The sequence below is a fragment of the Micrasema longulum genome, unplaced genomic scaffold (genome assembly GCF_059751315.1).
Source record: "Micrasema longulum isolate JH-2025_06_02 unplaced genomic scaffold, ASM5975131v1 h1tg000571l, whole genome shotgun sequence".
NCBI lineage: Eukaryota > Metazoa > Arthropoda > Insecta > Trichoptera > Brachycentridae > Micrasema > Micrasema longulum.
In genome coordinates this window covers 587-144,765 of record NW_028277767.1, presented here as the reverse complement: position 1 = coordinate 144,765, position 144,179 = coordinate 587, and the positions used below count along the sequence as shown (strand labels likewise).

Here is a 144,179-nt window from a genome sequence, read left to right as displayed (position 1 = left end):
TGGCAACACTACCGACTAGTCCTACTCGTTGGCGTCCACGTCACGAACCCTGGGCTCACACTCATAACGGTGTGATCACCGCAGATAACAAGAAGATGAAAGGTTAGTTTCTGGCGTCTCCAAACCAGAACTAACCAGCTAAGGGAAGGTAACCCCGACAGAAAAATCTACCAGAAAAGACAAAAGGAAACTACTCTGGTCATCTTTTCCTAGGAATCACTATGGCAAGTACATCTAACAAGCAGTTGTACTGGCCTCGGAGGAGCGTAGGACCGATATGCTTTCCCTGTAAATATCGTCAAGGTCTGGAGAACATGATAAGGCACCGTAAGAAGAAGAAATTTTTCATAAAAAATCTAGTGGCAGGCGCATTTGCCTACAATGCTTGAGATTCCGGGTTCGATTCCTAAGGAGGACACGACGGGGCAATGTTTCATGTTCCCGGGCTGGCACCTGAAGTGTACAGTTGGTCACCTTCCATTCCTGTAAAATATGATTGAGATACGCTGCATTTTGCCTTGCATTTGCATTTTGGTAACATTGTGTGCGTAACTGTTACTGTGTTAAGTTTATGTTTTTTGCAATAATTTTTAAATGTTATATCAATAATTAAAATGAAGTCTCACTCGGTAATTTTTGAAAAGTTTTTTTTTTTTAAAACCATCATTTAATTTTGCTTTGTTACTTTGGATACGTATTCATTATTTTATTTTTTATAATTAAATAGTTGTATAGTTGTATAGTTGAATACTTACCACTTTATTTTTTATGTTAAATCATTATATTCTTTGTTTTGTTATATTTACATTTAGAATGTTAATTTTTCTCATCTTTGTTGACTGTTTTTTATAATTTACAGATGTAATGCTTCTTTTTTACTTTTTTGTTGTTTTTTCAATAAGTTTTGATTATCCAATAAAATTTGAAATGATTTGGTATTTTATTATAAATTGTTCATGGCTCTGATTATTATTTTAATTATTTTTTTTGTAAAAGGCTCTTTGAATCGTGGATGAATAAATAAATAATGAATATGTAAGTACAGTATTAACAATAGATAAATATATAAAATACGTGAACCATTAGTTTACTTTCACTGTCTCTTACAGTATGCACTTGATAAAGTACATTCCTCCATAAAACACATAAAACGCTCTCTATTTTACACCGCAGATAGAAAAGTTAATTGAAGAAAGTTAGAAATACGGTTTCTAAAATGAAATATGGGAAAACAAGTCACATTAATCAGCAATTTTTTTAATAGGTATATTTTAATTTTATCTGTATCCAAGCGGATGAAGAATACAGTTATGTGTGTGAAATAGAACCAGAACCCTGGACGAGTGTTTTAGACCCCACGGCTGCTCTCACGTAAAACTCCTAAATAGGGAAATCGAGTGGAGATAAGTCCACCACGTTGTGCAGTGGGTGCCGCGTTCGCCTAACATTCTTGAGGTCCTGGACCCTAATTACAATGGGAAGTTAACAGAGTTATCTTCGACTGTCTATAAAGAAAAATCGATATTTGTGTATGGAAATGAGTATATTTGCATGAACATTTAAAGTATCTTCATTGGTAACCTATAATTGAACATGTTTAAATAAAAAAATGTACACATGTTCTGCTTTTCGTACGGAAAATTTAATTTTACTTTGTGAATAAAATTGAAGATAAATGTTAACTTCTCATTGTAATCGGAGACCTGAACCGCGATTCTGTAACTTTCCTTACCGTTTTTAAGAAATCCTGAAGTAGGGGTTATATCCCTTGCAAAAGATGTCTTTAAAAAATGTATGATTCTCGATCTACTATTGATAAGGAAAGATCCTTACAATTTGTGATAAGGATAAATCCTCAATATTATATTTGACTACTGGAAATACCGCGTTTATTGTCTATGGTTTTATTTTTTAGCCATAGAAGTAAGAAATAAACTCTCAAAAGTCAAAATTGTAGTAATTGTGGCCCTAGGTATTCTAAATAAATTTTGCAACTGTTGTTTCTCCAACTCTAAAGGGTTTTGACTATCTCTTAACAGCCTATAATGGGGCCTCAAAGAATTTGCTTCCTTCTAAATATCCTGCAGCCATTATATAAATATTTTTTATCTATAATCCTAGAATGAAAGAACAATGCACAGTTAATAATAACATGACACTGCCGTATGTCAAAAACCTTTAATTGTATACAAACTTCGATGTGGTTGACATTATTAGATTATAGTTCATTTCTTCGATAAAAAATGTTTGTAAGAAAAGAATCATTTAAATACATAAGCGATCATTAAGTTAACTCGATGTAAAGTAAACATCTACAATAAATCAATTTTATGAGGTATTAATTACATGGGTTCTTTTATCAACATTTTTTATTTTTAAATTTGTTTTAAAAGTTATTTTTTAAAAACAGAGTAATAAAAAAGTAAAAAATAATTACACAGCAACGAAAAGAAACTAAAAAAAATCTCACAAAGGCATGACCTGTTCGTGGGTATACAAGAAATATTTATGAATTTTGCTCATATAATAAATAGACAGTTATAATATTTTTGTGTAAAATAAGAAAGATAAAAGAAAATATTTTGTTAAAGATAACAAGGTCCTTTTTTACAGTTATTAAAATATGAAATAGAAATATTAAAAAAAAATAATAATAATAATATTTGAAATACAAAGTTTGACAAAAGCATAAAACATAGTAATTATTTTACGTAGATAGTAATTAATAATGACAAAAATACAGAATAAAGTAACAAACAATGTTAATCTACGCATATATGCGAAATGAACTATGTATTTATAATACTTTTCTGTTCAAAACAAAATGGCACAAAATCCTTGGCTTTAGCGTCGGGTAAAATGACCGCCTTAAGTTAAGAAAAGTTTTAAAGACTTTGGCCTTCGCGGAAGGAATTCATCTGTCAAATTTTTGATCGAGAATCGCAAACATCTTTAACTAAGGATTTGATCCTTAATAGTCGCCTTAAGTTAAGGAAGATAGTTACAAAATCGCGGGTCTGGGCCGCGATTGCAATCGGAAGTTAAGGACATCATACCTTTACCATGACGGCATAGTTGAAGATAAATTCGCCCGAGTGAAAACGAAAATACACTACCGGCCCACACCTTTATGTTTTGCGGTAAGTATATCGGTATGTACCGACGGGTGTAGTACCTTACAGTACACATATCTACTATTAAAAGTGACGAAGTCTTGGTCCGGCGAACAGTTTTTGCTTTAATTATAATTGATTTAATCATTTAATATTTCTGATGTGACCAGTTTTTTAAGGCCTATTTGAAATTTCAGAGAGAACTTGGTAAATTTGGAGTTCAAATTAAATTTGAACAAACGACTAGATGCACAGATAATATATAAGAGCATCTAGCCGTAAAAATATAGCCACTATAAACAATACGTTTATTTATTGTATTTTTTCCACCTGTTTTACTATCTTCCTGAGTGTAGGTATCGAGATATAAAAAAAAACCAGCTTTGAAATCGCTTGGTAGATAAATAGAGACAAAAATTAAGCATACCGTCTTGATCATTGTCAAAAGTCATAAAAAAATCACGTTCAAGCGAGAATTTTTCTTGAATTAGGATTTATTAGAGTTTATTTTCACTTTGAAGAAGCCACTTTATATCACGGAAGCCTATGTATTTAACATATAAATGTGAACTATTTAAATTTTTAATTAAGTAGGGAACGCGAACTAAATTTTTGGGGTCATCCATTGGATGGATTCAATCATATGACGTCGAAATGACAAGTCGGTAAAACATACCAAAGATGATAGAGATAAGACAGAAGTTATGTATTCCGTCTCGGTATGTAGATACCGATGAAGATGGTCTTTATAATAGCGGCCCTGAGCTCAATTCCTAGCAGGATAGACGTGAAATATTATGTGTATTATATTATGCGTGAAATAAGTATACATATTTAATACCAGGGAATCTTTATAAAACTAGTAAATTATAAAATAAATACGGAGCGTCCTATGGTTAGATCTCTATTTAACAGGCTAAACCTGTTCAAACGTGGAGATGTTTTTGAGATAATAATTTTAAAGTTTGCATAATTTCATTGTTCTTGGACTAGGACCTGAAGTGTAGGACTGACCACCTTAACTTTAGGGAAACAGATCATTAAAACACGCTGCATTTTGTTTACTAAGTGCTCTATGCACCACTGGGTGCGGAAAAGGGAATGATGAAGATGATGGAAAAAAAACATTAATAAGCTTCCAGAACTTTAAAAATCGATGCCAAATGTCAAAACATTTCAATTTAAATTGAATTAAACACATGAGACTCATCTATCCTGAACTTATACGGTCGAAAATAATGTTTTTTTTCTTTATCGAATATGATATCCAATTTTAAAAACTTGTTTAGAAAATAAAAACGAATGTAAAACTAACTCCCTTTGTAAACGCGAGATTTTACGTTTTTATAATTTATGTATCTACATACCCCACGTAATTTTATATATTTTTTTAGAACCCATAAAAAAAATATTTTAAAAAGGTACCAAAAGACTAGGCCGGACTTCCATATTCTCTTCTCAAATGTGTTCTCCCTCGCTGTTGTATTAAGTCAATTGCTTTTTATTTATTCATAATCGTGTTTAAACTGTAAAAATTACTCTGAGAACAATGTTTGGTTAAACTTTAACATAAATGTACAATAAATTTATAAGCATTCGAGCGTTTTATCCTAATTTTACCAGATGCCACTCCCCAAGGAGGTATCAAGATACATTACATTCATATATTATAACATACATCGAAAAAGTCTTGTGTGGCTGAGATGTCACACTAGTCTACATACGGTACAAGACTTGATACGAGTACATCTCTCTGAATTTGTTTTTTTAAATATTTATATGGGCGTTTTCACATCGGATTTGTTAAGTAAAATTAGTATAATTTGTATATAATGTTCATGCTATTGGATTGATAAACAGGGAAAATAGTCAAAGCACAGAGTCTAAGCAGTAACAGGACAGAACCTGTCATTGATTGGGTTCTATGGCTACTTCACACACTGTGTAAAATTAACCAATTTGCCTTTATTAGATTATTCCTTATTTGTTCGATGCTATCATATTTTGAATTTTAACAATCCGTTTATTGTGAGTAGATTAAATTTAAGTGGGTTATATTTTTTAAATTAAAATGAACCGCGGTGTGACTTTTTTATACAAACGTAATCCGTATTTTCTCCTTGGATTTTGGCACTAGTGCAGTTATTTTATTAAACACGATAGATATTTACATTGGCATGTCTTCATTGCTTTAGTTTTTTGATAAATTATTTTTTATGGGAGCTAGGACCATCTGCAATAGGAATATATAAAAGTTGAAAGCCGTACAAGTATAAAAGTAATAACTTTTTGAACACGTAGTCACTAAAACTTAAAAGTAGTTAATTTTTAATAAAGTTGTTTTAATTTTTTTTATACATTTTCGTGAAAATTCGCCATACAATTAAATTCTTAATTTTTTCGAAGTGTAAGAAAAAATGAGTACGATATATCCAATTTTTTGAAGCACTGAACTTCCATTTTATGGCATAATTTGATACCAGATTTATAAGTCAAGCTCTAAATTAATTACTTTGACATCAGTACTTATGAAAAATAGACCAAAATCTGTAAAAATAAACAGTTCGTGCGCATACTAATACGTTGATATTTTAAATTCAAATTCAATCTGGAATCAATGAATGAATTAAAGATTTGGGGTGATAATAAACAGCTTAATACATTTTGCGAGACAAGTATAACAGTTAGCATGTTTTATGCAATAACTGCACTTTTGGCAGTCACAGAACGTGTATTTATATATTTCAGAAACATACTGGGGATCGTTAGGTTCGAAAATAAATTATGGTTCATAATAACAATTATTTATGATAATTTATTCCTATATTTAGACAGACAATGGAGAAATAACGCGAATTCGTAATTAGAATTTTGATGAATCGGTGTCGAAAATTTGGCAAATTCTGTTGGATTCACGATAATTGCGACGATAATAAGATCAAACGATTAAACACGCGATTAAAACTAATTTTTTTTAATGAACAATTTTATAATTTATGCACATACGAGTAATTTTATTAAGACCGGCTTTTCTAATTATTCAAATATATTTATAAGGTATTGGAATAAAAATGTACTTTAGCGAGGTTTTTATCTAGAAAATCTTAAAAGGAAAAAGGCAGAAAAAAGATTCTTACTTACCTTGAATAAGTTAATCAGGATATGTGATGAAATGGTTTGATAGCGAGAAAGAACTGATTTTTTCTTGATTAACCACTGCACTAATTAAACTAGCGTTTCAACCATGCACTTAACACTTTGTTTTGTAGATTAGAAATTCTACGACAGATAATAATAATGATAATCGGAAGACGAGTAGAAGGACTCGCCCGATGTAAATAACAATACATAATGCGTAGATTAGTAATCGACACGGCGAAGGATTTCAAACTGAACAAAATTGACAGGAATGAGTGGTAACAATACGGAAACACGAATTAGATTGCTTGGAAGGTGGAATAAAATAATATTGTCACCTGTAAACTGCAATATCAATATGGCGGTGATTACATTAGGTGTAATGATATATGTCAAATTTCCACACGTTATGTACAACGTCTTTTTGAAAGGAATATATGAAAGGTTATGTATATTTTTATAAACTTGTGTAATATTTAAAAAAACAACAAGGCCCAAATTTAAGATGATGTACCATGGAGCAATACGTAAGTTATTAAATATATATTATTTTTATGTAGTACTTTTTGTTTACTGAATGTATAATCGTACTAAGCGGAAGCATACATTAACAATAAAAATATTTTTGTTCTGAATTCGATTATGAATAAAATATTAATGTAACATGATTAATTCAAAATATATTTTTTAAATACCAAAATTCACTTTAATTCCATATTATAGTCATTAAAATAATGGGGCGTTTAACAATTTTTGTATTCGTTTATTCAAAGGAAACAACAGCTATTACAACAAAAAATACTTCAATTTATTTCAACAGATAGAGAAAACATTTTTGAGAAGGGAATATGGAAGTATAGGCATTTACAGGGCTTATGACTTGTCATTGGCTGGTTTAAGTGGCCACTTTACACTCTGTAACATTCACCATTCTGCCCATGTTTGAACATGCACATTTTCTCAACTCTTCCACCTTTGAGGGTAGACCCTTAAGCCCACCATCCACCCGTAGCTGTTATAGAGTCCTGGGGGACTCTCTGTCAGCTGCGCATAGAGGAAAGTTATTATAAATATTCCTAAGGAATACAAACTCTATGCAGATTAAAGAGGGGGGAGAAGAACGTATGAACAGAGGCCAACACGTCGTCCCCACCCCTCAGGATCCCTTCAATGCCTCTGTTAAAACAATTTACATAAATAAACGTATCCAAGTATACAAAAACAATTTCTTAAACATAACAAACATAACTTACACAAAACATAAGTAAAAACACGGATATTTACAATAAGAGAACGACTTTAGATAAAGAAGGACTCCCTGGGTGGTCAGAGGCAGAGGATCTGAATACCACCTCCGTAAGGGGAGTACAAAACAAAAGAACGTGTGCGTTCCGCTCGGAAGGAAACTCTTCTATCTGTAGACTTTTGTAAAGTAAAAGAACTGAAACCTTTATCACGTGGGTGAAATTCATCCGGCTGAACCAAATCATTTACTAGGCGACGCCAACAGTCTGCAAGCATTTGAACATACTCAAACATTGTTGGACAAAAAAGTTCATTAAAAAAAACCAAAATTATAGGCCAATTATAGTTTTATATATATATAACTAAATACTCGGCCCCGTGGTTAAATGGCCAGCGCGTTAGCCTGCCATGCAAGAGACTCGGGTTTGATTCCCGACATGGTTGAAATATTTATTCAAAAGGGTGTTTTCACACTAGAATATTTCATAGTCCCTGGACTGGTACCTGAAGCGTAAAACTGATCATCTTACCTTCATGAAAAAAAAATGATTAAGATACGCTGCGGTTGGTGTACGAATGCAGTTCCCTATACACCATTTGGTGTGGAAAAAAAATGATGATGAACTTAATACCTACAATGCCAAAAAATAAGAAAGAAAACTTAATAAAAAAAAAAAATTACAATTCTAGACAAGTTGTTCCCATTTTTTTTTGTCTATAGATGCTTAATTGAACGTAGTTATGCAGATAGCAGCTAGTCCACAATTTTGAAAAAAATAGATATTGGTATTATCGGGCGCAGTGAGGTCAATTCTATGTTCTACTAAAAACAGCCAGACCACTTACATACAAAAAACTGTAATATTTACCTTCTTAAATGTGTTGATCACAAAAACGGCCTTTCTCAATTTGTAGAAAACACCCACAGCACTATAAAAATCTTACAGCACTGTAAAAATCATTAAAACTGGTCAAATACATAGAAATATTATTGTTTGTAAAATATAAAAAACTAATGTATTCATTGTTTATCATTTGTCAAAGTCAAAAGCATTCTAACTGTTGTGTAGATTTGATTATTGACTCTTTTCATAAAAGTGCTATCATCTCAGTTTTACTTTACTATGGCTGGCTGCTTTCTGCATAACTATGTTCAATTGATCTAACTTTTTTTGGCGGAACCCCGTCTCGAAATAAACAAGTAAATTGTCAAAACGATTTTTTTTCACAGTTTTACTTAATACCTCCTAACTCTTTCTATTTTCCTTTCTCATAAAATGTTTTTCCTCTCTGTTGCAATAAATGCCAATCTTAATAATACCCTGGGGCACCCCCTAATCTAAAGACATTTAGACATACTCAAAATATTGCAGTTAAATTAACTGGTATAAGAAGTACAAACTTTTAAAAGTATAATTAGGCTTTGCTTAGTATGTGAAATATACCAGACAGGTGAACTTCATTTGTCTTCAACTGTAAAGGTTTCAACTTTTTATTGTTTCGTTTATTTCTCAAAAGTCAGCTAATGGAATAATTGAGGTGGTAGTGTTGTCGTTGTCTGGTATTATATAGAGGCGTTTTGGGTTGCGTTTTTGGTTGGCGTTCTTGGTTAATGTTAAGTCATCGTCTCGTATGTATCTCAGTATAATTTTATGTAACTTATAACTTAAACCAGTCAATGGCAGGTCATTATCTATTCTTTCAATTTTTTCCAAAGTCATTGAACGAGTTGTATATAATCAGCTAAATAATTATACATTGTCAAATAATCTTCTTGATCCCAATCAATCAGGTTTTCGTGCGGGCCATAGTACAACTACTGATTTAATCAAGGTTACAGATGACATTAGATACGCAATGAATAACAAAATGATAACCTTGATAACATTACTCGACTTCAGTAGCGCTTTCAACTCTGTGGATTTCGATCTTTTGTTGGCTAGACTTAAAACACTAAATATGACACAACCGGTTATAAAATGGTTCGGATCGTATTTACGAGCTAGACAACAGTGCATCAAAACACCAGATCATCAATCGGAATGGGTCGATATTGCCGCTGGAGTACCTCAAGGTGGAGTTTTATCACCGTTACTATTTTCCATGTTTATTAATCCGATTGCAGATTGTCTCAATTGTTCATATCATCTCTATGCAGATGATTTACAATTATATCTTCATTGCAGACCTGAAAACACCAGCGAAGCAATAGAATCGATGTCTAGCGTGTCAACATGGACAAAAGAGTATGGTTTACTAATAAACCCGTCTAAAACACAAATTATGTTTGCAGGTAGTCAAAGATTGCTTAGTAAGCTAGACATACTTTCACTTAATCCTCTTATTGTCAATGGTACCAATATTCAATACAAGAAATCCGTAAAAAATCTAGGAGTACTAACAGATGAACATCTCTGCTGGCGAGCTCATACTAATAAATTAAGCCGCAAAATATTTTTCAGTCTACACTCACTTAGAAGGTTGCAAAAATTCTTACCCATTAGTACTAAATGCACCCTTGTACAAGCATTACTACTACCTATTCTAGATTACGCTGATGTTTCCATGACTGATTTAAGCTGTGAGCAACTCGATAAACTTAAACGACTTCAGAATACATGCATAAGGTACATTTTTGGCCTTAGGAAATATGACCACATTTCTGATTATCGTAGGCAACTGAAATGGCTCAAAATTAGAGAGTGGAGAGACTATCAATCCCTCTCACTTCTGCTCAATGTAATTTATAGTTCTAACGCTCCTATATACCTGCATGAAAAAATTCAACGCTAATCAGTTCATGGTTTACCTCTTCGTTCTCATTCTCAAGGCACTCTCTTAATACCCATACACAATTCCTCTTTCTTCTCTAACCCATATAGTGTCCATGCGGCTCGACTGTGGAATCATTTCCCATCCACCATCAAAGATGTTACTACATTATCTCTGTTTAAATCACGTCTGAAGAAACATCTCCTTTCTCTTCCTTAATCTCTCCTCCTTTCCTTTTTCCTCTTTTTTCCCTTTTCCCATTGAGTAATTGTTTTGATTTAAGGTAATTTATAAACAAATACGTTTATTTCTATTTTTATATATTTTTAACTTTTTAATCTTTTTTTTTCTATTGAATATGTTCTGTAACTTGAATTATAAAAATAAAACTTTTATTTTATTAGTTGGTTGGAAGAAATTGCCATTTGGCAATAAGCCCGCCAATGTACAAATAGCATTATGTTCAAAAAGTTAAATAAATAAAAAAATTAGCCTTGTAAATGCCTTGAGTTAAATATTCCTACCTCAAAAACGTTCCCCCCTCTGCTGCAATAAATGCCGAACACTAAGGTACTTGGTTATTAGACAAAACTGTATTTAGAGGTACCGACACAAAGAATAAAACAGAAATGTTTTTTTAAATTAATTTTTCTATTTTATTTAAATATTAATATACATTACATTTTTAACATTTCTTTTTTTTTTAGAAGTAGAAATATTGGCGTTCTTATAATATATCCAAATATTTCAATTTCTGTGACCATTTAAACGAGTTGTAAATTACTTGCTATTAGAAAATGGAAATTAAGTTGGGGTAAAGTGGGCTCGAACCTCGGACCTCTAATCTGTGAGTCCGCAATACTAGCCACGGGGCCACAACCCTTTTTTTTTTTTTACTCAAACTAAAATCTCACCGAGCCGCTTTCTGTAGCTTGTTGGTTAGTCATTTCAAAAATCAGTTTATTTCTTTTCATTTAAATTTAACTAGAGTAGGTATTTAAAAAAATATATATTTTTTTTAATAAAACATATATTACAAAAAGTATGTATTATACTCCCAGGAGTTATTAAAGAAACTCATTTGAGACCGTACATAAAAAAAATCATTTTTGTGAAAATACGTAATATTATACATAGTTAATACGAGTACATCCAAAATAGTAAGAAAACATTTTTATATAAGAAACATAAAACACAGTACTTTTATTTAATTTACATTAATAACTATCACTATAAAAAATATTTAAGTGATGTTTTAATTTAGTAATATTTTAGTTGGTTAATTTATGATACAGAAGTCCCTTGTATAAAAAAAAAACAAATAATTTTTCTCTTACATTATGAGGTAAAAAGTAAACGTTATATTTATTATTAGTTATTAGAATATATTTGAGTTTTTATTTTTATATCTGTACTCCAAGTCAGAAAATTATTTGAAGCCAGCACAGAGCTATTCGAGCGGATTACATCTTTGGTGAGATTTCTCATCCGAGGAACGCAATTTTACGAGGGTAGCTCTTCAGATCTGCATATAATTTATAAATTATTGCACCTGCATTCGCGTTTAATTAAAACCCCACAGCGTATTGTCTATCTCTTTATAGAGCGCACTACGAAACATGCGCCAATCAGAAGACGGTGCGGTAGAGGATTGCTTGGGGTTAAGGATTAGAAGTAATGCGATCTAAAGTTATGAGCGCGGATAAATTATAATCGCGTCATTTCAATACTGCAGTCGGCATTCCTGGTGGAATAATTATTAATTCAAACGTTTCGTTGAACTTTGAAAGCTGCCTTGGATTACTCGCAGATCGAACGCTTCGATAAAGTTCACCCGTAAATATGTTAGAAAGATTATTGGTACGTATAAAACAATATGAAAGGTACAGGATATAAAGAATAAATGTCAAAATATAAAATTTTGAGATATAACGTCTTTAAGTTTTTAAACTTCTTGGAGATTTAAATAAACTTATAAATATAAAAGAAAAGCATTTTAATGTAAAAAACAAGTACTGTTTTAGATAATCTAAAATGATTTTAATTAATTTAAACATATTGCAACAGAGATGATGAACGTTTTAGAGAGGACGAGGGATACTTCGGAGGGGTCATTGGCAGGTCTAAGTGGCGACTTTACATGCTGTGTAACATTTACCATTCTGCCTATATTTGAACATCTATATTCCTTAAATTCTTTCTTCTATTGATGTTAGATAAATCTCACTCGCATTAAAAGCTTCAGCTCTTTGACTTCACAAACAGACTTGGACATATATTCCCTTCTCTTAAACATTATTAATCTCTGTTGCAATATGTTAATATGATTAGCTCCCTAGGGGATTGAATCCAGTTCTCGTCTACTAACATTTGGACAAACTCAAATTATTGTTGGTTTTGATTAATATAAAATTACCTCCTTATTTCCAGTTTTTAACTTAAATCTACCTGATCGCGACACTCGCCAGATAGCGGATGGACGCTCGAATATTGCGTTTTTGCTGGTTCGAGGGATTTTAGCGCTGCTTCGCGTTATCTTCAGTTTACTTTGCCACCGAGCCCTAATACAAATGGAAGTAATTACTTACCTTGTACTGGGGTTTTTGGAAACTTATTGAACGAGCTTCTCTCGCAGCAGGCTCTTTCTGATCCTCGGATAAACAAAATGCAATCTGCACTTGTCGGTTTCTTGATTATTCATTCATACGATAACACGACACAGTGGATTGAAGTGGCTTATTGATCGCTAACATAAATTGTTAGTGTATTACATGAATATTTGTTGACAGATCAGTTCTTATCGAGCCGGAGAGAAAAAATATTGTACCCGCAGTAGAATAATTACAACATTTTTATCAAGGCTCAGTAGATAGCAATGAATTGAACATAGCAACCTAGTAAATATGTAACATTTACGATAAATATAGTACACGTGGCGCAACTGCTTCCGTTAATTTACTGTACTCATTTTTTTCTTGTTCAGTTGTCTTGTAAAGAACATGTCTATTTTTTTGTGTCTATTTTTTAATCTGAAATACAGAACATGTGAATTTCCGTCAGTTGCCATTATTAGTTTGAAACACACAAAAATTGACATCCATCCTTTATGTCCTGTACCATTCATATTGTAATGTCAAAAGACGCACAATATTTTAGTGTAACAAAAAAAAAACAAAACATAATAATAAATATAAATATTCAAAACGGCCATTCAATATTACAAAAATAATATAGTCTTCAATAATTTTACTATGAGCAAAAATATTTGTGTAGGGTAAAAATATTTTCCTAAATGTTATTAAATATTTGTATATAACCACTAACCGACTTTTCTGTCCACCGGTTTCGAGACGTACCCATCTCTTCGTCAGTACACCAACTAAGCCAACATGCAAAACTCACTATACACCTTCACCATAGTTGTTCAGTGCATGTGCTTATTAAAATGCACGGGGTGTTGGTTTAATATTTTTGTGCAACAACTATGGTGAAGGTGTATAGTGGGTTTTCCGTGTTGGCTTTAATTGGTGTCCTGACGAAGAAACGGGTACGTCTCGAAACCGGTAGACAAAGAAAAGTCGGTAAGTGGTTACATACAAATATTTAATAACATTGAGTAAAAAGTTTGACCATAAAGTTAATGCTTTAAATATTAATAATAAAAATATTTTCATTTTAATTTGTGAACACATTTCAACAGTTATCTTTAGCTACAGATAACGAAATTAATAACATCACGTTATTGATCAATTAAAATATATTACGTATTTTAGGAAATCAGGAATTTATTTTAATTGTGGCGGTGAAATAAAATTTTCCCCCGTAAATAACAATACTTAAAATATAAACCTTGTAAAAATCTTGACATCAGTTGAGTAGCAAGTAAATCTTTTAAAAAACAATTTAATAATAATTAAAAACAAATTTGTTTATCGATCGATATTTATTTCCTCTGTTTATCGATCTTTTGGATTAAAAATAAAGTTCTATGTGAAAAACAGAATCCAGTCCAGGGTTGAATTTCTGGGAAAATTTACCTAAAATATTGATTAGAATAGTGGTTCCAAACTGCAAAATTTCATGTTCCTGGACTGACACCTGAAGCGTAAGGCTGACCTCACCTTACCTTCATGTAACAGATGATCGATGTGTACTAATGCAGTTTCTTATGCACTATTGCGTGCGGACAGAGATGTGATGTTAAAAATATGTAACGGTAAATATGGAAAAAGAGTACTCGAATATAGAGAGTAACAAAAAATCACATGAAAAGTTTTGAGGATTCAGAATATAGTGATGTACCCTTAGCATAAGGGATTGTTCCTGTATTTCCAGACTGACCCTCGCTTCGCACTAGTCTACCTATAAATCTCCTCCAGCCCTAAGGGGTGGATTAAACATTTGCCTATTAAAATTCATTGGATGATGTAAAGCCACGAAAAGGTTTTTTTATACTCTCCGGATATAGGGCTCATCTCTTCAGCCAGCCCGTAATAATTAAATTCATTTGGAAAAACGTACTGCTGTTATTTCACCCCGAAGGTAAAGTCTGCGGCCGGCTTTATGGACGTGTTTGGAAAATTTCTCATTATTTACGTCATCGCTATCGTTGTTTTGATCGGTACACAAATATATACATATATATATATATTTGTTGCAATAGAGGGGAACCATTTTTGAGAAGGGAATATGGAAGTCTAGGTATTAACAGGGATTATGACCTGTCGTTTGCTAGTTTAAGTGGCCACTTTACACACTATGTAACATTTACCATTCTGCCTATATAACTCCCTAGAAAGGAAATCCAGCCTGTTTACAAACATTTGGAGATACTCAAAACATTGTGGTTAACAAATAATTCAACTAACTGAATTTTTAAAATACAAAATGCAAAACACAAGACTGTTAAATATTGATTTCATTGCTTATTAAATCATGGCTCACCCTTCTTTCATATTTTCAAAGCACTTTCTTCATTTTTATCTATAACAGTGTATTTACGTTAAAAATACACTAAATATTTAGAGCAGATTTGAAGGATTCTAACGATAAAAATCCGGTTTGCATTTATAATTTTTGGGTTTGAAAACTAACTCACATAAAACGGCTCGCAGTTGACGTCACGTCATTTTGACGTCAAGCATTATGCTCGTTGAGCACGCTTTTAACAAACGCGGGTACATGTATGGATCGGTAAAGTAATGCGTGCCGTTTGTCCTATAGGACGTAAAATCTTTTTGATATTCCTGATTTGGTTGAATGTATCTATTTCAATTTGTTTAATGGAGGCATCATATTTAATTTAGATATATTAATCTATATCTAAGTAAAATTTGTACATTAATACTCTGTTCCCGAGAATTTATTCTCTCGGGAACAAATACACTGATGACCAAAAAATAAATATGTTTGCTGAAATTTTATCAAATTTTAAGAGCCAATTATTTAAAAAAAAAATCTAGTTTTAAAAAAAAGTAGTCTAGTTTCTAGTATTTTAATTTGCGTTTAATGTATGTATGTATTATTTTCCATTTTCAATTGTATGTTTGTTTTTGTAAATTTTTTATAACCCCTGTATACGTAAAAGCCCATTGGGGCTCTAATTTGGGGAAATAAAACGTCTCGTGTTCAGGTAATTCAAAATATTCGTATTTTATACCTTTGTAGAAAATTTGTTTGACGTCGCACGGAAAAAAAATGGCGTAACCATCATAATTTTTTGCTCTTTCAAACATAACAATAACAAAAAAATGTGAAAATACATTATTCCTCCTTTTCAAGCTCATATACTGAAATGCCGCCTGACTGTGGAATCATCTTCCATTTTACTATCAAAGTTGTTTCTACGATAACCGTGTTTGAATTACGTTTCATGAAATATTTCCTACTTCTTTTCTTAAACTGTCCTCTTTTCATATTCCTTTATCCAGTTTTTTCCCATTGAAATGTAGTATTAATATTGATAGTTTATTTATATACACATATAGATAGTTCTATTGGAGTACAGTTCATTTAAACAATCAACGAACGTTTGCTAATGTGTATGTGACGGAATGTTTTCAAATATAATATTCTAGTGTGTGTACTAACACAAACGAAATTTGTATATTTACTTGGTTTACTAACAGGCACTTATTAAACATTCGAACGTACTGTACCTACTTGTACTTGGTTTACTAACAGGCACTTATTAAACATTCGAACGTATTGTACCTACTTGTATAAAAAAACTAAACCCTTAATTTGATTAAAACAATAAAATGAAAATAAATCACGTTTTTTTATTTTGACATTCATGTAAAAAAATAGTTTTAATTCGCTTGATAATGTTTTTGAAAATACATGTTTTCCAATTTACAACAAATTAAAATATACCTAAGTTCAGAAGTAATTTGAATCGTTACCGAATTAAATAGACTTTTCAATTAAGCGGTAGAAGTTTTTGATAAATAACTCTGCTACAATGTTATGCTTTGGTTTTAATTTTTTTATTAAATGACAATACAAACTCTGTAAATGCATTAAAATGTAATCTCACTCGTTATTTTTTAGAAAACGTATGAATTTATCAAAAAATATATTTTTAAATTTAACTTTTTGGGTACGTATTTTTGTTTATTTCTTCATATATAAATTATACATTTGTGGATTTTTTGCCAAATTCCAACATCTTCCAACCAACTGATAATATAAAGGTGTTATTAAGATTATTCAAGCTTTCACATTGATCCAAAAAACGTATTATTTATAAAATCTTATTGTAGCATTATTTTTCTTTCTAGCTCACTAGTCACTTTATGTTTATGTTAAATAATTCTCAATTTTAATTTGCTGTATTTATATTTAGAACATAAGGTTTTTTCACTTTAATTTGTTATCTTTTTTTTGTCATGCTATATTTGTATATTTCTTTTTTACTTTTTTGCAGTTTAAAAAAAAAAAAAAACTAATTTGTTTAGTTTTAATTATTTAGTGGAATTATAAAGTTATATTTCATATTATATATTACACAACGAATTGTTTACTGCTGTGATTATTTCTGTCAAACTTTTTATTGTAAAAGGTTCTTTGAACCGTTGATATATTAATAAATAAATACTTAAAAAGCAAGTTTGTGCTAACTCGTTGGTTCTTAAAAATATTCCGTGAATTATACTCGTATTGACAGTATTTTCTATTAAACGCTTTATTTAGTTTTTGGTCAAATCTGGACGTCATTTTGATGACAAATTATAGAGGTATTTGACATATGTCATACTTATACAAACATTTGAACATTTTGTGTATGTTTGCATATATGTATAAGACTGTATATTTATTGCCTAGTGGAAATTTCTGACATGATGGCCATACGACCCCTACCGAAAATAACAAACTATTTAATCAGTCTGAACATTAACGTAATCTTTATTTGTATCAGTCGAGTATTATAAGGCTTTAACATTCCTATTTAACCTTTCGTAAAGAAAATTGAGCTTTGAATTAGATAATTAGAAATAAAAAATATTTTTTCTGTCCACTAAAAAAATATAATATACATATATTGAAAAAAATAAATTGGTATTTAATAATAATTTGCCATGAAAAAACATTTCAAATACAATGAACTTGCGGTTTTTATTATTTTTTAATCATTTATACAAAAGATTCTTACGTCATCTGGCTTAGTGAAACCTTTTTATCTCTGTCATGTTTGGACTTACATAATAATTTTTAACCTTTATGTAATAAATAATTGAGATACATCGCAATAATGGTATAAATCTTATATTAATATTATGATTTATAAAATCATTCAATTAGAAGCAAATTTAGTTCATATTAGTTATTTTTTATTGTTTATCGGAAATTAATGATCACAAACATTAAAAAATCAGTTTTGTATAAATTTTACCAAAAAATGTTGAAAATATTAATTTGAGACATTCATAAACATAATTCAAGTTTAGATTTTTTTAAATGTTTAATTAAAAAAAAAAAAACTGGTTTTAAAAAGTGGCGATCACGTGGTATGTAGGTGTTATAGGTGAATCCGAATTTAATTTTAATTTGTTCCTTCAAAATGGAAGCAATCGCATTGTACAGTTTGTTCACCCCACGGGCATAATGCCCGTAGGGTCCGGCGAATTGACCATTATAGAGCCAATGAAGTTTTCCCCTACAAAAGCTCACTACAAAGGCTATTTACGGACAAATTTTTCACCAAATGAGGGAGAGGGCGTCAAAAGGTTCCCCGTGATGGTCCAATAAATCACTGTCTTACTCCGGCGTCTATCGGCTGCGGACGCACAAAGGAAGTGACGGTCCAGGAATGCATTGTTGAAAAAGTTCATCATATTTTTATGATATAAATCCAGGATGATGGCAAAACATGACCTTTCAGACTGAAGAGGAGTTTCCAAACATGAAGAGAACCCTTAATGGCCACCGTATATTTACTTCCACGTATACTGTAAATTACTCCACGGTGCTTTTATCAACAGGTTTGTTTGATCGATTCTATTCACAAGGGTTTATAAAAGGTAAAATTTATTCACGAATTTAATAGCTCTTAAGAAATATCAAGTAGATTATATGTGATCAAAGTCTCAACCTATTGCAAAGTAAGTGATTAAGGAATATAACTCATAGACAAACTGTATTTAAAGACGTCAATATCAAAAACAAATTTGCATGTGATCAATCACATGGAGAATTGTACCAACGTTTTCTCGAAATTCAATATCTAAGATTATTAACAATATTTTGAGTTTGTCCAAATTTTCGTAGACAAGGACTGGATTCAACTCCCCGGAGAGCTGTTAATATTAACATATTGCAACAGAGTTGAAGAACATTCAAGAGAAAGTAATATAGAAGTCTAGGCATCTACAGGGTTTATGACCTGTAATTGGCTGGTTTTAGTGGCCACTTTACACACTATGTAACATTCACCATTTTGCCCATATTTGAACTTCCGTATTCCTTAAATTCTTCCATCTGTTGATGTTTGTAAAGTTAAAGAGCTAAAACCTTTATTTAGGCGGGTGAGATTCATAAACCAGCCAATGACAGGTCATAAGCCCTGTAGATGCTTAGACTTCCATATTTCTTTCTCTAAAATGTTCTTCATCTCTGTTGTAATATTTTGTAAGATTATGCTGAAAGTGCATTTTTTAATATTTTACGAACGTGTTAGATAAGAAAATTAGTAGATATGGTAATAAAAATATACGACGATATTTCGATCTTTGACACAATTCATGTTCTTCTAAATTTAGAGCGTTTATCTGAAAAAATCTCGTATGTATGTGGATGAGACGTTAGTGGGAAAAGGCTGCGTATTTGAGTAAAGCCATTATTTTCTACCATAATATGACGCTTAAATGTTTTTCCAGCTTGTGATTAAAAATGGCGCATTTATTTACCATTTCCAAAGTTTTAGGTTAAATTTCTTAGTTATTTATTTTAACAAATGTATTTTTTTCTGGCGTATTACAAATACTTTTTTTAGATTGAGAACTAAGTTCTTACTTATAACATAACAATGAAATGATATGTAATGTTTGGTATTTTTATGGCTTGTTTTCAAAGTGTTAAATATCATTTAATCTTGATACATAAGATTAATAAAATTCATTTATGATAACGCTACTACGGATGTGAGGATTAATAAGGACACAAAAAGGTTAAAATCAAAATAGGGAAAGGTGTCAGAAAAGCGGACACAATATCGCCAAATCTTTTTAAACTTTTTCATTTTACTTTGGAGGATGTATTTAAAACTCTAAATCGGGAGAATAAAAGTGTAAAGATTGATGGCATGTACTTGAGTCATCTCAGATTCACAAATGACATAATGGTCATAAGTAAAAACCGGAATGAAATAGGTGAAATGATTATGGAACTATTTGAGGGTTCTAAAAAGATTTGTTTGGAAATAAATTGAGTTCAACAAGAAAATACATTTTCACTCTAAATAATGAAATCAAAATGGTTGATAAATACATATATCTAGAACAAAAAATGCAAACTTGTTAAAGATAACCAGACAGCGGAATTGCCAAGAAGAATAGGGCTTAGTTGCTACTTTCGGCAAGCTAAAGTATATTTATGAAAATAAATATGTCCCAGTACGCTTAAAAAGACATGTCTATAAATCGTATAAATTTCTGATGACGACATACGGATCAGAAACTATGTCTGTGACATAGATAAGTAGATAGAAACAGAAATGCACCCCCACAGAAAGACAGATGTACGGTGTATGTCTAAGAGACAAAATAGGAGATGATGAAATAAGGCGCCGAACCTGAGTCGTAGATATTATGGATCGTGCAACAAAATTAAAATGGCAGTGGAAAAGACACTCAGCGAGGCAAAATGATGGCAGGTGGACGCCTAGAATAATAAAGTGGAGACAATAGATAAAAACAAAGTGTTGGAAAGCCACAAAAAAGATTGGTCGATGACATTGCCTTGATAACCAACAAAACATGGAGGATAAAATCGGGGGATAGGAAGGAACGGACACTTTTGGAAGAGGCATTTATCCAGCAGTGGAGAGAACAAAGCTAAAGAAAAAAAAGAAAAATAATGTAGGCAATAACAACATTATTTTATGATTCCGGACGCTATAATTTTAATAACAATGCTTGAGTAGAAACAAAACGTAGTTTTTTTAATAGGAAGTAAGTGAATGTTTATACTTAATAAAACAAGTATTTAGCAATAAGTCCAACAAATTATAAGCACCATTAAAAAATATTTCAAAGATTAAATCAAGCAAACTTAATCAAAAAATATATTAATTCTTTAGCCGAAAATTTGACAACGAAGTTTTCCTTAAAGTTTATAAGCGTAACTTCATTCAAAAGTCATAAAAATATTGTTCCTGCCCAAGAGTTGTAACTAAAATTCTTTAGTTTAATACGGCAACTCGTAATTTCAGTATTATTTATGATTTTTCTTCGTCTCATTAGCGTCAATCGAGAGTGTTTGTTGTGAATTATTTTGTTTTTCTACATGTAACGCCTAGGCTAATTGTAAAAATGCTTTTAAAGTTCTTCAAACTTATAAGTTAAATAATATCGCCTGACTAACTTGCAAACTCCAATCTCCAAAAATTAAAATTTTACAGGAGAGCGAAAAAATAGTATATTTTTTGACATTATACTGTTTTTTCACCCTCCCGTAAAAAAAATATTTTTGGATATTGGAGTTTTGCAAGTTAGTCAAATGATAAAACAAAATCATTGGGTAATATTTTATTTTTATTTATTTATTTTATTTTACAATACGCCCAAGGGGCATTTACAAAAAATATACAGGTAGGTACAAACATAGTAAGGAATAATTTTAAAAATAAACAACGTTTTTTTGTACACATGTAGAAACAATAAAAAGCAAACTGCCATGCAAAATAAAAAGTGAAACTTGACTTAGTAAAAAAGAAAAAAAAATGGAAATAAGAAAAGTAATTGAATTAAAAATAAATAAATATGATAACCTCGAGATGACAGAGTTTAAAGATTTGATCGGTAAAATTAATACAACTTTTGCATCAAATGATATTCGTTTCCATATCGCACCAAAGTGTTTATAAATATGCCAATTGAGATAAACAACTACATGATTCATAAAATTATTGATGCTTTAAACATTTGTAAAAGCAACACGTGATTTTTAAAATGTAATCGGTAGTATTTATATAATTGTTTGGCTAAGGAAAGAAACTACTAAAGAAAATATAAAGAAACTATAAGAGACTGCTGCGGGATATTGCATATATTAATATACTATAAAGCGTGTTGTCCAGATGCTCTTTGAAAAACATACGTGTTTTTGTAATAATATTTATGTAATTATTATTGAATTATGTAGGTGTTTTCACTTTCCATTATGTTGTATCCCAACTCAACACAGGGTCGTTGGCCTCTTAGAGTTTGGGATACGTTTTTATTATATTTTTTTGTAATATGTGTGTATCCGTATAAAAAAAATAAAAAAAATCATCCCGGCAAGTTGATACATACCTTTTAGAGTCAGATGTTTTGTACAATTGTATTTACTTACCGTTTTATCAAAGTGCAAAAAATATCTAAATGAACAACAAGTGTGTAAGAATAACAAATTACAGATAAGGTACATACAAACAAAAAAATAAAGGAAATAGTTATTCGGCTTTTTGCAACAATGCTTTAAGTACATTTCATTAAGAAATATACAAATAGTTTGAAAAAATTGTCGCAACTTGCCCCGCTTTCCCTTAACAAAGCTCCCCCAGTACGGAGATTCGCAAGGTGAATTTTTCAGCATAGCGCAATGTCTTGCGTTCTCCACGTTCCTGTCGCCTCTCAGTTCCGGTCTAAATTCCTTCCTGCGTTTATTCAATATTTCGTATACATCTTCAAATGTCTCTGACATAAAACATCGTACCGTATGAATGATTTAACTTTGAACAAGATATATCTTTATCAATATTTTCATGTTAAGTTAAAAATTAATAAACCGAAAATAAGTTTCACCTCGTATATGAAACCCCCATTTTAATTACTCCGATTTTAACGTTTTAAAACTATTTGTATCAATTTTTTTCGAAACGGATTTTGGGTTTTAACCTTCAGATATATTTGCCTACGATTTTACCCGTATATCCCAAGTTGTGAAACGTATAAATTTTTGATAACTGCATTTCTACAGCAAAGCTCAGTTTTGATAAAATTGCATGTATGAATGTTTTGGATATGAATAAAATCGGATTAAAATACGATTATTTAGAATTTTTATTATTGATGTGATAAAATTCCCACAAATTATCAAAATCTTATGATTCCATATTCTGCACATTTTTCTCAAAATGAGTAATTGATTTGTCAATAAGTTTCATGGGTTTGTTACATGTGTTTTTTTTTTCATAAAGCTACCTTGGTAGTGTTTTATTCATCCAAAGTCTTTTTTAGCATTGGTATATAATATTTTCAAATTGCCTGATTGTTGAACCTTTATTACGTCTTTCGAAAAAAGGTTTAAAAAAGAGGTAAATAAATAGTCATTGTGTCAGTAGAAAAATAAAAAAAAAACTTTCTTCTCGGGAGTGATTTTTCAGTTTACTTCTAGTCAAATTTACATTTAAAGATAACTTAAGCTCAATCAATTGATTAAAATTTCCAATGAAATGATATATAGATTATTAATTAAATACAAATTAGGAAAGATACAATATAATATTTAATTATGTTTGATTTTATCTTTGTGTTCTCAACAAACGTAATGAATGTGCACTAAAGCTAAAAACTTCTGATTCAGAAACTTACCACTTAAGCTGTCAACCAAACGAAATTTTATTCGTAAAATATATTAAACATTTCATTTAAACTTCATGAGGGGAAATAATTTTATTTAAATTAAACTCTCTGTATGAAAAACGTATTTATTTAATCAGTACATGTTTCAGTTACAGTAATATATAATATTCCTACATTTTACACACTAAACTTATGTATATATACAATGTACATAACTCTCTGTATTTCAATATAACAAAGTCTTCTAAGTGATGTAAAGGACAATTAATTAGTATCTTTATTTAATATAATATGTACATATCAGATATGGTAAAAGTATAGAGATATTTTTTTTTATCTAAACTAAAAAAACATGGTATAATGTACCTATTAATTCACAAATATTTATATTTATTAGTACCATCTGATTTCATATAGATATGTTTAATAGTAACACATTAAAAAAAGATTACAAAACATTACAAAAGATAATTCAATATCTGATGTATCTAAAAACACGGATTATTCGTTATATTTCTGATTGAAACTAAGGAAAAAACATTTTTCATACTATTTATTTTTGAAAAAAAAAATTGAGATCAGTTTGAAGAGCAGAAAATCTGTTTGAATTAATAAATATCTTTAATTGTTAATTAAATACATAATTGCACGATATACACATGTAAAAATGTAAAAAAAAACTTAATAAATGTTATGTTTCCAGAAGAGAAGAATTACAGATTCTGCCTTGGAAAATTTTCTGAAACCAGATATTTTAGTCAATGTTTAATTTTATAGCAAATCGCTAAATATCTTCCGTTACAATGAAAGGATAAAGAATAAAATAAATTAAAACATTGAATAAGATTTTCTGATTGACTGTAAAACAATTGTGTAGAAAATTTTTCTGATGAACGGTAATCAACTCGTAGATTCTGACTTTCTATTGAATGGAAAAAGATTTCGTGTAATCAGATTTTCGAATGATCCACACAAAACTACGTAAAATCAGATTTTTTATAATCCGCAAAATATCTCGTATAAATTTAGGTTGTTTACCTAACTTTTTATCGCAGTAAACGTCAGATTGAGAAATCACCGGCAAGGAAATAATCCGCCTTAGACACAAGACTCTGGGAGTCTCGTGTCGAGGATTTTCTCCTTGAAGGCTTGCACGTTGAGGGCGGAGTCAGGGGTGTAGTAGGCGGCCAGGGCGGCTGGTGGGCGGGGGCCCTCCCCAGAGCTGGACCGGCTCATGGCGCCCCCCCGGGCTCCCTTGTCTCGGGTGATTATGTCCTTCGAGGTGTTGCCCCATGTCCGGGAGTAAATTGGTGGCGGTTCTGAGAACAATAGACAAATATTGTGATAAGAGACAAAAAAAACAATCAATGATAACTATCACTAAATGAAGAACATTATTTCACCGTTGTATAAAATTATTAGGAACAAAAACGTAATAAGGCTATAAAAGTTTGAAAAATTATATAATCTGCTATTGTTGTGACGTTTAGGTGAAGTAAAATCTGTTTTGTACTCAACATAAATTTCGTAATATATTCTAGATTTATTATATCCAGTCACAGATCATGTCTTTGTGAGATTTTTGGTTTTTTAAAGTGATATTATAAATATTATGTAATTAAAAAATTACCAAATGTAAAAGAAAAATTAAAATTGAATAAATAAATGTGTTAAACATATTTTAAAAGTTTTCGGGTATTTAAACTATTCAAGATTTTTAATGAAAACTCAAGATACTGAAAACATAAGCAAATCTTGTTTTTCTGGAGTGTCGTATGTCGTTTGCACTTTGCCGTCGTTTCGAATCAAGTTGCAAAGTCCACCAATAGGGTCAGATACGTTTGGGTAGTTGTATAAACTTATATATTAGAGATTTGAATCGTGTGGCAGTCGTTGCTAATTTTAAAACTTATTTATTACTGCGGAATAAATTAATACGGAAAAGGCGTAAATATAATTAATAACACCCGTTCATGTATGTTTATGTTGATACGTAAGAATCAAGAAAAAAACTTCCATATTTCCTTATTTAAGGTATTCTTCATCCCTGTTCTAATTTGTTAATCTTAATGACTCCCGAGGGGGTGAAATCCAGTTCTTTGTCTACGAATATTTGGACAAAATCAAATATTGTAATGAAACCAACTGGTCCAAGAAGAAGTTTAACAATTGAAAAATTGTTTTCAGGCGTTGCCTAGTATGTGAAATAATTCAGTCAGGTGAATCTCTTCACAACAATAAAGGTTTCAGCTCTTTTACTTCACTAAAATCAACAGATGGAAGAATTGAAGAAATATGGATGTTCAAACATAGGAAAAATGGTGAATGTTACACAGTGTGTAAAGTGGCCACTTAAACCAGCCAATCACAGGTCATAAGCCCTGTAAATGCCTAGACTTACATATTCCCTTATTTAAGGTATTCTACATCCCTGTTGTAATTTGCAAATATATTAATTTAACATTTTTATGAACATTGATGGATTCTGTCTGTTTTACTATACATTTGATTTTCTTAGATTTATTGACCAGATTTTTATAGTACAATGCTTAAAGAGGATGAGCATTAAAAACTTTAAAAAATGGAATTATATTAGGATACCAATAAAACAATAAGTAGTTTTTAATTATTGAAAATAAGTATGATAAAAAAAAATGGCAAAGAAACAAAGTTTTATTTAAAAATAAATGAAATCACAGAAAAACAACCATATCTCTAAAAGTTACGCTTATAAGCTTATATTTACAAACGCAGAAATTTATATCATGCTCGATTATGTTATTGGCATAAAGTGTTACCTTTTCTAGGCACATAATACAAAACTGGATTATGTAAATTTGTCTGCGAAAAGGAGATTGTTTTGGAATCCTGTCAGTGAGTGACAGCCCTGGGCGGAATGTTGACCTGGTCCATCTATTTTAATAAAAATGTCACTCACACAAGCGGGGAGGAATAGGGGTGGCAACTTGCGACTCGTAGCCAGCACTGACCACCTCCCAGGTGACGTATTAAATACGCATCTATTCGATCGACCCTCGTAAGCCCAAGGTTTGTCAAAATTATTTCAGTGATTGAATGTTATTTTATGTTTCTGAGTGATAAATGTGTTGCGGGTTCCAGAATTTGCTACGAGGCGAGGGAGTGATAGCAGAAGAAAGTTGGACATGGTCCTTTTTATACATAATTTATGCATTATTTATTGGTTTTGAAAGTTACTGAGTCCCTTAGATACTTTGAATAAAACAAGGGGATGTTACTTGTATGTTTACATTAATAATGAATAAAAAATCATGGAAACATTTTCTTACTACCAGTAAAATCGTGAAATAATTTTCAGCAAATAGTGTACATTTGGTGCTAGTAAATAATACACAAAACGATAATTGAATTTGGTTTTGTGAATATCAGTGAAGTTATCAATAAGAATCAGTGAACGGCCACAGAAAACTAAAAAGTATATTTATTTTGCACACATGCAAAATTACTCCTTTGTTTATATTAAAAAATATGTTTTATCCTTTAACGAAAAATAAGACTATTAAGATTTCCATTAACTTAATTTTATTTAAACGTATGTACTTACGGAGTTACAAACGTAGCTAGCGTAAGTTATTTTAGCGATGTAAACGAAACCAAAATATACAGTACTGCGAATGCTACAAATATTGATTATATTAAGTAAATATTTTTCTAAATAAATTATAGTATAAATCGTGGTAGGGTTAATTTGAAGCAGACAAAAACAGCATATTAACTACGTAGAATAAAGTTTTATGAAACATCATATTATCTATGTATAATAAAGTTTTATGTTTAAAACAATATTTTGAGTTTGTCCAATTTTTTGTAGACAAGGACTGGATTCAACTCTCTGGGAGCTGTTAACATTAACATATTACAACAGAGATGAAGAACATTTAAGAGAAGGTGATATATAAGTCTAGGCATCTACAGGGCTTATGACCTGTCATGGGCTGGTTTAAGTTAATTACTTTTTTGTCAAATACTAGCATGATTATAAATAATAGAGGCAATATTTTTCAGAACAAACTTATTTTATGTATTAAAATAAAATCACTTTGTTTTTATGCACCACCTATATTTTTATAATTTGACAACCAACCACTTTCAGCAATACTTTGCCTTCTTCAGGGCTAATTACAAACTAACATAACATATTTAAAATTTTCACAATGAGGGTAGAGTGGGCGTGGCTACGGAAATAGAGAGGAGAGGGGGTTTGTGTGTGAATTTAGGGAGAGGGAAAAAATTAAAAATATGACTTTTACTAAGATTTATTTGATTCTTAATATTATAATTTTTATTTGGAGACTTTCTAATCTCCAATATTTGAAAATAATCAAGGGAATATTCTTTTTTGTTTGTATGTAATCGATGACTTGCAGTCATGGCACATCAACTTGTAAATGCCTGATCGATATAATTTATTAGTTCTTTGTTTAGTGTTTTTTAGTAAACTTCCTATATTATTAGTTGTGTAAAATGCTGGTTTCATGTAATTTTTTAAAGGAAAAACATCACGTACTTTTAAAACTAGAGTTTAAGAACATATGAGATGTCTTAAAAACAATAATTTTTCTGAGTTTGCTGAACATATCTTAACCAATAGTCGCTCATTCAAGATGACATCGAAATTTTACATACAAACAAAAAATGATATTCACTTGATTATTTGGAAATATTAGAGATTAAAAAGACTGTAAATAAAAATTTAAATATTATTGATAATCAAATAAATCTTAGTAATAGTACTATTTTAAATATGTTCCGTCTCCTTAAATCCACACACAAACCCTCTACTACTACTTCCGTAGCCACACCTGTATTGTGAAAATTAAAAAGATTTTGTGATCGTTTGTAATTAACCTTGAAGAAGACGTAGTTTTGCCGAAACTAGTTGTCAAATTATAAAAATATAAGTGGTACATAAAAACAAAGTGATTTTATTAAAATATATTAAATAATAATGTTCCACAAAGTAAGTGCTTCAAACATCGAAAATACAAACATATTGTATTTTGAAGATTTATGTAGTATTTGATTAAAGATATTATTTATAAAAATATTCTTCCCTGATTTCTGAAATAAAGAAAGATCACAAAAAACTTGACTTGACGGTACAAAGAAAATCTGTGGAGCATAAAGAACTAAAAAAATAAAGGATGAAGGGTCTTAAGAATTCAGCGTATTGCTTGTGTATATTATGTACACACATTCTGCAGATTTTGGGTATAATAATGTATACTTTGCGCCTATTCTTGCAGCGAAGTAGCCTGGTGGTTTAGTATGATGTATGCTTACGTTTTCTTACATGATGTTGCTAGAAGAAAGTTACCCAATATGGAACACGGCACTCAATATGGAATACTGTATTTAATATGAATAAATGTACCTAAAATGGAATACTGCGATAGAAACAATAACATGGTTATGAGTTAAAGAATCAATAATCGGTTTTTCTTCTACAAGGCTTAAAATCACAGATATCGACAATTTTTGTGAATCATATGTCATCGCCATTTTGTTTTGGTATGATTTTTTTTAAATATTATTTTTATTGAGGAAACATACAGTACAATTACAAAATTTTATAGAATGTACAGTTAGACTGAATTTTGATAGACCAGTGAAGTTTCCATACTAGGTTTATAATATTTATATCTAATCTTAATTCTATGATCTCAGGTTATGAATTAACTATTTTTTGTGCAAAAAAGAAGAAAAATAAACACAAATGAAAGTAGTTAAAAAATTTAAAAAAATATTTTTAAGATTGTTTATCTACTACTAACGTATTTACATAAATGAAAATACTATAAAAGTAATTAAAATGTAAGAATTAAAATCTATGAGAAAAAAAAACATGCTCAAATGCAAAAAAAAAACATTTTCAAAAAGGAATTTATGTAAAGAATATTAAACAAGCATAAAGATACACATACCTTTTTTTAGAGATTCAAAGAAAAAACAGTAAAAATAAACTTAAAAACAAATAAAAACAATAAATTCAAGCTAATTTAAAAAACATCTAAAAAAATAATGACACATTATAGTAGAAAAAGCAATATATAATTTTTAAAAGCAATTCTAAAAGTAATAAAGAGTAGTTTAAATTATAAAAAAATGTCAAGCGTAGCTGAGAAAAAAGAAAGAATAACAAGTATATCAGGTAATTTTTAAAATTATTGATATTGGATACAAAACAAATCTTATTTGTTGTTGAGCGAGTTAAAGCATAATATTGTGTGTTATTTGGATGGTGATTTTAATCTTGCTTTCTTTGAAAACAAGTAAACAAATACTTGGAATTTATTTTTATATGAAATGTTAAACACTTTGCAAGTATTTCATATTAGCGCACAAACATATTCCATAACCGGTTTCGCTTTTTCATAATTTCTTGATGCATACGTAATAATGAACGATTTAATCGCTTTGTTTTATTAAGTGAGACCGATCACAAAACAAAGCAGCATTCCATATTTGGTAACTCTCCTCTACTGCGTCACCCTTTGTGGAAGATTTCACCCGAGATTTTTATGGAGGTAAACTTGAATTTATTTTACAAAAACGCCGCAATTCTTATACATGAACACATGGAGAAGTGACTTCGAGTGGGGAACGAGGGAAGGGGCAAGTTTCGTGGAGAATAAATCCCAACTGTGACATAAAATACGTATCATACAGAAACTTTGGGGATTTGTACCAAGTTACGTATACGCCTTTTGTTGTGACTCGCTCATTTGCGCAAGATTATGAAGCAATGGCGCTGTTCATCAGCTGGATGTCGGTTAATTAAAACTTTAGTATTGTGTGGACGTCAGAGTATGTAGTTTCGTATTCTTCAGAAAGCGCAGGAAGGTGAGTAGTTATGCAAGCAATTATTGAAGAGAATACTTGTCAGGAGAAACCGCTGAGACACATTATGAATTAAAAGACTTAATTCATAATATGTCGCACACGAAACAACGTAATCTAAACTTGTAATTCTTGAATGAATATAACGACGTTTGATACAAATAAGATACTTCAATAAAATACATAAACAAACATATTATATATATATAAAAATACATAAATAAACAATATGAGTGATCAATAAACATGACAGAAGTGGTCCACAATACAGTTGCGGAGTAGTAAGTTTTACCTCTCCGCAACACGACTCAATAATGTAATCTTACTTTAACTTGCCATCACTATAAACCAGATCTCAACACAACACACGAGAACAGTGTAATACTACCTTAATTCTAACTGTATTTAAATTAAAACAAAATATCGATTTGCAGAATATTCAAAACGTTGTTTGTGTCATAAAGGCATTCAAATATCTAATCATAAAACATACAATTATTTTTTTAAATTGTATTTACTCATTCAAAATTACACTAGTTTAAATATTTATGAACTTATTAGGGCTTTTTAGGCTAATAACAATAAAAATATATAGGAAAATTAATTAGATTAAATTATAATGACATGTGATGCAATAGAATAATAATCTAGAAAAAAAGGTATAAGCAATAAATAATAAAATTTCAAAGAATACAATGCAAAAAAGATAATCAGAAATAATCTTTAAAATATAAATTATCCAAACTAAGATTCACACATTATCAAATATACAAGTTAATGGTATCATTAAAATCAGCAAAACAATAGTAAAATATAGTAGTTTTAAAAAAAACATAATAATTGTATCATTGAAATCAACAGAAAAAGAATGTATATTTAAAAACAGAATTGATATAATAATTGAGATATTTTTTCTAGAAACTCACTTAATACTGTAGTAAGAAATAGGAGTAATAAATAATATCCCAAATAATAGTACGTACTAAATTAAATAATACAAAAATACATAGTGAAAAAACATCAAAATATCAAGATATATATAAAGCATATAAAAGTAAAAGTATGGAAGGAAAGCAGATTTGTACATTTTTGCTAATTGCTAATCTCGAACTTTAAAAAATTGACAACCTCGTCCCTATCGATGTGCAGCAACCAATTGCAAACATTTTTCTTTAATACATTGGCACTTGTGGAGTTCTTAATGGCTGCCGGAAGTTGATTAAAAAATTTCGGAGCCAGGAAGGGCGAAATTATTATCGAAAGGTTTTGGCTAAGCATTATTTATTATATTCTTTAAAATTATTTATGTAAAGTAAACAGTTTGGTATTCTAATAAAATTAATTAATAAAATCATTCAACATTTTACGAAGAAAACGATTTTGACGAAATTTACGAATGACGTTTTACTTTAAAATTAATAAGTCGGGTTACTAAGAAAATCTGTCGTACTTCATAATTAGGCTGATTTGTCAAAGTGAATGAAAATTTAAAAGCATTTACGATACATCAAACTTTTCCTTTAGTTGAATAATGTGTTTTTATATGAATAATAAATGAAAAAATAAATATTTTATTGACAAAACGTAAGTAAAAAATTTTATTCGAAGAAGAAAAAAAAAGGTGTTAAACACGTTGAATATTTATTTTTTGAGAAAAATGGTTATTTGAATAGAGAGAACTTAAAAAAATATTATCGTTAGCTACAGGATGTCTTAACAAATACGAAAAAATGGCCCACGTTATGAAGCAATAAATTTATATAACTTGCCATCGTAAAACCATAAACATGATGTCTCGAGCATTACAGTAATGACTTAGTCCAAAAAAACATTTTTTCACTTTTTCGTTTTTTCACAAATGCGAGCACATGTTACGAAAAACGTGTTCACAGATACTAACGAACAAACCGTCCATACAATATTTTCTTACCTTAACTAAACGATTAAAATAATTATGAATCCCCGTACTGCGGGCCAATTGTTTGAGACACCTGATTTTTATCATTCGAATTATTTAACTCATCAAACTTCAAACTTTTATGTTATTCTCATTAGTATATTATAAAGGTGCATATAGTATGTATTTGTATGTTCATTTTGAACCAACGTACGTGTTATGTCATATTTACTTTGTGAATTGTTGACATTACATTGTATTCATTGCATTTTGTGGTTACCTACAGTATCATATGAGACTCGTTACACATTATTTATTCGATATTCATCCGTTTTGTAGCAACAATTCACGTACAGTGTATACTTGTAATGCCGTATTAAACAGACTTCATGAACTTGGCAATATTTATTCCCACGTATCTGATATATTTAGTGGGTATCGTTCCTATAGAACAAACCTTTTGAACTTTTTCAAAGATGGTGAATGGTAATTATATTTATTTATTCATGATTTCATAATATATACAGTTTTTTATTCACTTTGCCCAGCTGTATAAAACAGCACTTATGATTTTCTTATTGTATTACTGTAGAATGATTTATTATTTAATTTTGTTTTTTAGATTTATATTCTTGAATTATTTAATCTTTCTACTGAATATGCTGTATGATTTTTAGGTTGATTTTTTAAATATAAATCTTGTATAATTTTAAAGTTTAATAAATCTTGAGATTAAGGAAATTTATGCTTTAAAAAAAAAAAATATTCAGCGAAATATTTTAGTATTTTAAACATTTGTAAAAGGCAGTTTTGCCGTTTATGTTAATAAAATAAATAAATATGTATTCAATTTTTTTTTTTTTTTCAGAATTAGGTTTTGAAATTCATCATACTTTCTAAAAATACAATTATAACATAGGTTAACTAAAATATTTTTAAAAAGGTTTCGAATGTAGGAAAAACCCATTTTGTAAATAATTAAACCTCTTATCAAGCTCTCTCCTATACCCCTTTCAATATAAACACACGTTTAAAAATATATCTTCTTTACACCTACGCATCTACACACATACACCCACCCTCATTCATTCAAACACGCTTATACACCCTCATTAACATACACCCACATGAATACAAACGTCGCACACATATAATTGTGTCAACTCTTTTCTTATGTATGATGTATTATTAGATTAAAAGTGGATTTTTTAATTGGCTCTAGTATTATTAATATATTTTTACTTATTTTTTATGTAATAGCAGTGAGAATTCCAAATAAAATAAAATAAATAAAAACGCATGATAGAATATCAGCCTTTTCATACAGAAAACCAAATGACTACAATAATTACGGTTTATAGTTTTTTCACCCAGAAATCCTATGATGCCTATCTTTTATTGATTATTTTGGTAACGAATCGTTTTACTTCGTGTTATCGTTGCAATAAAATGAAATATAACCACCTTCCTCGACTTAAAAAAAATAAATAAATGATTTAACTCTTCATGCTTGATTTGTTTTGTCTGTTTCAAATCTCATCTTCAGAATAATATACCTTGCTCACCGCATACCGTACACGGCATAATATAATAATGTAACCCTTCCGGGGCTAAAGGGCGTATCTAAAGTTCCCTAGGTAGCATATTTTTTAATAACTTATTTGTTAATCATCATATTGATTTTATTTTTTACATAAGACTATCCGATAATGCTAAGAATATATCAAAAGTATTAAAATATTTTTCTGCCGAATTCTCCGAATTAAAAATCACATTTGTCTTTGTTTTCCCCCGTACAAACAGCAAACATTACAATACATCGCTTAACATATTAATAATTTTTAATATATTGGTCAGTTAACACGTGTATTTTTTGCTATTTGGGAGCAAATTTCCAGCCATAACCACAAAAAGCCGGGTTTCGTGCTTTTCAAATGTAAAATTACATGTATTCCCGCTCCCATCTCCCCATTGTACCACCACGAGATAACACATTGCGAGATTTGAAATCAGTGTTGTTCAACGTGTAGCAGAGAGAGCAGTGCGATGCGGCAACAGTATCTTATGAAAAAATGTAATAATTTCGCAAAAATTTTGAAATATCATTAAATATTTTTATAAACATCACTATTGGAATCATAACCAGTTTTTTTAAAGTGGTGTTTGTCTCATTTGAGCTGGGGAATTTCTGGTTCCGTAAGGAACTCAAAGTTTTTTTTTTGTGTTTTTCACCTACAGCATTTATTTATTCAATTTTTCTTTTAAAATACCTGTATTTCAAAATATCTTGGCTTTTGCTTAATGTAACACGACGTTACAGCACCTTTTGCAAAGGAATTTTTTAGCAGTCTTTTAAGAGCTAAGCGTAAACCTTAAAAGAAAGAAAACAAGAAAAAAAGTCACTCAGATACCAAAATAATATTAAAATCCCTAAATTCCACACAAGTCATGATTGAAATATCTTTGTCTTCAAAGGTGTCAAAAATGAAAATAATCTTCCCAATGAACTAAAAACTATCAAAACTAATATATCAATAAATAAATTCAAGTGTAAAAACTGCTTTCAATTATCAATTTGTATGAATGTATTATAATTTTTCGTTTTTCTTTATATTTCCTGTAAGTTTTTTGTTTCACATTTACTCGTATATTCAAAATTATATAAATTCTAATAAATAAATAACTAGAACAGTGTAAGTCCCTCTCCAAGCACAAGAGTTAGTCTCTTTTTTTGGAAAGTTAGAGTTATAACATTATCTAGATGTATAAAATTAGATTTGTATAGAATAAAAAAAAAAAACATATTCCATTAGTAAAATATATTATTGATTAATAAAAAAAAAACGTTCATATTTGGTATTGTTGAAAAACATTGGCTTTAAACAACATATTCGCCGTTTTTGTATATTATATTGTCCATGGATGAAAAACAAATATTTAATAAGAAAATTTGGAAACAGATGTTAAAAAAAGGAAAAATGAGTGGTATTTAAAATATTATGTAGTTTTGAAGAACCTCACCATAATTAGCTGGTATGACATCGGGGTCTCTATCATCGGGTAGTGTTTCCTTAGGCGGTTGCAAGGGCGGTTGTCTCAGTCGGGCGACCGCTGGGGGGGCGGCACTCGTGGGGGGTGGGAAGGCCTTCAGCTCAGAGGCGGGCGGCGCGCGCGCGTGTCCAGCACGTGCGCGGCGTGCCCGCAGCACGCCCAGCGCGAGCAGCGCACCCAAGGACAGGAGACCGCCCGCTAGCGCGCCCATCCACGGCGAGACTTGCCATCCGCCCACTGGAGCTGGAAAAATACAGAAGGTTTAAAAAAACAAGGTATGACCAATTACATTTTTTAGATTTTCACGGCCGTTCAGATGCACGACAAGTTTTAGGTTATTATTTATTTTATTTTATTGGTATACTTGGCACAAATGCCTTTTCTAAACAAACACTAATATATTAAACATTACAGTGTTTTATAACAAAATTATGAAATACTGCAATAAATATATAGTTTTACATATTACACAGTAGTTTTATATACATTGAACTATATTAAAGTACTATGCGATACATTATACTTAACATACTTAGGTAAATAAATATATAAAAAACAGAAAAAATAAGGACAACGCAGTTAATTAAAAATTGTGAAAATCATAAATTATTCATTTATTGGTATTGTTACAACCATATAATTAATAATAGTCCAGAAACCGCATACGCGCATCAATCAGAAAGCGACTTAACTATTCTCAAAATAGTAGTTTTACGTTTTGACCCATTAGTTTCTTTGTAGACGTCGCGCAGTACGCAACTCCCGAATTAAATTCAACTATGCCGTGTTGTGTCATTTTAAAGTGTAAAAATGCTGCTGAGATAAAAAAAAAACAGGATGTGATCACATTTTATGTGTAAGTAGCAAATGCATGTGCACGTAGTAAATGCATAACTCAAAAAATTTATTATTTTTCAACCTGTCAGATTGTCAAAGAAAACAACATGGACATTTTGTAAGTATTGCCAGGGTAGTATATTTTTTTAGGCTCCTTTTTTATAATTAAGAAATTTGGTATTAATTGATTGAGTGGAGTTTTACCTTATTTTTTGCTCATCTAATGAGAGATCTAACGAAAATTGGACCTCTCGGATTAAGCTACGCCATAGTGGACATTTTACCAACATTATTTTGGAGACATCATATATTATTCAACATGAAATAAAAATACCAGTTTTACGTAAAATAAAATTTTATTTAGTTTTTAAGTTTAAAGTTCATAAATGAAATAACTCTTATTAAATGACCCTTTACTTATCTGCTCCGTTGTCAATCAATGTTTCCTCGTGTATAATAAAGTTTTAGAGAAATTAAAATTTACAAATTAATTTAAAAAAAAATATAATTATCTTATATTTGTGTTACGGTTATATTTTTTGCGATCTGGCAACATTACGCGGTGACTTCAAGCATGCGCGTGGCGAAAGTGAGGCAAAATGAAGGGATTTTTGAACACAGTCCGGATGTATTCAAATATAATTCTACGCTCCTTCTGGACTATTCATAATTTTATGGTTGCAATGCATATTGAGTATTCTAGGTATAGTACCAACTGCCTCGTGTTAAGAGCTCAGGGGTTCAAAATAATTTTAAAATTAAAATAAAATGACAACTTTAAATTAATAAATGAAACTTTAAAAAAAATTAACTAAAAAAAATATTTTATTTTTTATTTTTTAAAGAAATATTTGCGTTTTAATGATTTATCCAATTTTGAGGGCCATTCTCAACGAGTTGTAAACAACTTACTATTAGAAAATGGAATCAAGTTGGGGTAGAGTGGGATTCGAACGACGGACCTTTGGTCCGTGAGTCCGAGACACTAGCCACGGGACCACAACCCGATTGTATATAATAATTAGAAATACAAAAATCAAAAATCCAGTCATACATACATCGCACAGACACATTTAAGACGTACGAGTATTTATTTATACATTCATTTCTATGTCGTGTATCGTTTGTTATTTTTTCTAAGGTTTAAAAAAAGTAATAGGATTGCAAAAAGGCTAAATAAATAAAGCCACTTAAATGTAATTTTATTATATTTAATGTTAAAATATTAAAGTTATATGTCTGTATTATGGGAAAAGTAAAATCTTTTTACTTAAAATATATTTTTTCACAAACTTAAAAGGAAATTATTTAAATATAAATTTATTTAGTTGTGTGTAGTACCATAACATATTTAAGCAAATCATATCTCGTTCCCTTCATATTCCATTAGGCATGTTTTAATACGGTACCAAAATTCTTTTGAAAATGAAAACCAGCGAAATGAAATGATGTTTTAGATGTATCTACAAAACATTTATTTAAATTCCTAAGAAGGTTTTTCTTTGTTCAAGAATAGTTATTTTTTTCGTATTTAAAGATTGTTATGAATTTTTAAATATAAAAATGTTGCCTTGCTTGATATGTTTTTATTTATGTTCATAATTGTACATATTTATACATTCAAGAGAAACAAATCTTTTTCTGTTTTTTTCTCTTTAACTCATTTCCCATTTCCTAATAGCGAGTTATTTATATTTTGTTCAAAATGGCCCTCAAAATGAAATATTTGGGTAAATCATAAGAACGCAAATATTTCTTTAAAAAAAAAAATGTCGAGTGCTTTTGGGCACCCGAGATAAATTCGACTTCTCTGGCATGGGTGGTTCAAGAGTACTATCGCTCGTCAATTTACATAAATAGTGTACGATTCTTAAGACGAATGAATCCAGCATAAAGGCCTCAGGAGAGAAATTTTATTTCAAATATAATTATATTTACATTTTATCTTCAATACTTTTGAAGTCATTCCATGGAGGTTTTGATATTTCAAAGAATATAAGCGCAGTGTAATTAATAAAAGTTTTCCCATTTCCCGAGTTTACATAGAATAAGAGGTGCTAATCCTTCCAATCTGCATTCGGCATAAATCTCCACAAATTGCACCGCGAGTCGATAATCCTTACCCCCAGTTTTAGAGAGATTTATTTGTCTGTATATTAATTAAATCTCGAAAACTTAATCTTGCGGGGATTTCGTTATTGAAATGAACGATATTTATACCACCGGATAAACGGTAAATAAGATAAATTACAGTGCTTCCAAGAGGAAGATAAATTTTGAAGCTTATTTTGTATAATGCATCTACCCAGCTGTTTAATTCGAAAATTTAAGGATTAGACTTGTAATAAATTGAATCATGATTTTTAGATAAACAATGACAGCAGTTCACAATTTGCGCAATACGAAAAACAAATCAGTTTTATGTAATTCAAATATATGTTTGTGTAATAATTTTTATTTTTGCTATTATTTCATAATAAGCATGCTTCTACTTTTCATTATGTTGTATTCCAACTCAACACAGGTTTCTTGGCCTCATAGAGTTTGAGATACGTTATTATAACTTTTTTGTAATATTTAAAATAAGTAAAAAAATAAAAAATACTAACAAAATCTGATTCAACAATAAAATACATCCACAACATTTTGAGTCTGTACACATTTTTGTAGACAATAACTGGATCTAACCCCCATGGGATTTATTGATATTAATATATTACAACAGTGATGACGAGCATTTTATAGAAGGGAATAAAGAAGTTTAGACTTGACTTAAGACTTCTGTAAAATGTTTTTCATCTATGTTGTAATAAATAATCTATCTGGAATTCCTCAAGGATACAACCTAGACCCTCTTCTTTTCCTTCTTTTAATAAATGATATTGGCGATACGATCAAAAACTTTGACTTCCTTTTCTTTGCTGACGATGTCAAGATTTTCAAATCTGTTAAAAGTGCTAAAGACTCATTTTGCCTCCGAAATGATTTGAGTAATTTATAGAATTAGTCTGTTTCTAACAGACAACCTTTTAGCATACCAAAATGCTGCGGGGTAATCTCATACACTCGCTCCAAATAAACATCTTTATTTACTTACGATATAAATAATGTACTTTTACTATGCAATTATTAAATTGAAAATCTTTGAATTTGTTGCAACAGAGAGGAAAACATTTTTGAGATAGGAATGTGGGAGTCAAGGCATTAACAGGGCTTATGACCTGTCGTTGGCTGATTTAAGTGGCCATTTTACACACTGTGTAAAATTCACCATTGTGCCTATGTTTGAACATCCACATTTCCACAACTCTTCCATCTGTTGACTATTGTGAAGTAAAAGAGCTAAATCCTTTATCACGTGAGCGAGATTCATCCGGCTGAACCAATTCACCTACTAGGCAACGCCGGAAAACGATTTTCAATTTTTTTATACTTCTTTTTTTACCAGGTAGTTTATTCAACAATCTTTCGAGTATGTCCAAATGCTTGCAGATTAGCTGGATTTCCTCTGTAGGGAGTTATTCACATTTAAATTTATTGCAATTTACACACTGTGTAACATTCACCATTCAGCCTATGTTTGAACATCAACATTTCCTCAACTCTTCTTTATGTTAACATTTGTGAAATTATTTTTCGGCGTTGCCTTGTAGGTGAATTAGTTCAGCCGGATGAATCTCACCCACATAATAAAGGTTTCAGCTCTTTTACTTTACAACGGAGAAGACTAACGAAAAGTGAAGAGAACTGGTGGTAATTTAAATATTATAAAATATAAAAATCGTTTCGATGATAATACGATACATAAAAATAAAACAAAAACACATTTTGATTGTTTCGGCCGTCTCTTGATAAATAATTTAAAAAAACACTTAGCTTTCTCATTAAGAATAAAAAGTAGTCAAGTGCGTACTAAAACAAATTTAAAAAAAACCCACCCAAAAACATTTAAGTACTAACATATTTTTCTTTTAAAATGAAAACAAACACACCAATTTTTTTTAAGATTAAAAAAATATGTTGCAATTAAAAATTAAAAATAAAACTTCGCGTGATAAATAAAACAAAATGTTGAGATAATGTAACATTAATAGTTGGGGATAAAAAGATGCTGAAAAAAAATGTTTATTAGATTTATAAAGTTTTTAAAAAAATGTTAATAAATAAACAGAAAATTTTTAATATTTTGTAAAAGTATCTCAAAAAATGGTATTAAAAAATTTATATAAAAATAAATTATAAATTAAATTACAGTTAGTGCATAAGATAATAAAACATATGGTTCACATTTAAAAATATTTGAAAATAACATTTCAGAAAGTGTATAATAGTACTACACATCAAAAACATAAAGCAAAAAAATTGCACCAAAAATAATATTTAATATCCACTTAAATAATTTATTCAAGAACGATGTTTGATTATGTCCAAATGCCCTTCTCAAAAATGTTTTCCCTCTCTGTTGAAATAAATTTAAATATTCAAGAACGATTTTAAATGAATGTTTGTTATATTAAAACTGTCTATATGACAAGTAAATTTATTGGCTAAGAAATTAAAACTCTAAATCGGAGTGTAGTGCATATATTTATGTACAAACAAATGTAAACAATATCTGTGTACCGAATGATCTAAGTACGCTGCATTTGTTGTTTCAATGTAGTGCCCTATGCATCACTTAATGTGCGGATACGAGTAGAATGATGACGATAATTTAAAGAAAAAAATTCATGAACCTTCATATTCATTAACAAAGCTAGGATAATATATCCCATCATGCAATTAGATAGTAGTTCTCCTGCACGCCAATTAGCATTTAAATATCTGAATGTCGGATGAAAGCAGAGTATAATGTATAGTACATATATATCGCAGAGTTATTCATATTTCTGTAGAGATTTCCCTTAGTTGAAATTTTCTGTTATCTGAGGTCACGACTATATGGGACTGGAGGGTGAGGATAAAGATGTTTCAAATTTACATACATATTTTAAAAAGTTTATTTATCAACCCTTGAGAGAAAAAATGAAATTTATAATAGATGAGCTTTTTTTAATCTATGTAAATTATTCACAGGTTCATCTGTCTCAAGCACAAATGATTTGTATATATCTTAACTATATTCAAAAGGTAAAAGTAGTTCCACACTGAGGTATAATTAAATAGAGATGACGCTTCTTTTTTTACTTTAAAACATTGTTCTAAAAATTATAGAACAATATTGCTGTGCAAAACGCGGAGTAGAGTAAAAAGGACTAACTGTTTATGCCACTTACTTTGAATTCAAAGCTGAACGTCACGCCCTTTCGCACTGCTTCACATTGATAAGTGTATACAAGAAAAAATACTATTTCTCACCAAATATACAAGTAAAATGAGCTCCGGAGCCTTTGTTCAATTGAACACATGTCGGGTGCTTAGTGCCGCATCGAGTGTATATATATATATTTATATTGATGTACAAGGGTCATCCACAAAATAAGATTTCGAAATCTTCTAAGGCCGCGGGAAATTTTTTGCTATAATGTTGGCGCTTGTGACGTGTAAGAAGGATCCTAAGGATCAGTTTATTTGGTCACGCGTGCTTGTTGGCCATTTTGTTTAGTCGAAATATTTTTTCCGATAGAGAGAAAGTCGCGCCACCACCTCCCTTGCGTCAAAATCACGTGACCACCGCGCGTGAATTTTTTAATGGTTTGCATAAAAAAGAAGAAGCTTTTCTGGACTTTATCGAGACGGAAAATGAAACGTTCCAAAATCTAAAAGACAATAACTTCAGCGTCATTCGTCCCCATCCACCAAGAAGTTCAAAACGACCTATTCAGCCAGAAAAGTTATGGCATCAGTTTTTTGTGCTGTAAGGGGGTCTTTTTGATTGATTTTATGCCTTAAAAGACTATCATTATGCGGAGGTTTACTGCAATACCCTAAAAAAACTCAAAAAAGCCATACAGAACCACAGAAGGAGAATACTGACCAAAGGAGTAAGCCTTCTGCACGACGACGTCAGGCCTTACACCACGCGAGTTACACATTAGCTGTTGACATCGTTTGAATGGGGTATTGTCATCCACCTCCCTTATTCACACGAATTAGCGCCTTTGGACTATCAATTTTTCACTAAACTTAAAAAGTTTTTAGGTGAGAAAGGTTTTTTCAATAATCTGGAGATCAAGAAGCAGTGAAGAATCTCCTGAAACAGCTTACGGTAGATTTCTATGACACTGGCATAAAAAACTAATTTTCCGACTACAGAAATGTCTAAATCAATAATTACTTTAAAGAATAGTTGAATACATTTGTGAATTTTAATTAAATACAAGCCCTTTTTGATCCAACATAAATGTTGTAAACTTATTGTGTGGATAACCCTCGCAGTAACATCGGTTTTTTTTACAAAATGTCGGTAAGATTACGATTGCGTCACCTGGTCCAAGAATTAGTATGAAAATTGAAAAATAATTTCAGGATTGCTTAGTATTTAGGTAAAATAATTCACTCAGATTAATCTCTCCAGCATCAACAGTCTTCAGCTTCATTTAATCATTAATAAAATATACACGTTTAAACATGCAACAAAAAAAACAAAATTATACTATGTATTTACAATATATATATTTATACGAGTATATATATATATACATGGCACATAATATAATATACAATGCTTACATTATATATACATATATTTAATGTAAGTATTGTATATTATATCTTGTGCCATGTGAATGTGATTTAATTTTAAATGACAAATAATTAAAGAAAAAAATAATAAACGACTATAATTTTTTTGACGATGTATTTATTGATCACAAAATAAAAACACATAAAACGTTACCTAATGTTCTTTTTTAACTGAAAAAAATTCAGGCACTTTAATAAAAAAAAAAACAAGTCTTGTTGATTTACGGTATCCCTGTAGGGTTGAAAAAGGGTATAAGGTGGTAAAAAAGGCAGCGACCTGAAATTGGAGATGGTTGGGGGAGGATTCCAGGATAACAGGCTACCTCCTGATTATATTTTCAGCCTTTGGAGATGAAATTTATTTCAGCAGAATTCTTCGAAGACTTTCGCCTCCGCTGTTATTTTGGTTACATTTTTTTATATTAAAACTTCTGACAATACACGTACATTTGAGCAACGTGCCATCAATGTTTAAACACAGCTTTAAGGGAAGAGAAAGTGGTGTAACGAGATAATTTCATTTTTGACAACGTGTTTTATGAATTCCTCCCCAGAGACGAACAACGTGGAATAAATGAATTTCTCATCGATGAATCCACAATGCGGTTAAAACTACAAATTGCTTTTGCAGTATAAAACCTGACACAGATTTATAATGTGATTTTTAAAATATTTATTTTTTAATGGAGAATAGAGTTTCGCGTGTGAAATAAATCGAGAATTCATTGATAAATCACCACCATTTCCCTATCCGCCGCTAGCGGTGCATAAGGCAATGTTTTTTATTTTTTTATTAACCATCTACAATATTTTTTTTACAAATAATTTTAGAGTCCTCCTCACTAGGGAAACCTGTCCTAAGGAGGACTGTACAGTACAATGTAAATTTTTTTTTTTCTTCAGCCAGATTTAAATTTATCTTTTTTTTTTTTTAAAGAAATAACCTGCTAAGCCTCTGTTTTCAGGCTTGTCAGCAGGTGGGATAGAGGGAATATGGAAGAAGTAATGATAAATACACCACTGCACCCAGACCAATTGAGAAAAATATTTTTCTAGGATTTTTTCTTGCAACTGGCGGGAATCGAACCCGCAACGCCAGTGTCACAGATGGCCGTCTTACCAACTGCGCCATGGCGCCTGTCCAAAATTTTGAAATATTTTTTGTTATTAGTTGATTTCATTTTATGTGGAAGCATAATAAACACTTTGGTAGAAAAATAATCCTTGTACCTTTGTTCAAATGTTGTGTTAAATGGAGGAATATTGACAATGATATAATTTCTTGACCTTGTTCTATATTCATGTCCCTGAGCAGGAGGATGACGATGTATATCTCCAAATCTGTCGAGCATAATAATTTTAACGTGTATTAGGCATATTTCAGACATATCAAAGGGTTTAAAGATTTCAGTAGATGGGATTCTTATTGGTACCTTGAAAATAATTTTAGTGATGTCTTTTTGTACTTTAATGATTCGTTTAAGATGTGTAGCTGCAGCATATCCTGAAACTATAAGTCTATATTCTAAATGAAATTGGCAAAGTGAATAGTATATATTTTTCAAAACATGATGTGTATGATGTTTCTAATGATGTTAAAAAGATACATTAGCTTAATGAGTTTATTAGCCGTGTTATAAATATGAGTGTCCTATCTTAAGTTCTCATCTATTTCAAGCCTGATATTTAATATTTTTATGTGCTATAATAGGACAGCTGTAGCTTGATTTACTTTGACAGTTGATTATTTAAAGTGTTAGCAACTCATCTAGTTTGCTTCTTGATATAATGAAGAAGGTTAAATAACTTTTTTTCTTGGTATTCAATTAAAAAAAGTTTATTACTAGCTAATTTTGAAAAAGCGCAAGTCCTTTTTCAGCTATCTTGAATGTGTTTGCCCAGTTTTTATCGTTAAAAAATGAAAGCCGTCTAATCTGCTAAGCTTGCAAAATTAATTTTGGACGTAAGTTGCATAGATCGTAAATATATATTAGAAACAATATTTGTCTTAACACTATACCTTGAGGCAGTATCTAGAACACATACAGACTGATGATTGTAAAGATGACCAGGACATAGAGAGACTGAGAAGAGTCATCCAAATCAGGGCCTCTATGCTAGCAAGACGCTTCATTCAGTGCAGTGACGAAGTTAAGGAAATACCTCTTTGCATCGTATTTGACGTCCATGTACACACGAAAACTATGGATCAATTTCACGCAAGCAGCGTGGAATAAATTAAGTGTCAGCCATAACAATACAGTTATGGCTGACACTTAATTTATTTGCAATTATTTGGACTGCCTAAATACTGCAGGGCCTACAAAATGTTAACAACTGGATGTGAACACCTTCATTGCCCTACTTCGCCAGAAAGCCTGGAGCCTATGGGAATGCCTGAAAAGCTCCAACAACACACTTCTCCAGCCACTGCAGGGTGGATCCATTCACCTCTGTTCGAGGGATGGATACAAAGGTTGAGACCGCCATAATGACACAATGTAAGAGATTTTTTTTTTCTCATTTATGCAAAAAAAAATTTAAGTATAATTATATTATTTTAGTTTTATTATTTTTTTCCTTCTTGTTGATTACTTTTATTCATTTTTGTTTTGTATTTTAGTTGAAATATTTTAATATTTTTTTATTTATTGTTAAATTTATTCATATTATTAAGTTGGGAAAATTGGCTTTGCCTTGTTTAGCCATTTTATTTGTACTAAAATTATTATTTTTAATCAGGTAATTGCAGGGCTTTGCGAATATTTTTGTTACATAGGAGGCAAAATGATCAGTCCTACGGTTCAGGTGCCCGTCAGCGAACTATGTAATATTGCAGAGTAGAATCACCTTTGAAATTAACCTTTCACGTCCTTTCACTTTCACGTCACTTTCACGTCCCTGCTAGGAATCGAACCTAGGTCCTCAAGCGTGGTAGGCAGACGTGCCAATCACTATCATATCTCCCCTCGATGTACATTTTTAATAATTTTTACCTGAGAGTAGCCATCGAGTCGAAAACACTGTCGTCAAGGGTTCTGTGTCCAGGCGGATGAAAAATAATGTTCTCAATGTGAAATATCATCGATAAAATTCCATAGTTAATGTAAATATTTCTAAAAAACATGTATTCGTAATAAATTAGTCGTTTTATGTTTCGTATTTTGAGTGTAGTCATTATGTGCGTTGTAATGCTGTTTTAAAAGTACACTCCAATATAACTGTTCAAGTATTTAGATATGTTATTGAAGTGTCCATTTAATATTTTTGAATGTCATGTACTGTTGAGTTTTTAATGTGGTTTTTATTTTTTGGTATTATATTTGAAAATGTCAGCATTTATAGTTACTGTTATTTCTTCGTCTTGAATGTTTCCCAATACAGTTTGCAGTAAAATTTTTATCGTCTCAATATTCGTCGAGTATTTTATTTTACGTCAAAACGTTTAACGTTTTTTGTACAAAATAACAATCAAACTTCCTAGTTTAGTTTTACAAACAAAAGAAACAAACCATGGCGCCTGTTCACCAAAGGGTAGGCAGATAGGATAGAATGCCACATCACTCTATATTTGCACACACACCTCAGTTCCTCAACAAACATACGTCTTGTCATGCACACCCTCGTGGGTATACTGGCAAAAAACGTCATCTCAAAAATATGTGGATTTGACTTAATGATGCAGTTTTGTAATGTTTTTAACTTTCATGTATTTGTAGTTTTAAAAATAAGTTTAAGGTTAAGTCGTAAACCGGGAAATTTATTCAGGCTTAAAGCTTTAAAGAACTTAATATTTGCTTAGTATAAAATTAATTAAGAAACGGAAAAATTAAACATATGTTCTTAAATGAGCACTTTACATCTAACTATATTTAAATAAGATTTAAAAGAGTAAAATTGAAACAAAACTTAAATGCTTGAATTCTCAAAACAGGTATTCGAGAGTTAAAGTTTTTGCCAGTATACCCACTTGCTCCAACATTTTTTACACGTCCATTAAGTTTTTGTTAGATTTGGTCATGTCATGTTTTTTTCAGTCTTCCTCATTTCTAAATCAATCAACATTTGCAACGCAAATACTTTTTTATAGTTCTATCTCAGTCCATAAACTCCACATGTCCAAATCAACGCAGCACCTAATTTTTAGTAAATTAAAGGTTTAAGTTATAAGAAACCACAAGCTCTTCAACTGCTATCCTTCTGTCAGGACTACTATTTTCGTCCATATTAAACCACATTGAAGAGCTTGCAAAGTCACCTTCTACTATCATATGCCTCCTTCTAAGAATGCTCAAGGCATAAGAGAATCCAGCTACCTGTGGGTCAGGTCGGTCACCAAAGAGATATAAATATGATTTCGAAGGAATTCAATATTATCTAAAAGACTTTAAAGTAATTGAAATAATATTTAAAAGTCTATGAAATTTTGACATCGAAGCATAAAATAAAATTCGTATAGGGTGATTTACTGTAATAATCGATAACTCTCTGTACATCAAAAATGCAATTAAAATCTTCCAAAGCAAATAATGATTTTTAATTTATTATTCAGGTCACGTGACTCGTACATGTCCGAATAGAGTCATGGAAAATATTCATGTATTATAGATAACAGAAGGCCACAACACTACTGGTTGGCATAAAATGTGAATTGGCTTACTTGTTTGTCATATTAACTTCACTGATGGAAACAGATATTTATTGAATTTTGATTGAATTCTTGAATAAATGTTTTTGATTTTATCACATTTACATAAGATTGACTATTTTATACAAACGAAAGAATTAGATTTATACAGCATCATTTTTGTAAAAATCACCTTAAGGGTGCTGTATAGTAAAAAAATATTCCAGCACGTTTTGCAGCTACAGAGCGTATGGACGACTGGGATTCTAGTTCGTCGTTTCAAATGATTATATATTTCAATTACAACATAAAGGAGCTTGATTACAGCACGTTTTGTAGCTTCAGACCGCATGTACGTTAAGAAATCGTTTAGTTTGATAATGAAGTTAAGTGTTTGAATTTTAACTAAAAAAAAAACACATTTTTAAAAATAAGTGTTAGATTATTACAACTCTTGCAGCTACTGAGCGCATGGACGGTTGACATTCTAGACCCTATTTAGAAAATTCAGGTATTTGATAGTTGATAACATTTACAAATAGAAGCAAGTTTACCAATCGTCTAACAGCTTTGTAGCTATAAAGCGCACGGATAAGTGGAATTCTAGCAACTTAAAATTATATCAATGAATTTTCAAAAAATGAACATTGAGCATAGTAGATAAATTGTCAAGTGTTCATGTTAAAAAGTAAACAATAAAAAAATAAACAATGTTTGAGTATGTCCAAATGCTTGCAGACTGGCTGCATTTAAATTCATATTTAAATTTATTTCAACAAAGAGGGAAAACATTTTTGAGAAGGGAATATGGAATGGAATATGAATTACTTCACAAAAGTCAACAGATGAAAGAGTTGAGGAAATGTGGATAGTCAAACATGGGCAGAATGGTGAATGTTACACAGTGTGTAAAGTGGCCACTTAAACCAACCAATTTTTTTATTTTTTAAAAGGAATAACCCACTGAGACTCTATTTTGAGGCTTGTCAGCAGATGGGATAGAGGGGATATGGAAGGAGGTAAAAAAAAATACACCACTACACCCCGACCAATAGAGAAAAAATCTTTCTTGGATTTTTTTCTTGCAACTGGCGGGAATCGAACCCGTGACGCCAGTTTCACAGATAGCCATCTAACCCACTGCGCCACAGCGCCTGACAGGTCATAAGCCCGGTAAATGTCTAGACTTCTATATTGCCTTCTCAAAAATGATTTCCCTCTCTGTTGAAATAAATAAAAAAAATAAATGGAGCTCTGTTCAAACATTATGGTCAATTTAATCAAGAAAGATATCCGAAGGGTAGCTTTTGTTGATTCTAAGTAGTTACTGCCGTACATGTTGCTAACTGGATGCTTGCTGATTCCTGAAAGATGGTACATGCATATATATGTAGTTGCCGAGGGACGGTGCGTATTAATACAATAACTTGGTGTTAATTTTGGTTTGAATTATTTCGTTTTATGATAGGTGCGCAACATTACGGCTGAATTATTTTTTAACGTTAATATTAGACGAACGCGTGAAAGAGGTGGTATTGATTAATTATTAATTATTTTGTATATTTTTTTTTATCAATATTCCTACAGAGATGAGGTAGAATTTTTTCAAATTCAGGATTATCGATATTCGAGCGTTTACAGGGCTTATGACCTGTCATTGGCTGGGTTGAGTGGCCACTTTACGTTTTTTACAACATTCCCCATTCCGTTATTTATTTTGTATGTTAGCAGAAGGTGGGTTTTTAATATATTATGAATTTATCATTCATGTTTAAAGCATCAACTTTGTGATCAAACATTTTAATTAATGTTAGTAAATATAAGTATATAACCACTTACCATTTTTTGCCTACCGGTTTCGAGACGAACCCGTCCTTCGTCAAGACACTCATTACACCAACTTGCAAATACCAAAAACACCTCCACCTTCACTATCACCATAGTATATATATATAGTACATCCACATTTTAACTTCCTACAAATTCTTCATTATAAGATTAAATATTTTTTAATTAAGCTTAGCGCATGTTAAGACACGGTGGAGTTCGCATCTCTATGAACCTGCCTGTGATTGCTGTATTTTGAGAAACACTATATATATATACACTACGGTAATAGTGAAGGTGGAGGTGTATTTTAGTATTTGCATGTTAGTGTAGTGAGTGTCCTGACGAAGAGACGGGTACGTCTCGAAGCCGATAGACTAAAAAAGTCAGTAAGTAGTTTTATACTTTTATTGACTAACATCAATGTAATTAATATTAATTAATTATTTATCCAATAAACGTTCATTTTTAGAGTTCTGTTGTAATTTATTATTGGGAGTAGTGTTTCAAAATTACATTAGTAACAAAACGTGAATATATTTTACAAGTCATTTAATTAGATAATTTTAAAGCCATTTTAGTGATGCATTTATTAAAAGTTTGAAATTAAATATTCTAAATGAATACTTAATGTGCCAGGGCTTTCTATTTCTTTTTTTGGTCATAAATAATGGTAATTTTTTGTATAGTTTTACACCCTAGTAGTTAAAACATTGAGTTTTGGGACTATTTTTTTTTCTTTTTTGGTTATGTTTTTTTGTATATTTCATATATGTAGGATTTAGTAAGTAATTCTATGGAGAGCTCTTAAACAAGTTAGAAATGTCAGAAGAAACGAATTTATGGACAATGTGTATTTATTGAATGGTAAATATATATAAATACCCATAGCATAATTAGTCTATTTTTAATATGTTATTATCAATAAGATATAAGATATAAGATATAATGTAACATATTTATTGAGAGGTCTCGGGTTCGGTTCCCGACATGGTTTGACATAAAATATTTATTTAAAATGCTGTTTTCAAACCAGAAAATTTCATAGTCCCTGGACTGGTACCTGAAGCATAACACTCATAATCTTAGCTTCATGTAACAAAAAAATATCAAGATACGCTGCGATTGGTGTACCAATGCAGTGCCCTATGCACAATTAGGTGCGGAAAAGGAATGATGATGATGATGATAATGTAGCATACATTTACACGCGCCGTGGCGCAGTTGGTTAGACAGCTAACTGTGAAACTGGCGTCGCGGGTTCGATTCCCGCCAGTTGCAAAAAAAAAATCCAAGAAATATTTTTTTCTCAATTGGTCTGGGTGTTGTGGTGTATTTTTCATTACCTCCTTCCACATCTCCTCTATTCCACCTGCTGACAAGCCTCAAAATAGAGGCTTAGCGGGTTATTCTTTTAAAAAAAAAAAAAATGCATCTAATTTATCGTAATACGGCTGTTTGTGTCTTACCCGCAATCATTCGGCTAAACTCGGTTTCTTCGAGTTTACCCGAATGATCATTTCAGATTTAAGCGTGACAGTTCGTACGTAAGAGGTGTACCTAAAGAAGTTTTCTTTAATAAGAAGAAGTGGCTTAATTATTGTTATGACTTAAAAAAAAAAATTTTTTTCATTCAAAGTTTATTTTGAATACGACATAAAAGCTTGCGGTAAACATAGAAACATCTGAAAATAAATGTTTCGAGATGGTAATTGAAGGTTCTTCGATGCATAAATCAATCTTCCCCTCACGATGCACAAGATGTATGTAGTTGACAAGTCAAGGGAAGAAGTTTAAAATTGATAAAGCCGCTATGAAATTACTCTCTCATACCATACAATATATCTTCCTGGCATTTATGACATCAATCAAGCGAAAGATGCAATTTCATTGAAAAGTATTAGGTTTTCCCATATTGTACTCCCACTCCAGTTTTGCGAACATAAGTAACGTCAGCATGAAATAAAATAATAAAAAATAAGTTAGAATAAAGAGTCGTTTACCAGAATGTACGATGAGAAAGTTCAGTGGTTTTTTTATATTTTTTATTTGTTAATAGATTATTAAACAAAGCCAAAAAATAAGACGCAAAATATTTCTTAATTATTTACTTTTAACCCTTTATTATTCGTTTGTAAGAATTTAATTCCTGTATTTTGAATGAAGGTCAAGATTAAAATTGATCGGGTGACTTGCGAATTTGGAGATTTTTTATTTTTTTAAAAGAATTATCTCGTTCTTATGCTTTACCCAAATTTGAAGGCCATTTTAAACGAGTTGTAAATAACTCACTATTAGAAAATGAAATCAAGTTGGGGTAAAGTGGGATTCAAACCACGGAACTTTGGTCCGTGAGTCCAAAACACTAGCCGCAGGACCACAACCCGATCATATTGTGAAGACACCTAATACTTGTACGTTCTTGAACACGAATATCAAAATTTCTTGATGTTAGTTTAATTAGTGTCTTGACGAAGAGACGGGTACGTCTCGATACCGGAAAAAATAGAAAAGTGGTTATGTACAGATATTTAAAACCATTTAGTAACATGTTTGACCACAAAGTTAATGCTTTAAATATAGTAAATAAAATCATTAAAATCATCATCATTCCATGTCTGCTCCCAATTTAGAGCACCGTGTTTACGAAGATTCTTCAGGCATCTCTGTCGGCTGCCAGCCCTTGTGCATCCTTCCGAGTCAGGTTCGTGTCCTGTAGTTCTGACATGAACTGCTGACGAACACTCAGCAGCGGACGTTCAGGATGTCAAGAACCTGATGCCTTGTAAAGCAGGCAAGCGTGGTTAAGGCTCTCAAAAGGCATCTGCGGTATATGGCAAAGCCAACCGTATCGCCTTCGCTTGATGACAGTTGTCACCGGAGTTTGTTGCGTCCGATTTCTTATTACTTCATTCCTTACAATGATTTTGGTTTGACTGTAAGATATTGCTTGTGATAATAAGTTCTATTTTAAACCATACAGGCATACAGGTTTAAAAATACATTGTAATGAATAAACATTTTTTATTTTTGTTTTCAAAAACATTTTCGATTTTGTGGTATGACGTTTTACACTTTTATGTTAATAAATTTATATAGACCACTTTAATTTAGAGTTATACTTCGACCGGTTTTAAGGTTACTACCTCATCGTCAGGAATTATACTAACTTACAATTACTCGCGTTGTTATTTATATTTTGATGCTGAAATTTTACATCTCAATAAAAACGGTTTTCGTTTAGACAATTTAGAACGATTAAAAATTAGTTAAACTTTAAATAAATAAACTTTAAATAAAACTTTAAAAAATAAATAATCAATTAAATTAAACTTCGAGTCCACTTTTAAAAATATTCCCGTTGTGATTCATTTTATCTTCTTTCTCTCTCTTTCTTTCATTTTTCTGTCTCTTTGGCTGGTTTAAGTAGCCACTTTACACACTGTGTAACATTCAACAGGTCATAAGCCCTCTAAATGCCTAGACTTCCATATTCCCTTATTTAAGGTATTCTTCATTGCTGTTGTAACTTGTTAATCTTAATGACTCCCGAGGGGGTAAAATCCAGTTTTTTGTCTACGAACATTTGGACAAACTCAAATATTGTAATTATAAGTTAGTTTAATTCCTGAAGATGAGGTAGTAACCTCGAAACCCGTCGAAGTATAACTCTAAATTAAAGTGGATTATACAAATTTATAAACATGTAAGAATAAACATTATTATTATTATTATGGTTAATACCGGTGCAAAACTTTTCTTAAAGCTCAATGAAAATTTAATTGTTTGATTTCATTTTAATTTTCCGTTTATTATTTGGAATATTATATACAATACGATTATCTACAACCTAGTATTCACTCTGGGTGGGAGAGTGTCTCAGCTGAGTTTACCCAAATTTTACCAGATTTAACGAGATATTTATGGTCCGATCGGCGCTCAATACCGGCAAGGAGTATTAGAGGGTCGCGATGTCGGGTCAGGGTGGCGGTGGGAGGGGATTAGGGCGTCGGGACGCCGCAAACCGCTCGTTTAGACGCCGCAAGTGATTGTAAGTTCTAATCCGCACTTGGGCCGCGGGGAAGTCCAAAGTTTTAACTCACCAGCTTAAAGCGCTGGATCCTTCTATACACGGGCGTATCCGTATTCCCTATCTGCTGATCATATGTCCGACCACAGTTAGCGCTCTCCGACGGGTGTAATGTGTCGTAGCGGAGACTGCGGGGGCGCTTAATTACTGCTTAATGTCTGTTAATAAAACAAGTGCCAATCAACTATGCCAAAGGATGTTTGAGGTTTGTAAATACATTATTAAGGATATAGCGCTGAACAAACTGCAAAAAGTATATTTACTGTTTAGAAAAACTCGTAGGAAATAATAATGAAAAAACTGTACCCGTTTAATGACATCGTAAATTGTATAGTTATTTAGATAATAAAGTTTTGTTTAATTAAAAATCTTTGTGAAAAATATGTAATTTAATTCAATTTTTTTTAAATAAAAAAATTACTTTTAACCCCCTTGCTTTTTTAACGAACCAATTGTTATAAACATTTTTTTTTTGTAAACGACATGAAATAAAAATTCTTAAGAAAGGAAATTTGAGTATTTGAATACGAAAATATAACGTGTCTCAAAGAATTGAAATACAAAATAACTGCTATTAAATACGTATTGATCAAATAAAATTATAAACATCACACATAAACAGAACGTTAAAATAAATTTACAATTAATTGAAATACTTGTCAAGTATGAAAAATATTTTTTATTCTTGACAAAACTAAAGGAATTCAAACAGTAAATATAAAACAATGTCTTTATTGTTGTATTCGGATGGCATTAATTGATTTGTAAGCACGGAAGCACCTACAACTAAAGGCATTAATTTGATTTTCGAGAAACCTTTTGCTACCTCCAACAAAGACAAAGTGAAAGATAAAAAGAGTTTTAGTTTCTAGCATTGACGGAATTTCTCTCACAATTTAACGCGGCTTAACAAGATTTAAGCTAATTAATCCAAAGGACCCGGCCCGTGAGATCAGAGGCGATCAAGTGTAACTCTCTTTCCTAACTCAATTTGCATAGGGCGATACAATTCTAGCTGGAATGTACCGGCAGGAGTGGAAGGTATTGGGAGAGAAGTACCAGGATAGCAGGAGTAATCAGAAGATCAACCTCCCACGGCGACAGTCGTTAGGCGAGATCTCTTTCCGTATTGGAGAACGGTTCTCAAAATTAGGTCGGGATCGTTCCAGTCGTTTCGAAAACATAAGGAAGCAGACGATTATTTCAATACTGAGAGGGAGTAATTTATATGTAATTTGTTTAAGCACGACATGCTCTGAATATTTTTAATCTAAATAGGCTTTGCCTTGTAGCTTGGTGTGCTTTTTCAATCTCCCCCAGAGTGATGATATAAATCTGCCAAGGTTTCGTAATTACAACTGTCTGATTAGCAATTTTTGCATGTTGACATTAAATATAGTCACGATGTGATGGTTTCGGGCTTGATGGATTGTTCGTTTGAGTAATAAGAGTGTTAATTTTTTTTCATATGTTGAAAATATTTATAAAATTAGTTGGCCATAAAAGTTTTTGTAGTTTTACAAACATATAAACCTTAATATTTTATAAAATAATTAATTAAAAAAATTACTTGGAAAATTCATCAACAGGTATAACGTTTTCTACAAAACTGTATCAATTGATCCAAACAAAGTTAATGCGTAATTGATAAACAATATGATGTAATAACTTGTATTTACATATAAGTTACTAATCAAAAATATTTGGTACACTTCCACTTATTTGTTTGACCAATTGGTGCTTTCACCCTCTAATGGGCATCTTTAGACTGGTCTGACCGGTCTGAAGAGGAAGAAAATATAAGTTATTACATCATTACAATGAAGTTTCATCAAGAATTACCAATAAGTAATTTTAATCACATATAATTTGTATGTTATGTTTATTTTCGATCTGTTTTTTCTAAACTACCAATACTGCAAGGGCAAAAAATGTACAAATTAAATACTCATAAAAGTATAAAGTTTAACTGGATTGTCAAAATGGGAGTTAATTTTTAATGATTTTCAATACAATGTAGAAGAATATAAAATGACCAAATAAAGGTTAAAAAGTTTGATTTTTTGCACTTAATTATAATATTGTTTTTGTACTAAGTGTGGTAAAAACCACGTATTTTTAAAAGCAAATTTAGAACAAAAGTTTATTTTGGAATTTCGCTGTGCCTCTATGCTCTATAGTCTATATTGACAAATGCCGCGTTCATAGTCGCGCGTCACGGCGTAGCGTGGCTCCACGCGGCACGTCGCGCATTGGCGTGTTGCGGAATCCGATTCCTCGATAGGAATCTCCCGGTCGGGGTGTAATCGGGGAATTTACATTGTACGACACTGTACGACGTTACCCGATAAGATTACCTAATCAGCCAAACACGGATGGGTATCGCAACTCGTGTGCAGAGAGAAAGGAAGCGCGGCGCCCCGAGACGCCCCGAGACGCCCCGAGACGCCCAGAGACGATCCGCTCCGCCCCGCGCCTCGCCGCGGCGCGCAGCTCGCAGCGGGGTATTTCACTGCCTCGTATAAGGAAATGGCAAATTACGATGAAAGTCTTAAATGCTTATTTGTATAAATACAGAGAGACGTAATTAACCCCTTTAGGCATAACAATTAAAGCTACGAATTTCGAATAACTCATGTTGACATGCAGAAGATTATAATGAGAAACTATTTTAATTATAATTCATTACCATTTGATTGAATCAAAGTTAAACGATGACGCGAACTTGAATTTGAGCACTCTGCTATGTAAAAATTAAAAATATTTATTGTGGATTCTTATTTTCTTCCTTTTAAAAAAGAAAAAATACAATACCAATATCGATTTATGCTCAAGAATGAATAAATGGTACATTCATTAACTTACTGATTTAACTGTATGTAACTGAGTACGTGGTAGTTTATATTGTAGTTTTATATCGTAATAACTATTATATTTTAGGCTGCATGTTTCACAATTATGTAAATTTTCTAAATAATATCAATTTCTGTTCAATCAGTATCATCAAATTGAAAAAAAAAATCACTTCGTTTTCATAATTTTAAATTCCAAGAGGCGTAATCTGCTAGTCGCAAAGTATTTATATTTTAGTAACATAAAATTTCTGGGTATATTTTGGACGGAAAACCTTATACAATAATTGTTTTTAAATAATGTTAACTGTATATGAGGACGTGGTAGTTTATATAGTAGTTTTATATCGTAATAACAATTATATTTTAGGCTTCATGTTTCATAATTATGTCAATTTTCTAAATTATATCAATTTTTGGTCAATAAGTATCAACAAATAAAATAAAAAAAAACTTTGTTTCCATAATTTTAAATTCTAAAAGGCGTAATCGGCCAGTCACAAAGTAATTCTATTTTAGTAACATAAAATTTCTAGATATATTATGGACGGAAAACCTTAAACTATTAAATAGCTATTTCCAAAAAATAGCCCCTTTAAATGGTAAAATCGTATGATTTCCTAACTTTTAGTGTTTTATCAGACTAGAAGCTTAAAACTATTTTTAAATTTAATAATTGAGAATTTTTAAAAATTATTATTACTATTACTAGTACTGTAATTTTAAATATGTTTTGGATGCTTTCCGTTCAACACGGATTTTAACCTAAAGAGATGAAATTCACTCAACCAAATACCAAAAAATATATAAATCGTGATAAATATTTGCTGTGTTAGCCATAAAAATAATATAAATATGCGGGATTTTATTAATAATTTTAATTGAGATTTATAATTAAAAATTTCACTTTTAGACAATCGCAAATTCAAAACATTCTTAAAACATTTTACCGTATTAAAAAATAAAGAATCATTTAAGTTGTTGACTTTTGTACAAAACATCTTCAGCAGACGAAGAAATTATTAATTTTAGTAGCAGTTTTAACAAACATAAAAAAATATCTCACTTTTCATCATATTTAAACAATTTATTATCGAACTTAAAATACAAAACTTTCCAATGTTGAAAAAAACAATAAAGTTAGTTTTCTTAAGTTTTTAAACATTTTATTATGTGTTCGCTTTTAAAAAAAATAGTATTTACATAGTAATTTTCATTTCTATGACTTCCGTCAGTGCCTCTATTTTCTGTTTATTCTTTCACCAAAAAGGATTTATAAAACCAACATTATTTCGAAAATTGACAGAGAGAGACTGAAGGATTTTATTTAATTTCTTGTTTACACGGAGATATTTACACACGCTAGAAAACGGCAGAAATTCAAATTATTTTATACCCTTGTTTAAATATTTCAACTCTCCTGTAGAAATGGAGGGTACTGATGAAAATTCAAAGTACACCAGAACTTGGGGCTTGCGAAGAGATTATAAATGAGAATATTTTCTATGGTAGTGCTTAATTACCTCGCAGCAGCTTTAAACATGTACCTCTAAATACATTTTCCGGATTAAGGATGCCGGCCTTTTTCAAGAAATCGTTTGGCAAAGTTTCGTCACGTTTACGGCTGGAATCCCCGTCACGATATTTTTTATTAAATTTAGTGTGATGGAAGAATGGTGAACATCTTATCAACCTAAATAAGATAAAATTATTTCGCTTCTATAAAAAAAGGGTTAATTGAAAATTATAATTTTTATTTATTGCCTTTACGACTGTTTTTATTATACTTTACAAAGCACTATTGCCATTTTGTTTAATTTAAAAGAATGATTTACAAATTACACAAAATATTTTTTACAAAATGTTCTCGATGTAAATTAAGTTTTTACATTGATTTCATTTGAAACATTTGGAATGTTTACTAAATAAATTACCCAACTTCTTAACACCTCTGAATCAAAGTTGCGATTTCAATATTTTTACAATTAAACTATTATTTTAAGGTTGATTTGCATATTGAAAAAAAAAAAACTAATTTTTATAATCACTCGCTTTATTAAAAGTAATTAAATGAACTAATTATAAGAGATTTCTACTTCTTCGCTTGTAATTTAAAATTGAAGAAGTTTATAATACGAAATTAATTTTGGGTTTGCGATTGCCATCGGGTTTAAAGAATAAAAGAAAAGAAAATAAGTTATGAACTTAATAAATATTATTTTATTTCCGTGAAATGTGTCCAAGAAGACGTACAAAATATCTTGCTCCATTTGAAGGCGAAAAAAACAAATAATGGACAAATTAAAAAAAAAGGTATTTACTAAATTCAGTTATTTATTATTTTTGAATTCTTCATGACAAAATTTAACGGGAAAACGTAAAAAACGGGACCCTTGAGACAGACGGTCTTAAATTCTTTTATTCGGCAGTCTGTTTTTTTTAAATATCAATATCAATACCGTGTTTCAGTCTCCGGTTTGTTCTCTATGTCCCTTGTCGATGGCATTCGGGGAATTCCTGGAACTGAGCCACAAAGTTATTAAGTTGAACAGAAATTCCCAATACTGATGCTCCAGTTAGGGTTTTTACTTTACTACCCCTATCAAACATGACTTTGCTGCGGCTTCAGCACGGATTTAGTTGGAACTAATTATTTATTGGGAGAGGAGGGGTAAATTTAAACAGGGCTTTCAAACTATTAATTCAGTCATTTCTTGGATTTTTACGGCCATTCAGATGAAAATTTAGTGTTTTTAGTTTAATATGTCGTGTAGCGTTGGCGTTCTTTTCCGAAGTTTTAGACCGCATTGCAGCGTCCATCATTGCGGGTTGATGTTTCTTGTGATTAGATTTATGCAACGTTATGGCAATCCTTGCTATACGCTTCTTGTTAATCTGAAATCAGTGTCGTTTCGTAGTCGACAAATTGATGTTATTTCGTTATAACTGGGAAATGTTCAAACCGTTAGAAAAAAGAGTGCAAACGACACCCGTCATAGTAACCCAGAAAAAACTTACTGTGCATGTTTATTCATTATTTCATGAAATTTCTTTGATCAAAAGCATTGTTTCACGGGTTTTATTTCCAGCAAGTCTGACATAAAATATTTGTATAAAATAATATAACTAAGAATTTTCTTTGTTAAAAATCAATAATTAGTGACATTATTGTAATGGAGAGGAAAAACATTTCTGAGAAGGGAATATGGAAGTCAAGGCATTTATCGGGCTCACAAACTGTCATTGTCTGACTCTAACATCTGCATTTCTTCAACTCTTACATATTTATTGACAAATTAAAACAGGGATAGAGAATACCTTAAATAAGGGAATATGGAAGTCAAGGCATTTACAGGGCTTATGACCTGTCTTTGGCTGGTTTAAGTGGCCACTTTACACACTGTGTAACATTCACCATTTTGCCTATGTTTGAACATCCATATTTCTTCAATTCTTCCGTTTGTTAGTTTTAGTGAAGTTAAAGTCTTACATATTTATTTATTTAATTGACGGACTTATGCAGTCATTCTATATGTTGACGCTGGTTTAGTAAAAGAGCTGAAACCTTTTATTTATGTGGGTGAGATTCATCTGGCTGAATTATTTCACCTACTAAGTAACGCCTAGAAACACTTTTCTATTCTTATACATCTTATATACCGGTATGGACAGTAGCAATACTTGACACCTTCAATACTAGGTGCCAGACCTACCAACTAAGCAATTTAACACGACACCGGAAACTGAAAACTAAATTCAGACTTTCTCCTCCCAGCATTGATTTCGGTTGTCTTTATAACGAAATTGTTGATTACTTTGAACATTTAACAAAAATTAATTTACATTATCATGATTGGGCTCAATCAGTATTGTTCGTTATTCATTTCATTGTATTTCATTAAGTTGAAATCAATTGAGTTAATAAATTTAACTCCTCATTAATACGTAAGTGAAATCTTTTATTTAATACACGTAACCCTTTAAACAACTTTGGGAAGTCAAAATCCTAAATAATTTTTACTAAACACGAAAGCAGATTCACTTATCATTAAAACTAATGGAATTAAACAATCAACAATGTTTTGAGTATGTCCAAATGTTTGCAGACAGGCAAAAACTCAAAATATTGCAAATTAAATTAAATGTGCCCACCGGTTTCAGAACATGATTGTCCCTTTGTCAAGTCATGTTGAACACATGTTAGCAAATTATGTATTTTAGGTGCACTACTTGTTATTTGGTAGAATTAACCATATTAAGTGTTCGTTTGTTTTTAAACCTAGACAAAAGGACTTAGGTTAACATTTATTTTCGTTATATCATACAAAGTAAATACGTAGTTTTATTTTTAACACGAATAATTCCAAAGTAAGCGCTTCAATAATGAATTTTATTTATTCGACATATAAATTTTATAAACCTATATTCTCAGAAAATTAAAACCAATAAATCATTTTACCTTTGTGTTCTCATCAATTATCGAGCACTTCAGTTACGTGGAACTAATATTAGAACACCTTAATGATGAAATTTATATTCTGTGGTACTGATTCACAATACCGATGAAAAAAAAAAATTGTCTGTTTAAAAATCTTAAAACACTTTTAGTATTGATAAACTTTACAATATTATTGTAATAAACAATACACTAATTACAGGAGTATTTTGTAAAACTTAAATTGAAAATATGGTGTCACTACAATGCGATCTAATTGAGTACACATCATTACAAATGAATTAATTTTTTAATTAAACTTGATTGCAATTTCAATTTGTTTTTTCATAGCTCTGATTTTAATTGAAACAGAATGTTTATTGATGTCATTTTGTGTTATAAAAAAATTCAGACCAAGAAATATGTATCTAATGTGTATTTGAAGAAATGCGTTTTTTTCTATATGAAGATAATAAGAAATTATAGTTTGACTTTTTGGGTGAATATTTTTTTGTTATATTTTAAGACAATTGGCCATACTTACCAAATTTAATGATTAGTTTTCATGCTAAGGTAGGTATTCTAAACTAAATTTAATCTAACATCCAATATCATTTTCTTGTTTGATAATCTACATCGATAGTAAAGGTAGTCCATTACATCCAAGTTCACAAAATACCGTTAGAGCACGTTTTCATGACTATTTGACCATTTTAGAATCTATAGACAACTGAATTGCATAGTTATTCGAATTTGGAATGGACGATGGATAGAAATGTCGTATTACTGAAATAACACAGGTAAAATAATAATCACATTTGACGATAAATATTCAGTTTTTAGGTTAATATGATTTTTCGTGTCATATTAATTATCAAATATAACCACGTAAAAATGGCAATGAAAACACAATTTAAAAATTTCTTTGTGTCAAGACTGCTTGATTTACGAAGTTAAAATTTTCACACACCAATATTGCGCTAAATTTTGAGCAAAATCATTTTTATATTGCGTTTCAATTCGAGCAATGTATCATGAATACTGTTTTATGTGTAAAACATATTATGGCGATTTGAATTCTGAGAAAGGCAAGATTCATGTTTAGTTTCCAACTATTTACAATCATAAATTTTTATTTTTCTTTCTATGAATCAGTAGTCAGATAGCAGAAGGGACCATCCGTAATTTTTTTATTTTCGATAATTTTAATAAATATTTCATTACACAGAAATACACACAGAAAAAAAACGCCTCTAACATTTAAAAAGGTTGTTCATCATAAAAAAAACTATACAATAAACGAAAAAGGTTAATTAGACTTAATCAAGGTCTTATTTCTGCTCTCCTCAACATTTCTAAAAAAAAGATGGTTCCTTCTGCCACCTGACTACTGAAATATTGCAATGTAAGAGCCATGATATCGGAGAACGCTACAGAGATCTTTCCTTAAAAAAAACTAAGAAATTTTATCATCAAACGGTATTTCGCTAGAAACATTTTTCATTTGTACTGAAGATTGAGTAGGTTTACGATATAAAAACAGTAGAGGGCTCATTGGCTGAAGTTATCAAGATTTTTCATGATTATGTCCTGGCATAATGGTTATTACTTCAAAATATAATACACATGTATGGAGTTTTTTATTTCCTCCACTTATGCCTACAATAAAAATAAAATACTTTTGCCATAAAACGTTTTACTACTTGTAGCAATCGGCAAAACATGGGCAAAAAGCGCTCAGCGGGGCGGGACCTTAATGGATAATATTCATCTAAGTATTTTTTTTAAAAAACAAATTCTTTTAATAAAAAACATCTGCAAATATAAATTGTGGAAATACTTTTTGCTGTTTTTCTTCTATTTAAAGATTTTATTTCAACCAAAATAATATACAACTGACCCCCGTTGTGTTATGGCAAAAACGCTGGGCCTCACGCATAGAGATTACGGCTTTTATTCCTCGGAACATCATGTGATTGCGGTTTTTCTCAAACTTGGAATGAATTCTACGCTGTAATCTAATTTGTTGACTTGTCTGCACGGTAGCGAGTTAGTTCGAAAAACATTCCTTACGAAACATGCATGTCTGAAAAATTATTCGAATTTTCTACAAATTTAAAAAAATTGGAATGGGCAAAATGGTGAATGTTACACAGTGTGTAAAATGACCACTTAAACCAGCCAATGACAGGTCACAAGCCCTATAAATGCCTGGACTTATATATTTTCTTCTAAGAAATGTTCTTTATCTCCGTTTTAATATTTTAAGAACCAAAATGTTTTTAAAAAAAGGTTTTTGTGGAATCGATTTATTTATCGTGTTTTTAATGTTAAGTGCGTACTTACGAAAAATAAGTTTTAAAATATCGTATATATGTACCTATATAAAACACAACTTAAATTTGATCGAAAGAATAAAAAAACTCACCTGAGTATATAAACACATTAATATTATTATTTCTTAGTTTATTTATTTAAAATAAAGCAAAAATACATTTTTCAAATTATTATAACTTTAAAGCTATCGATTGACAAAAAGTTGATTGAAAACGATTGTTTTTGATAATAAAAAAAAACATAGAAAATATGAAACAGCGGCAGAAATGGAAGCCAACGAATAACAGATCGTACATTCTGTGAATGCTCCACTTTCTTTTCTTTTCAAGAATTGTTTTATTATATATATATATATATATTATGCAGGAATTCTTTTGCACTATGATTTTTTCTGCGTTATTGTAAATCGTTCTTAATATTTTCGGACATCTAAAATTGCATTACCACGTCTTTCATCAAAGTTGGTGAAATTTTCTTGTCTAAATAGAAATTGGAGAAGTTATCCACATAAATATCATAACCTCTGATTACATTCTGCGAATGACACATGGCGTTACGACTCACACATACAATTAAAACCTCATTGAGCGTTCTCAGTTAATGTTTAATTATTCAGATACTCACCGGTTCGTTTTTCAGCGTCACCGGCTCTTATACCAGCTAGGGTCAGTGGAATGCTTCTTCCCTTGGAGTTGAAGGCATATACTTCCAGCCTGAAGGTGATATCTGGTTCTAGGGTCACGGAGAAGACGGCTTCTGAACTGGTCAAGTTGTATCTGCAGAATAATTAATTACAATAAAATAAATAACATTATTGGATATTTTTTTCAGCTGAGCTACGAATGAATTAAACAGAATGGATTGATTTACACTGTAAGATGTTTTATTTTTTTATTTATTGGCGGGTAAATGTAATCATAACTGGATTTCTTTTTGCAGGATTATGACCCAAGAGTAGCCACTAAATAATAAAAATATATGTATACGATACAGATCAATCTACCCTAATTTTATCATGTCGTATGGATTTGATTGACCCGGGATGGTATTCCGAATCTTCTTTATCCTCTAGACAGGGATTAATGTGGAAATTTTTATTTTTCGCTTGCGTTCACACTTTGTTTCATATAATGGCAACATTGATGATAAAATGTCTAGTAAATATGAACACGTAAAATCAAATATGATGATTCTCGTTAAGAACATTAGTGCGACCTTAAGCATTACCCAAAATACTTCTTTTGGTTCAATTGACCAAAGCGTATCAGTTTTTTTTCTGTTTTTTAATCAGTTTTATACATCACTTCACGTTTAATCATCAGTGTGGGCATTATATGAAGCAAAGTGTATTTGCCAGTGGTATTCGCATAAAAAAAAAACTGCAAGTTGAAAGATCGTCATTGACTGTCGTCTAGGACGGCGGGAGCCCGTCTATTCTATATCGCGTTTTATTAGATTGTTTAAAGACCGTTTACACGCGGACAATACAATACTGTTCCGAACCGGAATTTGACCTCATGTAAACAGCAATTTTTAAGACAATACATTGTTCCGAAACGTTTTCACGAAGATAGACAGGCAGGCTATCTCCGCGGAATAGCGGTTATCCCCATTACAGCGCGCGGCCGTATTGTCTTCGTGTAAACGCACACAGACAAGACCCGATGACAATATCGATTTTTTCGACGTGTACGTGTCGCTCAAGCGCATTTTTTCTACGAAAATGGAGGAAAAAGAAATGCATTTTCATGATTTAGCTCATCCCTTAATAATTTCAAAACGTTAAAGTATAGTGTTCTTTGTGGACTCGCTAGTAATAAACGATGCCATGTTTTTATTTTCCCAGCGCTCACGTGTGAACTGCGGCCAAATTTCCGTATCGTTCCAGCGTTCTGTCCTGCGCGGTCGAGGTTGTTTATGGATCTAAGACGACAAAACGACATTGTCCTTTATATTATATTGACTACGTGTAAACGATACCTTGAAATATTTTACTCTTCGTGTATGTTTATGTAGATGTCAAAAGCAATCAATGATGTTTATGAAAAATAAATGAATGTTGTGTTTATAAAACGTTATAAAAATTTCATGAAGTTTTAATTGGTTTAATAGTTATTAAATCCAAAACCTTGTACAAAATTCCTCTTTAGTTCAAAATATGATTCCAAACGAACATATAATAATATGCAAGAAAACATTACTTTGGGTACGTATGTACGTGGTGTGTTCACAAAATAACGGAAAATTTTCAATTTCGCGAGTTTAGAGAGTCCGATTGTCATTTTTTATTTATTATTATGTTGGTATACACGCTTCTCAAGTATGCTAAAATTTTCAGCCGTAGTCATTATTTACTTTGTCCGTGGTAGGGTAAGACGCGTTTTTATGAGCTCGGCGATAATCGTTTGTTAAAAAAAATGGATAAAATAGTTTTTTACAAATTTTATGTAAAAAATAAAATAAAGTGTAACAAAGTATGTGAAATGGTAACAAAGACCTACGGTAAAAAGAGTTTACGAGTGGTATAAGCGTTCCCAAGATGGCCGTCAAGACGCTGAAGATGACGAACGGCCCGGACGCTGCAGCACATCAAAAACCGATGAAAACTCACAGTGTTCTTCGATTTTAATGGCATAGTGCATCATGAATTATTGCCACAAAATCGAACGGTCAATGAAGAGTACTGCCTACAAGGTTAACGCCGCGCCGTTTGCGTTTGCATGAAACAATCCGAAAAAAAACGCCCGGATTTGTGACAAAAAAAATCATGTCATTTGCACCACGATAACGCATCAGTTCATACTTCATCGCTAGTTCACGGTTTTTTGGCCAAAAACAATACTCCAACGATGCCTCAGACAACATATTTGCCAGACATGGCTCCGTGTGACTTTTTCCTTTTTCCGAAAATAATGAGAACCTTAAAAGGCCATCGTTTTACAAGCATAGATCACATTAAAAGCGCATCGCTTAAAGAGCTACTGGCCATCTTAAAGATCGAGTTAAAGAAGTGTTTCAAGGATTGGAAGAAGCGCTAGCACAAGGGCATAATATTTGATGGGGACTATTTTGAGGGCGACAACATTAATGTAGATGAATGAATTTTTTTTTCTTCAAAAAACGAAAATTCCCGTTATTTTCTGAACTCACCGCGTATACCTTTATGTCGGTCGAATTGAACCCAGCAAGTATTAATATTAATATGGAAAATTTTAAATACTCTATTTTTGTGAAGGGCGCTGTTAAGTAAATATCACGTTAACATCCAAATAACACTAACATAAAATATGGGCTAATTAAATTAATCATAGATCCCAGCTTTACAAACAGCAGTCTATAAAATGAAATTGAATGTATCTACTGCCGTCTACGACACGGTACAAAAGTGGATAATCACATAATTTTCTACACAACATGTTTTAGTTTACCCTGAAGATAGCTTCGGTAGCCAAAACTTCAGAACGAGTCCAACCTTGACGGGACCATTTAAAATAGACCATACATGGACATACTACAAAAACGTATAGAAATGTGCCCACTGCCGACTGCGACACGGTACAAATTACAAGTAGATAAACAGATACTTTTTTCTACAAAACATACAGTTTACCCCGAAGATGGCTCGTGCAATGGTATCGGAAACGTTAGAACCAAAAACAAAAAAAAAACATATTGCTAGACCATACACATTAGAAAGAAATCTTACCCCTCTTGACATTTTGAAAATTTGTTTTCCAATAGACACTTGGAAACAAATATAATAATTTTATGTGAGCAAAATAATATACTTGGTGAAACGATATGGAACAAAACTCTTTAAAAGTTTTTCAAGTCAAATGAGTTTCTTGGTGTAATGGTCAGTGCGCTTCCCTACCATGCAAGAGGTCTCGGTTTCAATTTATTTATACATTATTGTGTACATAAAATTATACATATTACATACATAAAATTATACATTTGTATAAAGTTGCGTTGACTATCCAACTAGGGTTATTTACCTCGTTCTAAGCAGGTCAAAAAAATATAAAAAAACAGTTTTCAATACATAGAAAAAATTAAAGGTAATAGACATGAAAATACAGTGAAAAACATAGATAAATACAAAGTTTAAAAAAACATAGTAAAAAATAAAGTAAAAAACGCATTTAAAAACCCCGAAAAATATATAGTAAAAAGAAAATACAAAGTAAAAACATAGTAAAACACATAGAAAAAAAGGTAAATGTACTGCAAAAAACATGTTTAAAAAAAAAGATTAAATATTTAAAAAGACATAGTAAAAGATGTGATAAATAAAAAAATGTGTACAAAAAGTAAAGAAACAGAGAATTTCCCGGCATAGTTGATATGAAATATTTGTTCAAGAGTGTGTTTTCACAATAGAATATTTCACAGTCCCTGGACTGGTACCTGAAGCGTAAGACTGATCATCTTACCTTCATGTTACAAAAATGATCAAGATACGCTGCGATTGGTAAACCATTGCAGTACCCTATGCATCATTAGGAGTGAAAAGGGAATAATGATGATGATGATGAGTTTCCTCATCTTCCGCAAAAAATCGTTATCTGCTAGGCTAAGTAACCGGCCCGCAAAACCCGGAGCGTTTTGTCTGACTGAGGGTATTAGGACCGCAATATCGGGTACCCGGTCTCGCCGTAACGTGTACCCTACCGGTAACCACGGCGATACTTCACGACGCAAGCTACAAATTAACTCCAGGTAACCGCAGGAGACCCGAAAAGGTACTCTGTGAATGTAACCTCAAGGACGCCGCAAACAAGGTCGCCAATTTGCTTACCTTGTACTTTACTCCAATTATATAGTCAAATGTTTGTCTGAGCGGGTGTGCGATTTGCTAACTATGATTATTCTGAAAGATTAAAGTTACCGTAGTATCTATCTTATCTATATTTATAAAAGACAATGTCCGTGTGTATGTCCTCGATGGGTTGAATAACTACTTGACTGAATTATGTGCGGTTTCCAGCAAAATGTAGATTTTTGCCACGAGCATATTTATAATGCAACTAAATATCGTCAATTTATTAACTAAAGAAAAGTTTGGAAGGAACATGTTTTTTTCATCGTTCACCAGGGCTGCATTCACCGAGAATGCATTTACAAAAAAATCTAATGACGTAATTTTTTATGTTTAAAAAAAATTGTTTTTGTATGTTTAAAAACAAAACTTCGTTTTTAAGGATCCAAATCAAATTATTTCCTTAAATTCCTTATAATTTCCACCCATGTATTTCTTTCTACTGGATTTTTATATACTTAAATAATATTAACTGGCATTCAATACAAATTTAAAAATCACTTTCCTGAATAAAGTGCACCCTTGTTGGTGTGAAGAGCAGAGTTTGACATTTGCAAAAAGTATTCATATTAAATGTTTGATTCTTATTAAATGAAAATGATTTATTCATTTTTTTGGATTTCAAGTACCTACTAAAATTCAACATTTGAAAAATATTTATTTCAAGTTCTGAAATTCAATTATTAACAAATACATCGGAACTTACTTGCTAATGAAAAATTACAATTTTTTTTTTGTTTATCCGAACGGTTTTTACCAAAGAGTTTTTAGTAATGTTTTGTAAGTATACTTAATAATGTTTAATCTTAAAAGGAAACGCCGTCCGATTTTTCTTCATACAAACGTATTCCCGTATTTTCTCTATGGATTATAGCATCAGAGCAGTTTTTTTTTTACACGCCATAGATATTTACCGTTGGCGTGTCATTTTTGTTTAGTTTTTAGAAAAATGATTTATTTTGGAAACGAGAACCATCAAAAAACCCGTAAAAAAGCACAGTTTTATCTGCTGTCTTCTAAATATTTTTAATAACACAAAACAAACTGATACAGAAAATTTTATTCTGACACACTTTTTATGAAAATAATAACAAAATCGGTTTAGTTTTGAGGTGCGGAAAACGGGAAAACGAAACGTCGATTTTTACTATTCTAACAAAGGGTTTGACATGCAGTTGTCTTTTTCGCACAGTATCGGGGAGGCATCTGCAAGACACTGACAGGAAAACGATGTTCGAATACCTATTTGTCAAAATTCTCTATGCCCACAATTTATGTAAACTGAAACGCAAAAGTAGTAATGAATATATATCTGATTTAGAATAAATACAATAATTAAAATCAAACTTTTGATTGTGCTCATTTAATCTACATACGAGTATGTACTCAAATCTAGCAATATCAAAGCATTGCCGGGTTTAGCTCGTATGATATAAAGTAAAGGTCTTCTTGTGGTTTTATTCTGTCAATTCACATATAAATTCATTGCGTTTAGAATTTGACTTTTGTTTGAAATTTTATGTTTTACATACGAACTCAGACTTACAAATTTTACACAAATACCTTGCAGATTACTTTTTACTTTAAGTTAAAATAAGTTTTTAATACAAGGATTGATACACCAACCGCAGAGTATATTGACCATTTTTGTTGCATTATTTTTTAGTTATTGTTATTTATTATATTTTTTATGTTGCATTTTACAAAAGGTATACATACGTTACAAATAAACTTTTACGTAAACACAAAAAAACCCTCAAAAGCATGGCCTGTGTGTGGGTATACATTTTATTTTAAATTTTAATAAAGGCTACTAGAAGACGACGATAGATATCAAAAAATAAAAAATAATTGCTAATATGAGAACACATTTTAAATTAAAAGTATATTTTATTCATGGAAAAAAGAAGCTTCCTAATTTGGTTTTTTTTATCGATACTTTAAACAAAAATTTAAATTGAAACAAATTTTAAAAAAATATCTCAATCTTATTATTCTTATGAAATACATTGAACAATTTTGGAGCCATAAAAAATACGTGACGAATCAAAACGACCTCTTGCATGAAAGGCAAACGCGCTGACCACTTGACCACAAGGTGGGCACAGCTGGATAAAATAATTTCGGTAAGATTTATTAATAAAATATAAATAAAATTACTAGATGCTATAATACTCCAAGGTAAGCACAATCGCTTTTTCTAGTTTTCTTATCAATAAGTTTATAAGAGAGATTTTTTTTAAAAAGCTGTCTTAAGTTTTAACAATTATATAATTTTTTTATAAATACATATACAAAAGGCTAAAAAATATTTTTTTTTACAAAATAATGGTAAAATACATTTAAAATACATAAAAATGAAACTAAATTTTTAATCTTATACGTATATTCATAAATGTAAAAATTAAAAAAAACTTCATTATTGGGAAGTTTTTTGAAATTTTAAAATAATTAAGAAAACAATCGTTATAAAACACAAACGACAGAACAAGCGTGGGCTACCGATATAAAAATCATAATGGATATATTTTTGGCTAGATGCATGCAAAAAATGAGGCAGATTGTTAAAGAAAATAACGAGATATGATTATTTTTCTTCCTGAGAAATGACGCTGGTACTGAGAGGGTCAAAAGACTCAATGTCCATATTTCCTAGTCTTAAATAGTATCTACCACTTATTTATATGTATAAATGTTGGCATATTGTACACACATTGAAAATCATCAGATTTTAATTTTCTTAGAGGAAAATTTATTTACTTTTTAAATCAGCCAATGACAGGTCATAAGTCTTGTAAAGCCGAGACTTTCACATTCCCTTCATAAAAATTAGTCTTTAGTAATAATAAAAGTTTTTTCTTTAATTTTTTTGTAGTAAAAAAGATTTTGTTTCATTATTTCTGTAGTGCTTACGCACATTATTTACATAAACATGATGTAAGTTATTTTCGTTACAAAAAAAATAAATCATTTAAACAAATACATACGTTTGTACAATGCAAAAAAAAACTTTATTTGAAATTTTTGAGAAGTTTTAATCAATTATTTAGCGTAGTGTTTTTATTTATTTATTTTCAATTTACTTAATTTTTGACAATAATGTAAATGGTACATTGGCGAAATTATTTCCAAATGACAATTTCTTTCAACCAACCAATAAAATAAATAAAAAATATAATTTTTATTGCAAAACATATTCAATATAAAATGAAAATAAAGGTAAACATATACAAAAATATAAATATTTGTGTTTATAAATTACCTAAAATCAATACTCTTACTCAGTGGCAAAAAGGAATAAAGAGGAAAGATGAAAGGAGGAGAGTTTAAGGAAGAGAAAAGAGATGTCTCTTCAGACGTGATTTAAACAGAGATACTGTAGTAACATATTTGAAAGTGGATGGGAGATGATTTCACAGTCAAGCCGCATGGACACTATATAAGTTATAAGAGTAATGTATTAAAGTATTGAATATTTAAAAATAAGTTCGATAGTTTAAAACAACCGTCACAATGAGTTTTCCTGAAAAATTGTGCGGTATGTCAGGGTTGATGGCCGTTGCGACGTGATTTAAAACGCCGGCAGAGTTCAAATAAAACACAATACAAACTCAGAAAACCGAAATGTACATCTGAAAACCGTTAAATTAATAAACTTACACACTTATTGATGATAGTATGTATCAAAGCAGGATAAATAAAATAAAATATAATAAACGCTTTAAACTTTAATATGATTACAATATTCATATACTGAGAAGAGTGGAGGTTATTAAGGAAATTTTGACTTTATTAATCCCTCATGTAAAATTAAGCTGCGTAATAATATTTGGTGTACACAAATAAGGCAAAATTAACTCGTGATAGGCTGCAGGGTTGGTAATAAACAGTCAAGAACAATTATTAATAAGCTGAATACATTACATATATTAGATCGCCTGCTCAAACTTTTGAAAAGCTCTCGCTGAAATGGAAGCTCTTTGAATTGTGAGCAGATTTAAGGAAAGGCAGTACATAGAGGGAAGTGTCAACAAGGTGTGGAAGAGATTCGTGTAATTTATTACATTCCAATGTAGGTACAGATGAGATGAGGATATGGTTGGGTGGGAATGAGCCCCGAATAACTCTTTCGGATCGTTTTAATAATAATATAGCCCGGAGAGCTTACTTGAAAGTTGTTTTTGAGTTCACACTCGCACATTACAATAAATATTTGGTTTCACGAGATGTAAAACGAGAAAAGTTTTTTGTTACATATGTAGATGCTTATTTCAAAATTTGCCATGTTCTTTGCAAATTATTATCTCAAACCAGTTTATAGTTTTATTAAATTCCTTGTAGATAATAAGTTTATTTGATTTAACACAAAATATTTTTTCTAGATTACATATATTTTACAGAGATTACGAACCTCTTTAGGTCATGGAAATCAAAGCAAAAATAATGACTATTAATTGGCTGGTTTATCTTAAAGCGATCACTTTACAAATTGTCTAACATTATCTTTTCTGCCTGTGTCTGAATATTTTGTATTTTACATGACTTATCGCTTTTTACTGTATACAGAAATACAAATTAAAATAGAACTTCTACGTTGGTACACGTAATGTTAAAAAAAATCACATTAAATGAATCAAACACAATTGGAGAACAAAATTAAAATGAAATAAAACAATAAATATAAGATGCAAACTTTATTATGAGGAGAAAACAAAGTATACTTTACGACAATTTAAGGTTAAAATTGTAAATCAGTCGTTTTAAAAATATTAACAATGTTAGTAAATTAAAATAATATAAAATATATCATTCTCCCTCAAATATTTACTAAAATCACATTTGTAAATTAATTCGTCATGTCAGATTGGCAGGAAAATATAAAACTTAATATATGTAATTAAATATTTGTATATAACCACTTACTGACTTCTCTTTGTCTACCGGTTTCGAGACCGGATTCGGACGTTTTGGTTTCGGAGCGTAAACGTGCGGTCAGCGTAAACTATGTATGTTGTTCCGGACGCGTAAAATCGAATAAATTAAAATAATACAATAATTAGAAAGGATCCCCGGTAAATGTATAGAACTGATGGCTGGGCTCTCAATAAAGATAAAATGGTCACTTTCGAGCCTGGCCTCAGTATTACCGGGGAAAAATAGCTAGGTTAAAATGAATAAAATGTATAAAAATATATTATGTAAATGTCATGTTGCGCGCGTCGCGGCTGCCGACGAAATGGCCCGTACGGGCATTGAGCGCCCGTATTTACGCCACCTGCGGCCGGCGGCATGTAGCGAGTGGCGGGGAAAGATTACCCCCACCACTCCGAGGCAGCCGGCGCGGGTGGGATGGCCGACTCACGGAGCTCGACGCGCACCGCTTTATAAGGCGGTCAAATGGAAATATTAAATCAGTTGAGTTCCTAACTCTGAACAGTTCACACGTGTTTTATTCCGTTCTCCGTCCTGTTCGCCTTCCTGCACTTCGCTCTTCGCTCCGCTCTGCCTGCTGACTGCCTTCGCCTCTCTGCACCACTTGGACCGGGTGGAAAGTCCTTTTCAGGGCTATTGAGGTTGACTTGCGGTCGGCGCAGCTGTGCTCCTACCTTCCGACTTTGTCTTTGGCTCTGTCTGGGAGGGCGGCTTCCCACTTACGCCGGGAAGCTTGACTGCGGCAGACGCGGGTGACGAACCGGCGAAACTTTCATCGTGGTAACGCGTACGTTACATATGTAATTTATAACTTTGCACTTTTTGTGTGATGTTCCAGCACAGTGCCACACATATAATTGGTTATAGAAGAGTGTCAGTATATACTATGCATAATTAATTTATTTTGAGTTTATACAAATGTTTGTAGACAAGGCTAGGTTCTACTTCATAGGGAGTTATGAACATTGAAATCTATTGAAAGAGGAAATGCAGATGTTTAAACATAGGGAAAATGATGACTATTACACAGTATGTAATGTAGCCATTTGAACCAGCCAAGACAGATTATAAGTCCTGTATATGCCTTCACTTTAACATTCTTTTCTCAAAAATGTTTTACCTTGATGTCGCGATAATTGAAAAAAAACACCCATACAATAAATGGTAACAAGAAATTTTAATACCCAATTATTTATTATCCAATTGATATTTTTATTACGATGTATTAATATTTATTTTCAATGTCCTGCAATTTTGGAAATCAATACACATTTTTTCAAATATAAAATCAAGATGATAGTTACCATGTAACGAGATTGAAAAAAAATAGCAAGTACTTGAAAGAAGTGAAAGTGCTGTATGCCAAATAAAAATCCAAGCACTTCTATTATCCATCAATGTTTCTGTCTTGTCAATGTTTCGAAAAAAAAAATTAGTTTGCCTCTTGCACCCGATATTTTATATTGATTCACAATGAAAACGAGTTTCTACCACCTTATTACGTTATCGTTTATTTGCTTAAAGTATACAAGAATTATAAAACATACCATTAAAATTTCATTATAAAAAATATCTTTTAGACATTTTTATTGCTCTCTTGGTGTGTAATTCGTTTTGGGTTATGAGACTCTCCCCATTTCCTCCAGTAATAAAGTCAAATGAAATATTTCATTAAAGTTTTAAATAAATAGATATAACGTTATTACAACATTTTCAATGTTTTATATTTTTCTCATGCTAGGACTAAAGTGGTTTATATTTGGGCCGGGAGTTTACCTGAAGAAGCAGTTATTTTTTTATTGTTGGTTTGCGGTTGTGCAATCAGGACTGTAAACATGTTTACTGCATTTTAGAAGCAATATGAAAGTTAAGTACCGCGTGTATAATTTTCTCAGGAGACGAATGTAAGCAGCCATGAAAAATGAACGGAAGGGCTGTTTTCTTATATACGATACATAGCACAACGTTTTATAAGGTTACAAGACTTACAGACAACAAGAATTTATTATATAAAGATAATTCTGTTTATTTTTAAACAACGTTTAGGTTTAAATGATTGATCCCCAGATTTTATACTATATGTAGTATTTTAATATGTATTGATATTCTTAATCGATTATTTGATAACTGTAAATACATATTAACTAAAAAAAATTATGCCTATTCACAAAATAAAGCGTATATTTAGATTAATATGTCCGGTTTCTTTAGTGCAGTTCTGAAAATGTGAGTTATTGACACACAACACAATGTACTATATTGCTCTAATCAGAATCAAAGCGGATTAGTATAAACCGATACTTTAAAAATAATGTTCTATGTTTAAAAAAGGCGTACTAATAAACCTTTAATGCGTGTTTAAATAGTATTTTATTTGTTTAAATAATATTTTATTTATGAAATAGCTCGAAATTTGAGGAAAAATTTTTGATTTTAATCATGTTCAATTGAAAAATTTTTTTGTGTTTAATTTTGTCAATGATAGATCGTAACTTAAGTAAACTGATGTTAATTATCGATTTCTAATAACTGAAAATCAAAAGAAATAAGGGTTTTTTAAAGAGAAAACGAATAAAGAAAAACGAGTTTATATAGATTCGCGAGTTTGAAATTGGATTTTCAAATTATATAATCGCAAACTTTATTCGTAACGACGCCGACGTACCACATTTACGGGCGAAGAGTTTCAAACAAAGAACAAGGCGTATAGGTACGATTCTGCTTAAAGCATATCCCGAAAATGAAGGATTTCCTTTATAAAAGTGTGATTTCATCAATAGCAGATTCTAAATTAAACCTACCCCTTGTGAATGGTCAACCCAGGATAAGTTGAGGGTCTGAAGTAAGTAATAAAACCAGAACTTTGGGGTCACTATTCATAAACAAAGGACACTCTTTGCCAACTTATTGGGTTATCTGCTACCTAATATTTGTCCTCAAGTATCATCCTTGCTTTTGTAATGTATGAAACATTGTGCGAATTCAGATATACGCAAGAATATAATAAAATAATTGGCATTGTGAAAACGTACAGTATTATATAATTTGAGAATGCTGAACATAAAATTTCCGTGTTTTTGAATTTTCTAACAAATGTGTCAAACAATCGAAACCAAATATATGTTTTCGAAAACTTACGTTATCACTTTATAAAGTTAACTTGAATTTTATAATTATTTTTTTATTGGCATTGAAGTTTTAATGAATAATTCTACGCGTTTTAATAAACACATTATTTGAAAATTAATTGATCTTGTAAAAAACACGCATAGTTTGAAATGTTTTAGAAAATTCCATGTAATTTGTCAAAAATTAAAGTATTGATGATGGAAAATTTGTGGATTAAATATCACTATGTAAAATGATATTTCTGAAGCGGCGGTTCTTCAAACAATAAATGCAGTGAATTACAATGATTTTTTTTCTAATATTATGTGAATATGAAATTTTTTATTAAAAAAATATATTTTCTAACCTCGGTGTTCCATCAGAATCGCTGTATACTTCTAGTAGAAACTGTTGTGGAAGACCTCCATCAAAGCCAGCTTCGCAGGCTACTTCTGCTATTCCATGAGTAAGGTTACTGAGAGTACAATTCCCAACTGGCTGCGGCTTACCTAAGTAAAAAAAAATAAAAATAACTGACCAGGAGGCTCAATTGCAGTGGTGAATTACACCACAGAACACCCAAGCTTGAGAAAAATTATTCGTGTTTTTTTTTGTGTTCACATCGGGAATCAAACCCGCAACGTTACGTGTGATGCCTTAACCACTACACCACAAAGGCTGCCATAAGTTAATATACTTGAGGACCTGATTTTGTCATTTTATACGTTAAAACGTGATTTTAAACACAGTTGAACAAAATACTTGCTGTAACCAATCATCCGATCGTCGTATAAATTAAATGGAAAAGTACACTTACGATATACTATATCGAAAATATTTATGGAAAACTCATATTTCAACAGACACTAATAGATCCGGTTGGAAATTATGAGTAAATTTGCGAAAGTAAGCTCTCCTTTTTTGTCTTATTTTAATTATAGTATAATAATAAAAAATACTATTATAGTTTTAATTTACTTAAAATTATATTTTTTACCAGTGACCAGGCTTTGTCATGACCAAAATCTTCAAACAAGTACTTTATACGTATTATTTTATTATATTTTAAATGCATTTCCAATAAAAAATGTCAGTAGAAAAAGTGAACCAATTGAATTAAAAATAAAAGTAACATCATTTACCCGCAGCCACCATTTGAAACATACAAGGAACGGCTTGATGTCCGATATCATTCATTGCAGTACATGAAAGAGTCCCGTAGTCTAAATCAGCAGTTGGAGTATATCTATAAAGAAAAGAAAATATAATAAAATCTCTGAACACCGATCACATTGGAAAAACGAATTAAAAGGTTAACTTTTTACCCCAATATGCTTGAACTGCCATTGGAAGAGAATTTTTCTGGTCCCACATTTAAAGTTTCTCCAGAATTGTTGAATTTCCATTTAAATGCTCTAGCTGGAGGATCAGCATCAACGTCACAGAAGACTAACACTTTTTCTCCCCTCGCTGCGCCGACAGCCAAAGAACCAGATTTCTTGCACACTGGTGCAACTAGAAGAAAATAATTGGGTATTAAAAAAAATAATCACATCATTGAGTGCATTTATATTAGTATACTGTGGCATAAGAAGCAGGTTTGATAAATTTGTAATGGGTTTTGAAACTTTTTTATCAAGCATGAAAATTGAGTGTACATATCTTTTTATTGATTTGTAGCAATCATTTCACGCTATAAAAGTATTTATTTATTTATTTTTGCACCACAACAGGCCAGGAGGCCCAATTACAGTGATGAATTACATCACAGAATACCCAGGCTTGAGAAAAATCACATTTTATTTTTTTGTGTTCTCACCGGGAATCGAACCCGGAACCTTTCGTGTGTGAGTCAAGCGTCTTGACCACTACACCACGGAGGCCACAAGTAGGTATCTTACGTTGTTTTTCAGTGTTGGTATGGTATGGCAGAAGGATAAAATTAAGAATAGTCCATAAACCGCATACGCGCATCAAACAAAAGGCGACTTAACTACTCTTGAAGGAGTAGTTTACTATTTTGACCCATTGGTTTATTTGTAGACATCGCTCAGTACGCAACTCCCAATTTGGATGCAACTTTGCCGTGTTGTGTCGTTTTAAAGTATAAAAATACTGCTGGGATAGTAAATGCATGTGTATGTAGCAAATGCATTACTTAAACATTTAAGTATTTTTCCATATGTCAGATAGTCGAAGAAAACAAAATAATCATTTTGTTAGTGTTGCCAGGGTAGTAAAATTTTTTACGCTACTTTGCTCACCGAATGAGAGAACTAATGAAAATCGGACCTCTCGGATTAAACAACGCCGTGGTGGACATTTAACGGACAATATCTTTAAAACATCAAATCATTATCATTTAACATGACATAAAAATATCCGTTTTATGTAAAATAAAATTTGTTTTATTTTTTAAGTTCAAAGTTCATGTAAAAATTGCTGTTGTTAAATGACACTTTACTCATCTACTCCGTTGTGTCTATCAATGTTTCCGCGTGTACAATAAATTTTTTGTGAAATTTACATTTTTTTCTTCAATTATCTTTTGTTATGATTATATAATATTTTTCGCGATCTGGCAACGTTACGCGGTGACTTTACGCATGCCTGCGGCAAAAGTGGAGGATTTTTTGGACACAGTCCGATGTATTTAAATATGATTCTACGCTCCTTCTGAACTATTCTTAATTCTATGGGCGGAAGATTATAAATTTTTTAATTTAAAACTAAAATATGCCTCCCACACTTTTGAATCGAGATCCGTTTTTAGAAACGATGAGAAAAAAAACGTATATATTTATTTATAAATAAGTTCTGAATTTTCAGTTCATTTATTTACAGGGTAGTAATGACCAGTCAAAACAACAAAAAAAACAGACCTATATTAATTACGAAATTCAGGAGTTTATGATTAAACTTTGTATGAAATTTGGCTGCCAGGGGAAGTATTTTTGTAAACCGTATTACGCCTAGGAGGAAAACAAACCTTTTAAATGTCCAATTTGAGCACATTTATTAAACTAATGACCGCGCGTTGTGCACCGTGGGAAGAAATGGTTAATGGGAAGGCCGTCACTAATGACTGAGCTTGAATGCCCTCTCGCTAGGAGGTGAATTTTCCATACAACCTTCACACTGTGCGGATATTTCAAAAAATAACTTTTCCAAATTAATCGTTCATGTTTTTCGTTTTAATGAAATATATTGAAAATATTTTATACGAATTCCAAAATCAGGTGGTAAAAAAACTAGTCTAAAACTAGGATGAAAATTGATTTAAGCGTTTTCGGGTAGGTGAAGTAGTTTGGATGATTTTAATTTCATTTATTTATTTTATTTTATTTATTCACATAAATATTCATATTACAAAAAAATGTATATGAACCATAGAATTGAGAATAGTCCAGAAACCGCATACGCACATCAAACAGAAGGCGACTCAGCTACTCATAAATGAGTAGGTATACGTTTTGACCCATTAGTTTCTTTGTAAACGTCGCTCAGTACGCAACTCTTGATTCGAATTTAACCATGCCATGTTGTGTCGTTTTAAAGAGTAGAAATACTGCTAGGATCTTAAAAAAACAGGATGCAATCACATTTCAAGCGTAATTTATTTATTTATTTTCAGTTCACTGACAGAAAAAGATGTCACAATGTAAATAGAATTTATAAAATAAAAAATAATAACACTAAACATCTTTCACCAATTATATGTGAACACCAATAGTCACAAAAAAAAAAAAAAACTTGTGTATAGACCAAAATTTAGTTTTCATTATGTGTTATAAAAACAGCTTATTAGAATTTATATAAGATCAATTTTAATAAAATTTAATTTAAGATAGATGCAATTTATACAATCGAATATAATTTTACTAGGTTATCAATAAAGTCTCGTAGTATTAAGTTTTTTAAATGTGTATATCAATAAATTATCGTAATAATAGTCACAATAAAATAACATAAATAAAAAACGATGCGAACTCTTATTTAGTGTATCCGTTTTATTTATGGCGGCCTCCGTGGTGTAGTGGTCAAGACGCTTGACTCACGCACGGAAGGTTCCAGGTTCGATTCCCGGTGAGAACACAAAAATGTGATTTTTCTCAAGCCTGGGTGCTCTGTGATGTAATTCACCACTGTAATTAGCCCTCCTGGCCTGTTGTGGTGCAAAAAAAGAAAGTAAATGTATTATTGTTGTACATGTTAGTTAGGGTGAGTATGAGTATATATATTTAGTGTGTGTGAGGGTGTGTGTATATGTGAATGTATGGGTGTGTGAGTATTGTGTGCATGCGAGAGTGTGTAGTGAATATTGACTTATTGATCAATGATCATAAAAAATATCTTTTTTTTTTTAAAAACCTTAATGATGAAACGAAGAAAAAAAATTAATGAGAGCTCTCCAGCCTACAATACAAAATTAAAAAAAATATTAAAATTAAAAAGTAATAAAAAAACATACATATATATGTAAGTACTCATTATTCACAGGGATCTGTTACACTAGATATTCAAATTCAATTATCAAATGAATGTGTTTGTCACAAATGCATTACTTAAAATTTGAATTATTTTTCCATCTGTCAGATTGTCGAATAAACAAAATGGAAATTTCGTTAGTGTTGCCAAGGTAGAAAAATTGTTTACATATAATATGAGAAATAATTAAAATTGAACATCGGATTACACAACGCCGTGGTGGACATTTGGCCGACATTATCTTTAAAACATAAAATATTATTTAACAATTTGTTTTATATTTTGAGTTCAAAGTTAATTAATTCAATTACTCTTATTAAATGACCCTTTACTTATCTACTCTGTTGTGTCAATCAATGTTTCCGAGTGCACAATAAAATTTTACCTTACATTTGTGTTATGGTTATATTCTTCGCGATCTGGCAATATTACCCGGTAACTTCAGTATGCGCGCGACGAAAGTGTGTCTAAGTAGGGGAATTGTTGGACACAGTCTGATGTATTCAAATATGATTCACGCTCCTTCTGGACTATTCTTAATTCTATGATACGAACATTTATAGCCAATCAAAAATATTATTATATACGTTCAATGAAATTTTATTTACGACTTATTTTACTCAAAATTTATGAACATTTTCAAAAAAAAAATTGTAGACTTTTTACAAAATAGTGGATCTGCATAATTGTTTCAATAGTTTTTTTTATAATCTTTGTAATGTGTAGGTAAAAACATTTGTAATACGTTCATAATCTGTTTTTATGTATAATCTGTCAATATTTTTCATTCTCACTGTCTCGCTAAAATAACTTGAGAAAATTAAATTCCGAATTTGTCCACAAAATGCACTGGCTGAAAAAGTTTTAGGAAGGCTATTTATAAAAATGTTTCAACTTACATTTGACTCTAAGATGAAACTCGTTGCTGACAGTTTCCCCTTCTGGGTTGGTGGCGGAGCAGGAATATCTTCCAGCGCTGTGCCTCGCTACCCGCTGCAGTACTAAGCTTTGGTTACTCCGTACCACTCGGGCTGATACGTTGTGGTTTAAAAGAACCCCCTATAACAAAAGAAAACATTTAAGAATTAATTACTCTGTAGTGACTTGCTTCTGTAATTTTGGTCCTTTGTATTAAAATGATGATTGCAAATAATATTGCAGTTGCAAAACAAGACGTATAAAGTTGCATTCTATTTTAGCTGAGAATGTATTTGTATATAATGTTATATTATTTTTAAATTTTATGGTGGAAATATTAAATAAACGTTATATTTGTGTATGTTATGTTTCTAGAAAACGTATCTCAATTATCTTTTCAATTATGTTTATATATATATTCTTTTTCTGTTGATTTCAATGATACTCTTATTTTGTTTTTTTAACACTACTATATTTTACTATTATTTTGTTGATTTTAATTGTTTTGTATATTTGATTATGTGTGATTCTTAATTTGAATAATTTATATTCTAAACATTATTTCTGATTATCTTTTTTGCATGGTATTCTTTGGAATTTTTTTATTTATTACTTATTCCTTTTTTCTAGATTGTTATTCTATTGCATCACATGTCATTATAATTCAATCTTATTAATTTTACTATGTATTTTTATTGTTATTTATTGTGCTTTGACACGGACATAGCCTAAAAAGCCTTAATAAGTTCAATAATATTTAAACTAGTGTAATTTTTAAAGAGTAAATTAATAAATGATTAAATAAATCTTGTATTGTTTTCAGAAGAAAAATATGTTGTTTTACATAAAAATATTAACATTCTCGTATTACATTTATGCACATTGACTTATTTAACAAAAAATATTAAAAGTAAATTATACTTATATAGTAATGTTTTCAAAAATATATTGGAGATAATTTATTTATTCATTGCCTATAATATATTGTGCTGAGTTGTACTCGGGCAATACATAATTGAAGTAACTTACAGAAAAATGGCGTTTAAAAAATCATACACATGAACACACTTTGACTGAAATAAAATGACCCGTATCAATAAAACTGTTTTATTTTTACCTCTAATTCAGTCACCCTTTTAAAATGAAACGTATTTTAAAATAATTTTATTGATGTCTGAAATTCGCTAGTAAATTAAAAAGTTTTGCTAATTTTAATGAAGATTGTGACTGAATAACAATAATTAATGAATAAGTGGAAGTATTAAAATAACAACGCGGTTAGAAAAAACAAACCTGCTTTTCATGTATTTTAAAAACGTGCTTATTTTAAGGGGATATTGAAGCAGTAAATTCGATTTCACGGTAAGCATGTAAATGAAAATTGTGAAATGAGATAACTGTGCTAAACACGTGCTTAGATTTTTGTGCTTAAAACGTTGAAATAAATTAAACACTAACCGCAAAAAGAAGCTACAAAAGACACATTGAATACTGAAATCACGCACAAAATTAGCATGTCGGGTCACGCCCGCTTGAAACTAAGTCCTGTGAAACGGTAATGAGAATCTGAGCTAAACGGTAGAGCGAATGATAAATTATTAAACGGGAAAACAGCTCTTATTGCCTTTCTCCTCGTACATTTAGTGTGCATTTTGCGCTAACATGTCCCATGCATTACTTTGCCAGAACACCGCATGGATTTAAATATGGCTCCAATTGGCTCTCAACCTTCCTTTGTTGGGATGTTAAACACATGAAAACTATTTATTTATCCTTAAACAGAAACGAATTATTTGGTTTAGTCGTTTTAAATGCACCTGCATTGCAACGAGATCCGAGTATCTTAGCATATTAGAAAATATTGATAAGGTTTATTATTTTAAACTAATTAAAATATTTATTTATTTACTTCATTACGCATTATTTGAGACATAAGTCCCAACTCCATAGGACTAAAAGCCCTGTGTTGGGATGAAAAGAGCAATTGGTTGACACAGACACATGAGTATATCATCACAAATATTATGAAGGATCAGAAACACAACAACAATAATTATAAAAAAAACAGATATATAGCACATCAATATGGGAAACAGTAAACTCAAACATTCGGAAAATCATCATAATAAATATTTTAATGTTTTTATCTTTAGTTTAAAGCCGATAATATTAGCGTTTATTTTGATTTTGAGACCTTCATTTTTATAATAATATAAGTAATATCGTATATAAGGTAAATTTAAATTTTTAATATCTTTTACCCGCGGTTTCGCTGGCATGGTACTTCGGAGAAAGAAAAATAAGGTTTATCAAGTTTCAATGATTTATTATTTCGGGATAAAAAGTAGCCTGTATCAATTGCTGGTTCTTCAACTATCACTTTGCAAAAAAAGAAGACCCGTAAGTCTATGGCGACGTAGCATAGTTATTCTGTTTGAATATGAATTATTTTTTCCATTAGGAATTTATTTTCCATTTAGAATTTTCTCAAAAGAATTGTATTTTTTCAGAATAAAAAGTAGATTCACTTTTTCAGCTATTCTTATGCAAAAAAACACGTTGATTTGTGAAAGAAACACAAACAAACAGACAAACACATTTTCGCATTAATTTCATGACTCGAGATCTTATTTCCAGCTTTGAAATATTGGAGATAGCTTTTACCCGCGGCTTTGCTCGCGTGGTGTTAGAAATAAATTAAAAGTGGTATTTTTCAGCAATGAGACACAATCACTACAATATTCAATGCGGAAAGTCTTTTCATGCGGCGGTAGGACATGGACATTTTCAGCATGAAACACATGCTACATAAAGCTGGTCATGGGAGAAGCATGGTTTCTTCATGTGGACCCCCGCAACCTGTAATGTTTGCCCATTCACAATTTTTAGTCATATCAAAAACGAGCTTAAGAAGAAACTGTAACCTTGGAATTGGAATGGGAGGTCTGGTCTGTTGGATTATTGAAATTTCAGGTATAATTACATTCTCACTTTTCCTGTTCTTGGTGGAATAGCTGCTCCAATTATGTTCCGTCAAGATGTGTCACACGAAGCCTTGTGCCATTACATAACCTCAGTGTATGTTAATTTTGCAAAAGCTTTACCAAAACTTCTACTTTTAATTTATGCTTATGTGAGGGTACACCTTACAACTCTAGTGAGTTCAGAAACTACAGGATGTAAAGTGCTCTGTTTTGTGTCCATGACTATGTCTACTGACAAATACTCTGTAATTTCTCTATGAAGATCTTTAAAAATATCTGCTTTAACATTGTTGGATGCAAGAATTGCGCTTTGAAATAACCACCGATAGTCATTTATATTTCTCTTTAGATCCGGGTAAACTCTTACAACTAATTCTGGGTCACTTTTCACCAAATTACAAAAATCTTCCGTTAATTACACACAGCCTTAAACATCTGTTTTCAACCGTCTATCTCCAATTTTTACCAGAATATTTGCATAATGAACTGTTTCTACGTCATTGTAAAGGTACACTCTCATATTTGTCATCAAGCTGAATTTTCTCACGTTTGCCCATAGGCTTGATGACTTAAGACAGGCTTTAATTTCATCTGTAGGTGTGTCTCTCTGAATCACTAGTAAAGGTTGTCAAAAATCACCTGCCAGTAACACAACCATCCCTCCCATCATATCCATGTTATTATCTATATTTATTAATTTTATAAATAAAATTCATACTACAATGTTTGATTATGTCCAAATGCTTGCAGACTGGCTGGATTTCCTCCCTAGGGAGTTGGTCATATTTAAATTTATTTCAACAGAGAAGGAAAATTTTTCTGAGAACGGAATATGGAAGTCTAGGCATTTACAGGGCTTATGACCTGTCATTGGCTGGTTTAAGTGGCCACTTTACACACTGTGTAACATTCACCATTCTGCCCATGTTTGAACATCCACATTTCCTCAACTCTTCCATCTGTTGACTTTTGTTATATTCCCTTCTCAGAAAATTTTTCCCTCTCTGTTGAAATAAATTAAAAAAAAAAAAACATATTAAATTGCGGTACAAAAAAAGGGTGTGTTGATGTTTATTTGTATGAGAGCAAGTGTGGAGGTGTGTTTGTGTGTATTTGTGTGGGAGTAAGTGTTTAGGTGTGTGTAAATGTAAGCATCATCAAATAGCAAGTGAGATCGTATCGCAGCCAGAAGAGAGAAGAGTAGTATATCCTGTAGAGTTCAGTATAGGACCTCTATTGCTTTTTTGTGTGCCATTGTGCTTCCGTCTCGTACTAACAGCTTACCAATTGACACATTATCTTAACCTTAGATTTTATTTTCGTTTACAAGTCATTATTCAGAAAATAAAATGCAAACCATTACTACTAATCCAAAATCCTACGATAGAACCAAAACGAAAAGAAGATCAAACTTAACAATGTTTAATTGTTAATAAGGAGCTTGATTTTATAATAATTAGACATGTTTCATAGACTAATCTTAAAAGCAAAAGACAATATTAACAAAGAAATGACCAAGGACTAATTCTATATTTGATAATTTATACTCAGTAAGTACTGAATCAGTATACATTACAACAGATAAATCAAGTCAACTTTTCAGATTTCAAATTGATTCATTCTGACGTCTCATTTAACTCGTACTGATCTTCAAATAATCTAGCTCATTGTTGATTTATTGCATAATTTATTGCATATTTTTTTCATTGTAATTTTTTAAAATTCCGAATGAAAAATAAGTCTCCAATTTTACCTTTTACCTCTCCGGCTATTCATATGCAAAAAAATATGTCAATAGGTCGCTCGGTTGAGACGTGAAGGAAACACAAACGAACAAAAGAATTGCATAGAATCATATAATTCAGAATAATCCAGAAACCGCATACACGCATCAAACAGAAGGCGACTAAACTACTCTTAAAGGAGTAGTTTTACGTTTTGACCCATTAGTTTCTTCGCAGATGTCGCTTGGCACGCAACTACCGATTTGAATTTAACTTTTTTTTTTGTATATATTTTTATTAAAGAAGGTAAAAGATGAACAGAAAATATGAAAGGAAAAATAATGAAACCCACTAAACCGCGAAACCGGCTTGTCAGCAGGTGTTTTCCTTTACAAAGAGAAACATTAAAGAAATTATATGTAGATAAAAAGTAATATAAATATAAATATAACCTATTTTTCACACAAAATTTATTTACTAAAATTAAAATAGATGATACAAAATGATAATCAATATAAAGCTTTGTTACAAATTAGCCATTTCATTTTTTTTTCTTAAAAGCTTTGTCAACATTTTCTTTTAAAATCACCTAAGGAATCTTATTAAAAATTTTAGTAATTGTATAATGAAGAGTTTTTTGGCCATATTTGTTTACAAAATTATGCCGTGTTGTGTCGTTTTAAAGTGTAAAAATACTGCTGGGATCTTAAAGGAACAAGATGGCATCACATTTCATGTGTAAGTAACAGATGCATATGTAAGTAGCAAATGCATTACTTAAAAATTGAATTATTTTTCCATATGTCAGATGGTCAAAGAAAACAATGTGGTTATTTTTTTAGTGTTGCCATGGTAGTCAAATTTTTTACACTATTTTGCTCATGTAATGAGAGAACTTACTTAAGGCGCCTTACATATGATTTAATTTTTCTTTTCAAAATTCTCAATAATATAGTTGATTCGCCGTATCTTTTACAAAATATTGGTTTCCGTTGTCCTCTTCGCTATACTAGATTTAATTCCCTTTTTTATGTACCAACTTGTAAAAACAATTATACATCGAATTCATTCATTAGACGTACCTGTAGAAATTATAACGGACTCAGTATTGATGTAGACATTTTTAACTGCACGTTGCATTTGTACAGAAAATTTCTTCATGGGGTCGATTATTTGGGATAGTTGCTGAATGTGCATCTTGAGTGGTTTATGCTATGTATATGTGCCGCATGTAATGTATATGTTTGTGTATGTTTTATATGTGCGTTCATGTGTGTGCGTGGATGGCTCGGAGTGTACATTCGGTATTTTTATTTATTTTAATTTATTACCTCCATGGAAAACGCAAATGTCAACAATTATTCTTTTCTCGCTTAAAATTCTTATCAATTTTTTTATTGTTTTGTCTAATTTAATGTTTTTATCTTTTTAATTTATGAAAACTTAATTGGTCTTTTTATGTTAAAAAAATGTTGTTTTTAATACTTATTTTGTATGACTGTATGTTTTCTGAATAAAATAAAAAATAAATAAAATTAAAAAAAAACTAATGAAAATTGGACCTCAGATTAAACAACGCCGTGGTGGACATTTGACCGACATTATCTTTAAAACACCAAATATTAATTATCATGACATAAAAATATCCGTTTTATGTAAAATATATATTTTTTATTTTTAAGTTCAAAGTTTATCAATTAAATTACTCTCATTAAATGACCCTTTACTTATCTACTCTGTTGTGTCCATCAATGTAAAATAAAGTTTTAGGTAAATTAAAAATTCCCTTTTTCAAAAATATAATTATCTTACATTTGTGTTATGATTATATTTTTCGCGATCTGGCAACATAACGCGGCAACTTAAAGCATGCGCGCGTCGAAAGTGGGGGGTTTTTCGGACACAGTCCGATGTATTCAAATATGATTCTACGCTTCTTCTGGATTAAACAATGCATAGAATATATATTACCTCTATGCATAGAATATATAATATTTACATATTTTATTTTATTTTATTTTATTAGGGAAATCAACAGTTCTACATACATATTTTTAGTAAACAAACAGATATAGTGTATAAACTCAGAACTAATAACAGATTTCCACATAGTATACAAAGTTAGTAAAGAAAATATATATTACATATCAAATAAATACATACAATTTATACATATAAAAATGTTATTTTCATGTACTCAATAATCAATGATTTTTTAAATATTAATTTTAAGAACATTAAGTTACTGTAAATTGGGCGGGATAAGGACAAAAATGCTTGAAGAGAGGATAAGGAGGGGGGGGAGATGTACATATTTATTATTATAATGTCTACTAAGTTACATAATACATTACATATTATTGTTATATTTTTTCCGAAATTCAAATTTAAATACCTAAGTTCCCATTACCTATTAAACACTTAGCCTTGCCCTTAACTATTAGTTTTTCCCTCAATTCTGATTAAGGTACATGCTATAGTTCATAAGATTATTTTTATTTTCTACTTAAGTACCTTGAATTATATAACTATATAAGGACATTCAATCCATCTAATCTTCACATTCGTTTGAAAATGCCCTAACGAGGCGAAACAATTGGCACGAAGTTTTTGTTTACATATTTTTTATGTTTGTAAAAATAAAATAAAATGTTCAGTAGACTCAAATCAGTGTTTAATTTCTAATATAATAAGTTTAAATATGGAATTCTACAAAATAAACACCAAATCAATCAATCTTTTCATCTTATTAAAATTATGTGTGTCTTATTTAGTGATCTAATTAGATTACATCTATCTCTTGAAAATGTTTTTTTTATGTTTGGCTTAAGGCACTTGATATTTTGTCATTTTTGGAGATACTGATCGAAAAAATATTTTATTTAAAATTATCTAATATACCCAAATACGGGGGGTCATCCACAAAATAAGGTTAAAACATTTATTTAGGATCAAAACATGCTTGTATCTAATTGAAATTCACACGACAATTCACAAATATGTTAAGCTATTTTTCAACGTAATTGTCGTCGAGATTGAGATAGTAATAGTCCAAAGGCGCCACGTCGGGTGAATAGGGAGGGTGGGTGACAATATCCCAGCCAAACAATGTCAACAAACCCTGAGTAACTCGCGCGGTGTGGGACCTGGCGCTGTCGTGCAGGAGGCGTACTCCTCAGGTCAGCACTCCTTCTGCGGTTTTGTATGGTTTTTTGACACACCCATATCTCATCCACTGTCACGATAGAGTCCAGAAAAGTTTCTCCTTTCTGCGCAAAACGATAGAAAAAAAATCACGCGCGGTGTTCACGCGATGTTGATGGTGTTCCGGTGTGAGAATTCTGGGCACCCACAAGTTTATCCGACACAATTTCAACAAAGAGAGAGATGTCAGGAAAGTTTTTAAGTCATTCGGGTTCTTTCGCATTTGTTCTTTTTATACAAGCTAATCAGAAATCACTGATGGTCTCCCACTCCTTGCCTCGTCGTGAATATCAGTACGGCCATCTCTGAACATCCTAACCCAATTCGTGATATTTTGTTGACTCATCACATCACAACCATCAACTTCCACGAGCGTCCGATAGACATTCGCGGCGGAATATATTTTTTTCTGATGTGTTTAAGTTTACTTGAAAATTACAAAATCGTGGTAATATTTTTAGCAGTTGCCGAGATATTAATTAATTTAGTTCAATTTGCAACGCCACGCCGGTTACGTTACAGGAATGGACGAGTAAAAGATAATATCCTGCGAGCTATTTTTTTAGGTTTGAGAAAGAGAAGAAATCACAAGGGGCTACATCTGATGAATATGGTGGGTGGCCGATGAATTCGTAGCCGGATTGGTTCAGTTTTGCCTGCACGGTGGCTGATCTATGAGCGAGTGCATTGTCATGATGGAGAAGAACTTTTTTGCAAGCTACAACAGAGCCTTTTTTCTTCAATTTGGTAACAGAATGATCCAATAATGCTGCGTAATAATCTCAAAATTTTGTTTTAGGGAGAATGCTTTACACTACCCAAAAAACCAGTCGCCATCACCTTACCGGCTCATCAGGTTATTTTTGCCATCGCTCAGTTGATATGTTTGCAGCCTCCACTAACTTACGAATTTTGATTTGACAGTTTGCCATAATCATATCATTGATTTTTTTGATGATTTTTGGTTTAGTAAAATATTTGAGGGCTCTGGGTGGTCATTATCAAAAAAACTCGTACGGTCTCAGTCGAATTCTGTTTTCCAAAATTCTTAGCGAAAGTGCATACTTGCCATAAACAGCATCCCGTTCGTCTTCGATTTCTGGTTTGTTTTTCATTTCTTATGAAGGAATTTAATAACTGAACAATTTTCGACTATTTCCATTTTTCACAAAACACAAAAGTTGCTTGTTTGCAACGCCCGTAAAAACAAAACTAATTGTTTTTTTTGCTTAAAATTTTGACAAACGTCATGTGTCGGATGGCAGATGTCAAAACTAGTATGATGTTTGTTGTAATGTAACGCCATCTATCGAAGGCTAGCTTTCCGTCAAACGACTTTTATAGATAAGACCATTTTAATGGGTTATTTGTTAAAAAAAGAGAACAAAACAAATGGTTTGTAACTGCAATTATCGAACAATAAACGTTCTTTTCCAATTATTCTGACTATTTTTAAAAATCCGTAAATCTGTAAAATTTTTTAGAAATATTTTCACAAATCAAAACATTATTCTGTTACAAAAATAAATACTATAATTGGTTTTTCTGGGAAGCCTTAAAAATTATTTGGTTTTAATGATCCAATTTTTAGAGTACCAAAATATTGAAATGTTTTCAAATTAAATAAAAATTGAAAAGATTTTTATCCTTTTGCGTGGTCGTTCCGTTTTTTGAGTTATTGTTGAATAATCTTACCAGCTTGTTTATTCTGAAGTCTTTAATTTATAAAATGAACGATAAATAAATAAATTAACAAATTTATATTTTTTTTTTTAAACGGATTAATCCGCTAAGTCTCTATGTAGAAACTTGTCAGCTAGTAGGAAAGAGGGGATATTAAAGGAGGTTATAAAAATACACCACAACTCCCAGAATAATTAAGAAAAAAAATTTTTTTTCTTGGAACTGGCGGCAATCGAACCCGCGACGCCAGTTTCACAGCTACCGTCTAACCGACTGCGCCACGGATCCTGTCGATTTGATAAAATGGTTGCAAAATCATTTTGATAGGTTTGCAATAAACAAACTATTTTTTAAAAATAAAACGGGATTTTAATAAACTTTTAAGCAATGTAACAAAATAAAATACGTTACACAGATATTGTAAAAAACAGTCCGAAGTAATAGTTTTATATACTTGGTACAAACAAAAAGTGTTTTATTATAGTTTTTGAATTATGAGTGATAATATTTTTAATTCTTTAAATGATGTAAAGGTTTCCCTAAAAAGATTTTTTACATAAATGTTGTTTGTACATAAATGTGTAAAAAGTTTTTGTACATAAATATTATCATAAAACTCAAGGGTATAAAAATTAAAATTTTGCCATTTCAAGTCCCGCCAAGTCACTTTCTGTAGCTTGTCTTGTCCGTTTTATTTAAAGGGTCTAAAAAACATTTATAACAAAATTTGGGTGTAATATAAATTAACTTAATGATCTAATTCATCCTTCATATTTCACCTTTAAACTTTTGCTTTTTCTAATATAAAAATTAATTTAGTTCACAGTTCTAAAATAATGCATATATTTTTTTTTAAAAAGCAAAATGTGCCAAGATATTTTTGTGATATGTTCTATGTCATAATTATATAATTTTGTTATTTAAGAGTTGACATGTATGAGACATGGATAATTTTTTATATGGAGATATGAAAATGGCATCGTACATAAAACATACTCATCTTTTTTGTTATTATTTGGGTTGAAAGGTGACGTAAACATGTCCCCACAGGGCTACAGTAATACATATCTGTCGTAGTGGAATGTCATGCCATCAAGTAACATGCAATTCGTGTTAGATTTATGTCATAAGCGATAGTCAGGATATCAGCCAGTTTACATTTTTATCGGCGATTCATGTCACAGTACCATTACGTTAACATTAGCAGAACATTCAATTTGCAGACACGAAACTCCATGGGGGAAATATTCCAAATATGACACTTGAAAAACAACGTATTTGCCAATTATTATTATTTAACACAATTATTCTGCTATAAGAAACAAGCTGTCACTTTACAAAGTAGCAAATACTACGTTTAAAATAAAATAGTGGTGAATGCTTGTCACAGGAGGCAAAATTAGCTATTACGTATGGAATTGGAAAAACAAAGATGAAACTGGACGAATGCAGTCAAAATGCGATCACTCATATTTTTTATTTTATTTTATTATTTTATTGACAATATATTTATGAAACATTTATTGAGACACAAATCCCAACTCCATGGAACCAAAGTCCTGTGTTGAGTTGAGGTGAAAGTACAAACGCATAACACTTTAAAAACAAATATGTCACTACATATTTTGCTTTGCAGTATGCTTTTTTGTTTCTACATGTATACAAAAAAAGCGTTGTTTATTTTTAAAATTATGACTTACTTTGTTTGTACTTACCTGTATAATTTTTGTTAATGCCCCTTGGGCGTATTGTAAAAATTAAATAAATTAAATACATATTATACAGAACCAAAAATTTAATTAAAAAGTACAGAGTATATCAACATACAAAAGAACATACAATAAAAAAAATAGAAGTATATTTAGAAATAAAATTGAAATTAATTTAACTCAGATATTTGAAAAACCATTGGGGAGTTTCTCACTCAAATTCCTCCCGCTAAAAAACCAAAAATCATTCGAAACTTTGACTCAATCCTTGTAGGTTAAATTCATTATTCAGTCGTAAAAAACTTTTTTGAAACATTGATTTTGTCCTTAAGAGCTTTATACGCTCTTTTTATTTTATTTGGGATTTTTACAGCTATTAAATAAACAAAATAAGTAGAAAAATATTAACAACACTTGAGCCAAATAAAAAAATCCACTGTAAATCTAATGACACATAATATATAAGAAAAGAATTTACGTAATTGTATGTGTGTGACGTTTGTATTCATGTGTATGTGAATGTGTGTATGCGTAATAAGGGAGAGAGTGCGTGTGTGTGGGTGCGTAAGTAAAAAAAAAAATGTTTGAAAGTTGTAAATATATTAAAAATGGTAAAAGAAAGAGCTTGGTAAAAAGTTTGAAACCTTTTTAAACATTAAACATTAAACACGCTCGGTGCGATAAAGAAGAGGTGTCTCAAAGCAAAAGCTGTCCGGGTTTTTGGTTTAACATAATTAATTCCCTGGGAAAACCTCATTCAAACGTTTTGCTGAGACTTCTCCTTGTTATTCGACCAGAAGCGTGTCAGTGCCTATTTTAAGTAAAGTTGCCTCACATCCGAAACCTTAATATACTAGAACAACTGTTCTGATGGGTACGTTGGAGGACGGCGAAATATCATTCTAAGTAATAGTTTCTGTGAAATTATTAGAGGCTTTAAGATGAATGCCGTACTTTCCAAGCCAGCTATTCCATAGGTAGCTGAGGATTGAAACAGAGCAAAGTACACACTTCTGAGAGTGCCAATTTCCAAAATATATCTAGAAGAGCAGAAAATATGTCACAGTCTTCTCAATTTAGAAGTCAGTGACTGGATCTTAGCCTCCCATCGTAGATTCAGATCAATGAAAACACCAAGATGATCTATATAAACTACATAATTCAAAAGTTGGCATGCGTTATCAGAGAAAATTCCCAGGTGAAACGCACTGCTTGATATTGCACTATTAATGATACAAAACGTGAGGTATTAAGTTTTTTCAATATTGCGAGTTAGCAGATCCTCATCAAACCATTTTTCAGTAATGTTCATACCATAGTTTGATTTTTGAGAAACAGATTAACAGTCACCAGCTTCAGATAACAAAACCGTGTCTTCGGAAATATGATTGATATGATACGTGCACAAATGTAAAAATCCTTACTGTTAGTCTGAGATAAGCACGATCGACAAAATCAAGAAAGGAGTTCCACATTAGTTCCGCACATGTAGATCGAATGGACTGCAAAAAAACGCTTAAAATATTTGCAATGTGAATGTTGATGGATGCGGAAAACAGAGAAGACCGAGAAAGACATGCCTTGACTAAAAATCTAAGAAATACTTTAAAGTGTTAATGTCAAAAGTCGGAATATTGGTCAACGTTAATTGTGTTAGTGTTTTAACTTTTTTGAAAACGTATTTGAAGGCATAAGTTCTCCCACTTAGATGCTTAAAATATCTTTACACTTGTTTGCGTTTTTTGCGAGTTCGCGCTCAAGTCGGCGTGGGTTAGAATGCTCCGATCTCAACAAAATTTTGTATAGGCATGTTCTAGAACCATTCAAACCAAAATGAAGGGTTGGCATTAAAAAATTTTAAAGTCGAAAAATAAGGGACAATCTACTGTACACTAAATAAATAATGCTTTTATTTGATTGACGATGCAAAGAAATACATTGTTTGAAATTTTAATTAAAAACGTTTTCTCGATTTCGTCATCTGTTAATTTTGTTGAAAGTACAAATTTGTGTAAGTATGGAAGTTTACTGGTATTGTAAATAAATTATCAATAAAATTAGCCGAAATTCTCTAACAGAACGGATTGTGATGGATGCGAAATGACAATACTCACGCTTGGATTCTGATAATTAATATGTCAGTCGAGTTACACTTTCGGGTTCCCGTGAGATTATGTTACATGACGTGACGATGTAAGAGTGACGCCATAATATTTTGGAATTAAAGGAGGGTAAGAGAGGGGATGGTGTAGAAAGGGTGAAGTTTAATAGACGAGTTACTCTTTGAAAATTAGAATCAATAACGTAACATTACGATTTTGTCGCGTGTTTGTGACTCTTACTTTTACACTTGTCAAATTATTTTTTGATTACTTTTTGGATATTTTAGTGAAGGATAAGAAATGATTTTAATAGGAACACGATAAAAAAATTTAAAAAAACGTGTTTCAAAATATTATGCAAGGGCTGTTTTTTTTTCGTGATCGAACTTTCGATTAATAATATTCTCTTGTTAAATTAATGTTATTTTTTTTTACATTTGTGCTCTAAAACAATACTTAAATAATAATAGAGCAGCATTTGCTTGAACAATGCTTTAAAATTGTAGAAATTTACTTTGAAATTGAGTCTTCTGTTCGCCAAACGAACTACACAAAGTAAATATTTTATGGTAAAAATATAAACTGTTTTACAGCAATTTTGCTAAAGTGATTAACTGTGTAAAAGAAAATATGTATAGAATTTAAAAAAAAACATGAACCTTTTATATAATTTAAATTAAATATAAATAAAAAATTAAATTTAAAAAATGTATTCTGCTACGTCACACTACTTCAATTGTTTGACTATTGTTTTTGTGGATAATTTGTATTACGCTATTTTTGTGAAAATCACCTCAAAAGCACTGTAGAATAAATGTCTTGCAGCTACACAGTGCATGGAGAGTTGGGATTTTAGTCCCTCGTTTCCAATGACAATATAATTTAACAACAACAGATAACAGACAGGAGCTAGATTACAGCATGTCTTGCAACTACAGCGCGCATAGACGATATGAAACCTAGTTTGATAATGTCCTAACAAGACGGAACGCGTCACAAATATTTAAAAAAATAAAAGTAGAATTAAATCCATTAAAAGTTTTTTTGTTTCTATACCTTACCAAATTTTTATGGTAAATAAAAATAATTATATTTCCATTATTTAAAAATTTAATTGATGTAGATTTTTTTCAATCATTTTTAGGTTTCTTAAGTGAATGTCATTCGTTAATGCGTCTTGCAGCCGCAAAACCTTGTGCATAAGTAGAATATTGGTATTATTTTGCGTTTGCTTATAACATGCATAAATAAATTACTCTTTACCAACACTAACCAAAGGTTTTGTAGTATAGGTTTAGGACAACTAAAAATGACGTGGTTTGATCAGATTAATCAAAATTTCAAGTTTGGTCTTGTTAAAGGATGACTCAATCGAAGGACATGTAAGACAAGACATAAAAACGTATGTCAGGAAAGACGTACATGGCGGTCCACCCTCTCCGCCTACCCGGGTTAGTTGTGTGATTGTAGTACTATAAGTGAAGGACCAAATAAATAATTGGAAAATTAACTTTACTGGCTTCAACATGACTTCAAGTTACCATCATATACAGAGGAAGGATCGCAACGTCGTAGTATTAAAAGTAATACATTTGTTAGAACTCTAAATAGTTTATATTAAAATTAGTAGTCGACTCAACTGAATCAAGTATTCATGTCTGAAAAATAGATTAGGTATGAAGGTACGAGTATTTTCATGAAAAAGGTATATATATACTTAACATAATATAAAAATATATAACTGTATTTTTACATTATGTTAAGTAATATTATAAGATATGTAAACAAGTGCTTGAAAAATTTTGCAAAATGAAAAATAAATGTTTTAATTAAAATGAAACGACTTCGTTTATTACCACATATTTATTACCAAACGATTTTGAAACATAACTAGCTTCCATATCAATTAGTTGTTTAAAACAAAGTTGTTTTATTTTCATTTTTAGTATAATAAATAATTACAAAGTTAGTGCTTCAAATATATATTTAACAAGAAATGTTTAAGCTTAAAATTCAAACGCAGCGCTTTTATTTATATAGGATCAGCAAAATTCCTTTGATCAAATTGAAGAAAGTGGTAGAATATTTGGCTCAAAAGTCTCGTTGGAGACTAGATGCAACTGTAGCGAAGCATGATACCCCGAGATTTTACTGGTTATTATGAACATGAGCCGAGATATAAAAGCTAACACAATGTAGACCGTGCTCCGCGGACTTAATAACTGAAGTGGGAACTCAGCGAAAACATTTTCATCCCATAACGAAACTTGTCATATTTTGAAATGGCTCTCCAGGCAAGATTCCTGAGAAATCAACACACCGTTAATTTAATAACTCTTATTTATTTGTTTATTAAAAAAACGTACAATAGTTTAAAAAAAGGTTGGAGAAAATTTGCCGCGTGCATGACATTTGTATAACCTTTTTAATGAATTTGTGTGGGAAATCAAAATTAAACATGAGTTTTTACTCTATTAGAGAGGTAAAAACGTTATGATTAATAATGTATATGCGAACTATTTGTAATTTTATATTTATTTTGTCGACATTTTTTGTCAATAAAGAAAAAAAGTATTATTGTGTATTTTCAAACAAGTTTGTTGAAAAGTAAAAATGTCGTTGATTTTTATTATTTTATCATATAATTATAAACATAAAAATAACAAGTCTTTTCAAAAATGGTGCTGTGCTGGTGCTGAAATGGCCTTCTAGACAAGTTTTCTGAGAATTAACCACATTTTGATTTTGTTTGCCATTAGTATTTAAAAAAATACTCATAAAGCATTGAATAAATATTTGACATATTTTGTAACTACTTATTGTTCCTAAAGTGAATAATACTGCGGACGAAAAATGACTCAAAAAATTTTTTTTTCTGTCTTTCGAGAAATTATAACACGCTATGGCGTTAATTTTTATATCAAATTAAATTTTAGAAATGTAAAACCGGGTTGTGGTCTTGCAGCTTGGGCCATAGGCTTACGGGTCCGAGGTTTGAGGTTCGGATCCCGCTCTGCTACTCCGCTTTTACAACATCTTGATTGCCCTTTTTTATAGCTAGTTATTTACAAGTCGTTAAAAACGATCCCTAAAATTGAAAAATCATAAGAACATAAATATTCATTTTTCTTAAAAATAACATTAAATATTACTTTCCCAATTATCGATTTCCGGAAGGTGGCATAAAATATAAAATTATGTATTATTTCATTGTCCCTGGATTGGTACCTGAAGTGTAAGGATGATCATTGATCACCTTGCATTCTTGAAACATACGATCAAGGTAATCTGCATTTGATTTAATAATGCAATGCCCCATGTATCATTGGGCAACGATAACGGTTTGATGTTGATGAATATTGTCGCTATTTTGTTTTTAGTTTTCATTTACCGGAAATGTATGCTTAAATGCATGTTTGTATTTTAAAACGGGTCTCTAGCAGTTTGCTAAAGGATTTAACCCAGCGCTAATGAAATTAATTACTAAATTTGTGAGGAACATATTTTGAAAATACCAAAATATCGGAAATTCTTGTTAATGGATGGAAATTCAATATATTCATGGTAGGTGTCATTGTCTTTGAAATTAGGTTTGTTAGAAATTTAACGCTGAACGGGTTTTCATGTTTTTAAATGGCTGCGACCAAATTAAAAGAGGATCAAAATACGGTGATTTTAATAACTTTATGTATTAAAGAGAAATTTGACTTCCATCGCAATATTTATTCTTGAGATTTGCATTAAAATGAAGATTTTTAGAATTAATATTTGTGTTTGACAATAAATATTATTCTTATATAATACAGACTGGAATAAGTTCTTGCTAATTCCCGACAGATGGTGTTATCTCATATTTTTTACATTGGACAACACTACAACCAACTTTATCGTAAAGCTTAACTATCAGGCTTGAAATGACAGTATCTGTTATTTCGCTGAAGTGTAGTGAACATTTTTTATACCGTTAAACATGTCGAATTTCGTGCAAAAAAGAGAATTATTGGGGAATTTAATTGATTTGCTATTTTTTTTTAAATCTGCAGCTTAAGCATATATAATTTTTGTAGAGACTTACGGTGACGAGGCTTTGTCGAAACATTACGAAACATCATCATCAACATCTCTGCTCTGCACCATGATCAGCATGGTGTAGTGTATTATGAGCTCTTCAAACACTACGAAACCAACACGGGACATCGTTATCGACTATAATTTATGCGTTTGAATGCTTAGTTGAAGGAAAAATTCAAAACATAAGCCATTTGAAGAGAGACATGAAAAAGTAATTTTGCAGCATGACAAAGCTCAGCCACACGTTGTAAGGCCCATCAAAACATACTTGAAATTGCTCAAATGGGAAATCCTACCTCACCCGCCGTATTCCCCGGACGTTGCTCCTTCCGATCACTGCTTGTTCCGATTGATGACTAGTGGCCTGGCTTAACAGCAATTCCATCCTTAAGAAAATGCGAAAATGGCTCGATTTGTAGATAACCTCAAAAGATGAGTCGTTTTTTCGAGATGGTATTTGTATGTTGCCAGAAAGATGAGAAAGTAGTCGCTAGCGATGGACAATACTGTCGATGACATGTTCTTTACCATTTTAAATAAAATTTATTTCGCGAAAAAAATAGCGAGAACTTGAAGTATCCGATTGGTCAATAAACAATGCGTGTAAAATGATTTAATTTCATTTAATAAAAAAAAAGGTTTTTGAAAAAAAATATTCATTTTAATACTCGATTTTCACTATCGAATCCAGTATCAGAGAACAAATTACGCAATTTAAAAAATAAAAAATAAATATCCTAGTAAAAAGTTAAAAAACTATTTTTAATAAGATTATATGTGCATAAAAACATTATTAAAAATACTAACGTTGTTGAAGTTTGCGTAGAAAAGTTAATAAGTACTAAATGTCTTTAAAAAACTTACGACGGTAGATAAAATATTAAATTAAAAAACTCATATCATATTGATCCATGCATAATATTTCAAAAATACAATTTTTTTTTGAAGCAAAACAAAAAACATTTGCCAAAAAAACTATGCTTAAAACGATTATAAATTATATTTGGTTTTTATATAGAATGCAACAGAGAGATATATAATATATTTTTTGACTAAATAAATAATATTTATTATTTGATGACTCACGCGTGTTTGTAAGGTTCTTTTATTTTAAAATAATGATTTCTTGCTTGAAAAGAATCTGATTATCATTTACACGAAAAATTTTCTTTTTTTCGTAGGCTTTTTTCAAAGGACAATCCAAAATTTGAAAACATGGACCACACATTATTTTGTCAGATATATAATTGACACTAAAAATGCATTATGTAACTTAACAGACATTATAATAATAAATATGTACATCTCCCTTTCCCTCCTTATCCTCTCTTCATGCATCCTTGCGCCAATCTCGCTCAATTAACAATAACTGTTTTTTTTTTATAATAAAAAAATATGTTCATAAAAATTTTTTTTTACACGTACAAATTTATACGTATTTATATAATATGTATTATATTTTCTTTACGTATTTTGTACACTTTGTGGAAATCTCTTATTGGTTCTGAGTGTATACACTATATCTGTTTTTTAACTATAAATCTGTAGGTAAAACTGTTGTTTTCCAAAAAATACATTAAATACCACCTCGAAGGCGCTTTAGATACAACGTGCAAATCTGAGATTCTTTCTCCGTTACTATGTAAACTATTTTGATAACAAATTTAATTTACAGCTAAGAGCCAAAAACCACACAATTTGCAATTACAAAGCGCATGAGTCTTTATACAATTTGTATATCAAACACACGATGGGTTGATGAAATTTCTTTAGGGTAGAAAAAGACTATAATACAGTACTTGCAACTACAAAGTGCAAAACTGGTTAGCCTCCTAGAAATACTTTGTATGGATTATTAAAGGGTTTTTGTCGTCAAAAACTCGGAGATATTCACGAGCAAAATCAATGTCTCTTTGAGCGTTTCTAGTGCTAGTCTACGTAAACCCCCCCTATTCCGACACCCTTGTATAGAAATAGCTCCTGTTATGATGCACCGCAAGGGGTATTGTTCTGGCAATGAATGAATAAATTGATGCCACCGCGGGGCATGCTCTCTTGCACAGCTCTTGCACAGCTCTTGCACTAGACAGCTAATAAAAATTTCATGTAAAGCTGTGTAGTGGCTGGTGGCCTGCATCAGAATAACGAATATTACCGAGAACTTAGTTTTTTGTGAAAATATATTAAATTATATGAAACTAAATTATGATGAAGTTTGATTTTCAATCATATTTAAAAAAAAGAAATATAGTACATTTTTTTTAATTGCAGTTGGATTGTTGTAAGTTCATAAATCTCGATTACTACAAATAGGTAAATTAAAAAATATATTTGAAGTCTTTTAATCAACATAAATGTACATAAGTCGCCTTATTCTTAAAAGCTGTGTCTTCTAACCAATCAAAAGCAGACTTGATTGGTCGAGATTTTTTTTTTTTTTAAAACGCATTAGTTTTTTTAACGAATGTTTAAAAAAGTAGGTACATATATGTAAAGCATGACTAACACAAGTGTGTTTTTGGTTGGTAATAAGATATGGCTTATTAAAATAAGCCTGTTAACGCGTCCACATTTTTTATGACGCACAAAAGCTAAGGTAAGAAATTGTTGACAAACTGCTGGAAAACTCTACTCGTCTGGGTCTGGGCCTTAGTTACTGGGCCTCCTATAACGAGCGTGTTGAGAATACGGCTGTGGACCTGGCTTGGACGCGTGCTAGGCATGCCTCAGGAGAACCTTAACTCAAGTTGCCTGTTCTTTCAACCTGCGGGCTTACGCCGTTCTGGGAGGCCGGTGATGATTGGCGGAACATAGGGGCGCTGGATTGACGCGGGAGGAGGCGAGAGTGCTGGTTGGCGATAGGGGTGTCCTGGAGGCAACTGGCGATGTCTACATGCTCCACTTAGAAGCGGATGTGGAAAAGGAGAAGAAGAAGAAGAAAGGATGGAATAATATTTCCCGAGTTCAGGAAGCAAAACCCAACATTTTGTTAGTTGTTTAACATAAGATTTAACTTCAAATGTATTTCATAAGGGCAGTTCCGTGTTCAACTACTAACAAAGAAAAACTGAATACTTTTCCAAGTTCTTAAAAGTAAAAGCTTCGAAACAAATTAATCGTTTATTAGAAAATCCTTACCGCTTATTCGAAATAATATGAACGAAGTTGCCTGGCTTTTTCAGGGGCAAAAAATTACTCCATCTCGCCAAAACTTGTTTTGTGTTTTCGGAAAGAAGTTATGGGAAATGCTTTGATTAAGGCCAATTTAAACTTTAGTTCATGCACGAAGGAAGCAATATCATTTTTAAAACAGAAGGTTAATTACCTTTCGGTTGCTGTTGGAATAAACAAACTTTTAAAAATAATTTCCTAAAGCATTTTTCAATAAAAGAAACTAACGAAAAGCAACTTTATAATAAAATGTTCAAAATTATTTCTTTAACAGAAATTGAAATTTCTCGAAGACAATAATAATTTTTTGCATATAAATTAAAAATGCACATTCAAGAGAAAATCATATAAATCATAATAATGATTTGACTGCTAAAGTACACTGTTCCCACTTTAGTAGCGATAAAAACAGCAACGTTAATGTACTATTAAATAAAATTGTAGAAAACAAATATTGAAAAGGTTTTTTTTCTTTCTTTTATTGAGGAAACATTTAGTACAATTACAAAGCTTTGTAGTATATACAGTTATTTTGACTTTTTATGCGCAAAAAAGGAAAAATAACATAAATAAAAGAAGTTTATAAATTAAAATCAATGTAAAAGGTCATTTAAAAATTTTGTAGTTACTACTTATACAAATGGAAATAATATAAATAATATAAAAGGTAAGAATTTTATTAAATAAGAATAAAAAAAACACACTCAAATGCAAAAATAAAACATTTTCAAAAAGGAAAAACAAATATATATATATATATTTACACACTTACATATTTTAAGTAATTCAAAAAAGAAACGACGAGAAGAAAAGAAATAAATGACAACAAATTTAAGATAATTTAAAAAACACATTTAAAAATAATGACACATTGTAATAAGAAAAGCAATATATTATTTTTAAAAGTAATTCTAATAGTAATTAAAAGTAGTTTAAAAGTATAAAAACATGTCAAGCGCAGTTGAGAAAAAAGAAAGAATAACAATAATATCAAGTAATTTTTAAAATTTGAGAAAGCAATACTAAGAGAAAATTTTAAACCAAAGGTAGTTTATAAAATTTAATTGAAGCAATATTAGCAGTAATAAAAATTTCAGTGGAGAAATTTTATTAATTATAACAACATTAAGGTATGTAATTTGATGTGGTGAGATGTAAGAAAAAAAGGGTTAGGACTTATTTTAATAGATCAACGGGAGTTTTATTCAAAAGTTTTCATAAAAATTATAAACACACTTTTATTTTTCTAAACTCTTAAGATAGTCGTCAACCAAAATGTTTTTTTGTTTAATTTTTAATCAATGTGTATAAAAACTATCTACCTACAGCTGTATTGTTCCAATACAATAAAGTATGTTTAAGATTAAACATAGCATGGTTCAAAAGTATGCATCGGAACATAAGGGGATTTCAAACATGTATTTTTTTCTGTACAATTTGATCCCAGAATAGATTCCCAAACACCAACCCTCAGGCTGCACTTTTGTGTTTCAAATGAAATAATTCGGTTCATATTGCATCTACCCTGGTTTTGTATTCATTTTTACTATATGAAGATCAGAAACCTATGTATGTAATTTATATTTTACGTACATTTTTATTGACTTTGTATTAGTAAGGATCATTCTAGTATTTTTTTCTATAACTTATTGGCTGCCGGGAATTTTTGTGTTTTCCAATTTATTATATAACAGTTATTTTTACCAATTTATTGAATGAACTTTGTGATTAACTTATGTAATCATATTTGTTAAATCTCATATATGAATGTTATTACTCATTTCGTATTTTGGCACTGAAAAAACGGAAATAATTGAATTTAAATACAAAGGCAGATTTTGCACAAAGTATTTTATAGGTATTATTAATAAACATTGTGCGTACTATTTTTGTTACTTTAATTAATGAAAAAAAAAACAGTAAATGGAATAAATAATAGTAGAAATATTTTGTAAACACAGTTTTTGGTACCATACGTTTGATTGCAATATGATCATGATGAAGAATGCCAATATTTGACGTAAGCCTTTTATATAATTTAAGGGGTCTAAAGATTATAAATTAAATTCAAATCAAAGATTAAGAATTTGATATTTTAAAATGTAACTCGTTCATTGACAAAAAAAATGTCCATTTGTACAAGCCGAACCAATAAGAAGATCCTCAGTCTTCAAAACGGTTTTCGAGTATGTGGAGGTAGTGAAGATGGAAGAATCGAAGAAATATGGATATGCAAACATGAGCAGAATGGCAGAATATTACTCAGTGTGTAAAGGTAGCCACTTAAACCAGCCAATGGCAGGTCATAAGCCCTGTAAATGCCTAGTCTTCCACATTCCTCCTTAAAAGTGTTCTCCATCTCTCGGGTAATATGTCTTTTTTTATTATTTTCTAATAAAATATTTTAGTTATCATATTTAAATTTTATGTAATGCTTTTATTTAAGATATGAATTTTTCACACATCAAAACAATAGTATTGTCAAATAAATTTAGGCCAAAAGGGACCGAACTTTCCCGAATCGGTTATACTTACTTACATTATTTTTATAGTGGTTTTAAATTTTTCAAATGATTAAATAACGGAGAGCGATTTAAATTCACGTGCATATTTTAATGTTCAAATAACCAGTTGGTTTTTTGTAAGAACATTTTCAATTGAATTGGAAACGAGTATCCACTTGAAACACGGATGCAGAATTATTTCTAAGGTAATATAGCACCAAAAGCCATACGAGAGTGTTATTAGAGCCGTTTCTATGGATAGTTTGCCTAAAATGGCCCCTAATAAGCGCTACACATTGCCGATTCAGTAAACAATAGACGGCCGATGTTATCTCGTCAATTTATTTGAAAGCTCATTAATTCAATTTATTGGACAAAACGAGAGTCAAAGGCGACACGTGTGCGCGGGAATAACGCCGATTGGCGAATTATCAGAGACCGATAATCATTGATACATTGTTATTGGTTAATCTTATCCAGCCGATGTCGGAATAAGTGTCGCGCCATTAATTTGCCCGCGTGACACGTCCCTTGTCGGATACAAAATTAAATCGCCTGTCGCTCGGATTCTGTCGCATTGTGTCCAAACATGATTTAGCACTAGCAAATATAGGAAATGTGATAAATGGCTGACAAAAGACTAAGGGCGCGATTTCGCGTGGGATTATTTATTCCGTCAAATTAATCTTGGACTTCGAATTTCACAATTTATTATGATTTGATCACATTTACAGAAAAAATGTTACGTTGTTATTCGAAGTTTACTTTAAAAATACCTGGTGTTAACCTTATAAACTTATAAACCTGGTGAAAAATGATGCCAAAGAAAGATAGAGAAAAGTAGAGAACTTAAACATCGCATAAGGTTATAGTCGGTATATATAGAGCTGGAATAGCGCCTATATTAACTTATTTCATGCTTATACCTGGCTCCGAGGAAGTATAACGATGAGACAGAGCCACGATATTTCATATATCACATATCACATTTTTCAGAAATAAAAAGAATTTGTATTTTTCGAAAAATTTAACGATTTCGGAAACATGTGATAGATTTCAAAGTGGAATATCTTTTATCTCAGTAATAATAATAATAAACATTTTGTCTGGTTTAATTTTACCAAGCAACATTTTTAATAATGATTTGTTTTGTATTTTATTATTTATTTAACTTTTTGTACATAATGTTATTTGAACATTGGCGGGCTTATTGCCAAATGGCAATTTCTTCCAACCAACCAATTATGTACAAAGGTATAAAAATATAATAAAAAATATTTAAATTTATGAAATAAAAATACGAAAATCCAATTTTAGGACATGGGTTTTCGTTTTTAGAATCATTTAAGTCATAAAAACGATAAACTATGACAGAACGTTATGAATAATATTCCCTCTTAAATTAAATGAAAAAATATATTCAGACGTTGGCGTTATCCGTATTGGTGAAATAATTTGGTCAGGTGAATCTCTTGCATTGATGCAATAAAAGAATAAGATCTTCAACTTCCCAAAAATTTAACAAATTAGAAAATCGAAGAAATATAAATGTTTAAACATGAATCTTAAGTACATTTTTTAACACAAATACCTTTAAAAATTAAATTTGTTATCTATTTTTTTATATTTATTATCGCGTGATTAAAAAAAACATTCGTTTTGGAATGGCAAAATCATATAATTTCCTTATTTTGCCTGCGTTTTACCAAACTACAGCCTTAACCGAAATTTCTGTAACGTATATGTTTGACATGATTAAATAGACTTGTTCTACTTGGCTTTTTTTATTCGCCAAGGAAAGGAGTCTGGTGATCTATTATAACCTTTCAAAATTAACTTGATACCTTGGCGGAGTTATTGTCGTAAAGAGCCCACCTGACAAACTGGGACCAAAGGGCCCTTACTCGTAACACTGAGCTTACTGAAAACATTGAGGTACTGCGCGGAGGTAGAGATGGGTGTGGATTGATAACCTTACCGAAAAGTTAATTTAGCGGCCTCCTGCAGTATTCTAAAAAACGTACGTAAAGTCATAGATAAATGTTTATGTTTTAAAATTGTCAATATTTTAACTTATCATCTAGTAATTAATGAATCACTTATGAAATATTTATTTACTTATGAAATATATATTTATTTATTTATGATTATTATGAAATATTTGGTGCTTATCAATTGACGAATTAAATGTTTTATTTATTTACAGGCAAAACGAATTTAAATAACAATTGGAATGTTACGATATGATTATTTGAATTTTTCCTTTCTTCTCCATCTTTTTTTCCCACTTTTACCCCATCTTCTCTTTATAGTGTAGCGTTGATATAAAAAAGTACATTTTTTAAATAAAGAGGTAGCTCATTCCAAAGAATAGCTGAACAATGATGTGCTATGTCAAGGAAAAGAAAGTGTTCTCTCCTGAGAAAAGCGTGAAAGACCATGATCAGAAAGGTAAATGAAATTCTAAGCAAGATATTTTAGAGCCCAAACATATTACAATATTTATTTAACACAGAAAACCACAAAGTTAGCGCTGGCTAGTAATTGTCACCCACAAGTTGGCGGCTATTTTGCTTAAATATAATAAAATTGCCAAAATATTAAACAAGTTTCAACAAACGACCAAAAAAAGATTGAACCATCATCAAAGGCCCATTTATTTATACAGTCCACAAAAACCGCAGAAATGAAGATAACTGGAACGTAGCGTAGACAATTTTCATTATAAACACGAATGTGACTGTAAAAGAATAATGAAATGTTAAACAGCAGTAATTCTTACCGAAATTCTATCACCTTACATGTTCGGCACCGTTTTTTGTGTCGTGTACTCCGCCCTCTATATAAAACCTTAAGCTAAACGTAAACCCAAAAAAGATTACGCAACTTTAATAACACAGCAATAGCTTTACGATTTCTCGAAACACAACTTTCAAGGCGAAGTAAACTTATTAAGTGGTTTCAACTTTAAATAAAACTCTTAACTTGATATTATGATAGGCTTTCTAATAAAAGTTTTTTGGTTGAAACTTATGAAAAACGATAAAAATAGTAGATAAAACTTTTGTAAATATAATTTTCGTAGCGTAAGATGAGAGTCTTTTACAAATTATGTAAAGTGTAAGTGTGTTCTGATATTTTTTTTATGGGGGCCGATAACATTAGGCCCTAAGGGTCGAATTCCTCAGCAGGAGACATTCGGTAATAGCCGACTGATGAATGCTAGTAAATGTGAAATATTCATGGTATCAACGTAAAATAAATGAATAACAATAAGGTATTTTTACAAATCAAGAATAACTTTAAAGATAAAATATGTATTAGGAGTGGGTTTTGACGATTCTAATGATATGAAAAAAGTTGATTGACTTGGAGTACGCAGACGATGCTGTTCTTCTAGAAAAGTCTTTTGGTGATCGGAAAATTGTTGAAAAACTGCAGGGCAATTTTGCTTGCCTGGATCTTAATACTAATACCATAAAGAACTAGAATATGTGCGATGAATCCTGTCCTGACCCTGATCAGCCTCTTTATAATAATTTGTAGAGGATCGAGAAAGTTGATAGCTTAAAATACTTCGGAGTTCACAAAATTGAAAATGGTAGCATGCACAAAGAGCTCATAATCCACATAGGAATTGCTGGGGCAACTTTTAACACCATGCATGTTATCTGGAATTCTAGTTTGTACTCGATCAAAATGAATTTAACTCTTGTATAATGCCAGTACTCTTATATGGGTGTGAATCCTGCCACCTGGGTACCTAAAGCTAAAAACACCAAACTTCTGACTTTTGAGAGTAAGTGCTTAAAGAGCCTATTAGGCATAAGGTGGTTCAATTTTATAACTAACATTAAAGACTGAGAACGGACGCAAAAGCCTCCTATAACGAACGTCTGGTGATGTCCACATGCATGACCTAGAAGCGGATGTGGAAAAAGAAAGAAAGAATGAAACAATTATCAATGCACTCAAATGTATTACTTTCGAGTTTAAAATGAGTGAAAAAAATGAGCGCATACAAAACTCGTCGCAGTTGGCGTCACATCGTTTTGAAGCCACTTTTAATAAACATTGGGTACAAGTAAAGCGCGAAAACGTCATACTTGCCGTTGTCACATAGGGCACGAAACGTTTGGTTTTCGGGGTAATACAAAATACGCATATTTTGAACCTTTGTAGAAAATGTATCCGACTTCGCACGAAAAAATGTTATCACCCCTACCATAGTAAATTTTTGTTTGTATCAAAATAAAAATGATAAAAAATAGTAAGAAGACCCTGTTGTGGTAGAACAGTCAACTGAACCATTGCACCACGGTTGTTGCCAATTGAAAACTATGTTCCATCAAAATGCTCCATTTAGATGAGTTGTTTTGCACAGAAATGGTAAAAATGGTATTTAAAATGAAAAATAATAAAATAAACACGAATATTAAATGAAATTTTACTATGTACAACATACATCTAAAAAAAAAGGGCGGCAAATTATTTAAGTAACGAACAACCTCGGATAAAGAGAAAAAGAAACAGTTTTGTGTATACAGCAACAAAGTTCTAAAATTAACTTTCTAATGACTTTAAAGATATACAAAACATATGGGTACTACGTACTTAAAAAATGAATTACGTACGTAAAAAAACATCTAAAAAAACCGTTTGTACACCCCGTACGACGAGTGATATGCGATGTAATTTTATAGACTTTTTTATTTTATGGACTTTTTATTAAATTATTATGTCATAATATACAATATCCCCTCATACCAGAATTTTGGCTGATTGAGAATATTTTGTACACATAAAATATTCAAGGTAATGTAATAATATGTAAAGTAAAGACACGTATTTTGTCATATTTTTTTTACCATATGCATTTAAAAACGTAGCTTTAGTACAGATTGAAAAAAAAAAAATTCATGTAAAAATAGTCGGCGAAAAAAAATATTAAAACAAGATTTATCATTATGTCCACTATTTTATTACGTTTATTAGTTAAATTCAATTTGGTGTTTTACGATACACGTCAAGTAGAAAAAAACCGTAAACCAAAAAACTTGATTTTTATTTTACGAGAAAACATCCATTTAAAAAACATAAATGTGTTACGTCACCTGTTACACAGAATAAATCTGACGACCAACCCCAAGGGAATTTGCACAAAAGACGTCATTATCAAGCTTCCACCTTTAGTCGCCGGGAAGACGCCCAACTTGTCAAGAAAGCCCATGCATACAGAAAGAGTACTTTTTTGCTTCGTAGGTCTACAAACCTAGCCCCTGATTCATTTTAGGCTTTTTATGGTATTATAATGTTCGTTTTAATAACGGTATTTTTTTACTCATCTCAGTGTCAACAGAAACCACGAGTGTAAAAAATTAGTTTACCTAAGAATAATAATACTGTCGTTAAAGATCTTTTTTAACTTTTTACAAATGCGAAAAATGTGCCTTACAAGATAATTATTTGCCGTGTCCTATCCTAGAACATTACATTCTAGGATATTTTAAATATATTACGATTTTTTTTTAATCATTCTTACTGTTAATAAAAGCGATTCTCCTGTTAAAATGAATTAATTTATGTTTATAAAATAATTTTCAGAACACCAGTGCAAGCAGTAATACAAATACAAAAGAAATATTTCAAATAAATTTTACTTTGTTGTCTCATATTTTGTGACGCGTCTCCGGATGAAGAGGTCCAAGGTTCGAACCCCGTTCAACCACAACTTGTTTCTCGTTTCGTAACACGGTTATAAACGACTAAAAGAAGACCTATTTCAATAAATCACAAAAACGCATAAAGATAAATGAAATATGTAAATAATATATAAAATGTATTCTTTTTTGGGTACTAACTTTCTCAGTTTAGGAAAAAGTGCTAGGTTTTACATTCGTACTGGTAAAAGAATGTTCAACAATAAAAGACAATAAAAAAGCACTTACGTTGTGCATCCAATGCAGTTTTCTCCAGGGTGGGTTAGAGTGGACATGGCACTCGAAGTATACGTCGTCTCCTTCTTTTATATCCTCAGCAGATAGCGTGCTGCCCAGTCCAAGGCTGACTACTGGAGGATCTGGAAAAAAAATATCACAACTTCTATTCTTCTAAATTCTAAAAACATATTCTGTTTCAAAAACAACAGTTATCAACGGCAAAAAGATTATAAATATAAAAAAAAGAGGATTGTGATCTCGTAGAAGTGTGTTAAGTAGTGTTAAAAACTTGCGTATCAGAGATCCAAGTTTCCTATCCCAACTTGATTCTCATGTTTAATAGTAAATTTTTGATATCTTTTTTAAAAAATAAATTGTTACGTTATTGTGGAGTAAAAGAAAGAGAAATGAAAAAACTCATAATTCAAACGCAAAGACAACCAGCATGATATATTTTTTAAGAACATGAGGAGAATAATAGGGTGATTTCACAAGTCAGGAATATAAAATATATTTAGAGTGGAATTTTACGATTCTAATGATATAACTTATGAACTTAAAACAAGTTCTGATTTGTTGGCAAAATGTCATTTTGACGTCACACGTCATACTCGCCTACTGGACTTCGAATAAACATTGCTTGCAAGTATGCATAGCGCGCGAAACATCTCGTTTTTGAGTGATTCTAAATATGCATAATTTAAACTACATTACATTTGTACAACATTTATTCGGCGTCGCAAGAAAAAAAAATTAAAACCGTTACAATCGTAATTTTTGCTTAAAATAGTAAAGTATTATTGTTTTATCTTATTTTTGCTTACAGACGACATTGATGCTCCAACTGGTTTCCAAAAACAGTCCTGTTACATTGGGATTCTCAGCTCTGCATGTGATGGGTCTTCCGTCATCTTCAGTTGTCGGGACGAAGCTTAGCTCACTCATAGTCATGTTATCTTGTGTATCTTCCTGTGAACAATATGAATACCAAAATTAGTAAAATACTAAATGCGAAATAGGTACATTATTCTAAATCAATTGCTCATAGTGTTACTTTACATTTCATGAAGTCTTTTGTATTCCTAATTTGGTCAAGCTTTTCTCCAGTAAAAAAATGTTTTAGACAAAATCCGATATTTGAATGTTAATATTGGTTGAAAGTTTTATATAAATAGGGGAAAATAATTTTGACCAATACTTAGGTGGCGTTTATATCAATAATTATCAATGTTAAAGGAACTGTGATTTTTAACATGTATTCGTGAAAAACAGTAGCAGAATGGTAATTATGTCATAGTAATTAATAAAAACTGTTAAACATTATAACAACACAGGGTAGCGCCCGGCAGACGCATTTATTTATTTTTTATTGAAGAAGGTAAACACGAAAATGAAATCGGCTTGTCAGCAGGTTAAAGGAGTTATATAAATTTAAAAAGTAATATAAACATTATTAAGAATTAAAAGCCTCCGTATTTTTCACACAAAATGTATTTATAAAAATTAAAATAGTTGACAGTCAACATAAATTAATAATAAATATATTGCCTTATTACATGTTAGCCGTTGAATTATTTTTTTCTTAAAATTATTGTCAACATTTTTTTAATGATCAGCTTAGATCTTATTGAAAATTTTAGGAATTCTACAATAAAGTGTTCTTTGTGTGGATTTTGAAAGGGAACAAAACGCAGACTATTACACAATGACCAATTTTTATTATTTTCTCCTGTTTTATTGACATGAAAAATTAAAGTTTACGTAGTTTTGAACAAACTATCGACCAAATGGCGCTTCCCACACTCCAAATACTGAGTGAGCACTTTTCTGAAATTTTCTTGCACTTTTTAAAGCATTGCTATAAATATTTCAGCGATTTGGGCTCAAACGTCGTTTTTGAGGGCTTTTAAGGCACTGGGACGATTATTGTAAACCAAAGGTTTTAGGTTTTCCCGTAGGAAAAAAATACAAGGGGCTAAATATGGAAAGCGCGCTGGCCAGTTCAAATAGCCTTTTAGTGAGACGAGGCGCCCGAATAATATGTCTCACAAAAACTCCACGCAAACTCTTACTGCGTTACTCTTACTGTATGCTCATTTTGCTGAAACCAGATGTCTTTCAGCTCCGTTACTTCCAACTGAGGCAAGGAAAAGTCTCGGAATATGGTCGCGTAACGTGCAGAAGTGACAGTAACCGCTCGATCATTTTCATAAAAAAAGTAAGGATCGATGATCCCAATTCTGGAAGTTGCACACCATACTGTCACCCTGTCAGAGTGTAAGGGTCTCTGGTGAAGCTCCTTAAAATTTGTGTCACTCCAATACCGCATATTCTGTTTACTGATATATTTACTGGCTTGAAAATGAGCCTCGTCAGAGAAGAAAACGATTCCGTCTCGAGACAACGCAGCAAGCGTGTTTTCACTAGCGAGTTCTCTGGTTCCAATACTTCCAAATAGACAACTCCACTATGGCGACTGATGTTAAATAAACTTCTTTTCCTCTTCTTTCGACAGTAAGGAAGGGAGCAATGCCCTCTTTAAATCTATTGGTCTGCCACGTGCCATTCTGTATTAATATTTTTTTTTTTATTCCATCTCGATTGGGCGGGTAGTGCAATACCCAACCATCCATATATTTTAATGGCAGTCGCCCGTCTTAAGAAGACGATGGTGATGTATAACCAAATTTGATGACTGGGAAAAACATATTTTCCCGTGATTGTATTGCCCCATACGGGACTAGCACAGTCAGCCACATCTCTCACAGTTCTAGGTTGTGGAGGGGCTCCTGTAGGTAGCTGTCTTCCTCGTAGTATTTTAAGCCTCAGACTTTCTAGCCGGAGGTAATCGTGTGCTGTTTTTCTCTCTTTTACGGCTTTTCTCCACACATCTTTATTTCTGGCAAGATCTTTTCAATGATCAGCGTCAATGCAAAAAAGTCTTCATTTAACGTTTATATACATCTTTAAATCGCAATCACTGACCACAGTGGGATCTTTTGGCATCACAAAGCTCTCCGTACAAATTATCTATCGGTATTCAACCATCTTCCATAAGGCTCACATGAGAGAGCCATCGCAAGTGTTTTTCTTTTAAGATCGCCATCGCCGAAGACATCCGAGTGCAAGTTAGCACATTTGAAGTTGTAACTTTGTTCTGCCACGTCACGTTAATAATACGCGCAAACATCGCAAATAAAAAGCGACGATTTTCTTTTCTTGATGTCTGTAAGATGACTAGGTTTCTTTGCAGTTTAAGAACGCGCTGAGTACAAAGGCTTGATAAACTTGTACTTTAGTAAAAATTGTAAGTTTATCATTTCTCCAAACTCTGTCTTGGAGTTTTCCAAATGTGGTAGCGGCTTTTTGCATTCGACAGTTGATCTCCTGGTCTAACTAACAATCTTCAGACCCTGTTGAATCGAGGTAACAAAACTTTGAACAGACCTGTAGTATTTGACCATCAACTTTACTTTCTGGGCTCTAACCTGTGTTTTGTCTTAAAACAACCATGTTACAATTACAATATATAAATAATAATTAGAAAAAAGATTAAGAAAAGCATAATTCAGATGATAGTTAAAGATCTAAAAGCAATACAAAACAAATAAAATATTTGATAGTAAACCAAAAAAGGTAAGAAAATAATATAACTAAAAAGAGAGAAACCAAAAAAAAAGGTTGAGTCGGAAACACTAGCCACTTAAAGAAATGAAAATTAAATTCGGATATATGAGACATATTCCTCAGCTTCCTGTCAAGTCTTTTTAGCAATCCATTTATGGACTAGAGTTTTGAAAACATTGTTTTTCATTTTGCTTACCGATATGTCCATACATAAAAAGTTATGTAGCTTAGGGGCCAGAAAATTATAGTGCCTTTGTCCGTAATTTGCTTTTTTCTTTGGGAGAAGAAGTATTGTTTTTTGTCTTTGCCCACTATCGTAAATTTGTTGTCCGTCATTATGTCTGTCAGGCTTTTGATGAAAGTGCCTTAAAATTGTCTGTATGTATATTTGCCTTATGTCTAGAACTAGAAATTCTGTAAAATCTATCTATGTAGGTATACCTGTTCCAAGATTCATCCAAGTTGTTTAGTGTGATAGGGTAAAGGTGATTATTTTACTTAAAATACTTACTTACTTAACTTACATTAAATCTAACAAATATAAAAGAAAATAAAAAAATTAAACAAATTACTGTTCTATAAGGGTATTGCACTTTTCTAAGAGCTATATTGCCTTGGGTACAGTTTTTATAATAAAATTATTACGTTTGTTAATGGAAAACACGGTATTTGAAACTAACAGTGGAAAATAAAATAAACTTTCGTGGTGTGGACAATTAAATATTTGATTTACTGATTTTAAAAAGTGTACTTGTTTATTTCTTCAAAAAAGGATTAAAAATGAAATAAACAACCTACGCAGAAGGTTTTTGACTATAAAGTTTATTGAGTTATCGTAGAAAATTCTAATTAAGGTCAATTTGTAGGTATTCATTGAAGCGAATATTTTTGATATTGATTACAAACCTATCTGGAAATAATGCTTTGAACATTTCAATTACATAGCTGTCAGTTTGGTGTTTCGATCGAATTAAATGACGGCCGAGATTCCATAATTGGTTGAAGTTGATTGATTGTTACAGGGAAGTATTATATTTCCGTTTACTTGGTTGGACTTCTTAAGGCTAAAACCGTAAAAAAAATCTAAGAAAAAATCAGTAAAATCGGAAAATTATTCTAGGTATTAATTTATTGAACTTTCAAACGGAAAAGAAAATAGAGAAAAAAGAAAAAATTAAAAAATTGTACACCTATATAAATATATAAAAAAAAACATTTTTGTGAAGTTTTTTTTAAATTGTAAGATAATTAAGATAGCTCAAATAGTTAAAATAATTGATTGTAAAATGATTAAAACAAAAACGTCAGAACAAACGTGGGCTACCGACATAAAATTTTTATTGTTTTATGACTAGATGTATGCAAAAACAAGGCAGATTGGTTAAGAAAATAACGAGATATGCTTATTTTTCTTTGTGTACCCGAAGAATGACGTTTGTACTGAGGGGTTAATTACTTTGGCTGAAATTGATTATAGTTCATTGATTTAACGTAAAGTCAGCTAAAATAAATAAAATACTTCTTTAACAAAAACGAAAATATGTGAGAAAATGTCATCGAAGAAAGATAAATTGACCTTCTATACTGGCTGAAAAGACAAATTTGCAGGCTCTTTAGAAAAAGAAATGAAATTCGTTTATGGTTTAGAAAAAGCGACAATTCATTACGTCATTGACGAATCGGAGCAATAAAAAAATAGACCTACATTTCGTTATGTAGGTATAGGATGTTTCGAAATCAGCGTTATACGTACTATGTACATTAAAGTGACATATTACTGGAGGCTGTCCAGTACAATCGTGATTCTTTTGTTGTTTAGAGGATCACCCCCACGTATTCGATCGTAGGGTGGAGAAGATATTTCATTTTGGGATAAACAATTTTTCGATATTCAATGTAAATGCTAGATGGCACCAAAACGTCGAAACGTGCGTGTTTTACGTCGTTTCATGCGGATTAAATGGATCATACGATCCTATACACTGTTTATGTTTAAAAGCGTTTGTTCTGACGTCATCATTCGATTCGATTCCTGTGGGTAGCGGATCTCATTCCTATTGTCAAAAACAATTTGAAAAGATAGGGAAAAATATGATTTTTGTGATGAATGCAGTTTTTTTTTTCATATTGATGTGATATTTTTGCTATCATAAACATAAAATCAATTTTTCGGTTTGTTTATTTTTAGACTCAGATACTGAAAATGAACGGAATAATTTGAGTATTTGAAGGCAAAGTAATATAAAGTAAAATAATTTAAACCGTTCTTTTATGGCCATTAAAAGGAGATTTTCTTGTCACTTTTTAGCAGATGCTACAGCTTAATGATTGCATGCGTTTTACCAATTCCCCCATTTTTGCCAAAACTGTGTGAAAAAGACAATTGTACGTCGCGTCGGACTCATTATATCTTACGAAAATCTTTAAAATTAAGGTCTCATATTCCAGTTTTTCCTACCCCGTTACTGGATGTATTTATACATTTTTTATAGTCTTTCTGCATCAGTACAATAAATTGTTTAAAAAATAATGATCATATTTGCATACCGGACGGCCAAGGACGGTGATTAAAACTATACGATTTAAAGGGTTCTTGGATGGTTCTATTAAAAAACTTATTTAAAAAAACAAAACGTATAGACATGTCAATGATTAATATCTATAGTGTGTCATTGCTCTAGTGCCATAATCCAGGAAGGAAATACGTGAATATGTTTGTATGTCAAAAAGTCAGACCGCGCATTCTCTAAACTGTCTAGGAGTAAAGCATTACAAAAATTCAATATTTGTAAAGGTTAATTTATAATAATAATAAAAGCGGTAATATTAGGGCTGGTAATCAAATAAACAAAAAAAATATCCATATCCAAATTTAAGATTTAAAAAAAATATGCCAGGAAATTACAACCGCCTAATTTTACAATTTTTATTTCCTTTTCATTAATGTCGAAAAAATCTGTCGCATAAACTTTTGATAAATCTTCGTATAAATCTTAGAAATATTGTATAAGAAAAAAAACAGGAGTCATAAATGCTTCAAAGTTGTTTTCCTGAAAGCTGTTTAAATGTTGCTTAGGGTTCCTGTGGCTCTCAGAACCTCAATTGGAAAATAAACATATTGGACACTAATCACTTATCTTTAAAAATGACGACAAAATTAAATCTATACTAACCAGCTTATTGAAATAGTAATGTAGCTAAGTAATACTGCACGGCATTGTGTTTTATTTTTAAACTGTTCAAAAAGATAAATCTAACAACAAACAATGAATTTGTGTTCAACCTACGCGATAGCCAATCAACACTATACTTATTTTAAAATTCAACAATCGTTTGTTACGTTACAGGATCAGGGCCGAACTCTAACACAGGCCTATTTTATTTGTAGTGACAGAGTCGGACGGAGGAATTGGGCAATATTCTATTTCTCAATTTGTATTGACAGGGCTAGTAGATCCCAACACCAATGACATAAATCCAATCTGTTCGGGTTGGTGATTGAATATAGCGGGATTGGCGCAAATTGGAATGAGCATTTAACACGTGTCAAGGGGAAACTTTTACAATAAATATGTATTGACATTTGGAAACATTATGTAATTCGTTTAAATGAATCGGGGTGCAAATTTGCAAATTAAACAAAGACAAATGATTCAACATTAAATAAAAAAGAAAACGCATTTCTCTAACGAATGTCTCAAAACTGGAACGTGTTAAACTGTCATTTGCATTGCCTAAAAAATCAACAAAACAAAAGTACTATATAATAATCTGCTCTGGGTTATTTTTTATTGAAACATGACACTCGAATGGTGGCTCTATTAACTCTTAAAAGACTGTGGTAAATGATGCCCTTGCGCGTGGTGATGTAACATCGTGTTACCACTATTAAAAGGCGGAATATTCTAAAGTTCAGACATTTGAAAAAAAAACATGGAGACGGACTGTTTAAAAATTTATTTTCAAAAATTTATAACTAACATACACATTATTTAGCTCTGTTATAGCAACAAAAAAAAACCTGCCGCCGAAAAGCGTCTCTGTCTTCCTTGCTATGACTTCTATCTTCGTGCTGTCTTTTGTATAAGGTATCTGTATAGATGTGTTGCTGAATTATCCGACATTTATTTTTCGCGTAGCAACGATATTTTTTTTTTTGAATTGGAATTTAGCATAGTTGTACATTTTTTACTTTCCAAATCGGATATGAAAATGTCCATTTGAAGATTTAAAAAAATATGGATTCATTAAAAAGATTGCAAAACCATGACCCGGATTCAATTTAACAAATTTGTAAAAAATTGGTTACTGAATTTAGGTCAAGAAAAATCGGAAAATTTACTAAAAATAAATTCCTAATAAATTAAAATTGTATAGTTGCATAGTATATTAATAAGTAAGTAGTAAAGTTATTGTTTATTTTTGCATAAAAATGTCTGCCTTAAAACAGGTTGTACCTAGTTAGGCAGACTAGACATGATCCAGAGAAATCTTTTACCTAAGTGTTTATGTAGTAGATAAAGTTATTGTTATTTTTGTTAATAAACTTGGATTTTTATTATTACGATTATTATTTAATAAAATTAGAGAGATATATATCAAGTCTTTTGTTCTACATCGACCAATGTGACATCAAAGCTACACAATAGTTAATCACGCTTTTTAAAAAATGTAAAAAATCGTACTTATTATTTAAAAAAATTAATTGCTCGTTTATTGATAATATTAGAATTTATATTCGATAATAAATTAAACTTGTTCAATCCGCGATATATTTTTTTTCTCTTTATAATACCGCGCTATCTATTGAAATTAACATTAATGTGTTTTTTGCTTTTTTAACAGGTAAACTCTCGTAAAAGATTTTTACGTTATTCGATTCCCGAGAAAGTTGATGTGAAATATTTATTTGAAAAAGTATATGAAATAATATTATTATTATATTATCATAATAATTTATAGTTCCAGGGCTGGTATTCTGAATCTTCTATCCCCCTTAGAGGGTGGCTGTATGGCCAGTGACCACACTCATGATTAAACGTCAAATAAATACGAACACGTGAAACCAAACATGATGATTTTCATTTTGAACATTATTGCGATCTTAAGCATTACCCAAAACACTTAATTAGGTTGGATTGACCAAACCGTATGATTTTTTTTCGGTTTTTTAAACAGTTTCATCATCAGTGTTGCTATATATAAAATAAAATGCAGTCGCATGCAAATATATAAAATCCCCGAATTGACCACGCGATCGAGAAAATAATCAAGATACGCTGTAGTTGGTTTACCAATGTTGTGCATTTGAAAGGGAATGATGATGGAATTTGGGAAATTTTTGATATTATATATTTTTGGTTTCCCGATGGTCGACCCGATGTATAAACACAAAGTAGGTATGGAATTGGAAGAGCAAAGATGAACGTAGACTGAATGCTATTGAAATGCAATCTCTCAGGCAAATGTGTGGTAAAATTATGTACGATAGGTGCAAAAATGTCTAGATCGTGCATTATCGCTTTGATTCTTCGTAGTTCTGAATATTATTTAGACCTCAAATGAAGTTACAGTAACCTGAAATTTTTTATTAATTTGTGTTCTACTTTGTAAAATACTTAGGTGTCTGTGAAATAAAAAATATATAAATATGTACGGCTGAGATTAGCATTGTAGACAAAATCAAGAAAGAAATTCTTCATTGGTTTAGGAATGCAGAGCGAATGGGTGTCTAAACTATTAAAACGATTCACAAAACAAATGCTGATAGACCAGATATTGAGAAAGCTCAAGAAAGACATGGCACGACCAAATCAATTTTTTTATGAATAATCGGCGCGCTTGCATGATAAGATGTATAAATGTAGAGGAAGCAAGATATGTATGGTCATAGTGACATGGCGTTCTATCTTCTCTGCCTACCCTTAAGTAGAAACGGTGTCATTGCTTGTATTGTTTATTATTTTGCTAGTTCGTTAACGTTTGATTTATTAGGTCAAGCTATTTTAGACTCTTAAGCAACCGATTTTATAATATGTAATTAATTTCAGTCGTGTCTAATTTATAATTTTCTACAACGAATTAATGAATGAAATATTTGATGTTCAGACTTATTTTTAATAAAAGATGTGAGGAAAAAGTGATATGCTGTGTATAAAAAAACTGTTTGAACAAACGTTTTACGCATGGCATAACTATTCAGTACACCATATTATTTCTAGGAAAATATAAAGAAATTTTCTGTATATTAATAGATGTAAAGGTTACCAACGATCTAGTCCAAGGAATAATGAAGGGAAAATAAAGAGAGGATGAAAAAGGCAGATGAAAGAAATTTCGCTTCCGTACAAAAGAAAGTGGATTGGGAATCAACTCGCTTGTGAGGTTTATGCCCAGTTGAGGGACCAAGATATCCCAGAAACACTTTTTACCGAACTTTTGAGGTACCGTAAAAAGAAAAAGGAAAAATTTATTAAATTATATTAACACAAAGCATGTCTCTCAACATTGGTGATAGCATAATATATACATACCTACGTCAGACAAATACGATTATGAAAAGTTGACCTTTAGTGCGAATTTTTCATTATTAAAATTTGTTCAAACGATTTCTGACGTCATAATTGTAATTTTATAGCAGGTTCGGCAGTAGCAGTTTCAAACTGAATGGGTAATAGGCAAAAATAGGCATTGATCTACATGAACGCATGAATATAAATGGTGTAGGAAACCAATTCCCTTTGTCGCCCGACCTACTATTATCCTAAGGACAGTACAGAAGCTAATTCATACAATTCCTGTATGCAAACTATTATAACCTCTCGTAGATGTCAAACGGCTGACAGTCAGGAAAATATAATATTTTCTCAACTCTCCACTCGGGATAAGAGAGAAAAATGAAGACTATTTCTATAATAGCCGTGAAGCCCTTACAAGAGTTACTTGGTTCAGTCAGTCAACAATGCTTTAAGTACGTCTAAATGTTTGTTGACAGGCTGGATTTCCTCCTGAGAGTGTTATTTACATCTTGATTTGTTGCAACAGAGGGAAAATGTTTTCGTGAAGGGATACGGAAGTCTAGGTGTTATAGGGCTTATGACCTGTAATTTGCTTGTTTAAGTTACCACTTTACACACTGTGTAACATTCACTGTTCTGCCTATGTTTAAACATCTACATTTCTTCAACTTTTCCATCAGTTGACTTTTGTGAAGTAAAATACCTGAAACCTTCATCATGTGGTAAGATTCATCCGGCTGAATCATTTCACCTACTAGGTAACGCGTGAAAATATTTTTTGATTTTTTATACTTCTCACACCAGCTAGTTTAATCAACAATGCCGTTCTAAAAAATGTTTTCTATCAGTTGCAACAAATTAAGATCTATTTCAGTCAGTTTGAAAGTCAATAATTCTTGCGATCTATTACTAATTCTGTATTATATTATTTAATAAATATACATCAAAGCATAACGTCGTTTTCTTATGTCTCCTCCAACCGGGGTAGGAGTCTCTTGTCTCAACATGCAAAAATTGTACAATGTTATCATAATTCCCTTATATGTACCTAATATTGCATATGACATTACACTAAAGCAGGGGATCTTACTCATTGTTTATTACACATAAATGGAAAGTGATTTTTCAAACGTTTCGGATACCAGTTAAGAGACTGAAATATTGCATGTTAAACACCCTTTCAAATAAATAATATATTTCACCTTATCGGAAACCAAACTCAAGAGCTGATCCGTTGAAGGGAAATGCACTAACTTTTAATCATCAAAACCGCAATTTTCATATCTAAACACAGTGGTGTATAAATCATCGTATTGATATTTTAATTGCAGCATATTTTGACAACCGTCTTACGCTGCAGGGCCTCGATTATGATGAGAAGATAAGGACGTCATACCTTCAACTTGACGGTATAGTTGAAGATAAATTTGGTCTCGCGATTACGAAGATATACTACCTACCCCCCCCCACGCTCAATTTTTGGGTAGGTATATCGATATGAAACATGGGGAAGCGTACGTCACGGTACACATATCTACGCTCTAAATTAACAAAACTTCAATATTACGTCATAATTGAAGATAAAATTCTCCCGACCGACTACAAAGATATACTATCGATACTCCCACCATCAAGTTTTGATGCAAGTACATCGGTTTATATGGACGTCTAGAACCCCGCGATAAGTTTATCTACGCATTAAAAGTATCAAAAATTTTGTTCCACCGAGCAATTTTTTCTTTAATTACGATTCATTTAAATTTTAAATAGATTTGAGGTTGGCACTTTTTTTATAAAAGCCTATTAAAAATATGAGAGAAAAATGAGTAAATTTTGAAGTCGAATTGTATTCCGACGTAACTGTCAGATTATGAGTAACGAACGACTAGATAAAAAAATAATCGTTAGGTTCTGTCCTATAGTTAGAAAGTTACCACTGTAAAAAATAAATTTTGTTATATTATTTTTTCCATCTGTTTTACTATCTTTCTGAGAGAACGTATCGAGAGCCGGTTTTGTAATCGCTACGTACTACCTCAGTACACTAAAACTAGAATAGGACGAATGTACTCACATGTATATTCAAAAGAAGATCAAAAATTGATAATACTGCTGAATGATACAATAACATTTTTGAAAAAATTTCTGTGTTTGGTTATTTTTGCGGTTTGATTGTAAACCAATATTAAATTTTCACTAAATTTGTTTTTGAAAAAAAAAGGTAGTGAACATGCAAAATTGAAAAAAAGATACAAGTCGTCATGAACTATTTCGGGGAAGGGGTGGGTGCTTTAATTCTATTTAATGTAAGAATACAAATAAAGAGACGAATCAGATAATACGATAGTTAGGCACAAACGATTTATGACGTTTATTTTTTTTAGTAATTTAACGAAGTTGCTTAATTTTACGGAAAATTAATGGTACGTAAAAGCATTATCATTTAAATCAGTAGTTGGCAAACTCATAAGTTAAACGAGCCAAAGATCATTAGTTAAACAATTTAGATTTTCTTTAAGAGCCAACTTATTAATTTTTTTAACCTTTTTTTTCTGTAATAGCAACGTACCTTAATAATAAAGTACGTGCATAAGCAGCAGAATTTCTTCATTTCAAATTATTTAGGCCGTTTGAAAATATGTCACAGCGTAAATAAATTCCTATACCTGTCTCCTTTTCTCTCGCCAACTTATATCTTGTCCCTTCCGTACCTGTATATAGTTCCAAAACTATTTAGTTGATTATTTTGTCATCTGGGGTCAGTGTCCGATCAAACCTCGACTAACATAATCGTAAATCGCCAAATCGATTTCAGTATACCGCATCGCGTAAAATAAAAATAAAATGAATAATAAACTTAGCCAACTTCATGTGACAAAGAAGAGACCATCAGTGTGGAGTTTTGCTGCGGCTTTCCAGAGGAACCAAAAATCTATAAAAGGTCAGTCCTTCTCAATTTCATTCCATATTCCAATTTCGGGCTGTGACATAAATACATTTATATACCTTCTGTCGAGAACCAGCTCACGCATCGCCACAACTAGACATTCTTTTAATTGGCGATGATAAAAAGCTTAAGATAAAATTGTAATGACAATATTGATCGTTAAAATATTTCTTCTAGAAATGTCTGCGCCCAAAGCGGTTCTTGTTGAATAATGCTATGGCAAAGAAGTATTTCGTGATTAGTTTTTGATATTAAAATATTAAAAAAAAACATTTTGCCAAATCTGCATCATTGAAACAATTTTATCGAGTTTAATATGATGCATTTAATGAAGGCATTTGCAATATTCTCGCCACGTGTTGGAACTTTCAGTGGCAACAGTCCTTAAAGTTCTTCTTCAGAAAAAAATAAATAAAGATGATTTAAGGCTGCCATTTCGTAAGAAGACAAAGACACTTGATGCACCGAGCTGTACAGTTGTATTAAAAGGAAATACCATTCGAAATAAGAGAACAAAAAAAATAATTTCATTTAAATGCGTGTTAAAAAAACATGTGTGTAGCAGAAAAGTTAGTTCTTAAAAAGTAATCGTATTCGAGTTGATTTTAAAGAAGTTTTTTTGTGAAGTGTACGTTTATTGTTTAGAAATGTTAATAATTAGTATACGCTTTAATAATAATTAAATATAAGATTGGGAAATCCATAATTTATGTTTTTACTTTTTTAAAACTAAATAAAATTTTTAAAAAAGAACCAGTAGACGAAATAAATAGAATGAAGGTGAAACTTGCGCTGAGTGAGCCGCGGTTAAGTGGCTAAAGAGCCGCATGTGGCTCGCGAGCCACAGTTTGCCAACCTCTGATTTAAATGATTATTTACTTCAACATGTACCAACTTATTTAATTGTAAACGCCGATTCTCTTTAACTCTACATTTTTTCTGGTGACTGTTTAATTTCGGGTGTTTTCTTCACTGAACAAACCTTTTTCTATAAATAATAATAGGCCTATAAAAATATTTTACATCGCTCACATCCCCAGCATGTGGTGATATTTTTATAGGGGTCAGATAATACAAACCTTTTTCTTTCGACACATTTATCTATGAGTAAATCATTGATTAAACGGCAGGAAGGTGCACAAGAACACTTTATTTATGGTGACATATAAATTTGATGCCATGAAAATACGAGCATTTTGTAAAAATAAAAATAAAAAATTGAATATGAGACATCAAAATAAATGTTGCAGGTGCTCTTTGCAAAATTTCGATTTATCAGTAAAAAAAATATACTGCTTAAATAATTCTTATTCATAAATTAAGATCATTTTGCGGTCTCAATAGAGAAGAGTAAGGAGAATTCCTAATCCTTATTTAAGACAAATAAATTATAAAAACAGTTTCAAAATTAATTTCACACGTAATGAATTTCGAAATAAATTTAAATATGAATAACTCCCTATGGAGAAAATCCAGCCAGTCTGCAAGCAATAGGACATAATCAAATATTGTTGAATATTGTTGAAATATTGTTGAACTACCTGGTAAAAAAAGAAGTATAAAAATTGGAAAATTGTTTTCAGGCGTTGTCTAGTAGGTGATTTGGTTCAGCCAGATGAATCTCACCCGCGTGATAAAGGTTTCAGCTCTTTTACTTTACAAAAGTCAACAGATGGAAGAGTTGAGGAAATGTAGATGTTCAAACATGTGCAGAATAGTGAATGTTACACAGTGTGTAAAGTGGCCACTTAAACCAGCCAACGACAGGTCATAAGCCCTGTAAATGCATAGACTTCCATATTCCCTTCTCAAAAATGTTTTCCCTCGCTGTTAAAATAAATTTAAAGGTTTTTGTAGAGCTTATGTAAAAATGACAAAAATTTTATAAAAAGTACTAATAATTTATATAAAGTACTAAGTTCTCAGAAAAATAATTATTTCGTTTGTAAACTACTTCTCTATGAAAAATACATCGGTTTAATTGACAAAATATTAAATTTGTTGGATGACCAATTTCTTTTCCAAACTGTACTGGGAAAAGTATAAAAAGTAGCATTTATCGAAAAACAAAAGCTGAAATAATTCTAGAAAACGATAACAATCACGAATTATCTAAACTATACGGTATCTTTCATTGTTTAATATTATATTTTCAACTTGCTTTTGTTTTCAATGGATTAATTAATGCTACTAAAATGTGTCATTTATTTTGAAGAAAATATTTATTTTTCATACCCCTTTGGGCAGCATAAATAAAACTTTCTTAAACAAAAAGAGAAACAAAAATCGCGTTATTATCCAAAGAAAATTATTTACATTGGTTCCTTATTCACATTATAAAAATCTGAATGTTTCCAGTATGTATGTGAAAATTCAATTGCTTTTTTTATGGCGTAAATTATGTATAGTCTCGTTCATTTCAGATGCCAAACGGCAGATGTTTTCTCTTTTCACTACAAAAACTTTTTACACGCACAAACTTACTTTATTACTTGAAAATGTACGTATCAGGGTTGGTGCTATAATATTGATGGGAAATGTAACAGCCTTTTTTATTGGGGCCAATAAAGGGAAATTGTGACCCCCGTGTCGCGTGAGTTGATCAGCAATGAATAAGGAAATTTTTCATTTGACATGTAAATCCTGTAATTTTTACGATAATCAGATTTTGTATTTTTAAAATGATATATTACTTCAAATTCAATAATAAAATTATAACTAGCAATAAGGTGTAGTTGAATTAAAGTATGGCTAAAAATTGCCCATAGTATAATAATAATAATAATAAATCAGTTCGTTTTATGCTTTTCATTTTCAAAAAAATATGTAAGTAATGTATGTTACTTACGTTTTTGTTGTAACTTTGTACATTAAATATAAAAGAAATACGGTTTATTTTTTAGGTATTTTTGAGTAAAAATCACAAAAATCTATTACAAATGAGTCAATTTCGACCAGATATGAACGTTTTTTTTTTTAAAGAAATATTAGCTTTCTTATCATTTATTTACCCTAGTATTTAATTTCAAGGGCCGTTTTCAACGAGTTTCAAATAATTCACCATTAGAAAAAAATAAACAATCAAGTAGAGGGTGGTTTGAACCACGGACCTTTGATCCGCGAGTCCGAGACACTAGCCACCGGACCGAAACCCAATCCCGAATGTTATATAAGTTTTTTTCATGTACCCGAAAAAACACACGTTTTTTAAAAATATTATTTGCTTGAGAATTTTGAGATTGCGTATTCAACAAATTAATTGTACACGTATTAGAATTCCATTTCAAAATGAAAAATATGTTATGAGAATAACGTCATGCTTCGGCACCAAAAAAGAATATAATAATATCTACGGTAACTCTAAGACTAAAAAATGACCTCCTCTCCTTGTGAAAGATGAGCCCTTCCTAATAAATGTCACTGAACGTCTAAAATATTACTACCTGTCCAATGATTATATATCCTTCTGAAACATTTTTTCTTTTCGTACCTCTTAACCTTATTAAACTTTGTCCCTCAAGTCATAATTACACATGTAACATTGTATTTTATATTATAAACAGAAACTAAAAAAAACTAGTCAATTTTATTTTATCATATTTGAATTTAATCATCATTCCATGTCTGCTCCCTAGTTGGAGCAAATGGTGTCTACAAAGAGCCTCTATGCATTTCAATCGGCTGCCAACTCTTGTGCGTTCTCAAAAGTCAGATTCTCGTCCCAAAGATCTGACATAAAATGCCGACAAACAGTCAGCAGTGGACGTCTAGGACGCCAAGAACCTGACGTCTGTTTAAGTAGGCAAGCATGGTTAAGGCTTTCAAAAGGCATCCGCAGTATGTGGCCCAACCAATCGTATCGCTTCCGCTTGATGACAGTTTTCACTGGTGTTCTTCTATTACTTTACTCCTCACAAAGTCAAACCACCGCTTTTAATAAAAAAATCGAGTTTAATGTATTTTGGTAGGGAAAATTAGTATAAGTAAGAACAGTACAATTATGTATATGTGAGATTTTTATTTTTTAATCAATAGTACAAAAACTTACTTGCAAAAACTTTTTTTTAAAAGGAGTTGATTTCTCATTTATGGGATCGAAGTTTTGAAATAAATAGTTAAAAACATACTGTTTAAAAAAAATAATCGTTAAACCGGTTGAAATATACCGATTTTAGATGAATTATAGCTAAATCTTTTAATGATTTATTGGCTTTAGTAGGCAACTCCTTCAGTTGGTATCCGTTACTTTACGAAAAACGCGCTTTATAAATTATATAATGGAATTTATTCGAGCACACCAGATAAGTAATTGATAGTAAATCTTTATACATAAATGAAAATATTTGTACTAAAATTAAATTTGTAATTTTCTTACCGTAGATCTTTTCAACTGCCTTTTTCCCTTATACCAGGTGATGATAGCAGCTGGTCTGGTACCGGTAGACCGACATGTTACTGCATATCGCTTGTCTGCTATCAATGGCTGAGTTAATTTTTCTATCTCCACGGTGAGAGGTTTAACTGTGAAAAAGAGAAACAATTGTAAACAATCTGTGACCTAAATTTAAAAAAAATAATATCTACATATAAAAGGTATCCCGAAATTCACGCAAGACTTGAATTTTGCGCCATTTGTGCGGTAAAGCGTTTGCCAACGAAATGTTTTTTTTTTTTTCATTTTAATTAACAAAATAAAATCTTCACGTCAATATAACTAACGCAAATATTTCAAATTTGGTGGCTTTTTTGAATGAGTTGTAATAACTCACTTTTAGGGAATGGAAATTAAGTTCTGAAAGAGCGGGGTGCGAACCTCGAACCTTTGATCCACGAGTCCGCGGGACCACAACCCGATTCAAGTTAAAAATGTTGGACTTTTTTCTATATAAACAAACAAGCAAACAAACCATCACGCCGTTTCCCCGTAAGGGTAGGCAGAGAGGATAGAACGCCATAACACTCTATCTTGGCATACAGACCTCGTTTCCTCTACATTCATACATCTTCTCATGTACGCACGTCGATTATTCCTACTTTTGACATATCCATCTTAGCCGTGATCCTTTTAGCCGTGCTTTTGCTGTCCATTCGCTCTACATGTTCAAACCAACGCAGCACCCCTTTCTTGATTCTGTCAATAATTTAAATATCTTTTTTTCTGTATAGTCTTTTGATATCCAAGGTATATGCCAACATACATACGACCACCCACGCCTTAACGGAGAAAATTGAGCGCTGTGTCGATAAAATTCAGCCACATTTATACAAAATGGTGTTGGAAAATTTCAATTAAAGAGTGCGTACATACGCATGCACGTACATACATATGCCTGCAAATCCATGAAGGCTATTTATCCAAAATGCTATTTCATGCATAATTTTATACTGTGTACTTTTTTAATCGATAAAAAAAGTTGCAATTTTCAATTTAAAAAAATATGTTTTCTATCAAAATTACTTCTTACGTGAATTTTGGGACAGATTTAATTTATTATGTATGCAGCTAATTAGTGGAATTCCATATCAAAATTTTGTACATTATCCAGAATACAACACTTTTGATGGATTTAATTCTACTTTTATTTTTGACATATTTGTGACGCTATTATAACAAGTACTTGTAATATAAGATACTTGTTAAATGACTCCATAAACTATTGACAGTTCGATATACTTATATCATTAAAGAGTAATTATTGTTAGTGTATAAGGAAACTTTGTAAATATTTAAATTAGTTTCAACAAGACAAAACGTGTCGGATATATTAAAAAAAAAAAAATTGGAATGAAATCTAATACAAGTGTTTTATTTTGGATACCTTACCGAATTTCAACCTTTATTATCCAAAAATTTACAATTGATACCTCAAGCTATGAATATATCCCCTAATAATGTATATGCTAATAATTCATTTAAAAACTAGGTCAGAAATATTAATGTCAATATTTTCTTCTGGTGATAAACTTTTTATTTGCTCTCGTATTTTTTCCTAATTTAATTATCAACTTTAATTTAATATTTTTTTGTTCTATATGTATTCTTAATTATTTATATTTCTTATATTGAAAATCTTTACTCCAACTCAAACTTTAAAAAAAAACAACCTGAATGTAACCTTCAATTTTTGCTTATGTGTTTTTTATTTTTTTTTATGTATTATGCATCTAGACCATAAATTTACGTATTCTAAATCTAGTAAACCCACGCACAGGATATGCTTATTTGAGATTTTTTTTGTTTTTATATATTTTTGTAAAGGTATATATTATGTTATAAAGGTATTAAATGTAAAAGAAAAAGTTGTAAATAAAAAAAAGTTGAAAATGAACTTACCCGGCAAAAGTATCTCGGTATCTTTAATTAATTAAGAAGTAGAGATTGTAAGTTGTTATGACTGAAATAACCTAATATCACAAACTTACGAGTTAAATATAACGTGAGAGGATTTCAAGATTTATGAATTCTAATTCATGAAATACAACACCAATACGCACAATCCGCATAAATTTTCTAAAACTATAATTGTGATTTTAATTAACAATTTTTTTGCATCTACTCTTTTATTTTATCAGCGGAATTAAACAAAGCGATAACACACGCTATTTGTTGTCATTTGCCATCAAAACTAATTTTTACATATGCATCTATATCGGCTGCAAACTCTTTTGCGTTTTCCTAAGTCAGGTTCTCGTCCCGAAGTTCTGACAAAAACTGCCGACAAACAGTCAGCATTGGACGTCCAACACATCAAGAACCTGATGCCTTGTAAAGTAGGCATGCTTGAGTAAGGCTTTCAGGAGGCATCCGCGGTATATGGCCTAGCCAACCGTATCGCCACCGCTTGACGGTTGTCACCGAAATTTGCTGCGTCCATCCTCTTATTACTTAATTACTCACGGAGTCAAAGCACCACACACCCAAGATTCTTCTGAGACACCTATTCTCAAAACTCAGATTTTTGCTGTTTTGAGCCCTAGGAAGGTGCCACAATTCGCATCCGTAGAGGAAAATAGGTGTCAAAATTAAAACTATTTATTACTAGTTTATGTGTTTTTTGCATTTTTTTTACCATTATTAAAAGCAAGTTTTGTACGGTAACATTATGGAGCAGATTTTTTTATAAAACTCCAACTTATTTTTCTTGGTTTATTGTACAATCAATCATAATTGGAAATATACTGATATGCAAGTGGACTAGTTTATTAGATATATGAGAAACGAATAAAGAATAGTAAACTGTCTACAAGTATGGGCCTTATTTATAATTCTGGTATAAAGTTATTCCTAGACAGAAATTTCGACTACTATGCCTAAGCATTACTTTATACCAGGTTCACGAACAAGACTCGTAGTATTTACATCCAATGCCACAATACCAAAGGATAATAAGGTTCATTGTAAGACTTACGGTATATGTCTAATACAAATGATGCTTCACGTGGTTCTACAAGAATACTGTTTACGGCTTGGCACGTAAAGATAGACCCGAAATCTTGCCTTCCAATGGCTGGCCAGGATAGTCTGTTTTCTATGACGTCACCGGTGTTATGTTCATATTCTTCATCTACAAGAACTCCGTTGACCAACCATCGAACTGTTGGCTCGGGTCGACCTAAAAAGAAAGGATTTTTAATTTGATAAATACTGCAAGGAAAAACAACAAGAATAAATAAGATAAAGTGTTGGTAAATAAGAAACATATAGAAAAAAAAAAAGTAATAGTAAGTTTTTTTCAAGAACAGTTGGCTTGTGTTCAGACGACCGTGAACTATTAATTTATTTTTTAATGAATTCAAATAATTCATAACATAATTGAAGACATGATTGGATGAAGGCGTTATATCACACATAAAAAAAAGTACTTTGATACATAAATGAACATTTTATGTACATTCCTTTCACATAAAGCCAAATACACCATTTAAAAAAGGAGCAGAAAAGCGATTTTGAGATCAATAAGTGTACTGGTTTTCAAAACTTTAATCCTAGATGTCTCTAATTTTTGTTTTTGTCAAATAACACCTTTATCCACTCGTAATTTCAATTATTATTAATTCGATGCTTTATGGTCAAGTTAAATTTCTACAATTTGTAGGCGTAGTACGAAAGCGTCCCTTAGTTTAAAAAAACTGTCATCGTTAGTTTGACTGAGCACGATATTACCGAAATAAAAGCCTCAAACCTTCTCCTCATCCCATTTTCCTGGCACAGCTCAATGTGACAATAATAATGTGTGTGCCACTTAAGCCGTATAACTGGCATACAGTTACAAAATACTATAACAGTGGCGTGTTTCCTTAGAATTTTTGGTAATTGATCTGTGATAACGTTGACAAGACCATCAGCTTATCAACGAATAACTGTGCCAGTGTCATTCTGACCACCAACTTTTCAACAATGTAAACCACACCAGGTAAGTGGCGTTGTGCATACATGTGGAATATTTGAGATTATTCAAGACGGTGTATTTCTATTTATTTAATTATTTATTCATTCACTCAAAATTACACTAGTTTAAATATTAATGAACTTATTAAGGCTTTTTAGGCTATGCCCGTGTCAAACCACAATAAAAAACAATAAAAATACATAGTAAAATTAATAAGTTCAAATTATAATGATAAAGAATAACAATCTAGATAAAAAGGTAAATGTAATAAAAAATAAAATTCAACGCAAAAAAGATAATCAGAAATAATTAAAAAAATATAAATTTTACAATTTAAGAATCACATATAATCAAATGTACAAAATAATGGTATCATTAAAATCAACAAAATAATATTTAAATATAGTAGTATTAAAAAAAAACAAAATAAGAGTATCATTGAAATCAACAGAAAAAGAATATATATATTTAAAAACATAATTGAAATGATAATTGAGATTTGTTTTCTAGAAACTCACTCAATACTATAGTAAGAAATAAAAGAAATAAGAGCAATAAATCATATGCCAAATAAAAGTATGTACTAAATTAAATTAACGAAAAAAAATGAAAAAAAACATAAAATTATCAAGATATACAAAAAGCAAATAAAAGTAAAAGTATGGAAGGAAAGCAGATTTATAAATTTTTGCTAATCTTGAACTTTAAAAAAATTGACCACCTCGTCCCTCGTTCTATAAAAATAAGAAAGTCTCCAAAATAAAAGATTTGATGTACTTTAATAAGAATGTTATTTTGCGTTCATGTCTAAGCGGGTGAAGAATATAACAGTTATTTGATTGAAATAAAACCAGAACTTTAGACGACTGAACTCTCAGGAAAAAATCGTAAAAAAACGACATTGTTGTTTAAGTTTGAGGCCTTGGGTTCGACTCCTTGCAGATTGAATAAACACATGTTAAAATCATGTTTTAACGGTTGCGGAAGATGATTGTGGTATTATTAAAAAAATATCATTCAGAAAATATTTTCTCTACCAGTTGAAATGCATTTTGCTACAGGAGGCAACTCTTTAAACTAAAGGGAAGTTGTAGTAGCATCTACCATAAGTGATTAGAAAAAATTCAATTTCCGTTGGTTTGATTTTCATCACTTCCTGGCGCCTTTCCGCCTGTGAACGGCGTAATGTGCTTAATAATAATATTGGGATTACAGAAACTTTAATAAAAGTTATATAAGACGTGCTTTGGTAAGATAAGGGTTATGAAAATTACGTGAGGTTATTACAGAACGGAGGTGAACTTAAAATTTTATCGTTTTAAATCAGATCGCTTAAAATAAATAAATCTAATGAGTTTACGCATTATTTTGCGCATAAAAAACGATCGTTTAGGAAGGTTTGTATATATGCGTATAATTTTAAAAAATCAGAATGATTTTAAATTTTTATGACGTGTATTATTTGTCCTATATTTGTTTAATAAAAAAATCTTCGTTTTATTTTAAAATTAATACAAACACTGTTTAACTATTAAGTCAAAAACAAAGGTTCTCATTTTTGTAAATACATGTAATTGTCACAAAATATGAACTGGATTGTGGTCCCGTGGCACAACCTTGGACTACAACTGTGGATTCACGGATCCAAACTCATAGATTCAAACCCTACTCTAAAACAATTTATAGACAGCTTTTAACTTAAGAGTAAGTCATTTACTCGTAACTGAAAACACTAAAAAAAAACATATTTATTTGTATAAATCATAAGTACGTGAATATTTATTTAAAAAAGGTTTTTCTGTATTAAGTTAAAGATTTTTATGTTAGATAAATACAAAAAAAACATAGTAGGTACTTACCTAGATTTTTACAATAATAAAAAAAAACGCGTTTTTTATGTATGCTTTCATAATGATAAATCACCAATGAAGAAAATAAAAATTTGAACGATTTCCAAAACATTGTAACTTTTTGTTTATTTAGAATACAAACAGATGCACAGGTTAAATGTTTGTACACAAAGAGAAATAACATTTAATGGTAATAAATAAAACGACGGTTTAAACAATATAAATTATAAAAATATTAGTATTTGAAACAACGTTATTCAAATAAATTAAAATACAAGAAATTGGGACGAAACAAGGAGATAGCGACAAGGGAATAACTTTTTAACCCAATGAGATATTATGAACGTATAAAGAACTTTCAACGTAAAATAACGTTTATTTAAAAACATAACAGCACATATAAAAAAAGTCAATCTGAGACAACTGCCGTTTTTTGAATTTAAACAAGATAGACTTAAAATTTTTATTTCAACCTTAAAAAAAAGATTTTTACAAAGAAAGTGAATTTTTGTGTTTTATTCACGCATAAAATAGCTAATTGCGATAATTTCTATATTTTAAACTTCAAAACGGCAAACAGCTGACTTCCGTGTTTTATCCTCAAAGGTACAGATATTATATCACGGTAGGTCATAAAATCTATGTACACTGATATAATAACTTGTATTTGTTTACCTTTACTAAACAGAGGGGCAAAATTATTCCTAATAAATTGATCTGGCGATTTACAAACCAAAAGTTGTATAAAAGGCTCGTTTTTATTCACCTTTTCTCTGGCTCCCGGTTTAATCAAATTAATTAAAGATAACAACATACACTTACCCCCAAGAACTCTACAATTGAGTACTAGATTATCCCCTTCCATCATTGGCCCTATTAGGGAGCCGTTTAATGCGCCCCTGGCGTCTACAACTGTCGGTTTCTCAGGAGGAACTAAAACAAACAAGTAATTCATGTAAATAGTTACCAACGGAAAAATGTATTATGTACGGAATATTAAAGTACAAGAGCATATTACCCATTTGGTTTTATGGTAATGGCGCTGGGTGTTTTCTCTACGTTCAAATTTGTGTTTTTAAAGCTTAGAAACTTATTTACGATCCGCGTGAAACGGCGGAATTCACATTTCGGTTTGTAATGTTGTTTGAGAAAATTTATTTAACAATTAAAAAACGTGTAATATGTTCTCAAGTGCAAAACAAAAGAAAAAATACGATTGAATTTCAAGAGGCATTGAAAAAAAAGTTTTTTTTAAGATAAATAATAAAGGAGTAGCAAAATTAATAACAATTTACAATACAAAAAAACTAAATTTGTGATAAGAAACTCTCTCTAAACACGCGAAGTTTACTAACTTAAAGATGTAATAACGTGTTTAATAATTTATAATATATTAAAGTAAACCAACATCATTGCATATTAAATCAAATAATTGTTCCTTTGGACACGATCATTTATTCATACCCAATAAAAATGTTGAAATATTGAAAATGCTACAACATATTTTTTCTTTCAAGAAGCATAGTAATTTATTTTTTACATACTTCAATTTAAATGTACAAAATTAAAAAAATACATATGCATTAGAACAGAAATGAAGAACATATTCGTATTTATTTTCAGATTTTGTATGCATGGAAGTCGAATTAATAAATAAAATATTTATTCAGTCTAGTCTTTTTGTTCTGAATCGTATTTTTTTTATTGTATTTACTTTTTTTCTTATTTTCTTGATATTAAAATTTTTATTCTTTTTTTTTGACAAAAATAAACTTTTTATGTTTGAAAATAGTCTTTTTAGTGAGTTTATTACGTAAAATAAAACAAATTAAAAACTATGAGAAATATGAATTTTCAAACATGGGATCAATGAAACTGATTACTCAAACCAGCTCACGACATGTCATGATGAGGTAATTTAGATTTTCACGGCAGTTCAGATGCACAATCCATGAGTTTTTATACCGTGGTCGTTTGCACCCTTTGACGACTTTTCCAATCACATTACAGCGTTCAGTAGTCGATCGTATCCAGAAATAAAGAGATCACATAAATGCGTAGACTGTCAAACGACACAGATTTTAGATTTACAAGCTGCATATAGATAGCAACAACTACAACACGGTACAAATTACGTTATATATATCGCAAGCCCAGAGGTACACTGTCGCCAGTCTAAATTTGAAGGTTTTTAGTTATGAATGCAGTTTAACGACATTTACAAAAAAAAATGAGAACGATAAATCACAAACATCAAAATTCTTATAAATTTATTCGCGGAGATAATCGCATTTATATTTTAACAGTCAAATGAGTAAATTCCACAAAAAAATCTGGGCATTTTGATGTCAATAAACATTAAGTTACGAGCATTAACAATTCTCCCATGCAAAATGGCAAATTTAAAAATACTATAGTGTACAATATTTTGAGTTTGTCCAAATTTTTGTAGACAAGGACTGGATTCTACTCCCTGGGGAGCTGTTTATATTAACATATTACAACAGAGATGAAGAACATTTTAGAGAAGTTAATATGAAAGTCTAGGCATCTACAGGGCTTATGACCTGTCAATAGCTGGTTTAAGTGGCCACTTTACACACTATGTAACATTCACCATTCTGCCTATATTTGAACATCTATATTCCTTCAATATTTTATCTGTTGATGTTTGTGAAGTTAAAGAGCTGAAACCTTTATTTATGCGGGTGAGATTAATCTAATTGAAAATAACATTTTCAGGCATTGCCTAGTATGTGGGTGAAATAATTCAATAAGATGAATCTCACCCGCATGAATAAAGGTTTCAGCTCTTTATCTTCACAAACATCAACAGATGAAAGAATTGAAGGAATATAGATGTTCAAATATAGGCAGAATGGTGAATGTTACACAGTGTGTAAAGTGGCCACTTAAACCAGCCATTGACAGGTCATAATCCCTGTAGATGCCTAGACTTCTATATTACCTTCTCTTAAATGTTCTTCATCTCTGTTGTTATATGTTACTATAGTGTACTTCTGAAGGTGCGACATATGTATATCTACACAAATAAAACCAATTCTGATACTAAATGCTGGAATGCGATACGAAACGTCGAATAAGAGCGCAAACGATACATGACATAACAACCCAAAAACTCATTTTACTCATTTTATAATGTTCTGAGTATTTTTTTTTTCTTTTTTCCAATATATATTTGTTCGAATGAATAGGGAAGGTGGTGAGTAGTTTCGGAGACTGCGTGGCAAGCCCTTACCTATGACCGTGAAGTTGTATTTGAAGCTCATAGTCTGCGTATTCCTATAGTCCACCCTGCATCTGTATGTTCCTTCGTCGTGTCTCTTGACTTCCTGCAGCACGAGGGAGGCGGGGGCGGGCGTGGGGCGGAAGGTGGCGCGGGGGCCGAACACTCCGGGGGCGGACCAGTGCCGCCCTTCGGACATGCCCACCCCTCGGACGTCGAAACTGTACAAAAAATGACTAATGAATATTGATTGTCAATACCTTTTGTGTCTCTCAAATTGATAATTTTATTATTACCAATTGAGGATAGACATATCATCGGAAACAATAAAAAATGACGAAATTCAATAATATTACAATATTTGAGTTTGTCCAAATGTTTGTAGACAAAAGACTGGATTTGACCCCATCAAATATTGTAATGAAACTAACTGATCCAAGAAGAAGTTTAAAAATTGGAACATTGTTTCCAGGCGGTGCCTAATATGTGAAATTATTCAGTCAGATAAATCTGTTCACGTAACAAAGGTTTTAGCTCTTTAAATTCACTAAAATCAACAAATGGAAGAAATGAAGAAATATGGATGTTCAAACATAGGCAAAATGGTGAATGTTACACAGTGTGTAAAGTGGCTACTTAAACCAGCCAACGGCAGGTCATAAGCCCTGTAAATGCCTAGACTTCCATATTCCCTTTTCTAAGGTATTCTTTATCACTGTTGTAATTTGTTAATTTCAATAATATTCATTTAAAAAAAATTGTGTGTACACTTCTAAAGGAAATAAGATGTTTTTTTCATCATCATCATCATTGTTCCCTTTTCACATCTTTTTGGGCATGGGGCACTGTATTGTTACACCAATTGCTGATGATCAGTCTTACGCTTCAGGCACCAGTCCAGATACTAGGATATATTCTGGTGCAAAAATTCCCCTTTTATTTAAAATTTCAATCAACCACGTTGGAAATTAAATCCGAGACATCTTAAACGGTAGGCAAACGCGTTGACCATCACACAAAATAATATTTTAATTAAATTAACGATTATAAAATTCAAGGTTGGTACGGATAACATTTCGAATATAACGCATAATATTCAATGTAATTTTTGAAGTTAGTTTTGACAGAAAATAATTATTAACGACAATTTTGTGAGCTAGTTCAAATGTGTACGGAAAATGACATTAGTTCATAAAGGGAGTTATTGGTCTAAAAAAGGTACAAAAAATATAAATATATTTTCAGACGTTGCCTCGGTTGTAGATTAAATAATTCAGTCACATGAATCTCAACTGCATCAATAAATGCTCTGTGGGGCTCGTCCGGAGATCAATGTCCACTGCCACCTGATCAACCATCGTCTTAAGGGCACTACAGAAAGTGAATAATGCATATCCTTTATGGAAGCACCAAAACCGCTCCACCATAACTTGTTTCCTATTTTCTAATATTGAGTTATTCGCATCTTCTTGAAAATGGCCCCCAAAATTGAAATATTGAGGTTAATCACAAGCACGCTAATATTTAAAAAAACAACCATCAAAACATCAAAATTCTGGTAATTTAGTTTGGATGTCAAATTGCCGATGAAAAGGGAAATAGAAGACAACCTCCCCACTTGGAAAAAGAGAGAACATCAGGGACGGTTAAAAGCAGTGAAGCCCTTACTTCAAGCAGTCAGTAAAACTACAGTTTAGTCAGTACTTCGCCTCATCTCTTCGGTTTATCGTGATTTCTTCATGTGCTTATTGTCACGTATTCACCTTTTATTTCAAAAGTTATGTGTTTACAAATTATAGATATTTGCTGGTAAATAAATATACATTTGCAAGTTTGCCGTGTGTTTTCAATTGGTATTGTTTAGCTTGCTTAGTAAAGTAACATCGATAATTAGATAGATAACGATAATTCAACACATAAAAGTATTTTTAAAAAAATGGATGTTTATTCATTGGCAGATTGGTGAATGTTACATAGTGTATAAATTGGCTACTTAAACTAACCAATGATAGATCGTAAGGCGTGTAAATACCTAGGCGTTCATATTACTGCCTCTAAAGTGTTCGCCACATCTGTTGTAATATCTTGAAAATCATGTTTTATTTTGTCTGCATTATAATTTACTTGATTTTAATGTTCAATATAACATCATAATAAGAATACAGCAATAAATTATTTCGTAATATTGATAGGATTTCGAACAAATTACCGTAGTGTTTCACAATGTTTTGACATAAAATATTTACGTAAAATAATATGATAAATTCATTATTAGAAAATATATAAGGGAAATAGAATCAAAAAGAATTTCCATGAACTTCAAGTTGCGTAACTGTAGTGATTTAGTTAAAATGGACAATAAGTTGCTCCAAAATATGAGGATGCTAGTAAAAAGTAGATTTATATAACTAGACTAGCAGACCCGACAGACGTTGTCCTGCATGAGCGTTGGCTTGCCCGCCATTAGCTTGATAAGTAGGTACCCAGGTACTTGTTTATGGTGGAGTTCCAAATCATAAAATAATTCGTTTTTAAATAAAGAGTCCTTTTGCAAATGTCAAACTCAGCTATTCTAACCAACAGGGATACACTTTATTCATGAATGCGATTTTCAAAAATGTATTGAATGTCAAGTAATATTATTTTAGTATTAGGTACTAGTAAACAAAAATAAATGGGAAGAAATTACAAGGAATTTAAGGAAATAATCTGATTTAGATTCATAAAAAAACAAAAGTGGTTTGTAAACATTCAAAATCAAACTTTTTTCAAAACAAAAACAACATCCTTCCATTTTTTGTAGATATAATATGCATTCTTGTCAAATATACCCCCCCACCCAAGGTTAGTCGATGAAAAAAAGTTTCATGCTTCTACCTTTTTTATACAGATTCGATTTAAAATGTTAGTAAAAATCTACGAACACGCGCAGCGCAAAGATCTACATTTCACTGAAAACCACACGTAAATCGGTTAAGCTGTTTAGGAGTTCAGTAACACAGTGATCACACGTACAGAAGAATGATATAAATAAATGTAAGCCATTTGAAAAAAAAGATCTAAACTTTGTGGTCCTTTTACGTTATCATTATCCACGGAATCTTTTTAAAAAAAATATTTAACGTAGTTCTTTGGACTCAACCCAGAGAGGATTTGTAACCACAATTCCATTCCCAAAACCAGGATGAACGCTTCGTTTCTAGTACGCAGTAGGTAGACTGCGTTCAATGGATGTTTTAACCCGTTTCACTCATTTTGACGAGAACGCAATAATTATTAAACGGTAAACATTTTAAGACAAATTGGTGCAATTGGCCATAAGGTCAAAGAAGAAGTTTAGTGCAAGAGAAATTGGATATGTAAAATGTTTTCTTAAGCGCTGTAAAAATTAAAGCATATTGTAAGGCGAAGTTTTTTCGAAAATGTATGACAAAAATAATAAAATTGGACTACTTTGATCGACATCACTAGTTCTCTGAAATCAATCAATGACAGGATGTTGTCATACATTTCCGGTTACCAGGAAGCCAACCTTCCAATCAGGACAACTCTTGCGTAGAGAACTCATTGAAAAATTATATCACTGATAATATGATAAACAAAAAAAAAAAACATTTTTGTCATTGTCTATTAACTAATATTTTTTTTTAAAACCACAGACCTTTTTCATTACATTTAAAGGTAGTTTTTAATAACGCTGACATTAAAAACTGAAAATGCTAAATTTCATATAGCCTTGAAATTCTTATTTATGGAGAATTGGAAATTGGATTATAAGATTTTTATGGATTTACGCTAGCATTATAAAATATGACACTGTCGCTGTAGGCGGATGAGAAAATCGGATTTTGGCGGGAAATGTGTCCACATACTGATAAAGAATAATATTTTATCGTTTTGTATTACCTCAATATGTACAAAAGTATGAAAACAATGTGGACACATGCTATTAGAATTTAACCAGAATATTTTTCTGCAACTACTATGGTAAATTACTACTACATTAGATATTTACTCAGCGAAAACCATATGCCTATATAACACCTGCATAACACCCATTCTCCTCAACGAATGCAAATTGTGGCACCTCACTAGGGCCCAAAACATCCAAATTCTGAGTTTAAAAAGGTGTCTTAGAAGAATCTTGGGCGTGTGGTGGTTTGACATTCTGAGGAATGAAGTAATAAGAGAACGGACGCAGCAAACTCCGGTAACAATTGTCATCGAGAGGAGGCAACGATAGGCTTGGCCATATGCTGCGGATGCTTCCTGACAGCCTTATCCATGCTTGCCACTTTACAAAGCATCAGGTTCTTGATGTCCTGGACGTCCACTGCCAATTGATTGTCAGCAGTTTATATCAGAACTTTGGGACGAGAACCTGACTCGAGAGGACGCAAAAGAGTTGGCAGCCAAAAGATATGCATGGAAGTTATCATATGCTCTAACTAGGGAGCGGACATGGAATAAATGAACAATGGTGAAGATTCGTTTTTTTTTTTTTTTTGTTTTTCATATTTAAAAGAAATGACTCGCAAAGCCTCAATTGGACAAGCTTGTCCGTAGGTTGGAAGGAGATAATATGAAAAAAAAATGAAAATACACACCCAGACTAATAAAGAAAAAATCTCACTTGGATTTTTTTCAACTGGCGGGAATCGAACTCACGACGCCAGTTTGTCAGCTGGCCACCTAACCAACTGCTCAATGGTGTCATGTTGGATTTTCATTTAGTGCATTAAGTGCCTTAACGAAGAGACAGGTACGTCTTGAAACCGGTAGAAGTAGAGAAGTCAATTAATATAGAAATGTTTACAAAAACATTTTGTACTAACACATCTTATACAAATGAGATGTTTAATGGGTTGCCAAAAGATATTAAGGATGATAGATCTATCGCATCGTTTTGTGGGATGGAGATGGTTTTCTTCGAAAACAAATATCCATATGGGTTGCTAGAGTATTGTCAGAATGATTCTGAATTAATGATATTATAATTGAAATTATTATATAATAAAATATATTGTATTCGTTCAGTACTATGTGTTGATTTTTTTGTACAACTATCTACAATATAATTTCTGTTCTGAAATGTGAAGCGTTAATAAGTGCATAAATAAATTAGGAATATGAATAACTCTGTATGCGAGATCGCGTGTTTATTTTGTTGAACGTGTGCCGCATCATAGACTTTGTTTCCACCAACCACCAGTGTTCAGCTCCAGATTGGAGGCCTGTGCTAGTGTTGATGCCGCTTGCAATCGACCAGTTGGACCACCGCAATTCCATCAAGAACGAACCAGGTTAGTGGCATCCATCTCATCGGTTGGGTTTGTGACCGATTGACACTGCAAACGATCGAGGATATTCACTTATTTAATTTAAATTAAAATACAGTCCACTTCACTAAATAATATGAAAGAAGTCGTAGGACTTCGCTTCTCATAATTTCTCGCGCCGCATCTGCGTAGGAATTCATTTTCCCACCCCCGCGCGCCCGTAGACCGCAGATAAAACTGGACCTTTTTTATGGGTTTTTATATGGTTCTAGTTCCCACAGTAAACTATTCATCAATAAAAAAAAACTTTTGAAAAAAGCCGATGGTAAATATTATAGCGCCGTAATCCAAGGTGAAAAAACGAGAATACGTTTATATGAAGAAAAGTCAGATTACGTTTCTTCTCAAGATAAAAGATTGTTTAATATACAAACAAAGTTTGTTTTTATAGTGTTTTAACGTAATAAAAAGCAAGCTCGATTTTTCAAAAATAAAACCAATAACTTACTAGTAGACTACAAAGACGCATCCTGAGTCCTCTAATATTATAACACTTAACTCATGCCCAAACACCCAGTTCGTATTATGTCGTTATTTAACCGCCAGCCGGTTTTGACGTGACCTTGATATTTAATTTAAAACCCGAATGCCTGATTGTGCGTAAAAGCGTGTAAAACTGTTCAAATAAAAGAAAAAAAGATGGTGTAACTTTTTTTATTATTTTTTTTATTTGACACTTTATATACATATACAATAAATATACATATAAGGGCGGGCATATTGGCTTAAGGCAATTTCTTCCTACCTACCCAAACCGTTCAGTTTGAGAAAATTATAAACACATGGACATATTAAATCTTACAATTTCATACAAAAATTAAAAGCAAAGATTAACAAAAATAAGTATAAAAAAATAAATTATTAACACAATACTATTAAGAGAGGAGAGGGAATGGGAAAGAAAAAGAAGGATAAAGGAAAAATTTAAATATTTGGATAATGACATTTCAATCTTGACTTACATGTTAATAAAGAAGGGGCGTCTCTAATATTAGTGGGTAGATTATTCCACAATCGAGCGGCTACTACTGTGAAAGAGGAGGCAAGAAAATTAGAGCGATGAAAGGGTATTGAAAGGGTTTTCTCGTTACTAGAACGAAGAGATAGTCCGTTATGTGAAAGAGGTTGGATGAACTCTCTCAGATAAACAGGCGAAGTGGGATTATTTAAAATATTGTGAAGAAGTGATAGAATGTAAATGTTTCTTCTATGCCTGATACTGAGCCAGTGTAGTTGCGTACGATACTTGGTTATGTGGTCAAATTTGCGAAGATTAAAGATATAACGAATACAAATATTCTGCAATTGTTCTAACTTATCAAGCAATTCAGAGTTAGCATCTGGATAACATACATCCGCGTAGTCAAGGAGTGGAAGAAGAAAACTCTGGACTAATGTTTGCTTAACATTAATTGGAAAGAAATTCTGTAATCTTTTAAGTGAGTGCAAACTGCTATAAAGTTTACGACTAACTTCGTTAACCTGATCGTGCCACTCTAAATGCTTATGAATGATAAAACCTAAGTTTTTGACTGAAGTCATGAATGGAATTTCTGTATCATCTATTTTGAAAAAAGGAAGTGTGGAAAAATTCACTTTTTAATACATTTGTTTACTAACTTTTCGTTGATAGCAACGCAGGCACTTATTTATGATTGAATTACAAATCTTAAGAGGATAAATATTCAAATATTGAATTTAAATTGGTACCTGTTCTATGACGTTTAGAAAAAAAATAAGTAATTGGATATTTTTTTAGAAGTATAGTATTTTTTCTGTTTGATAAATTATTTTTATTTAATACCGTGGGAGTTAAACATGTGAATAGTGGA

At 31.2% G+C, this 144,179-nt stretch overlaps 1 protein-coding gene across 1 annotated transcript; it reads right to left on the bottom strand.

Annotated features, from left to right (window-relative positions):
* Window positions 1-23,663: 23,663 nt before the first annotated feature.
* On the bottom strand, window positions 23,664-137,244 carry LOC148280518 (nephrin-like; the record flags this gene model as incomplete). The annotated part of the gene is made up of 13 exons (XM_088228257.1): window positions 23,664-24,873; window positions 35,352-35,624; window positions 63,695-63,846; window positions 76,300-76,441; window positions 77,075-77,178; window positions 77,258-77,447; window positions 81,320-81,479; window positions 110,439-110,569; window positions 111,254-111,398; window positions 127,897-128,042; window positions 130,931-131,134; window positions 134,584-134,694; window positions 137,021-137,244. Coding segments are annotated over 13 exons (2,203 nt in total), but the record flags the coding sequence as incomplete, so codon positions are not given.
* Between the last annotated feature and the right edge of the window lie 6,935 nt (window positions 137,245-144,179).